The sequence below is a fragment of the Ciconia boyciana genome, chromosome 6, assembly GCF_034638445.1.
Source record: "Ciconia boyciana chromosome 6, ASM3463844v1, whole genome shotgun sequence".
NCBI lineage: Eukaryota > Metazoa > Chordata > Aves > Ciconiiformes > Ciconiidae > Ciconia > Ciconia boyciana.
In genome coordinates, this window is record NC_132939.1 from 21,890,532 (window position 1) to 22,026,000 (window position 135,469).

The following is a 135,469-nucleotide window of genomic DNA, read 5'->3' on the forward strand; positions in this document are numbered from 1 at the left end:
AGAAGAAAAAGATTAATATAAAAATGAACACCGAATATACATTCATTTTCTGACAAAAGCCAAAAAGCCCTGTATGCATAACCCTGTGTATGTGAACCCCTCATCATTACCTGGTATCATGACACTTCCCTTCTGAGCTCCCTAGTGCCACTTCCCAGCAAAAACACAATCACAGGGGATACATACTGTGTTTTCCTGGGATCATTTTCTGTTCAGTTGTGCCAGCCCTGAAGCAATATTAGCAATCAGGGTTCTAATTCAGCCATAAGTTGCTCACACATCTCAATAGCATTGCAGTGTACAGAGCTTTAAAAGTTTTGATGATTGCGAGGTTTTTGTTGACTTTCTAAATTTGGAAATATTAATTGTAAAAGAGCTTGGTAGAATAGAGTTATAGATTATCTTGAGTTGGAGCGGATCCATAAGGACCATCAAGTCCAACTTCCTGCTCCTTGCAGGACTACCTAAAACTAAACCATATGACTAAAGAGCATTGTCCAGATACTTCTTAAACTCTGACAGGCCTGGTGCTCTGACCACTTCCCTGGGGAGCCTGTTCCAGTGACCAACCACCCTCTCAGTGAAGAACCTTTTCCTAATGTCCAGTCTGAACTTCCCCTGGTGCAGCTTCATTCCATTTCCTTGTGTCCTATCACTGGTCACCAGAGAGAGGAGATCAGCACCTCCCCTCCGCTGCTCCTCTTGAGGAAGTTGTAGACTGCGATAAAGTCACCCCTCAGCCTTCTCATCTCTAAGCCCGTCCCAGGTGCAGAATCCAGAATTGCTCTTGTTAAATTTCATACAGTTGGTGATTACCTAGCTCTCTAGTCTATCCAGACCACTTTGTAAGGCCTCTCTACCCTTGAGGGAGTCCACAGCTCCTCCTAGTTTAGTATCACCAGCAAATTTACTTAATGTACATTTGACTCCTGCATCCAGATCCTTTATAAAAATGTTGAAGAGCACTGGCCCTAAAATTGAGCCCTGAGGAGCCCCACTGGTGACTGGCTGCCAGCCTGATGTAACGCCCTTTATTATAATGCTTTGAGCCCGACCCATCAGCCAGTTGTTCACCCAATGTATTATGGACTTGTGTAGCTGTATGCTGGACATTTTGTCCCGAAGGATGCTGTGAGAGACAGTTATCAAAATCTTTGCTAAAATCAAAAAAACCCCACATCTACTTGGCCAACCAGATGGGTGATCTTGTCATAAAAGGAAATTAAGTTAGTTTAAATGTGACTTTCCCCTCATGAACCCTTGTTAGCTGTAACCAGTGACTGCATTGTCTCTCAATTGTTTTTTTAATAACTCCCAGAATAACCTTCTCCATGATTTTACCAGGCACTGAAGTGAGACTGACAGGCCTGTAATTACCAGGGCCTTCCTTCTTACCCTTCTTGAAAATTGGGACAATATTTGCCAGGTTCCAGTTGACTGGGACCTCTCTAGATTCCCAAGACCATTGAAAAATAATGGAGAGAGGTCCTGTGATAACATCGTCCAGCTCTTTTAGTACTCTGGGATGAATCCCACTAGGACCCATAGACTTATATGCCTCCAGCTGAAGCAGCGAGTCTTGAGCAAGGTCAGAGTTGGCTGGGAGTTTATTATCCTCCCAGTCACAGTCTTCCAACACAGGACTCCGGGGGTCCCAGGGCCATACATCAGTGTTAAAGACAGAAGCGAAGAAGGCATTAAACGTCTCTGCTTTGTCTACATCCCTGTTTGGGAGGTGACTGACCTCATCAAGTAACGGACCAATGTTTTAATGTCTGATCCTCCTCCTTTTGCTGTTAATATAGTTTAAAAAGCCCTTCTTGTTGTTCTTCACAGTACTGGCCAGCTTGAACTCTAATCAAGCTTTGGCCGCACGAATTTTCTCCCTACAGTAGCAAACAGCATCTCTGTAGTCCTCCCGTGTCATCTGTCCTCGCTTCTAATGTCCATACACTTTCATTTTCCACTTAAGTTCTAGAAGAAGATCCCTGCTCAAGACAAGCCAGCCTTCTGCTCCACTTGCTTGGTGGCTTACTGCTGCTGAGCTAGAATGCCAAAAGCTGGAAGAGTACAAACTGAAATAATTTGTTGATTTCTGGGAAACAGCATGGATTTATACCAGTTGAAAAGCCAGTCTTAAGAGGTAATGTAAGAGCAGATGTTTAGTCAAATAATTCTTAAACAGGATGACTTCATGTTGCTACCTGGATTATTTGTCTCTTTGGGGGTTTTATTCTCCACAGAGTTAAGCCACTATAGCTGAAATTGGAAGCTACACTGTTCTGCCAGGATTTTGGGAATCAACAGCAGTAGGTGGCCATGCCTGTGGTTTCTGGGGTTTTTGGTTGTTTTTTTTGGGTTTTTTTGTTTTTTTTTTTTTTTTTTTTAAATGAAAAAGCTACATACAGTCTTTAAACTGCAGTATTTGGAAGTAAGTGTATATCAGCGGGGACTTAATTTTGTGCTGGCCTTGGGGCTGACAATTTTTTTTTAAGCGAGCAAAGGAGAAATCTTGAAGGCTGATGTTGGTGTTGGACAGAGATACATAGTGCAGCTACTAAAGGTGCATCAAGAGATTATTTCTATGGCTCTAACACAAGCAAGAAGATGGCTTCTGGTAAGTCTTTCTTGTAGCTTTGGTTTTATTATATAATATATAGTATATAATATATAATATATAATATTATATAATAGCTTTATTAATTTATACAAGAAAAAGACAGAAGCAATCTACGGAGACATTCTAGACAAAACTTTTTTTTATTCAGAAGCCAGTTCTTACTTGTCAAGAACTTATTCTGTCATTGTATCTTTTCCTAACATAAACAATCAAGCCAACCAATCTACCAAGGAAATGCCAGGAATTCCTCACAGAGGGACTTCTTTTCCCACTTGGAAGTCCAATAATTCTTCACCCTGTTAAGTTGTTGGACAGGAAAGAAATGCAAGAGATCATCTAAATTATTCCCTAGTTCACAGCAAGATCAGCTTCTCATAAAACATAAGCACTCAAGAGTGCTTGTTTTTAAGACCTCCAGTGTTAAAGTCTCCACACTCCCTCCAACAAACTGTTCACTGAGTACTTCTCTGTCCTTTACTATTAGAAAGCATTTCCTGATATAGGCAGAAATTTTCTTTCTGCCTTTTCTACCAAACATTTTATTGACCATGGACATGGGCATAATTTTTCCCTTTACTCTTACTAAACCAGTATGTTTCAAGACAGTTACTATGCCCACTCTCACAACCCTTTTGGATTCTTTTCCTAAAGGTAAACAAGCACAACTTGCTAAACTTTGAGTGAAATATGGTAAGGGTTTCCAGAAGAAAAGGTTCAAGTATTTGCAGGATCAAGTTTTATAGCTTTTCTTTTTCTTTTAAATAAATTATTTTGATTTTAAAATAATACGCAGGACATGTTAGTGTTGTTTGTTCTTAATGCTTTAGTTCTCTAATTTTTGTGCATCCAGGTGAAAGCAGAGGACAACTATAAAGCAGAGAAGTCTGCCAGTTTAGAAGACTGCAGTATACTCAAGTCCTATTCTTCTGAGTGCAATAATAGGTGGCCTAAATGGCCACAAGGTGGTAACAGTGCTCTACATGAAAAAGCTCAAGAGTGTTTAACAGAACAGGTTTAAATCAATACAAATGTCTGATTTACAGAGAGTTGTAATTAGAAAGAAGAGTGGTGCCTTTAGAAACGAGGAAGTGAAAACAACTAATAAAACACTGTGTACTGGCTAACAGAAAGAAATGCAGTGGCTAAGTGATACATACATACTGTAAATTGTTATTTTAAAAAAAAAGGTCTTTGTGTTAGCATGACAAAAATTAAGAGTATCATTGGAGTAAAGTCAGGTAATAAAAACCACAAGAGTCTTGTGCACTGGTTGTCTGGATGCTTTACCAAAGTTTTAGAGAGAAATAACAGGGGGAAAAAAACACTTAGAAGTTTTACACTTATATGTATGAATAGGCAAGATTACAGTACAGTCCCCTCTTTGGGAAACAGTCTTGTCAAGAAGTGATAGGGCAGCTTCCAAAGTATATCTTTCTGCTAGTGCAAATCTCACATTGCAAATAAGCTTTCTTGTAAATCTGTCATCAAGTGACTGCATGATAATATTTTCTTTATTTTAGTTATTTGAGGGAGCTATAATATCTTGCTAGTCAGAGCACCATCTAGAGGAAACACTGTTCCTGGCTAAGATTTCACCTTAGTTGCTAGTGCAACTCGTCCAAAGAAAAGAGAAATTAATTGTCATTTAGATCACTAACACAGAGTTACTTTCTCTCATCTGAGGGAGAACCAACCCATCAATTTTACATCTGCTGTATTTACCTAGCAAGGTAATATTAAGTAGCAGCCTTTGATTCAAGGCTGCTGCTTACGTCACCTGCCACGTGAAAGAGCAAGGGAAAGCAAAGCCTGAACAGTCATTTCATTCTGAAAAAACAGCCACTCTTTGGAACTGTATTACCATATCTTGAGGGGACACCAGTTTTTCCAAATCTTTTGGATGCTAGCATTAGTTTTGTTGTTTCTAGAGGTCTGTTTAAAGTTCTGGGTCCTGAAATCATATGACAATGTGAGAATTTCATCCTTTAGTAATACAAAATGCTAAACTTGTGTAATCTTAGTGTCACAAGAAAAAAAAAAGCATACTTTCAGTGCTCAAAAGCACTAGAAAAAATTCCGACATATATATATTTTTTTATTTTAAGGCAAATGTATTAATTTTGAGAGTCATAAATTTGGATACTTGGGTTTGGAGACAGTGTATCAGTCCAGGGAATAAATCAGTTGTCTGATCATTGAAATAAATTAACAGAGATGTGTTTCTAAAACATTGTGTATGTCTGTGGACTCCAAAGAACACATTGGTGTTAAAGCTGCATGGAAAAAAAAAGAATTTCTGGAAGATGGACTGTGTTATATTCATGCAGAATAAAAGCTATGACACACACAAAGTGACACTTCATTTCTAATCGTGCAGCTTAGCAATTATTATGTGGGGAAACACTTTTATTACTAGGTTTTACTGACTATAAGCTGATACTTGAAAAACAGTATTGCAATTTAAAATTTATTTTAGATCAGTGGAGGCAACCATGTGAGAATCTGGATCTGTAATTGTCCTCCCATCCCACTTAAACACTGCTAGCCACGGCAGACTTTACAGCATACAGTGTTCTACCTAGGCTGTTCTGTGTGAAACAAAAGCAAAATTATGAATTTAAATTTTACCAGAGTGAATCATTCATCACTTCTGAGTCCAGACTTGGAAATCAACCCCTATAAAGTCAAGGCACTATTTGCACAATTAGAGATTACCTCCACTAAAAGTATCACAGCCAGGCTTTTTATCCTTGACCAAATGAAGTAGAATGGTTGCATCAATTGTCTGTGATAGGTGATTGAATCATGTGAGTAATAGTTCGCTTATCTTCTAGCTATTTAATCCATGGTTAATGAGTGCTCTTCACACACTCTTCACTATAAGGACTCAACTCATAAATCACTCCCTATTCATGTGAGAGTTCACTTCAGTCTGAAGAAACAGTCTATGTAATGATGTGATTTTGATGCTTGCCATCTCTTCAGAAGGTAGCAGGTCAGTGGAAAAAAAATAAATCACACTACCTTGCCCCACGGCAATTTCCTTTTGTCTTGGTACACAGAGATTCTTACTTAGGCATATAACAGGAGAGCAGCTGGTCTACTTTTGCACAAGGCTTTCTTTTTTTCCTCTTCTTCTTCAATCACATTTTTCTCTCTTAAGATTAATTATCATTCTGTAACTTTGTTTTTCCCTTCTCCTGACCTTATTGACCCATTTGAAGATCTTGATTTTTAATCACTTTAGAGTTTACAGTACCTCTTCCTGTAAAAGAGGTAACAATACAGCAGCATTTAAGCAGGTGAACAGGGAGAAACTAGATTACCTATGGAGTGCCTAACACTTGGATGTGAACTCCACGACTGATTCTCAGAACAACGGCCTCTAGTTCTCACCTGAGCCAGTTGCAGCAAGCATAAACACCTTTTAAATAGGCCAAAGCAGAGTCAGACATTAGTACTGGACAATGAGCATGCAGAATTGCACAGCAAGGTTAAAGGATTTACTTTCAGGGATGGTAGAAAACACAAACCTCTTGGCGCATCAAGTTCAGTCTTTTGCTATTGTTGGCAACCAGTTTATATAAACTGTCTCCTACATAGCAAAGTATCAAATGCTTGTTAATAAGATGGATTGTTTCCTAGCATATGGAGACACTGTCAGGGTAGGTAAAAATCTTCAGTCTTGTCATGTTGCAAAATTATTCACTTTCCAACAGCTCTGTGACAGGGAGCAGCAAGGGCAGGCTAAGAATTCAGGGAAACCAGCTGGGAGCTGAGAGTGACAAGAAGGCAGGCAGAAACTGTGTCCACACTGAAAAAGGCACAGTCCCACAGTACCTGAGCAAGAAGGGCAGAGCAGGTACCAGGTTCAGCCAACAGTCCACATTGCCAGACAAGCTTGGAGTGATGAAGCAGGTCTAAGATCAACCGGGAAGTCAAAATCTCGTGTAAAGTCAGGGTCTGTATCAGCCAGGCACAGGAATGGCTTAAACTGATTCGGCAAGGAACATGTTCCTACATGTTCAGCTGAAAAGCTACTCCTGATCAAAGACTACCTGCACCATATTTAAGCTGCCTTCAGCCCAAAGAGCCAAAACCACAGGAGGGGTGGAGGAGTATGCACTCTGAGTCCTGACACTCTGAAAGGGTCTTGACTTCCTGTCGTACTGCAGGTTTGCCTGCACTATACAATGAAGTGCTGTACAGAGACATCTGTTCCTCACAGGTTAATTGACCCTGCTTCTAAGCCCAAGGATTTCAACAAGCTAAGGAGCAATTAGTAGAATCAGCTATGCCCCTAGGAATCAGTGCTATACGCAGATGAATGCAGAACCTAAATGGACAGAGTTGCCTATATATTATCCCCCACTATGGCTATACATACTCAACATAGGCTACCTGGAAAAGGTTAAATCAAACAACAGCTCTGCAGACTTCATTCAAGATATGACATTTCTGACAGAGATTAAAGGAGATGTGGGTGCCCTCAGCTCTTTCCTTATAAAAGCATATAGTGCATAGGCAAATCTTTCTTCTGCGCAGTGAATACATTTGGTATTGTGTTACATTATGCTGTTTGAGTTCTTATTGTTCTGAATGGTCATTACAATACAGATGTTCTGAAATAGCTAGTTCACAGAAACCACTCTAAAAAGTTACATCTTTGTCATAACTCTTCTGATGTTCTTTTTGTATTCATCATAGAAAGATAATAAAAATCTTTTCAGTTCAGCATTAAGAGTATCAAAAGAGGACTAAACTGAACAAAGCAGAAAATTTATGAGTGGGTAGCAGGGAATATCCTGCCAATTTCCTTTAACAAGTAGGCCAGTATTAGTGCATGGGGTGGATGTGAATGGCATTAAATTTTTAATAAATTATCAAAGCTATGACTGAAATGACATTACAGGAGCTTGTTTGGGCAAATTGTTACAGATAGATTGCTACAGTTTGCTTAGGAAAAGATGGGAAAGAAAAAAGGAGGAGATTTTTGGACTGTTTCTAACAACAGTGTATCTATTCTCTCCTGAAACTGAGGAGGAGGTGAGTGGAAAACTTGTTTAAAACATGCACAGGAAGATAAGAGAAGCAGTGATATAATAGGATACGTATTCAAAAACTCTTGCTTAGGGAGAAGGGGCTTTCTGCAGTACTACACTGTGGTGGGTTGACCGTGGCTGGCTGCCAGGTGCCCGCCAAGCTGCTCTATCCTTCCGCCTTCTCATAGGACAGGGGGGGGAAAAACAGGACGAAAAGCTTGTGGGTCGAGATAAGGACAGGGACATCACTTACCAATTATCATCACAGGCAAAACAGACTCTACTTAGGGAAATTAATTTAATTTATTGCCAATTAATCAGAGTAGGGTAATGAGAAATAAGAACGAATCTAAACTCTTCCCCCCACTCCTCCCTTCTTCCCAGACTTTAGTTCACTCTCAAATCTTCTACCTCCTCCCCCCACCAGCAGTGCAGGGAGATGGGGAGTGGGCATTGCGGACAGTTCATAATGCTTTGTTTCTACTGCTCCTTCCTCCTCACGCTCTTCAGCATGGGGCTTTTCCACAAGGTGCATACCTTCAGGAATGGACTGCTCCAGCAAGGGTCCCCCACGAGGTCACATTTCCTGCCAGGAGCTTGCTCCAGCATGGGCTCTCTACAGGCTGCAGCTTTCTTCAGGGCAGAGCTACCTGGGCTGGCATGGGGTCTTCCATAAGCTGCAAGATGGATATCTGCTCCAGCATGGGCCTCCATGGACTGCAGGGGACAACCTGCATCACCATAGTCTTCACACAGGCTGCAGGGGGACATCTGCTCCAGCACCTGGAGTACCTCCTCTTCCTCCTTCACTGACTTTGGTGTCTGCAGGGTTGTTTCTCTCCTCTCTCCCAGCTGCTGTTGTGTAGCATTTTTTTACCCTTTCTTAAATACATTATTACAGCACATTAAGTGAGTTTGCTGGTGATACTAAACTAGGAGGAGCTGTGGACTTCCTCAAGGGTAGAGAGGCCTCACAGAGTGATCTGGATAGACTAGAGAGCTAGGCAATCACCAACCGTATGAAATTTAACAAGAGCAATTCTGGATTCTGCACCTGGAACGGGGTAATCCTGGTTATACGTACAAACTGGGGGGCAGGAGACTGGAGAGCAGCCCCACAGAAAGAGATCTGGGGGTTTGGGTCAATGGCAAGTTGAATATGCGTCAACAGTGTGCCCTGGCAGCCAAAAGGGCCAACCGTGTCCTGGGGTGCATCAAGCACAGCATAGCTAGCCAGTCGAGGGAGCTGATTGTCCCACTCTACAGTGCACTGGTGCGGCCCCCACTTTGAGTACTGTGTGCAGTTTTGGACACCTCAATATAAGAGGGACATCAAACTATTACAGAGGACAGCGACCAGGATGGTGACAGGTCTCGAGGGCAAGACTTATGAGGAGCGGCTGAGGTCACTTGGTTTGTTAAGCTTAGAGAAGAGAAGGCTGAGGGGTGACCTCATTGCAGTCTACAACTTCCTCAAGAGGGGCAGCAGAGGGGAGGTGCTGATCTCCTCTCTGTGGTGATCAGTGATAGGGCATGAGGAAGTGAAATGAAGCTGCATTATGGGAGGTTCAGACTGGACATTAGGAAAAGGTTCTTCACTGAGAGGATGGTCGGTCACGGGAACAGGCTCCCAGGGAAGTGGTCAGAGCACCAAGTCTGTCAGAGTTCAAGGAGCATCTCGACAACACTCTTAGTCATATGGTTTAGTTTTAGGTAGTCCTGCGAGTAGCAGGGACTTGGACTCAATGGTCCTTATGGGACCCTTCCAGCTCAAGATATTCTATGATGCTAGTAGTGTTACCAATGTCACTGATTGGCTCAGCTTTGGCCAGTGGCCAAAGGTTTGTCTTGGAACTGTCTTGGAACTTGGAACATGGTCTGTCTTGGAACTGGCTCTGTCTGAAATAGGGTCTTCTTGTGGTGTCTTCTCATAGAAGCCACCTCTGCAGCTCCCCCGCCCCAAAAAAGCTTGCTTTGGAAACCCAATACACACACTGAAGCATCTAAAGAATTGAACACTATAGCAGTGAGGCCTTTACCAATCCATTCATGGGAAAAACAGCATGTCAATCCATTAAATGCCTAACGTGAACTGAGGACATATTTAATTTCAAGAGGGGGGGGGAGATTATTTGGGGAGCAGGTGGTTTAGATTTGTACAGCTGGAGAAGAACTATTAGAATGTAATCAGGGTAAAAGCAATCACAGAGTTCACTCTTCTAATGAAAGGAAGCTGAAGACCAAGCAGAATAATGGTACTGGACTTCAGCAATCCCTGGGATCTGGCAAGTGGAGTTACTTGTGAATATTAGCTAAGGAAAAAAGGACATAAGGTAGCAAGCAAGCAGTAATAGACACTGCATTAAATACTCAAGGGCAAATTAGCCCAAGATAAGGGAAAGTTATTTGTACAGCAAAAGACCATTCTTGCTACTTCAGTAGTTCCTTAAGTGCCCAAAATTTTAAAAGAATTGTTCAAGAAGTGAGGAAAAGGTCATGTAATTGAAGTGAAGTACAGATAAATGACACCAGCATGTACAGACAATTATTACAGCAGCTGCATTGAAAAAGAGTTCACAATTAGCAAAAACCACAAGAGCCAAAAAGAGATGGTACTTCTGTGTTTACAGAGAAGGACAAAGAAAAGTATAGTCCATGGATAAATGGAAATGAAGAGACAGCTAATGCAGAGTGAACCATGGGCTATCCTAAATTCCAGGATTTGGCAGCCTAGAAATAAAAAAAACCTGATTTACTGTCAATCCTAAACGAAAGTTATTATTGAGAGAACACACGGAGTTACATTTTTCATCATCTTGTCCACAACCATTAAAGTTAAAAGCTTACTTTAAAAGTATATATCAAAAGATTTTCCCCAGTCAGATGCTTCCAGTTGGGACTTAAAGGAAAATTATGAAAGCTAGCAAAACCAATACCATTTGCAGATCAGATCAAAACTGAGGCCAGTGAAAAACTTACTGAATTCAGTGGGGTGCGAGTCTGGCAAGGGTGAAGAGCAAAGCTGATTTTGCCTGGCTTTGGTTCAATTTTTAGCAAAGCAGAACAAAGCAGAACATGGACAGTTGAAGTATTTCATTTATTTGAGAAAGCTACTTGAGTTAATAGAGAGTTAAAAATCTCCATAGCTGTAAATTGACTGTAGTTTTAATGATCCAACTCACAGTAGATTTATGCAAAATATCTTCCTGTGTTTCTATCACATCACCTTATAAAACAAGTAACAGCTGCTTCCAAACTGACATTATTTCTCCCTTAAGAAACAGCTGAGTGCTTGACAAGCCACCTGCAAATCTTCATTTTATCACCCATAATACAGGAAAGACTTGTCAGAGGCCAGACTTCATCTCTTCAAGGACTGGTTCATGAAATATGATCCCAGGTTTGTTCAATAAAGACAGAACTGCTCAGCAGCCACAGTTATCTTCTATACAATAGAGCTGGGGCAGTCTGTTTATGTGTATTGTCTATACCCCAACTCCTGGAACTCCATAAATCATTCTAGTCAATTAAAATAAACCAAAGTTTCCCTCAGGGATATGATTTTTCTCTTACAAATTTTCTGAATTCATATTGCCACTAAACATGTGCAGACAAGCTTTGGAAAAAATAAGTTCCCTCCTTCATTTTCAGAACTTCAGCTAGACAACAACTTTGTGGCATTTTTGGGAGGAAGATACTCCTGTATTCTCCTCGTCTTACCCTTGTTACCTTTTCTCTGTCAGCAGGTCTGCTAGCAGAGAAATAAAAACGTGCAGCAGTTAAGACACAGAAAGCGATGCAGTTTTCACTCTTTACAAGTTTTGTATCACTGCACACAGTGACATTTTGTACATCACAGTACATCATTCCTGAAACGCATGGGAGAACAGATAACAACACTGCATTATCAATATGATTCACATTCGCGCAGCACAGGTTTCTGTAAATAAAGCAAATGGATAGCTTAAGCTAACCACTTTAGGGAGAGGCACCCCTCTAATCTCCATAACAAGTGCAATATTTAGTAGTCTATGAGCAGCATGCTTACACGTGGGATCCCCTATCTCTTGCAATGAGTTAGCTATGCCCAAAATCGAAACTTTTAACTTACCCCCTCAAAGAGTAAACATTTGAATAAAATATTAAACATAATGTCCATGATCTGATCCTCAGTAAATAATACAAATTTGTGCAAAGAACTAATGAACATTAAAACCACTGTGTGTTTTTTTTGTCATACAACGTATGTCACATAAATCAATGGAATGAGACAAATCATTAAAAGGAGTGCCTCTCAGAGTCTGTTATAACTAAAGAAAACATAGCTAATGCACACAGTCCAGACAAGGAACAGAAGAGATCTCACAGCTTGAGCAGACTGGCTGATGAAAAAAAAAAAAAAGAAAAAAAAAGTGCTTGATTTTCAAAGGGCTTACTTATTTCTAGTTATAAGCTGCGGACAAAACAAAGGCTGTTAAATGTGAAAAATCAGACCTCAAATTTTCTGCAGTGGTGATCTCCAGATTTCAATACCTTTGTCTGTCTGAAAGCTGAAAATAAAGCAAAATGAAACAATTCCCTTGTCTGCTTTTTTAAAAGCTGAGAGAATCCCTTGCTTTGCTAATATATGCATAACAAACATCCACCAATAGACTTAGTTTTCAAACAGAAGTTTGTGAAGCCCTAAGGAGTGAATTTTTCAACTTGATGAGCATTTGTCTTCTGAAACCAAGATCTTTAATTTGTATTTACCTACTCAAATCAATAGTGTTCCTTGAAATGTAAGCTTTGCCTTTCCCTGGCAATTGATGCTCTAAGAACATATTAATATGCAGATTTAAGCTGTTTTGTTTTAAGACCTTTGGGAATTATTATTTGGAAAAGAATGGAGGGAAGGAGACAAAAATATAATCTCTGTGGCATTGTGGTCATCTCTGACGTGCTTATCACTGCTTAACACTATGCAGGTCTGGTCACCTCATGTAACAAAGGAAACAGTGGAGGTAGAACAGGTAGTGAGATGGCCAAGTATGGAATAGATTCCATTAGAAGGAGAAATGAAATGGAATATGTATCTTCTGTTCAGAAGAAAGATAGATTATTAGAATTTGACATAGGTCTACAAAATCACAAATGGGGACAGAAAAGTTGAATAGGAAATAACACACATTTCTCATAATGCAAAAGTTAGGAAGGGCAAGTTAGAATCAAGCTAATGGAAAAAAAATTATCATACAGCACATCACAGAACTCATTACCACAAGGGACTGCAACAAATGTATAAGCAGATTAAAATGTAATTAGACAAACTCCATCAGGGATCAGTAAACATGCTTATCTGGATGCATTCTTTAACTCTGGTGATCTCCTGAGGCTTAGAGGATAGAGGGAAATCTCGTTCCATAAATATTTTTTTCCTTGCACATTTTTCTATAAATATCTGCAACTAGCCATTGTAAAGCACAGGATAGTGTACAAGATGACTCAGAATTGCTGCCCTGAGAACACAAGAGTCAAAGTTTTGCATGAAATAAGAGTAGCTCAGATTTAAGTTCAGCAATTTGCATATGTTTAAAGTAGTACTCATAATTGCAAAGAAAAACACCTTAATCTATATAGCTTTAAAATTTTAAGGCAAGAGGTGAAGCCATAAAGCAATTAGATCTTTTCAAATGAAATCATTGCTTTGAAGTGGTAAATAGTTGTAAAACTCTACACGTTTGTCTTGGAACAGTTTCAGAAGGTTATTTATCACACAGTGGATAATAAGTCTCTGAGACTGTAATTGAACACACATAATAAAGAAAATAATTTGGTTAAAGCCTAAAAAGCACTGTAATCACTTGTACAAAAAAATAACATCAGCTACAATTTGTTAAAATATTACCAGTTTGAGAACAAAAGAACATATGTAGTGATACACTTAGTCTTTGAACAGATACAGATTTGAAAATAATACTCCCCTGTCTCACCACAAGAAATTATATTTAAACCGGGTTTCTGCTGCATAGGGATGCATCTGCCTGTGTTTTCTGGACCTGGAGAACAGAGGAGGAAGCCAGGAAAAGAAGAGGAACAGACAGCTAGCTTAATTCCACATTACAAGAGAGTCTCTATGCAGGGGTTCAAGAATGCTGTTGGTTGCTAAACACAAAGTCTGAGGTAGTTTTCTGAGTTCTAGCCAGGTTATGTGGACACAAAAGCCAGTGACTCATTATGCCGGTGTGCTTCCCCCACCCCCGACCTTTATCTCCTGCAACCCTGCTTAGGTGGTAATCACCAGTGGTGATTGTAATGGATGCATCTGGTCACCATCGGCTCAAAGTGGATTCAGGAGACAGATAACAACACAATAGCCTAGGGCTATTGTGCAATGCACCCACCGAAGAAACTAAAACCTGTGGTCGGCATGCAAATATGACTATGAGTCAATCATCTTATCCCCCATAAATAGTGAGCAGCCCAAGAGCCCTTTGAGCTCTCCTGCATGGCAGTGGGCTGCATGCCAGGATCTCCCCTTGAGCAGGGACGCCTCTCAAGGTTACTCCTCGAGGTTGAGAGATTCCTTGCCGCAACAGATCCTCAGTAAGTGACTAATAGCATGCTAAACTTTGAAATCTTAGCTAAATGATATAAAGGATTGATTGCGCACATATATAATCCTTTAGATATAAACTGTTGACCAAGTCTGGGACTAGGACTGGATCTAGCTGCACCTAGACTCCTCTTTGAGAAGGAGTTTAGAAAGCAAGGGGATCTTTTTCCAAACCTCATGACTCAATGGGAGGGTCTCCCTGACAGTTTTGTCTGACCCTGTCCTCTATGCAGTAAATAATCAAGTGTACCTCGCCATCGAATCTTGTTAAAACACTGTCGCATTGAACTTTGTTAACTCCCTATTCTGTATCAATAAACTATATTTTTACTTCTCTCTAACGAGTGAAGTGCACGCTCACTCCATCCATGACACTCATCTGCAGAGTAGGGGCACAGGTGCTACTGAAGCTTTTGGGTTGTCACACCTCTGCATGCACCTGCAGTGGAAGTCTACCTGCTGAACATTCTCACCTCATCTCTCTCTCCCTCATTGTCCTGAATAATGGGATCCAATACAGGCAAAAGGCAGCTCTGAGCTGCAAAATGTCTAAATACCACGCACATTGAGACTTCATGTAATTTCTCTCTGTATCTAGTCACAAACACAGTGAATCTCTAAGTTCACTGGTTGATGAGCCACTGCTTGGTAACACAGCTTCTGAGATCCTACGGCTCTATTTCAGTGTTGGTTTCCACAAGGTATAAAACTGGTTACTTCAATACCATGCAAGTTAAAATTTAGAGCAAAAGTTGTCCTGTCTTCCCTTTAATCCTTCAGGCCTTTCCTAAATTCCATTTAACTACAACAGGATCTTTCAACTGAGAAAAGAAACACAAAATCAGATTCTATCTTCTTTATCTTATAATAAAAACGGGCCTTCAAACCATTCTGGCACCACAAAAAGTTAAAAAGAGGGAATTGAAACTTACATCCATTGGGAAGCCCTTTGTAAGGTCAGAAAAGTAAGAAGTGGCCTTCCTGCAAATGAGGCATAGGCAATGGTATTTGAGAACTGGAGAGAAAAACATGTTCATGAAGTCATAACAAACCTAATTGTTTCAGGCTGTGCTTCTAAATATACCGAGCAGCAAAGCAGGAATCTTGGAGGTACTATAACTTCCTTGTCCCTTAGTTTTATTTTACTCCGGACAAAATATTTTGCTATAACCCTTAGTTTCTTTTTTATATATGGATGTATAAAAAAGCAAATTCTATTTTGTGGTTGAAACACATTTTAAGTTTGCAGAGTTCTGTAAGAGTAAGATGTTAAATAACTTTTTGCTTTTTTCATCTCATCATTATTAAATCTAGAGATCATAACAATAACAGTACAGTTACCATTATTGATCCTATGTGATCAATGGGGTCACTTTTAACAGGAACAAGCTACTTTCCTAAATAATTCTACCATTATGAGTCACTTAAATGTATACAGTCATTGCTTTTGCAGTCAAATTATCAAAGGCCTGAAACAGGAATATCAAAAAAGTGAAATAAGAATGTTTTCTTATATAACAAGCCAGGGAGCAATATAAATATAAACAATGGCTGCAATGAATGTATTGAAAAATACTTGAAAGTAAAATAAAATCTTTACAGATACATGAGTGCTATGACACCGCATAACTTTGAAAATAAGTATGTGACAGAAAAATGCACACATAATAAATGGAGTTGGTTAAGAAAGGAGACTATTTTTAAATCTTCTTATAGTCAGTTGTTTGTTTTAGTAGAAGACAGGACTGAAGATGAAGATTACATATATGCACCACCTACTGAGAATACTTGACATTTAGTCAACTGCTGTGTTGTGGTTTTTTCTTTCAGGTAAAGGTTGTTTCCAGATCTCCTGGGGCCAACTATCATTAACTACGCTGATATAAAAGAGCCTGACACATAATTTTCTAGCTTTAATCACAAAAGAAGGTAAATACTTCATACTTAATTCTCACAAACTAATCTGCATGCAAACAGTGTTGCCTGTAAGACAGACGGCTGGAAAGGACCATGACCAACTGAATTGAGATTTGTGCATTTTATGATCTTTAGCTCTTTACAGGTGAGAGAGTTGTATAGCAAATCTTTGACAGTATTTGCATGATAGAAGGGAGTGACAGCAGACGTGATAGAATGGTAAGATTACAGTGTATGCATGCAACTGTTAATCATACTCACTGCTCCTTTTTGCTAATTGCATCAGGAAAAAAATGGAATTATTGTTATTTTCTTTCAGAAAACTAAACCTGCTGTGCTTTGTGCCTGTGCTGTCTTCATGGTTTTTCTTATAGTTGGGTGCGCTCCAAAGGTAAACATTGTGTTAAAAATGTCTTTATCATATGAGAGGGTTCATTTCTGGTGAAATAGTACCTACTTTCTTTCTGTAACTTGCAGAGTAAAGCCATACTGAGAAGCTGAGGCCCACAATCAATGCTATACCTCAAAGGACGCCGTAAGTTATATTCAAAAACTTGTCCTGTGAACAATGAAGATATATGCTTACTTGGACTAAGACATTAAAAACATTAATAGATATTTAAAATATCACAGAAAATCAAAGCATGTTAATCAAATCGTTTATGACAGCTGTGCTAAATGAAATTATGCAAATCAATATATTCTGTTAGGAAATGGCCATAAGAAAGTTCTTGTAAGCATATTTGTATTATGTATAAATTGTTTTTAGCAGAAATTTTTTTATGTTTATGCCATATTACTTTATTCAGATACGTATTTATTTTACATGTGCCTCTCCTGGAGAAACTGTCCAGCAGTGTTTGCAGAATTACAAGATTCTTAATTCATGTGGTAGTTTGATGGCACATGGCTAAAACGCACCTTTTATCTTATATTTCTGCTTGTATTCAAGCTTTCAAAAATAAACAAATATACTGACCTGCCCTTCTACCTGCAAACTGAACTGTGCATTTTATTGCAGGGTTTTAAACTCCAGTTCTGATGATTTTTAAGGCTAGCTAGTAAATATGTTGGTTATTTTTTGCTGATACTTAGAGGAATCTACATGGTATGCAATCATTTTATTATATTAAATAACTAGGAAAAGACAAGCGCTTGTGAGTAATGATTGAGTGGAATGTGAAGTTTGCTTCTGTTTGACAACAGAATGTCACTGAGTAGGCAGCCCCTCTACAAATATCTTTGAAAACAACTCATTTCAATTAATAATGTACTTAAAGAACAGAGAATAGTACACCTACTCAGTATCTGCAGATACTGTTCAGGTGGCATTTGCTCTAGAGATCGTGGACTACATCTGAACTACTCTTTACTTTAAGGATTTATGTACAATATCTCAGGAACAATTTAAGAGCAATTGATGTCCCAGGACTCATTGCTATAATACTATATGCCCTCTGGTATCTAATTTCTCAAGTCAGCCTTGCCTAAGAAGTTTTATTCTAGGTTGAGACATTACTAGAATGACCTTGGAGTGGTTTAACTTGAAATAAAAATATTTTGGAGGTGCATACACAATAGGCCCAAGGTGAATTTAACCACTCACAGGTTTATTCTTCAGAGTTGTATAATCTTTGGCTAGCATTGAGATGTCATTAATGTCGTATTCCAGTTACCTCTCTCTCACTGGAACAGTGAAAGGCAAGATGAGTAGCAAAAGTTCCACAGTTTTTCCAGGAGTCAGAATAGCTTTATGGAATTGCAGCAAGTTATATCTTCTCCATGCTTTTGAATCTGCGCTGGCAGAAAACCAGTGCAGGCCAACAGCAGGTAGTCCATAATCAAAGGAATAAGGAGATGGATTAAAAACTACTTTTGCTTTCCTAGTCCATCTAGTTTGCATTAGATTTGCATCTGAACCCCAGCACCGGGCCCATGGAAACAAAACAGTGAAGGCCCTAATGTAGAACCTTGTCATACTGACGTCTTGGATAAAAAGGACCATGCTTGAAGAAGTACAACCATATGGACTTCTCCAGCAGTATTAGCACTACTACAAAACCTATTTCTGTTAGGGTTCTAAATTTACCAAGCATACCACAGTGACATTTATTTAGTTTGCTATTACTTCAGTAACTTTTTTTTCATGTTCCTCTGAAAAGTTTCCATATAGACTTGAAGTTTGTAAATAGGGATCAGCAGTTAAAAAAACCAGAAAAACCAAGGAGAACGCTGTTGCAATACAAAAAAAAAAACAAAAACAAACCAAACAAAAATATTCTGTAAGCTAAATGTGTGCTAGCGCTTCAAAAATTGCAAAGAATTAAAGATTTCAGACGCAAGTCAACAATCTTACCTGCATCTTTTCCTGCCATCGAAGATCATGGGATATTTCTGAAGAACTATACCTTTTTTCTACAATCAAATAGCACCAGTAAATAGGCTATATTTACATATTATTGTGCAAACAGTGATTGTACAACCCATTCAGCCACAATTTTTGCTTCTCTTTACAAGCCTGATGATGGTTAATTACTTCTCTATTGTCATAAAATAGCCATATGACAATAGCCATATGCTCTCTACCTTCCTCCAAAGAACCTGCAGCTTAAGATTTATATAAAGCTTATATAAATCTTACCTTGCATGAGATTATATAAACTGCAGACTTTCTTCTCATATATGCTTTCTAGCCAAAGAATCGCATGTTTTCACACCTCTAGCTGTAAAGCTCATGGTGCCTCCTATTCCCCTACAACTACCTACCTCACGTATTCACAAAATTAAATCAACTCAGAGGGATAAAATCACAGCTAAAGCATCTAACCACTCATATCTAGGTACCATAATCATGTGATTCCTTTCCCAACCTACGTTAGTCATAAGATAACCTCATACAAATAGTTACCTTGACCTCATCTCCATTGTAAATACTGTCTGCAAACCAAGACTCTTCTCCAAAACACACCAGACAAAGTAGTGACCTGAACTATGATATGCTGAAGATTAAAAGGAGCTGGCAATAAGTAATTGTGGTGGATGTTGTAATTGTTACTCATTTTATGATTTGGGGGATATATATTCTGGGTTATTCAATGTACCTCTACTGTACATACACAACTGAGGGTGGCACCCAAGGGCAAGAAACTCCAAAATATAAGCTAGACATCTTCTAGTTCTAATCACACTAAACCATGGAGCTGACTTCAAGCTCCCAGAACTGATTTTTCATAATTCTCATGTTCTTCCTTATCTGTTTCTATACTCTTATAGCCACTGTGTAGAACGTGAAGATGTTTGAAAAGTGCAGGATATAATGACTTGGCTGAGTATATTATGCAGAGAAACTGAGACATGTGAGGTTTTATATTAAATATCCTCCTTTGACCTGTGCTATGCACTTTTCACCCTCCAAAAGGTCCACATACATGGCTTAAGTAATTCCATTACAAAGCCTAGTAAGGGTGTTATTTTACTGTATTTCTGAGATGGCAAAGTTGATGCACGGCTGGAATTCATCGTGCCTAAGTTTAGCTAAATATAAGTCAGTTATCTAGTCTAAGCCAATTGTCCAATTTTCCTCTCCAGGCAGAGGAAAAGAAGCACCTCCAGAGAATGATGTAGCGCATCCTAAGATGAGATCAAACCATCAATGAAGAGAGAAAAAGAAAAAAAAAGGTCAATAAATCAGTTAATTGTCTTTGGAGACCACTCTCTCTTGCTCTTCTTCTTCATTGATGGTGGAAAGAGTCTGTGCAACTAGCTTAATGTAAATGTCTGACTGTAGACATGTCTAAAGTCAGGCAGGCTGAATCTCAATCTACGAGTACAAAGAGCTGTACAGGACTACAGTATCTTTTGTCCCATAACGATAAGAACAACTCAGGGGCCATGTCATTTCTTTGTTGAAAACACTACACAAGGAATTTGAACTATTTAATCTAACTAATTGCCTGGCCAATGCAAATTTCAACTCAGGGTTACTGCAATAACCTTCAGGTTAGCTGAGCCAGGGCCAGAGCCTTGCCTTTTAAAGTCAGCTTTGACATTCTGTAGCAAGCAGCTGCACAATTATTCCTCTGCCCAGATCCAGTCTCCCTCTTATACACACAGTACACTAATACCTGTTGCCTTGAACTGGATGCTGTGTTGATGGAATGGTTTTCCTGAGTTGTTTGTTTCTCTCTCTCTTTTTACTAGATGGCAGGAGATATGCCTCTGACAACGATGGACAGTATTACAAGCCTAATCCAGAGGACTTCAGTGCGTTTTTAAAAAGTAATTTTAAAAGAAAAAAAATATATAATTTACCAGTATACTAGCTACAGATAAATATCTGTTCCTTTTTATCATATTAAAAGCAAAATCCTTTTTTGCTGGTGTAAGTAGTTCTAGCTCCATGGGATTATTTACACTGCAGAGGATCCATTCCTTAGTTTGGTACACCAACTGAAATTTAAGGGAAAACAGATGGAGGCCAGGATTTTTCAAAGCGGTCAAAATTAATCTGTCTCTGCTGCCTGTGACAATTTGAATTCTCTAAGAGCAGAATTAACCAAGCACACATCACTGCCCTCCCTCCAAAACCAGTGGTATTCTAAGAATTCAATTATTTCTTGGAAAAACGCATCAGAATTTTGGTGACCTTTCTGTATATCTGGAGTTGGCAAAAGGCCAGCAGCAGTTTAGTGCATTTCCCACACCCAAAAGAACTGTGACTGCAACAGGATCACAGCACGGAACAGGAACAGCCCTGACAAGGGAAGGATGGGGTAAAGTAGTGCAAGTACCGCATACAGACAGCATGAGATAATGCGAGGTGGCAGAAAGAAAGAGCAATTTCAGTGTTATGGCAAGTAGAATTTCTTCAGTGCTTATGACACTACAATCTCTCTGTGACTGCAAAGCAGAGTTATACTGTTGGGAAGTGGCTGTTTGGAGATACAGCGCCACTGTCTCACAATGCAACAGCACAATCTGAAGATTCCGCTTTTTCTGGAGTGGGGCTGTTGTCCCCCCAAAAATCAGGGTTCTTTTACCCAGTGTGCAAAATGCCAATACACACACAGAGCAGAGTTATTTTATTGCATATTTGTGCAGATACGGGTGTCTGTCTAAAGACAGCACACCAAGCTTTGAAATTAACATTTATACACAAACCATTAATATATTCAACTTCCTAATACATACGCAGTGTTATTCTATTAAATGATTGGTTAAAATCTCTTTGCCCAGCATGTAAATTAGTATGCATGCTTAGTTATTCTTCTTCAACTTCAGCATTTGAGTCAATGGTATAACTGGGGTAGGTGGCCTGTGAGTCAATGGTCACGATCTCCCCCTGCCAGAATTACCTTTCCCCTAGTTTCCTATTTTTTGGCAGATCTAAGCAGTTCTTCATGGTTTACTAACTGGGCTAGTAATACATCAGTTAAACTTCTGCTTTTGACAGCCACATCCTGCTTATCAGACAAAGGCACATTGTTTAGATATGATTAACTTCTTGTCCAGCAAGGGTAAGGCTATACAATGGATATCTTTAGCAGCATTGTCTCAGGACAACTTAGTTCAGATCACAATTTACATTTAATTTTTATAACAGGGCCACACAGATTACATTCCCACTATTTTAATGAGGGCAAAAATGAATTTGGAGTAGTCCTAAGAAAGAGACCTGGGAGTCTTCAGCATAATCCCTAGTTCTTCAGTTGCTTCTGAGAAACATCAGAAATTGGTAGCATTACAAGATCAGTTTGCAGATCGGGTCAACAGTTTAGGGAAAACATTCTTGTCAAGAAAGGTGATTAAGCACATACATAGTAGAAATGGACTTTAAATATATGCTCTGGAATCTTCCTAGAATAGTGCTGTAGAAGTAATAATTACCAGAAGGTTATTGGCAGAAACTAAGCTTTAAATGGGAAAGTAAAGGATGTTCGCAACGCCACTTAAGCCACCCCTAGAAAATGAGCACTTAGTTTTGGTTTCATTGACTTAGCCCATAGGGATGCTGCTGGAAGGTTAAAAGAAAACAGACCAAAGTAATGGAAAAGCAATTCTCTTGCATGGGCAACCTCTCTCTTACACTTGGGTTGCTGTTGTGGAAAGAAAGTGCCACAGTTCAGTTGGGCCTATGCAGAACATTCAAGGTTAAGCTTTCAACTTGTAGTATGGGACTAGCTAAGTACATGCTTTCAAGGCTGGATCAGCAAGAACAATATTCCAGGCTTGTAACATAGACAGATATACATCTGCAGCAGCTGCTGTACAGATGTAAGACCCAAACCCAACACCTGATTATGTCAGAGAAAAGATCTTGTCCTCGGTCCTCAGTTATACATAACTAGAATAGGTTATGAAAATTAATCATAGATACCAAGCACTGCTTTCTGCAGAATGTCCAGAGAATACATATTTTTTGTTTTTTTCTTTAACTTTAGGCTGAGTTCAACACCAATGAACTTTCTGAACATCAAAAGAAGATTTACAGCCCAAAATACAGACATCAGCTGCTTTACATAAAACAAAGCTTTCCTGCTGTTTCCTGCAAACATCTCCTCACGCTGCAAAACAATATTAAAAAAATGTTAACTGAATGTAACTACTGTAAATGTCACAGTGTAAGTCTCTTTAAAGACCAGGAAGTGTTAAATCAGCTTGTTCCAAGATGAATCTTCATTTTATCTCATTAAAGTTACATCTGAAAGTTGTGAAAGCTAAAGGCTTACTCATATGGCTCATCTTTTTTTTTTTTCTTACATTATGTGCAAGAGACAATGTAATTAAATGAAAAGCTTATAATTCCCCTTATAATTTTCATAATTGTCTGTGGGAAGCAGCAGTATTCAAAACATCAGATAAACATTTCTTTGCCATCCTCAGAGAGCTTCTTTCTCAAACCTGTCATATGTGATGCTATGTGATGCATATGTGATTCATTCAATTCCACGAATTACATTCAGCTTCTCTCTGTGCCTGGGCCTATCACTCTCACATGCTAGGTTGCTAAAGAGAATGAGGTGTCTCCATGTAGACACAGTCTTTGTGATTCTCACAACACAGAAGATGACAAATATCTTCTACAACACAACATGTGCAAGTGATCACATTATTTTTAAAAAGACATTAAACAATATAGTGTGTCTATCCCTCATTCAGGTAATTGCCAGAAACATTAATAAGCAGATATATATCTCATCTGTTATTATTTCGTATATTTTAATTCAATTAAACTTACGGTGTTTGCCTTCTTCTCCAACTTTGCTACAACAGAGCTCAGAAATCTGAACAGATATTTAATAGATGTTGTTGTTGCCAATTTCATGAACCTTCCTTAAAAATATGCTGGATTCTTGCATAAGGTCTAGAAAAAAATAACAGCATCTCACGAGCAAGCTGCTTCTGATCTTTCCTGTGCAAGTGTTAAATTTTGTTAATTACCCACTGAAAAGCTGCCTCAGCTGCTCACCCATCATACTGACACAGGACAGCTGCTACATTCACTTCCATAAAACAGATAAAATTATTTATAATGCTATGACCTGGTAAACAGTTGTGGTCTGTGTTTGGGTACGAAAATGACATAAGTTTCAAACACTGACCTGAACTCTGCTCTCTCTGTGACATCTTACCATTTCTCTACTGCAGTGTTGACGCTAGTTTACAATGTTCTTTAATCTGTTTGGTTTAGGTTTTGATTTACCATGATGGGATTTTGATGGAATTGAAGAGAGAGAGAGTCCATTGAAGAGAGTCCTAGTCCTACTGCATTACAAGGGTCCTAGGCACAATGGTAACATACATGAATAAAAGTGAAATCCAATAAATTGTGATAATTTTCACCATCTCTGCATAGTTTATAGTTGAAAGAATCATCTAGATCACATAGCCTGCTGTTACTTCCTGATACCGCCTTCCAAATAGCACCTTGGGTCACTCTTAGTTCTGCATTCAGTGAAGTTTGTTGCCACTTTTACCATACACCTGTTCTATCTTCTGTGCCCTATCAAAGCAGGAAAAATTACTGCACTTGATTTTTCACTATTTCCTTTAGCAGAGCTAAAGGAAACAGCGAATGACACTGCACAAATACAAGATTTTATCTCCAAAAGGCACAGAGCTATGTGTGGGTGAGATGTAAAGGCACAAAGCAGGGTATAGGCAAGTCAATGTATAAGACCACTGCCTTTCATAACTGACTGAAGTCAAGGGAAAGATTTCTAGTGATTTCACTAGGTCAATCCTGCCCCTGCATCAGAAAGGAAAATCTTTCCTTGTTGCCTGTCCCAGTACTATAATGCAGAAAAGAACATATTTCAAGATGGCCCATTTGGCAATGAAAATCCCACTAGCAGCTTCAATTGCAAGGAGAGCTCCCAAGGAAGAAATTTTTTCAACGCTCCATATCTCTTGTTCCAATAAAGAACACAGCTGTTACATGTGCTCATATCCACTTGGAGCAAAGAAAAGTGATTTGTGTGTTGTAAAACCCAAGAAAGCAAGTCTACAAGAGAGATTCTGAGTAAAACAGTGTGAAGCTCCAAAAAAATCCTGTCTTAAATGAAGCAAAAATGTCATAGAAGTGACCAAAAAAAAAGATTAATGCCTACTCATTTCTATGGAAGCAAAAAAAAAAAAGTGATGTGCACATACACACATACTCACTTCCAGTGAAGAATTCACCTGCCTATCTCCAATTTTCTCAGTACTTAGTAAGTGCATAATCAGAAAACTGCAAAACTGGGTTTCTCAGGGTCACTCTGTGAAGCAATACAGTCTGATACTTATGGCTCTAAACTGAAGAGTTGCTTGAAACTTCAAAACTTCCCAGTCTGAAAAAATAGATCTCATAACATTTGATGTCACTTACTTCCCACATACTTTCCATTTACACCAGTGAGCTAGACTGTGCTCTTTACAGGGAGATTTTCTCTTGCTGCATTATCACAATGGTCCCAATTTTGATGTGCGCTATTACTTAAACACTACTGTGACTGGAACGAACAATAGAAATTATCAATAACACAAACTTACTCCCAGTGACAGAGGAGCAGTACTGCATTCCACTTGATTAAAAACAAACAAACAAACAACAATAGATATATACTAATGTTTTTGTTGCTAGTCTTCTAAATTTTCAAATAGTAGTGCCTAACCAAGCTCTATTAACAATTCAGATATGATTACTAGACTCTGACAATGTATCACTTATACTTTTTCCATAATTATATCTGCACTAGCATTGACAGCTTCCAAATCATGGCAGACCTGCAGCAATCTCTAACAATTATTATTATTATACACACTGCAGTCAGAATCTCTCTTGAGGACTGCCTGTTATTGATTTTGACAGTATGTACATCTTAACAGGCTTCTTAACAAGACACAAGAGAAAAGATATGCAATGAAATGAGGCTGGATTAATTACATGAAAATGTGAAAAACCTGTAAATTTGGACAGCTTCCTACTGAAGTCGCTGTCCATTGTCCGCAGTCCTGTTGATATGTAACAGAAAAATACAGTATTTCCTTCCATAATTTCTCTTCTTGCAAAAAAGACGTTTTTAAAGTTGTTACTCTGATCCCATAAGATTTCTCATTTCTAGACATTTTAAAGGAGCCACTTCATTCACCATAAATATTATTAATATATGGCAACTATATACAACTTTTGCTAAGATCCTTGCATCAAAGGAATTTAGCTTAACCTGACACTTGACTTTCTCATATTCTGCTACATTAATTGAACAATCCATACTCAGTTGCTGGGCCTTAGCTTTGTAATCGAAGCAATTTGGAGCACCATGTTATTCTTATCAGTTTTGTATGATATGTATATGATAATATATTGCAAGAAATATTCCACAAGCAAACATTTCTTTTCTACTCCAGTGCCACCAGCTTGCACTCAGCAATTCAAACATGGCATATTAATGCAACAGAAAGTAAAACCTGCAAGGAGTACTTATATCATGCAACACACTTTCATCAGCCCACACCCAAACACAGACTGCCACTCTCAAATGACCTAGTGGCACCCTCTGTCTATGAATTTTGACACTGCATAATACCTGTGAAGAGATTGGCTTTTCAGCATCCCCTCTAGACTATTTAGGATTGAATTACTTAGCTAAGTTTACAGGGAATGGCCTGTCTGTTTTTCCTCAGCTGTTATATTAAAATTCTAATATTGTATTAAAGAAAACGTGAAATGTCAGGTTTTCCTCAAAGGCACAAAGAAAGGTGAAAATTAAAACACAAATTAAATTCTATAGCATACATACTAATTAGAAACTGACCCTAGTATTCAGGAGGTTTGCCACATGAACAAATTAATACCTATTTACTTCAGTATAAAAATAAATCCACACCAGCTTCTCTGGACAATCCTGTTCAAAGAAAAATGCACCTTTTGCACAATAAATCTACTTCAAAGACAGACATCTACTACTTTCAAAGTACAGAACACAAACTTATTCACATATTTCAAATACATTTCTTCCATATTTGTTAAGGAACCTAAACGCAAAAGATCTTTTTTTCCCCTTTACGGACTAGGAATTTGTAGCTTCAAACTATGATTTTGTATCCATGCTCCTTTCAGATATGAAAACTTCTCCTATACTACATCAATAATATAATTATACCTTGTTACAAAGAATTGAAGCATTATATTGCCTTTTACCAGCTTCCTTGCTAGGATAGAATACAGAGGGATATGTTTCTAGCTACAATAATTACCTTAATTTTGTAGGAACATAAGATTGCTGTGTAATCGGCTATTACTAATGCAATTACTCTGAAGAAATGGCTCACAAAGAGATGTGTCAGGGGTGCTTCTACATCAGCACAGATTGAAGTAATTTAATAATGAGTCACATTTGGTCTCTGAAGTGGGTAATACTGAATGGCAAATATCCACACTGTAATGAAGATTTATTAAAGCATTATTGTGGGGTATGCTTATAGGATAGCTACTGGGTTTTGCAAATTCACTATACACCTCTTCTTTTCCCAAACATATTAGCAGTATTTCTATAATTTCTTTTATAGTAGAGGCCCCAGCCGGGATCAGGGCCCTGTTCTGTTAGGTACCTGCTCAGGGTCTGATATTCCTTATTCTTTCTAAAGGCCTGACTCAGAGCTTGCTGAAGTAAATGGAGAGACTTTGGATGGGTTATGGACTGAGCCCTAAATAACTGGCAGACTAAAGGAAAGCAAGGGGGACAGAGGGGCCTGCCATCCCACTTCCAAGAGTCCTTATTCAAGGACCTTGACAACATGCTTGACTTTATTATTCAGTATTCAGTCAAACACTTTCCTGAATCAAGGCCATAGAAATTCAGCAAATTTCTCAAGACCAGTCAGGAAGTATGTAGCAGAGCTAAGAAGTGAACTCAGGTCTTCGAAGTCCCTCTTTAGCTCCTTAGCCACAAACCACATCATTTCTGTAAACAGAGCTCTGTGGTGTGCAATTAATTAGTAAATTTGTTAACTATTAAGCACCTCTCAAAAGGCCTGTCTGATATAGCTTAATTAGTTATTGACTATGATTGTAAAAAAACAACTATAATGAATAAGCAACATAAAGTATGCCACAACAGGTTGCCACACTGTAACAGTTGAAATGAAGACCATTTGTGTACAGTTGCCCATGCACTCTATTAATTGATTACAAGTAGACATTACAACAGAATGGGCTGATTTACTATTGCTTTACCCCAGAAGCAGAAATATAGACATGCCCGAAGTACAAAACATACATAGAACTGTCACTACAACACCTAAAATTCTTTTTTTCTTTTTTTTTTATTCCTGAAACTGAAAAATGTAAAGAAAAATCACCTAAACACAGGGATTAAATGATGACACTGGAGTTTCATCATCCAATAAGAAATGACTGCTACTACTATCAGTGCAGTAAAATACAATACAATTAATATAATAATTTTATATCAGTACAAATTTCGTCACTTTCAGTAGTGCTCATTAATTGTTAAGGTATGCATACAAAAGGCCAGACCTGGCCAGGGTTAACCCAACAGGGTGTGAGAATTTGCCTGATACTGCAGAGAATGGAAGGGGAAAAGTCAGCTGGCCAAACCTAACCTGGGGCTAAATTAATAGGACAGTAACAGGAGAAATTTCTAGATATAAAATACTGAAAAGGGAGTATCCTGAATTCCCTTTGGGTGAAGACTGAAAAGATAGTGAAAAGGCATGTGTTGACTTACTGGGGTTGCTGACAAAGGCTGAAACTACCAAGCAAGGATGCACCCCACGACTCCCCAAGCAAAAAAACAAAACCAAAACCCAAACCCTAATAAAACTGGGAATGATAAAAGTATAAAATGGGGACAAGCTGTTTATTTGAGAGGGAGAAAAAGTGGTACCTGCTTTATAGGTCTCTGCCTAATCAACAGAACCTGGAGCAGCACAATAAATCTGTTGTTCTGACCATACTCTCAGGACCCCAATGCACCAACAGACTCTGTAACCTTTTCCTCCCTTCCTAGGGCTTTGGCTGCCTGTGTTGGGGCCAGCTCTGATATGGCACAGCTAAAGCCTTGGATCAGACTTGTGTGAGAAAAAGCTGCAAGAAGCCTTGTTGGGGACCTCCCTCCTTCACTCAGGAGCTGCATATCTGTGCTTGGTTATATACCCTGCTGATCCTCAGTCACTGATTTGAATTCCTGGTTTGATATCGTATTTACCTCATCACTATGGACTTGTCTGGCAACAAGTAGACTGTAGGCTGATCTTATTACAGTCATCAGAGCTCTTCTGCTCTTCTCTTCCAGGTAACATGCACTTTGTTAGTGTGGAATTTAGGCACACAGGGTTGGATATTCAAACCCAGTCCCTTGTTAATGATAAGCAACATCTGTATCCAGTTTAGAAGGGACCATAGAACATGTACTTCACATTCCCCAAACACTTCCCAGCACTTTCTTGTATATTTCACACGTGAATCAAGAAATTCAAAACAATACCATGCTACAGAAAGAATCAGAAACTGAAAGCATTAAGTAAATCTTCGAATTGGCAAAACATCAAAAAACAGAAGATCCTCATAGAGGATCCTAAAAAAATTGCCTGTCTCATGTGGTTGAAAATTCTTTCATGATCCCAAAGTCATCATGAAAATTTTCATGATCAGTTCAAGCCTCAGCATTTAAACAGGGGAATTTAATATCTCTAGGAAGATGAACACACACTGCCTGCATTTTGCCTCAGCATCTGCTAGTGTTAAGTACTTAGGGGTTCTAAGAATGACAAGGAGAAGAAATATTTTTCTGGGTGCCATAGGTGACTAGCAAAAGCCCTGAAGTATGAGATTCATGCAAGGGAAATATGGCATAATCTACTGTCTCTCCTTTCAAAATCCCTTGAATATGCCAATATGAGGACACCCAAAGCCTTGCACCACAGACATAATTTATTGTCTCCAGGAAATCTGTTTTAATTATGCAATTTTTGAAGTTCCATTTTTAAATAGTTCAGGTTCCTGGCTCACACTATCCTATCTGCAAGACCATTTCAGAACGTTACTCTTTGAATGGTTAGGAAAACTTATTTTCCATTCCAAATTTAAGTGGTATGTATCCTTTACCTTTAACAGCTTCTATCCCTGAATTTATTTATAAGAAGGAATCATATCTCCTCTCAGCCTTTTTTTATCTAGACTAAATCAAACTCCTTTGTTCTCTCCACCTAAAGACAGATATTCCATTCTCTCATTCGTCCCAGGAGCATTTCTGAGAACTGCATCTGTTCCAAATTAAGTTTATCTTTCCTGAGCACAGGTGATCAGAACTGTATATAGTACTCCAAATGAAGATTTAGCAGCATTTTATAAAAAATACAAAAAATTTCCTCTCTCTGCTAAAAATATGTTTTGTAATATTCCCTAGAACAGTACTAAGCTTTTTCATAGCTTTATGAAATGAATGAATACTGGTAGCTTACAGTCACATTTTGATTTACCATATAATTAATATCTGTCTTTTTTCCTTCCCTCGCCTCAAATTGATGCAAAACAAATATAGAATTAGAAGCTATTTCTTACACCTCGCTGCTTTGCTCCAGCTGACATTCTTTCTGAGGTATGTCTCTCATACCTCCATTTGCTGTCATGTTGCTCTGCATCCTGCTCTGTATTAAAATTGGAGCTCTTTTGACACTTACCCTTTTCTTCTTCTGTCCATATATGTCAGCTTCTCAAATGGACCAAGTAGTCTAAATAAAGGGAATGGGTCTCCTGTCAGAATGTGTTACAACTTTTTTAATCTGTAGATTGAAAGGGAACAATTTAATCCCTAAGATTCTTAGGAACAGTTGACTAAATTTGATGACACCAGGGACAAACTCCAAACCTAACTACTAGAGAAGGCATCAGATAGCAACTTTTGATTTTTATGTAGAGATCTCATGGGGTGGATTGTATTGTGTTTCACTTCTCTCATCCAAAATATATATGACAAATTCAGTTCCCCACATAATTTTTATTCTGTACCAATCCATACCTCTAAATAAGATCTCACATATCACATTACAACATCCTTCAGCTGAACTGCATGATTATGAGCCAAGAGAGACCTCTTAGAAGTGTCTGAACTTCTGAATTTCAGAGACCTCTCTGAAATAATTTTAATGTGCTGACCCCTGGTCTTTGCACTGAAGATCTTGACAACAGTTTACCAAGCCTTTAGAGTACTGATATACCCATAGGTAAAAAATAAAATATAAAAAAAGACATTTGATGAGAACGTTTGCTTTAAGTAACTTTGCAATTGTACCCATCAAAATAATCTCTATCCTTACCTATTTTTAAAAGATGAGTATTTCTTGTTATTTTCAGATAAGACTGACACATTGACAGTTTCAAAAAGGTCTTTATGTTTTATCTGCAAGGTTAAAATGTAAGTAGTTCAGGGAGTTATGTATCCATGGGCTTGCTTGTTTTTTAATTCCTGCTTGTTTCTCAGAAACATGAATATCCTATGTTTCTGATATCTCATAATTTCATATTCAGAAATTGAACAAATTATAAAATACTGTAAAAAGAAAAAAAGATCCATTACCAAGAACAGCACAATAGCTGCTATAAAAGAGAACTACCCATGCTTCATCTCTTAGCTATCCCTTTCCTTTTTATTTATTTATTTGCTGGGTCCTGGGTTTCTTTTGCTAGGTGAAGCAGCAGAGACTGAAGGCAATTCTGCTTAGCTTTTCTTGTTCAGGTAAAGCCATTTGAAGAAGTTCCATTCATTGGTGTCTAATTTCCAAGATCTTTGTATGAAACAGAAAGGCAAATTATCAACTTATTTGAAAAGCTATTTTCCCCCTAATATAGTACCCACATGTTCGGGTTCTATTCTGTTAAAGTTTCTATTCTCAATCTTTTCTGTACAGCTGTCAACCCCTTGACCTACTCAGGACTGGATTTCTGGCACCCTTTTCCCCAAGACAGTTTTCACCTTTGTTATGAAACCAAACATTTCTTTAGTACAAAAGGGCTACACTTAATTAAGAAAACTAATACATATTTCCTACCTGACTGATTCAGGAAGAAATCTGTGGCTGTGTCAATGTTGTTCTCAAATAAATTCATCACTGACTGCAAAAAGCATTACTTGTAAGAGCAGAAAGCTAGTTTTAGCTTTCTTTACTGAATATATAACCCTCTTTGACAGAGTTTTTCAGTTTGTTAATAATTATAGAAATTGCTTCTGCTAGGCTTGTCTATTACATTATATATTACCAACTACTGCTTTGTATTTGTTTTTTGTTTTCAGAATATAATTACAATCCTAGTCACCACAGAGCCTGGGAGTGTTTTTACAGACTGAGTTTATACCATATGTAATATAAAAAATACTAAATCAAACCAGTTTTACCTCTCTATAATGAAAAAGATAATTAATTTCAGCTTTTTACATCTAGTAGTTGGTTTTTTTTGTTGCTTCAGTGTAAACTCCTACACATTCTAGTGCCTTGTATTTTTTATTATCAAATTGATATTAATTTCATTTATGACAGTCTCATTTATACAGTGACTTCAAAATTCATGCAGAAAATGCAGAAGCCTTCCCTCAAGGCTTCTTAGTTGGCACCCTGGGTGAAAGTCTCAGCATTATACATATCATGTTTATCAGGATGTCGCTCAAAGCTGTAGCTCATGTCTTCTTCATTCATTTCCCTTACTATGCTATTTTTATATCTGGTCTACACTCCTACCCTTTACTTTTGGTGGTAGAATTTTCTTATCTTTCCCACTCTAATTCCATTTTAATTCTCTGTATTATTTCTTTTAAATTTTCCCTGTGATTTTTTTCTCTTTATTATTTTCCAACCTCTTGACTAGTCAAAATGTTATGATTTTTCTTCCTAATGTTTTTTTCCTTGTCATTTGAGCTCACTGGGCTTAATAATTTCCCATTTTATGTTATGGCATTGTCTCCTGCTGTGTGTATTCAAATTAAGATACATCTGAAGATGAGACTGTTTACACTAAATTCAGTTTTTCAAGGATTCTACCAGTTCCTCTTAGGATGTATTTATCTTTTTCTACTCCTCCCTTTAATTTTTAATTTTCTTTTGCATTTCTATTCCTAACTGCTATTTTTAACCCACACTTATGTCACTAGTCCTAACCCTAGTTTCTTGTTTACTAGTGTTAATCCTACTGAACATCCCCTCCACTGGGAATTTTAGTAAGTTGATTTCTGAGATTTGATTTCAAGGCATGATTTAGCAATACAGGCTGGTTTCCTTTTTTCTTCATGCTTTGCTTCCTTATGGAGTGTCTATTGACTCTACAGCCCTTGTGTGCTCTTCTGATTTATGACCTGATAGTAACTCTATCTGGGGACAAATGCTTTTTAAGATGGTGCTTTTAGGTAGGTATTCATTCCAAAATCAAGAGAAATCATCTTAGAAACTGAAGGGCCCAGGAAGGGGTGAAGCGTACAGACAGTGCCATATCATTTACAGAACACTTTGAGAATCCATTTTTTTCTGTAACCTCCAGCAATCTCCAGCAGCAGTTGTTAAAAACAAAGATATAAAATGCAATCCATTCACATATCAACTACCACTAATAAAAAAGCCCTCCCTCTTATTAAACAAAATTTTAAAATAGCTTGCAGTCTCACCTGCTGTCCTGGCAAGAATTTTTCATCAATCAACATGACATGGAGAATATCTTTATTCTTTTAAGCATAAATGTCAAAAATATCTAAGCATATATTATTAACTTAGTATAAAATGTCTAAAACCAAAGAGCATTAATTTTTATATAATCTGTCAATTCATTTAAATGAAAATTTTTAATTTTTTTTATTTTCCAGAAATATGGAAGCAAATAGCTTACTCCTGTTAGAGAAAATAAAATCTACTATTATCCCAACAGTGAGAATGAGAAGAGGAAGAAATATCACACAGAAAATGTTCACAAACTAAAAGTGAATAATTAAAAAAAAGCTATTCCAAGCTTTAAGGGAAACTGGATTGCAAATGTAGGATTCAGCAAATTTCAATCCTAAATGCTATGTACATAAAAGATTTTCCCATCACAAACTCTTGTACTTTACAACAGGAGTAAAAAGGAGGTAATCTTCCTCCTATTCTTTATGAGGCTCCTCTGTCTAACAAATCTAATGTTGAACAAAGTCTGGTGTGGGTTTTTTTTCCAACGGTAAATACCAAACCTACTGACAACATTGCTCTGTTTTCCAAAAATAGTACATCTGCAGACAGCAGAAATAAGTTGCCAAAACAGAGAAGACCCAAAGCTAAACTCAGTAGATTTGTCTACTACCACTGAAAATTGAATTATTTTACAATTCATAAAATAACCAAACTAAGATAGCAAATTCTTACTCAGTTTTTACTACATCTCCACTCACATAAACATCCAATATCCAATAAAGTCATTTTAAGTTAAACTTACTTTTAATAAGAGTCTAGGTAGAGACTGAAGAATCGGCTCAGAAAGCCCTAACTACAGAGAAAATCTGTTTTAGTAGAAAATACAATAAGCCTTCTACAGCATTAAGTTACTCAGAAAAATGCTGGATGTGGTGCTGGTTTCACTTACACCAGCATAATTCAGAAAGAATTCAGATGAAGTCAATGAAATTATTCCTATGAAAGATCAAAGTAAGATCACTAAGTAGCAAAATTGTGGAGCCCATGGCAACATATCAATATTAATACTTATTTGCTTTATAATACATTTAATATTATTCAACTTCCAGTCCTTTAGATTTTAATTATGCGCATAAGATCTGGGATAAACATCTCCCAAATTCCTCCATGATCATCCGCTCAGCTAGACAGACAGAGTAACCTCTTTTTTCTGCCTCTTCAGCTTGCACCAGGAGACAAGCACATACTGCTTTCACTTCTTCCCAAGATATACACACAGCTGGTTGCCTGATAGGAGAAAAGAAACTAGTATGAAATATCTCCGTTTTAAATACACAAAATAATTTAAAAGACAAACTGCAAAACTCAGTTAAGAGTTGGCATGCACAGAGCGGAATCAGAATAGCTGCACTGTTGCTGTCAGATACATCCTTGTAGGAATTTCACTGTTCTACACTGAATAGATTCTGCTTCTAACAGATTGCTTCTGAGTTTTTCTAATTTATCCCATGGAAGACAGTGTTCACACTACATAATTAATCTATGCAAATGCTTCCCAACAGGTGCAGACAGAGAAAGGTAATACAAGAAGCCTCTTCCTCCATCTGCATGCAATAGTCAGATCCTGCCTCATGTATAAGGAAATGTGTTAAAATGGCTTAGTCAGGGTCTAGGAGGTACTAAATGTAAATTTAGTCTACTGCTGTTAAAGAAAACAGCACCAAGCCCCTCAAGGATTCCCTGTATAGTACCTTAGCAGCCTTGCTTTGAATAAACTCTTGAAACTACCAGTCATTATCATAACTCATTCTACTATATTAATCATGTAACTTGTCCTACTACGCGATTCAAGCAAAGGCATAACTTGGCATCTACCCCATCAATATACCACCAACAGCAGAAATTATTAAAATACTTTAAAAATAGATCATCAGAAAGTATTTTAAAAATTGAATTAAGAATTTCAAGGTAATGGTTGATGCAAAGAAGCAAAGAAAATGATGTACACAAACTGAAAATTTTAGAGCCTGGAGTAAAGCTCCCTAAAATCATTTAAGAGGTGGTTTAATTAATTTTGATTGTTATTAAGAGGTGTTTCTATTTACTAGGCAAATGACTATAAACTAACCAAAAATAGAGATTAGGCTACAACTATGTCAGAAAGCATAATAACACCAGGATAGTACAGCCTTAGGATATTTTACAATCCAAATTGCCAACACAAATAAAATTCACAGGAGGTGGACCAAAGGAAGAAGAGATGGGAAAGAAGCAGTGATAGAAACATGCTTATAATTGAACATCACAAACATACTAATAACATAATTTTCTTAGTACTTCTTTGGTCAAGGTTTTGTTAGAAATGAATGCTTGAACATAGAAAAAACTTACAAACAGAGAAACTGAAGGCAAAACATAAAGTAGCTAAGGGCGAAAAAAAGTTGAGAGAATAAAATATGTGATCAATATATAAATAACTGCTGTTTTGGTAGCAGAACTAATACATGTATCCCTGAACTCTGTATACTATATTCTTAAAGGATAGTTATAGCCTCTCTTTTAGATATTTTTTAATTTATAGAAACAAGATGGCAAATGCTATGTGGAGTGATTCCTTGTATATGAGCCATCTGTCATTTTAGTCACTATTTCTTAGATAATTATGATAATGGTTACATGAAAAATTAATGAAGTCAGACCAATGGATTATGCATTGCTATTTCCAAATATTCACCTGTCTTTCTTCAATTTTGGTAACATTTTGAATGTTGATGTTAAAACTGGGCTATTTCCTTCATTATGTCCAATTTCCATGTAGTTTAGCACATTCAACTGTTTTTTTTCATCTGGACTTTCTTCATAATTTTTGCAACCAATGCATTTGCAAATACAGGAACACATAATTTTAGCCTGGCAAATATAGAATAATTAGAATAAAAATTGTATAAATCTTAAATTAAACATACAGTTGAGCAATCATTGGAGCTATACCACCACGGACTTATTCTAGATGTGCTGCTCTTGGATGCTCCTGGAGCAAGACCATCAGTATCAATAGAGTAAGGAAGCAAGACAGGTTTTTTTCCATGGATTCTCCATGGAGACTGATGTTCTGTATACGGACAAATCACTCCTCCCCTCAACTTGTGGATAACTTTGCAAGATAACAAAATACCACGGATGCAAAGAAACTACCAGGATTAGCAGAAAACCAATCCTCTTTTTTCTGGAGTGAGGCATTGGCTGAGAGCTCCTGATACCGAAAATTTTAGCTGATCAACTTCAGCCAGATTCAGTTCTTTAAAGACATGACAACAAAGAGACCGTGCCTCCTCTGTTAAAAAGGTTTTATGATGAAAAATGCAAGAAAAGAAGTGATTCTTTTTAGCAACTACTAGTCACAGAATATAGTCAAGGTTAAGGTAGTAACTGATGAGAGGAAGGTTCACCTGACTCACCTCAAAGCACTCACAGTAATTCTTGAGACATCCTGAACGCTTGCAATTACATCCTTTGTTACGGTGAGGTTTAATTTCTCCTAGTTTCCTTTTCCCAATCTTTGGTAAGAAAGCTTCTGGGTTTCTATCAAGACAGGCCTAAAACAAAAATTCCTAGATTATGAGAAATTCAAAGAAATGTTTTTAAACACCTGAATGACCGTGATCCGATGTTTAACAAAGAAGTTCTTACTTTCCACTCTCATTATTGGTGGTATGAAGCCCATGGATAAAGGAGTCTTCCACAGCATGTGAGAGCAGGAATTCAAAGATTCCAGAACACAATACTGACTTGGCTCTACCACGGGAAGCAACTTACATTGTTTTTATGGAATAACCTAAATGACCCATCTACTATTCTCTGGGGCTGGTTTTCTTTCACTGCTGACACTACTTTCACCAGAAATAAAAAGTTCTCAGTGAAGAAAGAACCCTTGCATACATAGTAACATACATCTCAGAAGTTTTAAACATATCTTGTTTTATTAATGGCCCAATACAAAGACCATTCACTGAAATCAGCATTGGATTGGAACAGCAGGTTTTAACTAGGTCCCAAGACCTTGCAATGCCATGGACTACTAAAAGGCAGGTTAAAAAGATCATATGCTCTTTATGTACAATATTTATGGATGGCACAGGTATGCTTTCATCAGTGACAAACAAGATTTATTATGCTCTACAAGATGCCATCTACAGTAGTGAAAGGAGTGCTTAGACACCAACAACCCCATCAGCTGAACTACAGACGAGCATCTGATTTGAAAACTAGTTGTTGCATATTGACAGCAAAAATTGCTGTGGCTTTGACTGGTTGGATGTCGCAAAGCTCTAACTCTAATTAGATCAACATCTTGTACAATCCCGAAATTATATGAATGATAGAAAAAGAGTTCTGGAAAGTTCCATACAAGTAGCACAAAGTGATTAATATATCCTTGAAGCATCAGCAGTAGAATAAGACTTTTCATTATCACTTTAAAACTTACAAAAAATAACATACATATTAGATTAAATTATTGCCCAGATTGTGCAGTTTGATATACACACAGAAATTAGCCCACATATTATTCTTTATTCCACTAATAAAATCAGTCTCCAAATGTAGAAGCAACCTGCTTCTCACTAGTGCAGGGTTCAGTGTCGCTGCCAGGAGAGCCAACTTTGTATTGCTGCATGGGTCAACCAGAAAGACTAACACAGACAACTGCAGAAGATCTGTCAATGAGAATAATAATTTGGATAGTTATAATTTGTTTTCCTTTAACTACTAATCTGACTGTGGGATACAATACGTTTTCCTTCAAGTGAAAAAATTTTCTGAAATTAAATTTGGGTTTGAATACTTCCTTCCAAGAATAAAAATTATCATTCAGTTAACACATCACTAGTTTTAATCCAAAGTATCAGAAGTTCTATAAAAAGAAGGAAAAAAATCCCTAAATTTCTTTATGTAAGAATAATACAGAGGCAACACTTAGCTTTATTTAGGTTAAAAATAATATATTTCAAATACTGTAACTAGTGGAAAAAACCAATACTGCTATATTTTTCATACATGAAGCTGATACCAATGTGTATGGTACTTTTTTTCTTTTTTTTTTACCTTAATGGCTTTAAATCGCTCAGTTTCATGAAGCTGATTGTTGTAACAATTATTGCAGTTGCAGTTGTTGCAAAAATCACCATTGGCAAAGCAATCACAATATCTATGATTAACATGTAAAATAACATAAGAAATGAAAAGATTAACTGGTTTAAGTGTAAATTTTTAAATTTAAATTCTACTTCTAGGCAGAATGTTCAGTTTCTACTCATGAAAAATGTTCCTTCCTCTGTAATTTAATCACATTCAAACCTAGACAAAGAGCTTATCTCTCTCTTTCAATTTTACATTTTGTAAAATACACCCAGTCCATCAATGAATCAAACTTTAATTATCATGTATACATCTCTGTGCATATTATTTATGTATGAGAGCAGCAGCAAGACAGAGAAATTATATTTCAGTATACAGCATTTACATTCTACATAGGATTTTCCAGATAGGCTCTGAACAATTCTTCTAGCTTCTCTTTTTATTTTTCATACTTTGGATTATATGCAGTCATCTACACCCCTGCACCAAATTCTGAGCTTGTGTGACACTAGTTTACATCAACTGTGGATCTTTTTAACTGAGTATCACATGAGTAATTTTTGACACATATGTACTATTCATTTTAAAGCACACCTTTCTTGTATGTTTGTCCTTTCATCTATACACTGTTATTAGCATTTATTAAATGTTGATAAACTATTACTTACAATTTAAGACACTGAGATTTTGTGCAGTTACATGGTTTCTTAGACTTTGTAACCCCTGAACCAAAACCCTGTAAGCTAGAGAGGTTGAAAAAGGAAAAAAAAATTAGAAAAAAATATACAAATACAACTACAATGAAAACTAATTATTCTACAGTTTTGAAACAATAAATACCAATCATATTTTTTTCACCAATACTGGTGCTACTTAACAAGTGTGGCCTCACAGGGTGCATGAGAAAAAGAGAATAAGCAACCTGTAACCTCCCTCTATTCACCAGCTGTCACTACTTGGGACAGGCCTGCCCTTAGTCATACAACCTGGTAATGGCTGTGCAACTGCAAAGCTCTCTCACCTTTCACAGTGGGGTTGCATCTGCCTCCTATTTAAAAATGATCTGCAATTAAATATTATTAAAAGAATTCCATTAGTGTTAGACATACAGGCTAAACACATGCTAATTAGATTTGGAAACATATCAATTAACTTAGAAAATTAAATGTTTTTCAGGCAAATGGACAGCACTATTGCACTGATCCTAAGAAAACCTGAAACCATGCTACATAGTCTTGACCGCCAGCAACTGGCATCATGACTACACAAAGCATTCTTACAGAACTGTATTTTTGTTACAAGAGAGAAGTAGCTATGCAACATGAAAATGTCTAGGAGTCATTGTCAGTTTAAAAGTCAAAAGTCATCATGGATGTAAGAAGTTTCACGCATCTTACCCCTCTGAGATAATTTTCACTGGCCCATGCAGATTTGATTCTAGATGGAATGTGGCAGTGCTAGCTACTGGTTGTAAGGGTCCATTTTCAAACTGTTCAAGATAAAATGCATATATCCTGTTCATGTTAACTTTTTAAAAAATACTCTTGCAAGTTAAGAGAGAAAAAGTAACACAAAGAAAATGCTTTAGGGATAATCTGATTACTGAAGTAAACAGTCACAAAAACGGCATGCATCTCCTCTTGGAAACCATTCAGTATGTCAGGAATCCTGTTTCTCCCAATGCAAAGAACCAAAAAGAGCTTTCAGTGCTGCATTGTTGGTGCACTACTTTCAATTTACTGATAATTCTAGGTTCAGTTGCTTTTAATTCCAGTAGTCAATTGAAACTGGCTAGTGACTTGATGATTTACATTATGTTCAGCTGCAACATCACATCTAATTGGTTGAAGACTAAGCAAAATCTTAAAAAAAGAATCAGCTCACAGGCCAAGAAAACACACTGTAGATCTGTTGTCTCTTCAGACATATGATTAATAAGGGCCTGGTTATGGAGAGAGACAAGGGAAAAAACAATTAGGATTACACTGATATTACTGGTAATGGAGGGACAGTGAATAATTGTAAATCAACTGTTATTTTAATAGGTGATTAATCTAGCGGACCATAAAGAAGAGGAAAATTAATATATTTAAAGCAAGAGAAGAAATCCAGGAAACAACTAATTTGGGATAAAGATAGAGAAGAATTACAAGCCTGTCTACATCACTGCTCCAGAATGTTTAGGCACCAATTTTCAGGTATACCATTTTTAGAGATGAAAGACTCCCTAGGTCATTGTTCGATCTGGCCCTTTGGTTTTTTCTTCCCTCTTTTATAATAGTGGCTGCTATCCACAAACCATTTGCTGTGTTTGTACCAACATCACATTCACTTCACACAAATCAAAAGTTAACAATTAAAAATTTGCAGTAATTTTTGCTACCAGCTCTGTTGGCAGTAACACATGAGAAGCCAAACATCTGCAAAGATTTTTAGTCTTCTGTTCAATTTTCATCAACGACAACAACAAAAAATCGACAAAAATTATAAAGACTTAATGACTTTTAAATCCTAATCAAGAGAAAAGAGTGTAAAAACTACTGGAAGAAAATATTCCCCTTCTTCTGGTAAAAGTCAAAGTGCTTTCCTTCACCCCAAAAGAGACTTAAAATGGTTCTCAGAAATAACATAAACCATATAATACCAAATTCTAGGTTTCAAAACTGGAATAAATGTGTTTTTCTTATGGAAAACTGCATTTTTAATTCTGGTATTACTTCTAGAAAATGTTGAAATCAGAAACCTTTATATGCAGAAAGTATATTGAGTGCAGAACTAATCTCTCCAAACTAGCTAAACTGCCTTTAGAAAATGCATACAATTGTTACTTCCCAACAGAGATTTAACAACCCATTTTAAGAAAAGGAAAAAGAGCACGTATTTTACTTAACAAGTTTAAAGGATAAAGCTTCTTTACCTCTTGTTCATTCAGAACCAGTTCACCTGGAACAGGCAAAAACTGCGCCAGTACAGCTGTTACAGGGTTGTCCACATCTGAAAAGAAGACAATTGCCTGAAGACAGCAGAACTACTCACAGTGTATAAAGTTTCATTTATGCATAAATATTTTTTTAATTAAGCATACAGGCAAACTGGTATCTTCAACTTCTTTTGTTAATAAAAAAAATTACCTGAGGCTGTCTGTCCTCTGTTAGCACTTTCTCCTACAATTTAGTTTTGAATCCAAACTTACTCTAAAATAAATAGTGTCAATGAAGGACCTAGAAGTTTTCTCTCCAGAAATGTTTTTCTCATTGAAAAAAAACAAGAATAAAAACTTGACCACATAAAAATACCCCTGACAGAAGAACCCATCACCAATTTGTCAGATAGGAGAATAGGATGTTTTTACTCTATGACATCAAGTACATTTAAATTCAAATGCCATAGACTTAAAATATTTTGATAAAATAAGAAAAATATCAGAAACAATTAAATATATTTATCCTGACTTCTTATTTTACAAATTTCCAAAGTTCTGGGAGAGAATCTGGAACAGAGATGTTTAACTTATGAAAAAAATTACTAAAAAACCCATAGCCATAAGAGTAAGTCTTTGGGTAAGTCCTGGTGAAGAACTGCATGTAAGTACATGAGCATCCTGGCCTATGCAGAAAAAAGCAAACATTAGTCATAGCAAGATTACAAGATGAATCTTATACCTGTACTTACTTCCTTCCCATCTAAAGAAAGAAAAAAATAATGGAAGCCAAAAGACAGCTTAATTCAAAAGTTGAAGAGATTAGTCCCTAGAAACTTTTAGATATAATTTCTGGACCTAATTCTTTTGCTTCCTGTGAAGATGAGTAAAACAGAAGGAAGCTCAAGCAAATAAAACTAAAAAACATATGCCAGCACACTCCTCCTCAGCTTTTTCTTCCCTAAAATTACAGCAAATGAATGAGAGTTTGAATTTTATAAAGGAACATGACCTTTAACTTGAATGTGCCTGGTTTACTCTTCCGATAGCTTCTGACAAATATAAGTAAACAGGCTCCATACCTGAGGCATCTGCTGAGATGCTCACACTCAGCACCTATTGATATTGAGAGCAATATCTGTGCTTGTATGGTACCTAATACTAAAAGGCTTTGTTTTCACATTGCCATCAAAATGCACCACTGTAATAAAATTATAATAATAAATAATGAAATAAACCTTGTTAATAATGCTTTTGAGGAAGCTATGTTTAGGTAAAGAAATATTTAAATTAAAACTAAACTACACTCAAATACTTTGTTGCTGCTCAGATGAAAACGTGTTACTCCATCTAAATAGCATTAACTTTAGGACCTCAGAAATCACGTTCTTTAAAAACTGATGGCATTTCAAGTTCACATAATTATGTAAATATTAGTGAGAGATTCAGAATCCCAAGGCTAAAGTATACCCATAGCCCTCAGTGCTGCTCTTCATTTATAGAGAAACAGTGACACTTGGTGGCAAGCTAAGGTAAATGCAAATGTATGCAGGTGCTTATGTTAAATGTGCTTTATATGGAAAGTAATCTGTATATTAAAAACTTTCAATAAATTCAACATATCCATTACATCATTCTTATTACACTTAAGCGCCTAGCAAGTTTTCAGTTATAAAATAAAGTAAAATAATAACTTGTGATAGCTACATCAGCTTTGGCTCGTCTCCCACTGTTGCTGCTTAAGAACATAAACACATGCAGTTGCACATTAACAATCGATTATATACTATCTGACAGGCTAGAGATAATTTTCACTTTTATTGTACCTGATTGAAGATAATTATGTTGGACATGATACTCAGGAATTAGATGAAGTGGTTTTAGTTCTTGTGTGCCACAACTGTTTTTACAGAGTATTTGAGTACCTCCTTCCAACTGGCAGATAACCTGGAATGAATAACTAATGATTAGCTTTCATCTAAGAAACTGTAATTCTAAGCATATAGATATAAAGGTTTCCATACCTGTGGTATACCAGGTACCACCTGTCTTTTATAAAGCTTCATAATCACAGACTGGAATCTCTCAAACAAATGGATCATTATGCATTAAGATGTTTGCTTTTTGACCCTTAATTTTAATTTATTTTTGGAAGCAGCTATTGAGATCTAACACTGTAGCTCCTCAATCTAGGTAATATGGATTCCTGGTTCTCTAAATTGCTCCATAGGGCTTTGTAGAGCATATTCTAGCTATTTACTAGTGTGCTGGCTTCAGATTCAGTTCCCTAACCAGAACATGCCATTGTAATTGTTCATGTTTCATTTAATTTATTTAGCTGTGATTTTAAATCAAGACTTTTCCTTTGGATTAAGTAATCTTCACATTGGTTTTTTTTTTCCAGCTGTTAAATAGAAAAGGATATGTTATATATATAAAGTATATCTAGTTATATATATATACACACTATAACTAGATAAAATTTAGACTGTGAGTCCAAGGAAGGGATTGTCTTATTATTCTTGATACACCACTTACTAAGTGGGACTTCTTGATGCTAGTATGGTACAAATAAGTAAGTTAATTTTCTCTAGCATATAATTTTGCTATCAATTACAGGATATAATTACCACAGGATTGGAATCATTTCTGTCTGAACATCTGGATTCCTCCGCTACACTGTGCAATGCTAATAACTTGCAACCAGACTCGTCAACATTTGAACTCTGAAAAATTGCTCTGTCTTGGTGATTCTCGATAACATTACTAACTGCCTCTCTTACCTCAGCCTGAAATATAAAGTTTTAAATCTTAACAGGCATGCTTTAAAATCTACTTTAAATTCCAGCAAATACAATAAATTAAAAAAATTATCTGCATAAATCATATATTTTAAAGCAAGGATTGTATTCAAATGTAATACCAAGAATAGTTAATTTACTTGTCAATGGCAGAATGATTTTTGCTTATATTTCAAGTAAAAATATTCCTGAAGAATAACAATGAACAGTAATATACTTCACAATAACAATGATGTTCAGTGTCTCCAACATCACAAAGCATCAACCGATCTCTAAACTGCCTTGCAGAAGTTAGGCAACAGTCACAGCAAATTATGCAAAACAAGAATTAATCTTGAATTATATAACTTTACTGAGGAACATTGGGATTTAGTCTAAGTAAGAAGTAATCATCTGAGACTGGACTGCAAATTCAGTTATACCTATAAATCAGATTGTTCCAAAATGAACTTTTTTTATGGTGATCAACTACTGTGTGTCATGGCATACCATCACAGATGTGGTGCCACCTGCATTTGTTGAAAACCAATTTATCACCTATCTTGCCGATCCATTACATTATTACAGTGTCATCTTCACAAAAGTCACACTTCCAGATTAAGCCTTGCCCCTCTCAGTACACACTTTATAACACCAAATGGACAACCTTGAAAAACCTGGCTACAAAATTCCAGTAATTTTCAGAAATCTCCTTTTCATGAAATACCTGAATTCCTATAGTTTGTCTTGCACATATCTCAGAAACTATATTTGAAAAATTCAAGCATTTTAAGAGAATAATTAAGTTGCAAAGAATATCTCTCCATAGGACGGAATGCTAATATGAAAGCCCGATTTTCATCCTCAGCTCTGTTCCTTTATACACACTGCATATGTGATACAGGCTCAAATACTAATCAGCTTCCCGAGGGTATTTGGTGGAGTCCCACTAGGCACTTTGTGTTCAAGTGGCCTTAGAAGCCCCCTCCCCAGCTGGCCTGAACTGGAACCAGAATGTGCAAGTGGCAGACAGGAGCCAACTAGACTTGAGCCAATAGGAACGGAAACACGTGAAAAATCCAGATGCTATCCTTCCTTCCTCCACAATGTAGCAGTATAGGAAATCTACAGAGCAACATTTTTCTTTCCCTCTCTTTTGTGAATAGATCAGATAGGACAGTGTTTGAAAGAACCTTTTACCCTCTAGCACTTAAATAAATCCCACTTTAGACATTCAACACTTGGACAGATTCTTCCAATAATAATAAAAATCTTACATGCATACTTACTATTTCATCATAGACAGAAGCACTAGTCTGAGGTAAGCCACAGATATCACTGGAAGATTCTAGTACATAAAATAAAGCACGTTTTGTTTACAAAAAGATCAGTGTTTTATACCAAGAACTCCTTTACAGCATCAGTAAAAGAGATTTTGATGTCACTACAGCATTACATTCTTGTGAAAGAAATATTTAATATTCTTTTGTAACCGACTTGCTGGAAAAAACAGACTTCAGTCCAGGTCTTTTTGATGTCTTTAAAAGGTTTATCGTGCCCATTTGGTAAAATTCATTTAGCTTCAGGATAAACCACCTTGTAAGCTCAAATCTAGCAGTCAGTTTAACCCTGAGCAGGATTGTGAACAGGTTATGGGCAGAACACATCAAACAACTGCTCACGAGCTTACTATCATGAGCAGTGTCAGTGCAAACCACCTAACTTTCATAACTGGTGGTCAAACTTCAAAGTGAAATAAAAACACTGTTCAACTCAATAAAAATAAAAATTGTGCTGCAAGAAAGAATATCTTCTTCACAGTCCCCTGAAGGAATGGTGAGGTGGTACGAGAGGAAGGGAAAATCAAAAGTAAGACTGAACTACATGGTTGAAGCAACATGAACATACACGAACAAACAGTGGTCCATTCTCCCTTCAAATATTCTTAGTTATATTAACATTATGAGAAAAGGCTCATACTGCAATTTGCCAAATCCAGAAATTAATTTATTTAGCTATTTAAATCCTTCCCTATGCTTACAAGAGGAGACAAAAAAAAAAAAAAAAAAGCAAGCTCTCAATCACTTACCATTTAAGCAATAGGTCAAGTTTTGTAACTGCATAGTACTGTTTTGGATTCCTTTAAATTGATCATGACAAATACATTTATTCTCACCTGCAACTGGAGGTATGAATGATCTGAACACCTGAAGAAAACAATGTTTTATTTATAACTATTTTATGCATTAAATGACTCATTTTTAAAAAGCCAAATGAATAAACAAAAAACTGACTTAAAGTGACCTTGAAAATTGGAAGTTATTTACATTTTCATGACATAATTAAGCACATAAATGCTGCGGCCTATTCAGCATTACCGGATACCATTATATACCTTGAATATTATTTCTGCTTTTTCGGCTCGACATATAGTTATGGTTCAGATCTAACGCATTTACAACTATAACAGCATCATACTTAATACCTACATTTCTGTTTTCAAAACCAAACCAAATGAACAGAAAATGGGACAAAGACAGAAACCAACTATTTTCTAGTTTCAAATTAGAATTGAGATTGTTTGAACTAGCCAATTTGGTCTCTACCTGTGTGTGCTGTGCTTCCTCTTAATATAGACAGCAGTTTAGGAGGGTAAGCAAGCAGCGTAGAAACAACCAATCAGCTGGCTTTATTTCAATAAAATTATTTACAACCTGATTAGAATTTTGTTCTAATACCTTCAAGAAAAATGGCAGATTAAGGAAACACGCAGATTTAGTGTGATAAACTGTAAGGATACTAGGAAGAGAGCTGGTCAGAAAGATTTTTTCTAAGTCTTATTTTTAGCTCCTTGTACAGAGACTAACAAATTTTCATTATCTTCAACTCGACTTTGAAGAAAGCAACTGTTATGCCTTAATCACATCTTTATTTTCTACAGGCTTCACCAGTCTTTTGAATCTTATTAAAAGTTCAAAAGATTGAAGGTCTCAATTATTAAAGAACTACTCATAATATCGAGCATGTGTGTAAACAACCTTCCAAGCCAGAGATACTTTTAAACTATAACCATAACCTGAAATCAGAAGGAAAATCAAAACATGTAAGGTAACTGTCACAGTAGACCTCAAGCATCTCAGGATGAAATGCCGCTGGGAAACACATTGGGCTGGGTAGTGTCAGCAATGACTTCTGTGATAGGTTTCCTACACAGACAGGCCCGCAGCTGCGACCTGGCTTCAGCCTGGCACTTTGGTGGGATACTGCAAGGGAAAAATCAGACCTCATTTTCAACCAAGTGATTTTTGTGAGTTTTGGGGTTTTTTAAATGCTTTTGATTTTTGAATCTGAGAACAGCACTCTGTCAAAATATTTACATGGAAAAAAAAGTCAGCTGGTATGCTTAATTATTTCAAGATAGCTTCTCAGAGGAAACCCCAGTGCCCCTCTAGAAGCAGCCACAGTGCAAACTTAAAATTTGGAGGTGTCTTCAGATGATATTGTACAGCCATAAACAAAGATGCAAGGACACATAAGCATTCTACATATGAATAGCCTGCATTAAGCAGATGGATTTGGTCCTGTGAGCATCACAAAAAGTTTTATGCTGTGTACATTTCTAGATAGTAATTGATCCAACATAGAAAATGTAACTTCAAACTATACAGAAAAACTGCCAAACGTGGTAAGCAATGGGGAACCCCCCTTTCTTACAAAACTACATTCCCCATGAATATTTAACAATACAGGCTATGGTTTACTACTGCAAATAAATTACTTTTTAACTCATTTGGACTATAAATTTTAAGATGTCAAGTGTGTCACCTGTGGAACTAAAGAACAAAGGTTAATATCCTATCTGTACTTTGTACAATTATCTAATAGTTGCTAATACAGACGGTAACATATAAAACTAAAGTGGGCATATTTGTGACATGGTTAAGATTTTTTTAATGAGCAAAATAACTCCCCAGCCATTTAAAAATATGGCTCATAACATGGACAAAAAAGGACAGCAGCCAGAACCATATGTTCACATCGCATGCTATTTCTGGCAATATAAAACAGAAATTTATTTCTGTATTTACTACTAAGTTTTAGTATAAAATTTATAACATAACTTTAAACATTATGTGGCTCCCATATAAGTTTTAATGTGGCAATTCCCCTCATTTAAGTCACAAATAAGCATGAATATATAAAAAAATCTTATTTTGCTTAATCTTACTGGTATCATTCTGACATTTTGATTGACTCTTCCTTCTGGAGAGAAAATGGTTGACGTTGGAACACTGCAATTTTTATGCTGCATCGCTACAGAAGAAAGGAACTGGATACCATTTGAAGGCAGATAATGCATATGTTCAGCTTCCTCTGGAAGACTTAATTCCTTGTATTTTTCAAGATCTTCATCATCACAGCTGTTGTTTCCATACGGATGTACTTCAACTTTTACTATTGTATTTTGATTTTCAATGGTGAGTGGATACTTGAAGTGATCTAACAAAGTCTCTCCCACATTTACAGTACATAAATGATTGTCTTGACTAGACAGCAATCCTTCTTCAATGGGATTATTAATTACTGCAGTTTCCAGATTAAAGTTTTCAGAACTAACAGGACTATCTTGACTAAATATTTCAGGTACAATTCCACTGTCTATTACTGATCTTATATCAAGCAATATCTGATTCTCCATAGTCATGGACAGACTCTCAACTGGTTCATATTTATTTTTTCCATTGAAGATAATTAAATTTTCTATTTCAGTATTCTTCTGAATAGTTTTTCTATCTAGAAGTGAATGAAATAGTCTTAACCAAACAACATGTATATATAATACTGAAGATTAACCCAATTAACATGTAACTGTGAAATTTAAAAACATAATGCTGGAAGAGGTTGTTGGAGTTTTGAATCTAGCTTTCAGAAAATACAGGCTGCCATGTCAACACAAACAAGCTGCTTTTACCATAAGAACATATTCTTTGTAACTTTTAACCACGTTAACAGCATTCAAACTTAAATCAGAATTTTGCTACTTAGCATCAGTAGTAAAAAAAAAATCAAATTTGACGTAGTACACTTAGGCAGCTATAATTACACTGTTTTAAGTTTGTGTCAGTAAGTAGCACATTAAGACCAAACCTTATCTGTACTCCCCATGTCACTATCACCAGTTACAGACAACACAAGCCAAAGCACCTCTACCCAGAGTATCAAAAGGCCACCGTTAAAAAGCATAGGCCAAGATGCACCTGCACTGTCATCACTACTATTTCTGGATTTCGACTAAGGCAAGATGGGGAGGGTTTAGCTACCCATGTCCCCCTGACTGGACTTGGATATGGCAGCCCTCTGAAGCCTCAAGTGTCTCTGACCCATATGCGTCAACCGCCACCAGCTCTGGGACATCCATGGGGTAGGGGATGGTAGGGAGATCAGCCCTGCCCAGAAGCTCCGGCTGCCCTCCCCCCTCACCACCACGCTGGTTTCCAGGGCAGAAAGGAAAGGGACAGGCCCCACCTCCACTCCGTGACCTCAGCAGAGGGCATGTCTCTTCCCCTTCCCTCAGGCAATTCACCTTCCCTCATCACTGGCGCCGCCCTTCAGTGAGTGGGGAGTGACGACCACGCGCCAGACCGTTAACGGAGGCTGGGCATGCGCCAGAGCACCGCCTCCAGCCTGGCCTGCCCCGCCGCCCCCTCCCCCCACCCCCGCCAGCGCAGGCGAGTCTCGCACTCCGCAGAGGCAGCAGCACCCGTACACAGCGCCTGTGAATTAGATTGGGTGTTTTGAGGGATTTTTTTGTTTGTTTTGTATTTAAAGCATAATTTCCCTTGGAAATTATCTCGCATTACAAGGAATCAAAGATTAACCAGGACCCTAGTACTGAGTAAGAGGTTATTTGTTATAATCCATGTAGAAGAGTGCTACTCAGCACTGGTAAGGCCACACCTGCAGTACTGTGTCCAGTTCCGGGCTCCCCAATACGAGGGAGACATGGACATACTTGTGAGGGTCCAACAAAGGGCCATGAAGATGATTAAGGGAATTGTCCTCTCCTACAAGGAAAGGCTGAGAGAGCTGGAACCATTTAGCCTAGAGATATAAAGTGGAAGGGAGGGTGCAAAGAAGATGGAGCCAGGCTCTCTTCTGTGGCACCCAGTAACAGGACAAGAGGCAATAGGCGCAAACTGAAACAGGAGTTTCCCCCTGAACATCAGCAAACACTTTTTCACTGTGTGGGTGACCGAGCACAGGCACACGTTGCCCAGGGAGGTTGTAGACTCTCCATCCTTGGAGATATTAAAAAGCCATCTGGACACGGTCCTGGGCAATCATCTGGTTGGACCAGATGACCTCCAGCGGTCCCTTCCAACCTCAACCATTCTGTGATTCTGTGAAATAGCTGGCTTCCAGCTTCTGCTCTTAGAGCCCTTTCTACAACTCACTATGTAATTCTTGGAATTGTCACCCTGGTGCCATAAAGATTTCAGAGTTTAGAAAACACTCCAACCCTACCAGGCCACTACCTATGGTTATTTAAGATAAAAGATGGTTTCCTTGAAAGCAGAAATTGAACCTGAACTTTTCATTTTATATATTGTCTTCATTTTTAGAAATTTTGTGTATTAAAAAAACACAGCAACTAAAAACACACACACAAAAAATGTCAAGCTGCCTTTCTTCTCCCTTTCACAGAGGGGAAAAAACCCTAAAAAATAAATCAGTATTTTCTGTGCCTAGAAAGTTTCCATACAGCATTTCTGTTCAGATCGATCAATTTACAACTTCAGTATCCACCCGTGGTAGGAGATGTTTGAAATACAACCAGGAACTAAGAGTATCTATCTAAGAGATGAAGTGTGAAATTGAAATCACTGTGTTCTTTCATATAGCGAAGGCTGCAACATCCAGAAAAGCAGCAAGCTAAATGACTGTGAAAATGGTCTATCACACAAAACTATTTGGTGGGGTTTTGTTGTTTGGTGTTTGTTGGTTTTTTTTTTCCTTAATTAAACAGCAATTAAAAAACCAGCACATGAACCTTTAAAGGGTAAAAAAAAAAAATCCTCTTCAACTGTCTCAAAGTAGTCCCCAGTTTTAATGCAATTTCAAAGGAGTTTTCAGGTACTGGGAAACTTCAGACAAAGCAAATAACATTTTAAGAATGTTAACTTTCTGTGCCTGAATTAGTTCTCCACTGCTTTCCATTCATATTCTATGGATTATTCACTGAAAAGATCAAACCAGTGCTATCCACTAGCTTGCAGATGGACTGTTTCACAGAAACATTCCAGCAGTTATTTGGATCTGATGAAAAAAACCTCATCTAAAGTAAGACCTATGTTGTTTCTTCTTTCTACTGAACCTGAAAAAGAAAAATTGTTCATTAACACATTCCCTATTAACTAGCAAGACATGTATAAATCACCACTAAAATAAACTGAATAGCCTGCTACTACCATTCCTAACTGGATTTAATAGCAATGATTTCACAAGTCCAGAAACAGCAGCAAGGGATCTCGGAAGAAGATACAAAAGATACTAAACATTGTATTAAGTAGTGGTAATTGTGAAATTTTATTTTATTTTTTGAAGTCACAGAAGAGTGTAGAAAATAGAGACAAAGTGTTGGATATAAATAACTAACCATAGATGTAGAGTAATTGAACAGATAAAAAAATCCCTAGCTTAAATTAATATATTTTATACAAGAAAACAATTGGTACAAAGGCTGAATTAGAACCATGATTTTCAAGGTCAGGCACATACTTCCTTAGTCCCTCAAAAACCCCAACCCTTAAAAGAATATTTAGTTTGGAATGGCGTTAATCCGGGACAACAGTAGCCTCTAAATGCACTTAATGCTCTCCTAATTTCTGGCATGAAATAGCTGAAATAAATTTGGAAAATGCACATTTGAGGTATTCCACCAATTCCACACTACTATTTAATAAACAGATCAATTTATTATCATCTAACCTGACTTTTACCACCTACTGAGCCCTAACTTTGAGCTCTTAAATCACTAATTGAGAATAAGTGATTCAAGGTTTTAGTAACAAATTAATATTTTCTGGAATATGAACATTCTACTTATAATAAAGTACACTATACTAGAAGGTTCATTCAAATCTAAGTAGTTTCAATTACATTCCTACACCTTTTGAGCAAAAAAGCAAGCAGTTTTACTGTATGTACACAATATTGAACATCAAGATTTAAATTATTTATTAATAACCTACATTCACTGTGGATTTCTAAGATTTACATCCAAAAAGCGTATTTTATTTACATGCTGTTGACATTTTAAAGAAAATGAAATAAAATCTTACCTGTTTAGGAATTATGATCTATCCCAAATTTAAAAAAGATACATTTAACACCACAAAATTTTTAAAACATTTACAATAAAAAACAGCTTTCTGTGCCAATTATACTTACTCTCCAAGAATGTAAAATTGCATTGATAACTGCACTAACTACAATTAGACTTGAAACATTTAAAACCTGAGAGTCAAATCTAAATTTTTTTTTTTTTAAAGAAAATCCTACAAGCTAATATGTTCTAATGTTAATTTAAGCACAGACTGGGCAGTGGTCAAGAAAAAAAACCAAAACAGTGCATTACTTCTGCTGCTCCAAAATAATAGATCACTATAAAATTGTTGCAGTAATTTGATAAATGCCAGGCCTGCCAGCCACAGTAAGGCTTATTTTAAAGTGTCCTTTACCACACATTATACCTAATCAAATAATGAGTGTCTGGCCAATTCCTGTGAGGGTTCCTACATTTATGTAAGCGTGCATTTGCTTAAATATGCATCTGGGATCTTTGAGGTTTCCCACCTCAAACATACATATACAGGTGTTTCAATAGCTAGATCAGAGTAAAAAAAAAAAAACAAATCATGAAGAGGCACAGAAAGTTAGAAATACTGGCCAGAAAACATTCAAAGTCTAAGAAGGTTTATATCAACCCCAAAGGCCTTTTAATATCAGCATAGCCCTGGAGCAGCATTCACTGTATTACTAAACGCCATGTACCTTACATTTAAAAACAAACAAAAACCCAAAATGTTGCACTAACAGGTACACTTTACTGCACTGCAGGATGTAAAAAGTAACAACACCTATAAAGCCTGGGGAAGAGAAGCATCGCCACAAAGTTACTCCATTTTGTAGTAGCCATTTTATTTCTGCACTTGGAAAAACATTATGCTCCTTTTTGAGTGAAACAGCTTTCCCCTGCCTCCTTGTATCCTTCCGAAACTGCTTGACCAAGAGTGTCTCCCAGGAGGGGTTTGAGAAGGCCAGGATTTTCCCATTCTGGAGCGATTTTCCATGGCTTTAATAGTTTACCCTTCTCATGCAGATGGTTGGCAACGTAGTAGTGGTCCTTCCAGGCTGAAAGCAGGCAAACTGCAATTGATCAGCCTCTACAGGCAGCCTTGCTTCGTAGACTATCCAACAGGTTGCATTTAACTAAATTGACATTCCCTGGGACCCAGAAACTCTTATATCAAATGACCACCAATACCATTCACCAAAATAAACACAAGTATCTGTAGCTTTCAAATAAAGTTACTCCTGCATTTCATAGGCAAATGATCTTTTCCATTTAAGATGGGAGCATTTCGTTAGATCTTTAAACCTAACTGCACCATATGGCAACATATTCAAGTCTACTTATGCCACATCAACCTAACATAATTTGAAAACTAGATCTGCATTACTACTACTTCACCTCCTTTACCACTAAGACAATGTAAAACCAAATCCCAACTTCCAGCATAAGCTTTTTTCCTGGGTTTAGGATCTTTCTTTTTCTAAGGCACTCGCATGAACAAGCACACAGGTCCATTTATTTATACAGAAATAAAATCAATGATGGGGCAAACATGCTTGTGAGTAATAAGAAAAATGTGATAGCTGCTAATTAGGTGACACGTTTTACTATGCAATGTAGCACTACCCAATGTTTTTTTTCCCCAAAACCAAAGAATTTCTACAACTTGGTATGTTATGGTGGGTTATATCAGGGATTTTTTTTTTTTTATGTTTTACAGAAGTTACCTTTAAAAAAACAAAACAAAAAAACCCAGTGAAGGTAAACAGCCACAAGTTTTGTCATTCATTGACATAAAGGAGCAGATCCATTGAAGAACATTCTGCTATTAATACATAGCAAATTGAACTTTTTGTAGTATTTGAGTTTAAGACTGTGTGTTTTATCCCTTTGATTCTGGAATACAAGTAGACTAATTTTAAGTAAAAAAAGAGCAAGTGTATAAAAATTAAGAGAAAACTGCAGGAGTTAGAATATACATTACTTCATGCAATGACACTCTACATCATCCCTAGAAACATACAAGACTTCAAAAGTCATCCTTTGTGGAAATAAACTCTTCCAAACTACTGGGAAAAAAAAAAAAAAAGAAATATTTGATACACTGCTAAGGTTTTCATAGGTGATCAAGAAGATGTTGACTCAGTTTCTTTGCCAGCTACTGTTTGACAAACCTTGCTCTCATTCACTGTTCAGAAGAGTTCTCATCCCAACAACAGGAGATTGCTTGGCACCAATAAGGCAAATCACTTGGTACAGTTTTTACTAAGGTTAAATAAACCCATGATGTCAACCATTGCTTTTTGGATGTTTTTTCCAAAACGATGAGAATCCTTTAAAAACAAACAAACAAAAAACAAAACCCAAGACTTTTACTGTCAATCAACAGTTATCTTCTGGCAAAAGAAGAAACCTTTTAACATTTTGTGATTTTGGAGCTTACAGAATTAGGGCATGTATTTTACCATAAAATGGGGAATTTAAACCACAAAAATTTTAATGCTATAAATTAACCCAGGTTTGCTATTACTGACTAATGAGTTCTTCATTATGCATTTACTTTCCTACAGACAGAACTGAGATCATCTTTTGAAGTCAGATGCATCTATAGCTTTGTTACTTTAAAAAAGCTGGGTTTCAGCATTTTTTTTTTATACAAGATTTTGCAAAAGCTAATTTTCAGAAAACAAAAGAATGTTCAGAAAGTGTATGACTAATGACCTAGGAGTACTGAAAGAGCAGAAAAACATTTTGTATTTGAGTTCCTATCAGAATCCTGAATTGTTTGCCATTGAAAAATTACACAGAGAGTTGAAAATTAAAATCACAATTATCTAAGTGGAAACAAACTATGAACTTGTTCTGTTTATTCTAAGTATCAGATGAATGGTACAAGGAAGAAATTAAGATTACAAATATAAATTATTAGCTACATTACAGGACCTACTACAAAGACCCTACTAATACCAAGGCCATACACATGAAACACTGCCTTTTCTGTATGGACCTTTGACTTGACTAATAAGTAAAAAATACAGGGAAATTTAAAGTACAAGCTAACCGGCATCTGAAGAACAATTTGAACTCTGAAAAAAAAAAAAAAAAAAGGTGTGTTTCCTAATCTTGAATGATTAACCAAAGGCACCAAGATCTCTCGGACAAGTTAAGGTCAAAAGAGGAAAACTAGTTCAGCTATGTAATCCTGAACAAACTCAGCATATTTATTAAAGTCATAAAAATCTAAAGGGAAAGGATGAATTGAAGCTTACTCAAAGCAGGCCTCCACAACAGCAGGATATTGAATAGATGACATTTACTACATTATGGGTGTTATTCTAATAAATATGGGTGTTATTCTAATAATGGGTGTTATTCTAATAAATTTTTTATTAATTATCTTTCTCAAGCACAGATTACAACTTATGGGCCACCTTCCTTCAGTGTTATTTAAACCAAGAAGATTTAAAGAATAGGGAGCATACATTTTACTGTCTTTACAACTGCAGCCAGAGACAAATCAAAGCAAAACTGTAAAAACAAAAACCAGGAGACACCCATCTTACTGTTTATGGGACAGATATGAGTCCTTTTACTCAAGTTCCAGGGAACTAAACATGTGTAAAGACAACCTTGGGCCACATGCTTTCTTTATGCTTGAAAGGGTAAGTGAAATAGAATATGGTTTCCTTGGTTCATAAAATCTATAGAAAAATCTATAGAAGTGGAGACAAACAGTACATGTTGAGAAAGGAAAACACACATAACAGTATGTTGCAAGTCCCACTAAATTTTTTTAGACAATGAGTAGAACAGTTTTATAAGAAGATATCAGAACAGATTTATTAAACCATAGGAAAGGACTGACCCTTACCGTCTCAGAACAAGATATTTTGCTGGAGACATGGAAATGGATGGAATTTTCCCCCAAGATAATATAAGAAACACCATAACCATCATCAGCCACCTAGGGGAAGAAAGACCAGAAAAACAAGTCCTAAACTTTTTCTTTTTCCTTCCATTCCTAAATTATCTTATACATAATTACGCAATTCTTACTGTGCAGTTTTTAAAATCAGTTGCAATTTCTCCTCAAGCAAAAATTAAGCTTCCACATTTAGTGTACCATTTCTGAAGACTGAGTCCACTTAAGGAAACAGTTCTAGTCTCATCTGAAGTGCATGGATTTAACATTTTCTGAATATATGTCTGTAATATTTCCCAGCTTTAGTATTTTGAAATAGAATACTTGTTCGAAGATCTCCTATCAAGGTCTGGTCCTAGGCAGCTGTATAGCTGCCTAGGAAGCTGTATAGCTTCAGTGCTTAAGTAGAAAGGAATGAAATAGTTCAGTTGTATACCTAAACATCCTGTTTCATGGGATCACTCTGCAGATGTAAACAAATACAGTATATAAATATGGAGCATACAAGCCTTGTATTACGAAAACTTGCCCAAAGGCAAAGTCATCTGACTCTACAGAAAAGATATGATTCTGAACACCCATATCATGAGCAGAGCTCATGCCTATTTCAACATTAGCAGCATTAACTGTCCCAAGTTTCAGTCTGATGTTAAATATTTAAATACAGACTATCCTGCTGCAACCCTCCTTCCTCTCTTTCCTAACTCAAAGGATCACAATCTTCAAGCTCTTTGCTGCCGCTTGTCATGTTTTAACCCCAGTCAGCAACTAAGCACCACACTGCTGCTCACTCACCCTCCTGGTGGGATGGGGGAGAGAACTGGAAAAGCACAAGTAAGACAACCCATGGGTTGAGATAAGAACAGTTTAATAATTTAAATATAATAATAATAATAATAATTATAATTATAATTATATAATTATAATAATGAAAAGGAAAATAACGAGAGAGAGAGAGGGGAACAAAACCCAGGGAAAAACAAAAAAACAAGGGATGCAACCGCTCACCACCCACCGACCAATGCCCAGCCAGTCCCTGAGCAGCGATTGCTGCTCCCCAGCCAACTCCCCCCAGTTTCTATACTGAGCATGACATCATATGGTATGGAATAGCCCTTTGGCCAGTTTGGATCAACTATCTTGGCTGTGCCCTCTCCCTGCTTCTTGTGCACCTGGCAGAGCATGGGAAGCTGAAAAGTCCTTGACCAGTGTAAGCATTACTTAGCAACAACTAAAACATCAGCATGTTATCAACATTATTCTCATCCTAAATCCAAAACACAGCACTATATCAGCTACTAGAAAGAAAATTAACTCTATCCCAGCTGAAACCAGGACACCACTGCTGTTAAGCTGCCTGATAGTCTTCTCCCCAGTAGTGCTACAGGGCTATATTCTACAGAACACTTAAAAAAAACCCCAAAACCAAAAAAAACAACACACACAGAGAAAGCCTGATGTACTGACTCTCTGGGCTACTTCAGCAAACCAAAACACAGTTTTTGTAAGGATATAAGAAAAGATTAAGGTAAATGTAAGCATGGTTATTTGGAAAGGCAGACAACTGAAGGAAGGAAATTAAAGGAATGAAGAAATAGTAAGAAGGGAGCAGTTAATGTAGCATTAGCAAAAACAAAAGGAAAAAAGTGTAAGAAATTCCTGCAGCCAAAAACCTATTTTGTTGCCAAACCACACCTTTTCAGGATTCTAAATACTGACTTTATAATCTGCTAGAGCAAGCCAGTTTCTCATGAATGAGCAGCATTGCAATAGCTAGGCTTCCTTGATACCGCAATTTAAACTCATTCCAACTTCAGGAACTACTGAAAGCTGTATCAGAAACATGAAGAAATTAATTAAAAAAAACACAAACAAAAAACCCCCAAACAACTTCCAGCTTGACAAACCAGCCAAAATACACTATACTTGTTCTCCTAGTTTCTGTGTGGCAAAGAGCAGTCCTGTGATCCTTCTTATTGTTCTTTCAATAGAAATGCTTTTTGAAAACAGGTTAATCTAGTCTATAGCCCCATAATGTCTGCTTAACAGATCTTGTTAACAACATCATCATCATCAACGGCCATGTTCAAAACCCGGTAAAATACTACAGCAAGTCAGAAGCTTGTAAAATCTCTAACAGTACACTGGTTTCTTGAAAGTCTACAGAAGCTGTAGAACATGGTTTTATTCTTGACTTAGCCACTATTCACACTTAGGAGGGCAAGCAGAACAATGTGACTAGCTTAATTTGGAGAAAAGCATGAACACATTTTTTAATTGATCAGGAAATATAAAAAACAAGTCAAAGTATAATTACTTTTACAAATCTCAACCTTAAAATCTAGTTTAAGTTTGCCACTGTAATAATACCATGATGTACAGAAGCTCTGGGCGTAGGTAATGTGATAAAAGCCCCCACTATCAGATCTCTCTGCCATGGAGCCCTGTACCACATTTGATAACTGTGTATTTCCTCTAAGAATAATGCATTTTTGTAGTGGGATATGAGAAAAAGGTGATGCAGATTTTTCTGAGCACATCCACATCATGGGAAACCATTAAACACATGCATTTAAAAGCTTGTGTTGCACCTTTGATGTGCAACATTAAGGTATTACAGATCTGAAATTTTTAGATTGGCATATTCAAAATAAAACTGTTTTTACAGGGGTACTTGTATTTAGCAAACATACCGGTCCAAATCCTCCACCACAGGATAACATCTCAGGGTTCTTCTTTAGATCAATGTGTTGCTGTGGTGTCTGACTCGTTGACAGCCTCCAAGGCTCTGACAGAACCTTTATTAGATATGAAAGAGATGCAAACACATATAACACACTGTTTAAGAGTATGCAACTTTCTCAAAAACTTGTCAAGACAAGTTAGAAAGCACTCAATAAAGCAATATTAAGGTTAACTCCAGTTCCCATTTCAATGGAATGAACAATTAACAAGATTAAAAGAAACAGCTAAACTTGTCCTAATATGCAAACCATTAACATAGGAGGTCATAATGTAAATTCCTCAAAGAGCATAAAAGTTCTTTCAATAGAAATACTATTTCAAAACAGATTAATCTGGTCTATAGCCTGGTAAATTCTGCATAACAGGTCTTGTTAACAAGATCATTAATGGCCATATTAAAATCCTGGTAAGATACTACATCAAGTTAGAAGCTTGTAAAATCTCTAACAATACACTTGTATCCTGGAAGTCTGTGGAAGCTGTAGAAAGTTGTTTTATTCCTGACTTAGCCACTACTCACATTTAGGAGGGCAAGCAGACAAAAGTGAGTAGCTTAATTTGGAGGCAAGCTGGAACACATTTTTTATTAATCAGAAAACACGAACAAGTGCAATATAATTACTTTTATAAAACTCAACCCTAAAATCTAGTTTAAGTACTAAATCATTTGTCACAGTAATAAACAGTGACATTAATGTTGACCATTAAAAAAAAAAAAATAAATCGCAATATACAGCTCCTTTAACTCACAGTAAAAGAAAGTGATTTTGTCACAGTTCCAAAAGAACATTCTTGAGAGAAAACACACAGCCTCTGTTGCGCTTGAAAATACATAAAAACCACAAGCAACCGATATTTTTTTTGGTAATACTGACGATATCTTTTTTGCAATCCTTAACAACATGTATTATACTACAAAGCTCATGGAAAGCATAAGCATAAGTGTATACATAAAGCAAAATGAAACTAACTTGTAATCTACCAGCAGATGTTAAGCAATGCTAGCTAAACTCTGGTTTTCCTAAGAAAAAAGGTAAGAGTTCTAAAAGTATGTAAGCAGGTTCCACAAAACACTAAGTAAACAAAGGATTATTTACTGTAATTAATAGTTATCAATAAAAGTCACTTACTTCCTTAAGGAAAGGAGAATCTACAGCAAGGTACTTGGACACGACATAAAGGCAGAACAGATGGCGGTCAATGCCAGCACCAGTCATGGCAAGACGATATAAGTGCTGATGTTTGGCAGCAGCAAGCCGGAAGAACTTAAGCTTATTTTCATTCTAACAATGAAAAAAAGATGAAGAAAAATCAGTTAAGTGAACTGGGTTCAGGATGGAGGTGCAGAAACTAAGTTACAGCAATGGCTCTCAAGCCTAAAGCACTTAAGGGTCAAGTACAAGACAATGCATGCAACTAACACCAAATATTAGTATCCTCTGGGTTTTCAACCTCATGTATTCAATTTCAGGTATTAGCAAGTGTCAACTATTACCTGCTGTAAACAGTGCGTAATGAAAACAAATTTGTATTTGAAGCGTAATCTAACCCCAGAATCAAACATGATTACTAACTCAAGTTTACTACATTATTGTATATTTAGTTTCTAGCGATACTGGTCTTAAAAAGTTATAGAAGAGCAAATCTCAACACGATTTAAGAAAAGCTAGAAGTGCAACAGCCATTTTAGAAGGCAAACTGACAACACTGAAGGTATTGGGGTCTATGAATGCTGGTCATTTTTTAAAAGCCTTCTCTTAAAAGCTCAGGAGCAGGCAATTCCAAAGTGTTGGGAGTTAAGCAAGTGGGGCAGAAGGCCTGCTTGGCTGAGCAGGGATCTTCTAGAACTTAGGCAGAAAAGGAAAGCATATGGACATCGGAAGCAAGGACAGCTGACACGGGAGGACTACAGAGATGCTGTTTGCCACTGCAGGGAGAAAATTCACGCAGCCAAAGCTTGATTAGAGTTCAAGCTGGCCAGTACTGTGAAGGACAACAAAAAGAGCTCCTCACAAATAGGGATGTAGACAAAGCAGAGATGTTTAATGCCTTCTTCGCTTCTGTCTTTAACACTGATGTATGGCCCTGGGACCCCCGGAGTCCTGTGTTGGAAGACTGTGACTGGGAGGATAATAAACTCCCAGACAACTCTGACCTTGCTCAAGACTCGCTGCTTCAGCTGGAGGCATATAAGTCTATGGGGCCTGGTGGGATTCATCCCAGGGTACTAAAAGAGCTGGACGATGTTATCACAGGACCTCTCTCCATTATTTTTCAATGGTCTTGGGAATCTAGAGAGGTCCCAGTCAACTGGAACCTGGCAAATATTGTCCCAATTTTCAAGAAGGGTAAGAAGGAAGGCCCTGGTAATTACAGGCCTGTCAGTCTCACTTCAGTGCCTGGTAAAATCATGGAGAAGGTTATTCTGGGAGTTATTAAAAAACAATTGAGAGACAATGCAGTCACTGGTTACAGCCAACACAGGGAAAGTCACATTTAAACTAACTTAATTTCCTTTCATGACAAAGTAGTTGGCCAAGGGAAGCCAGCAGATGTGGGTTTTTTTTTTTTTTTTATTTTAGCAAAGATTTTGATAACTGTCTCTCACAGCACCCTTTGGGGCAAAATGTCCAGCATACAGCTACACAAGTCCATAATACATTGGGTGAACAACTGGCTTGATGGGTCGGGCTCAAAGCATTATAATAAAGGGCGTTACATCAGGCTGGCAGCCAGTCACCAGTGGGGCTCCTCAGGGCTCAATTTTAGGGCCAGTGCTCTTCAACATTTTTATAAAGGATCTGGATGCAGGAGTCAAACGTACATTAAGTAAATTTGCTGGTGATACTAAACTAGGAGGAGCTGTGGACTCCCTCAAGGGTAGAGGCGCCTTACAAAGTGGTCTGGATAGACTAGAGAGCTAGGCAATCACCAACTGTATGAAATTTAACAAGAGCAATTCTGGATTCTGCACCTGGAACGGGGTAATCCTGGTTATACGTACAAACTGGGGGGCAGGAGACTGGAGAGCAGCCCCACAGAAAGAGATCTGGGGGTTTGGGTCAATGGCAAGTTGAATATGCGTCAACAGTGTGCCCTGGCAGCCAAAAGGGCCAACCGTGTCCTGGGGTGCATCAAGCACAGCATAGCTAGCCAGTCGAGGGAGCTGATTGTCCCACTCTACAGTGCACTGGTGCGGCCCCCACTTTGAGTACTGTGTGCAGTTTTGGACACCTCAATATAAGAGGGACATCAAACTATTACAGAGGACAGCGACCAGGATGGTGACAGGTCTCGAGGGCAAGACTTATGAGGAGCGGCTGAGGTCACTTGGTTTGTTAAGCTTAGAGAAGAGAAGGCTGAGGGGTGACCTCATTGCAGTCTACAACTTCCTCAAGAGGGGCAGCAGAGGGGAGGTGCTGATCTCCTCTCTGTGGTGATCAGTGATAGGGCATGAGGAAGTGAAATGAAGCTGCATTATGGGAGGTTCAGACTGGACATTAGGAAAAGGTTCTTCACTGAGAGGATGGTCGGTCACGGGAACAGGCTCCCAGGGAAGTGGTCAGAGCACCAAGTCTGTCAGAGTTCAAGGAGCATCTCGACAACACTCTTAGTCATATGGTTTAGTTTTAGGTAGTCCTGCGAGGAGCAGGGACTTGGACTCAATGGACCTTTATGGGCCCCTTCCAACTTGAGATATTCTATGATTCTATGAACACTGTATGAATGTTGCAAGGGCTGAAAGATTAGATAGCCATTCTGTTAAGATTTTATAATGTGGAATGCAACACACTGAGTATATGGCAACCTGTCACTTCTTATCTCCAGCATCACTGCATTTTACACCACTTATTTGGGACACAGTGAGTAGCCTATTTGCCTCCAGCATGAGAAACTAATAAATCACTTGTAGTCATGCTAAGCATACCTACTATTGGCATTCAGGAGTGGACAGTCAATGGAGGATACAAGTGCTCAGGAAAAATTCTAAGGAAATACCCAGAGAAAAAGTAGAAGCAAGCAGTAAAGGCAGAAAACTCTTTTAAAAATAATATATAAATGCATATAATATAATCTTCATAACACATAAAACCTAAAAAATTGCATTGTGAAGGCAGGGCTCCTCTGCTCAGTGGCTAATCATTCCAGATGAAGGGCAGTAATGAATGTCTGAAAACGCATCATGTTTGTAGTAACCATTAAAAAAAAAAAAGAAAGAACAGAATGAAGTCTGCTATATATATGACCTTGCCATGTATGGGGCTACCTTATTCCTTTAACAAAAATGCAGATGTTAACTGCAGAGATGTAATAGCAGTTAATCCTGACATTAGGACTACATTAAAATTACTTTCTATACACAGGGTAGTTGTACAGTAGCTGTGCCATACAGTTATGTATGACATGTTGACATGGCTGGATTGCCAGACTTTCACTGATCTTATCACAGCTCCCAGGACAGCATATTGAGAAATCATGGGGGATTTTACCTACACAGAACTTCCAGAAAGAGTAGGGAGAAAAAAGTTTCTCTCTTTCTCCATGCATCTGTTTGCAGGAGGTTTGGACTAGATGACCTGTAAAAGTCCCTTCCAATCCAAAGTATTCTATGTTTCTATGTTTTCTTGCAGTAACATTTATTCATAGAATCATAGGGCTAGAAAGAACCTCAACTGTTCATCTGCTTAGACTTCTCCACCCTAAGATCTGATCAACTAAAAACTCTTTCCTGAAGGACCATTATGTAACTTACGTTTAAAAGATTTTCAAAGTGAATAAACAACCTCCCCAAGTAACCTGTTTCAGGTTTCTCACTATTTCCCTCTTTACTCATTATCCTTACTAGCATAAAATACTTCCCTAATGTGTTTCTTTCTGAAATTTAAGTCCATTACTTCTTGGGACAGAGAACAGATTGTTCCCATCTCCTCTGCATCAGCCTTTTTACCCTCTTGAGTACAACGTGGCTCCCTACCTCTTCACAGTGTTCTCTCTTCTTTAGACTAGGCAAGAATAATTAAGTTCAAAATCTCCTCACAGATCATCTTCAGAGGTTTCTAACTATCTTTCTTGCTCTCCTTTAGACTCTCTCCAATCCATCCATACCTCAAGTGTGGTGTCCAAAACTGGTCACACCACTCCAGCTAATGCTGTACTAGGAAAAAAGTGCAGAGACAAAAGACTACTAAAAATAAAGGGCAAGGCTAACTAAAGTGAGGACTCCATTTTTCCCAATGCCACAGCACTGAGTGTGCTATGCAAGTGTTCAGTTACTGATTATTATAGTCCTAGATCTTTTTCATTAGATCTTCTATCCAAGCAGCTGTTACTCAGGCCTAGACACAATACCTTGAGTACATTCCTATTTAACAAAATCCTTTTTTTCAGGTCAAATTTTTATTGACTCTGAAGAAACGGAAATCCCCTTCAGCTTAGCAAAACCTGCAAAGGTAATTATTTCATCAACTCTGTCTGTGAAAACTGTGCCTAGCAGTGGATTAAAGGACAGACAGCCCTCAAGATGACCATCCTCCACCCTTCCATTTTGACAGCAAACATTTTAACCAGTATTGTCCAAGTTTTCCAAACCAAGAAGTTTTCCCCTAGACCACGCTTCCTTTGTTTGCTAACCAGAGCATCACAAGAAAGATTAAAAAGCCCACTGAAATCAACATATAAAAGCAACTACTTATTTCCTGTGAATAATACTTGCTTCCCTATCAGAAAGGAAAGCCTAACTGGTATGAGATTACCTGTTTTACAAATCTATGTTTGAGTTTTACAAGTCACAAAAATTTCACAAGTCATCTCAGTTTTCTGGAGTTCAGGAACTGTAAGAAATGGCACATTTGGCTAAGTTACTGCCATTTTCTTTCAGTATAGCCTTGAATTTCTTCCATATTGACAGAAAATGTGGACAATTACCTTATGCTGCACTTCCTTCCTAAAAAACAAAAGGCTTCACCCTAAGTGTTTAAAAACTATTTGGGAACTTATACAGATATCTAGTGATAATATGGATTGTATAAGGCAACACCACCATGAACTTACACTTTCAGTTGGGTCTTCCATGGTTCGAACAAAATTACATGATTCAACAGTACACGAACGAACAGTTTCAGTCCTGCCTTCTCTGAACAAGCGTGTCATAGAGGCTTCATATGTTAAAGAAAATTTTCCCATGTCCTTGAAAAGGCAAAAACAAGAACTTAAAGGTTTAGCCAGACTTAGCCACTCTTTCCTAATCAACAGTTCAAGGAAAGCACACAGGATATGAATCACTCCACAAATTAAACTCAACATTAAGGTTTTAGCAGCCCACCATTAGCAGTCTTGCCTAAAGACAATAAAGGCAAAAATAAGATTAGTAGCAGGATTTGATAAACGATAATAGAACAACCAAACCAGCAAGGACTACCCTCTGTGTTTTATATTCAGTCTTCTTCAGTTTATAACAGAAGCTAATTTAAAGGCTATCAAAACCCTATTTGAAAGTTCAGTGGCTTCCTAATTAACACAGCTGTGGTAAGTAATAGAGAAAACTGTAACACCCTTAAAAGTATTTTCAGTTAAAAGTTTAATAGCACGGAGACGCATGCCAGTGCAGGTATTTTCAAGAATGTGAAAACTGAAAACAGTCTACAAAATCCAGGAAGTGTGGCTTCCATATGTCGTGTAGATGTGCGCAGGAAACAGTTATGCACAATTTATAATCTACAGATTAAAAGTTGCCAAACGATAGAAGTTTATCTAACACGTTAGCAACTCTACCCGTCTAAAATATACACGAGAACATATACACGAGAACATATACACGAGAACATATACACGAGAACATATACACGAGAACATATACACGAGAACATATACACGAGAACATATACACGAGAACATATACACGAGAACATATACACATACATGAGAAAGTCTGTTCAGTTTTACATTAAGAGGATGGGTGTTCAAAAGAAAAGAGGTGGGTGGGTAATCAAACTATTTGCCATGTAGCTACCCTAACCAATAGTAAGAAAGATAGCAGCCAGGACATCTGGATGCTTTGAAAAACCATTTGGAATTTAAAAAAAAAAAAGTAGAACAGTATCTCAACAGTGACAGCTAGAAAGCAAGATGAAAAACATGCATGTTGCTACACTGGTGTTTTCTGAAAGCACGTTATAGAAAAGGTGAACTAACAGAAAGCACAGGCAGGCATTTCTGTTAATCCTATTAGTGAGTGTCCATGACTACTGAATTAAGGGTGACTCCAAACTGAAAGACGATTATAACATCGTTTCGATTATAACATCGTTTCGATTATAACATCGTTTCGATTATAACATCGTTTCGATTATAACATCGTTTCGATTATAACATCGTTTCGATTATAACATCGTTTCGATTATAACATCGTTTCGATTATAACATCGTTTCGATTATAACCACAGCTACTAGAAGTTTCATATCTACTGCTTTTAAGTCCAAAATGCCTGGGGATAGACCAACTAAGCAGAAGCGAAAGATTTGCATGAGTGTCAATATGCCAGCTTTTGGACAATTAATTTCCAGCTAGTAATCTATTTAGGGTTTGTACCAATTTCCACTGAATGTCTTTAATAACCTTGCACAAGCAGTGCAAGATTAAACTACTTTACACAGTCACATGTTTTAATCAACATGCTATACCCAATTTAAGGAGATTCTATAAGCCTGAAACAGTCTGTTTTTCTTACCCGGTAGTGAGCAAGCTGCAGGGCAAGTTGCACGAAGGCATCAGGGCTGGTTTTTGCTTTCTTTATTAGTCCCTTCCCAAAAGCATCAAAGAAAAATGAATGGAAGTCCACATCACCTGCCAGAGCTATGGCAGTGCTCAGAGACCTCTCAATCACTTCTTCACACTAAAATAAACAAATAAATAAATATCTATATGCACATATGTGAATATGCATGCATTTGATGGCATTTGAGAGAACTGTTGAAAGAGTGCAAGTATTTTTAATTGATAAATAAGAAATGCTGCCAGAAACATCATTATCCAAATAATCTCCCTTTGGAGAAAGAGGAGAAGCTATCTTTTCCAGAAAGTTAAAATTCAAAAAGGTAATTAAAAAAATAAGTTTTAAGCCAATACACATCTGGAGTCCAAAAATTACATTTAAAAAAAACCACCAGCATTAAGACTGTTCAGATCACTAGAACATAAAAGAATGACCCACAGAGATAGAATGGCAATAGTTGTGTGGCTTCCAATCTGCCATACATGCTTAATTAAACATATCACCAACAACATATCACCTTTTTATTCAAAATTAAAATCCAAATGGCTGATGGCAGTTTGTCTTGAACTCAGGTTGGGAAAAAAAAAAATCAAACCTTATTAGACACATATACAGAATTTTGAACACAAAAAAGTCAGCTAATCTCAAGGAACTATTACACAAGAGCATTTGTTGTGACAATAGTAATGAAACCTCAGCAACTTAAACTTCATTTTAATACAGTTACTATTTAAAAAAGGTGGCCACTTATTTTTGACATGTTGCCAACCAATAAAGTTTCTAGTAAAAAGTTGGCATTTCCTGGCCCAAATTTTTAAAGACTGATGTTGAAAACCTCTGATATCTTTTTAAGTAAACTGAGTAATGTCCGCACATGAAATACACATCTTACAGGACTCAAAGGAATTTAAAGCTGATTTATAGGGTTATCAATAATGACTGCTCAGGAAAAGAGGAGCTTCTTCCTCAAACCACTAGCTGTTCTGTACTTACTTCTTCTGGAATTTCCCACTGTAGTTTGGTAGGAATAGGAATATTTTGATTGGTATCTCCTTTGCAATGCCCATCTTCTGAATAGCCCAGTTCAAGATATTCAGTTGCCATTACATTCTGGAAAGAACGATACTTCTTCAGAATTGCAACACATTGCATATTGCTGTGAAATTAGGATTTCATTGTGAAATCAATATAACCCATTTCCAGTACATAGTGAAATATAATATACAATCAATTTCCAAATATGGAGAACAGCTGGAAGGGAAGCCCTCTTTTTCACCTCTTGTTTTAAGGCATTTTTACTTGTGTTCTGAGTGGGAAGAATACCAGATATGCACAAACACCTATTCAATTACACTGGTGCATTTTGTTAGATGCTACTGAATTAATCCAAAGGTTTCAATTAAAATCCCACCTCAAACTTACTAGTAGTAAAAAAAAAGTCAGTCTTAAGAGTCTTAGATTTCACAACCTTTGTTCAATTTTGATTCTAGAGAATTTCTGCAAGTTTGTTATCTGTCAAAACTTGTTCATCAGGCAACAGTTTATTTCAGAGTAAGTGCATATCCCTGCAAGAATTTAATCATTTTTAAGACTTGCATCCCACTCAAAATTGCAGTTTATTTTGTATGTGTACTAGAGCTTTTGGGTGGGAAAGTAGACTGTTTCCAAGATGAACAATACAACTTGAACAACAGTCAAAAAAGGCTCTGTCTTACAAGATTTCAGATAACATCCTCACATCCTCAATGTAAAAAAAAAAAAAAATTAAAAATTTTAAAATAAATAAAAATACAGAATTGTCAAAAGATTTGAATCTGCTCAATACGGAAAGAAAAAGCTTGACAAAAAACATATTGCATGTTCTACATATATATTTCTAATCTCTTCTTTTAATTTAATTTTCTCACTTAGTGGTCAGAACATGCCAACTACGAAATAAAGCTTAATCCATTCTATTCTAAAAATGGATAGTCTATAAAGAGCTAACAACAGATAACTTTTGAGGAAATGAAATCCTACTTAGTTTATTTTAGTCATCTTAATTCTTAGCAGAAAATGAATCAACTAATAGTAAGTACAGAGCTATGAACTAAAGCATATAACATCCTTCATTAAAAGAAAACAAAGTAACTCTTTCCTGTTGAGCTAGTCTAAACTGCACTGTCAAGTCAATCTCAAATCAGTTTGGCCTTCTTTCTTCCCTCGTTAGAGAATGAAATGAGGATTTTTTGTTCTTACACACATGGAAATGCTCATATAATAAAATTAGGAAGTTACTTGGGGCACCAGTCAGACCTGAGATCCATTTGCACAAATACATAATGAAATCAGAATTAGCTAATGTTTATGAAATAGTTTTGAGTGACTGAATCATGTAACTGTTTACGGGTTTAAGCTTCAAAAAGAAAAAAAATCAAATAGTATTTCAAGTAATAAACTAAGCTGATTATGAACAAACCTGACAAAAAGTGCATTTATTCCATTCATTGCAAATAAATACAAGATATAATTTAAACAGCATATCAATCTGCAGCTCATCAAACAATGGCTTAGATGAAAAGTTAAACTCTGTACCACTTCTTTAAATTTTGAAAGTCAGTGTGGGATTTTTGTAGCATAAGAAAGCTTAAGTGCTTCAGGAGCATGTATATACACAAAATAAGTGCCATACCAAAGACACAACAATGTAGAATTAGAATATTAAGTCTAGATTTAGAATATTATAAAAAAAGTTAGATGGGGAGCTGTATCACTTTTCTATGAAGACATCTATGCTCATTAAAATGCAGTAAAGACCTTTAATTTAAAGGACAGCAACCTTTCCTTTTAAGCAAGAGTTTGATTTTTTTTTTTTTTTTTTTTTTTAATTCTACAGTTGCTGTAGACACAGGCCCATAATCCCTCATCAGCAACATGAATGCAAGGGATTGAAAGCAACTGCTAATCTTCCGGACTGTTGCACGGACCATATCACATTATCTTCTGCATTAACTTTTTGTACTGAACACTTACCTCCCACAGGTGTCCAACAATAGGAGCATCTGCCCAAGAGTGTTCTGCATTCAGACCCATTCTGCCATTTTTGAATACTATAAGAGTGAATGTTTTATCAAACCACCTACAAAAGAAATTAAGATTTCCTTATGGTTTTGCACATTTCAAAAGCATTTTTAGACTGTACCTTAATCTCTCTCAAAAATTCACATTCAAATGCACTAGGTTTTGGCTTTTTTTTTTTTTAAACAAAATAGTTTATTTAAATAAATAGACATAAATTTGAACAACAAGGCCAAGTGCAAGGTCCTGCACCTAGGTCAGGGCAATCCCCAGTATCAATAGACTGGGGGATGAATGGATTAAGCAGCCCTGCAGAGAAGGACTTGGGGTACTGTTGGATGAAAAATTTGACACAAGCTGGCAACGTGTGCTTGCAGCCCAGAAAGCCAACCATGTCCTGGGCTGCATAAGAAGCAGTGTGGCCAGCAGGTCGAGGGGAGGTGGTTCTCACCCTCTACTCTGCTGTTATGAGACCCCACCTGGAGTACTGCATACAGCTCTGGGGTTCCCAGTACAAGACATGGACCTGTTAGAGCAGGTCCAAGCGAGGGTCATGAAAACTGTCAGAGGGCTGGAACACCCCATGAAGAAAAGCTGACAGTTGGGCTTGTTCAGTCTGGAGAAGAGAAGGCTCTGGGACACCTTCTTGCAGCCTTTGAATATATAAACAGGGCTTATAAGAAAGACTTTTTACCAGGGCCCGTGGTGGCAGGACAAGGGGCAATGGTTATAAACTGAAAGACAGTTGATTTAGATTCGTCATAAGGGAGATTTTTTGTTTGGTTGGTTGGTTTTTTTTTTTACAGTGAGGGTGGTGAGACACTTGAACAGATTGCACAGAGGAGTTGTGGATGCCCCATCATTGGAAGTGTTCAAAGTCAGGCTGGACAGAGCTTTGAGCAATCTGATGTAGTGAAAGATGTCCCTGCCCATGGCAACGGGGGTGGACTAGATGACCTTTGAAGTTCCCTTCCAACCCAAACCATTCTGTGATTCTATGAAATTTATCAGCTTATAAGTCACTAATTCATATGTATTAGCCACATGAATTAGTGAAATTCTAAAAAAAGAGAAGGCGTTTTCCACAGAGTCAATACTGTACCTGTCAAAACATCTGCCATGTATTAAGGATTTTGCATATGCATCCAGTGACCTCACTGGATCTTCTTTCCTGTACCCTTGCTCGATGTCATCCAATGTCACAAAAAATGCTGCTTTTTCAACAGCATCTAAGGACTGTTTGTTCTTTCCACGGCTAAAATAAGCCTGTCGAGCTTTAGCCCATGGTACTCTGGAAAAAGAATTTGGTTTATAGCCAGATTATGTGAATTTGTCAATGTTTTATCAACCTTAAGATCACTATGAGACATTCCTTCTACTTTTATCAAATTTGGAGCAACTACTTTCATTGCATTTAAACTATATCAGCAGTGAAAAGTTCTGAAAATACACATACAATGTAATCCTAGGAACCAATTCAACATATCGTCACACACGCGGAGCTTAATCCTCAGAAATTCAACATTTCTGCGGCATGCAATACATACAAATGTAGATGAACTATGCTATAACTGAACAAAAGAAAATATCTATTATATGGAAGAAGAACATAGTAATAATAATGAAAACAATGAACAGATATTAATATCCATTGTTGTAACACCTAAATCTAAGAGTCTGGACAACTGCCAATAAAAAGTTCCGTGGTAAATGCCTGAAACAGATCTGAAGTTAAAGAAGTCCTGAACAATGTAATTTCTGTATGGTTGCACCACATTTATTTATAAATTTATGTGGTTTTCCCAATGAAAAAATATTTCAGTTTGTTTTAAAGCAGAAAGTGAGAAAAAGGAAGGACTCCTAGTAAGAAAGTATATTAAAATCCACAGTTCTTTGTCTCCCTTGTCCAGAAACAACTGGATAGATTGAACTAAGTTTGTCACAATTTAATTGAATTCAGTGATCTTGCACCTAGAACAAACTGAGTACATACTGCTTTATTCTGTAGGTGCAAGTCATGAATATAGAGTAACAGTTACTGAATTCACATTCTCAATCTTAATTTTTAAGATATTCTTTAAAATGCCAGTGACCACCATAGTAGATATAAAACTCAAATAGTTCAATATGAGTAATACTGTAAAGCTTCCAATTACCACTCTTATGATAACCACAATTAAACCAAACTTCTCCAGCTAAGTATAGGTAATCTGTATACAGGGTTGCCACTGCAAAATTACTTTTAACTCCATGTAGTCACAAATGACTGAAGAGCTGTTACATGTTAGCAATACACAAAATCAGGGATCAAGGTATAATCAACTGACGGCAGACTATTTTAAAATTCCAAAGCCAATATTCAATTAGTATGTTATGCAACTATTTCTGCATGTTAAAATTAATTTAAAAAATAATAACCACCATACCTATCTCCTGCAGTAAGAGCTGCTAGTTTCTCTTCACCAGCCTGAGGCTCTGAATTATCATCAAGAATTCTTTGCATCTGCTGTTCAATTTCTCGGGGTTTCAACAGTCTACCATCATGGTACAGCCACACTTTGAAGTAACGGCCCTTATGATACACAACAATGTGTTTGCTGTCTTTCACATGCTGGAGAGTATCTAGAATTGAAATCACTTATGTGAAAACAAAGTTGAAGTCTCAAAACACTAATGCACTAAATAACATCAAATGCCTACTGCATGCACCACCAGTTAGCCATGGCTTATTTATTTTAACAAAGTAATAAATAGTGTGGAATAAACTGCTCCCCCATGTTATTTCAGCACAAAGACTCCTGCATGAAACAGTCAAATACCCAGATCTGATAATCATTTGCACATATAATCACACATCATTTGCACAGATAATCATTTGCACTGGTGGAAACCACCAGTTTCCACACTGGAGGCCAATATTAAGCAACTAAATCTGTATTTCTGTATCTGAAAAGTAAGCACTAGTAGTATAGTCTGATGAAGCAGTCAGCAAATGAACACACTAGATGAGCCTAAGGAAAGGTACTTTTAAATCACCTGCATTCATGTGTTAGACAACTCATGGTACAATCTGCAGGGAGTCTTAAGAGAGCCCAAATTTAGTACCCTAAGCTTTTGTTCATGTTTATCCTGGCAGATGCAGAGTGAATACTCCATCTATGGCCAAAAAGTGTAGTGTTATAGAAGTCAGTGAAGCAGAAACCTAGGCCACAAATTTTTCCTCACTTTTTTATATGGCTTAACTGGGATAAGCCTGAACTTAGTCATGAAGGCATTGTATCAAACCACAGATGAAGGTTTCTACAGCAGCCAGGAAAAGCCCTCAATTAATGAAAACTGTTAATCGAATGCCTTAACGACCCCAAATAACTGTTATATTCCTATGAATCTGAAAAGACCCATTACTGAGATGGTGAAGAAAGATATAAAAAATGAGGGCAGAGCCTAAAAGTCATGATTCTGAGAGATCTGAGAAACATTGTACCAGGAAAGAGTTATACACTTTGGGTGCTCTCAGCTACCCATAAAGTTTTGGTAGGTATGCTCCATCTACTGATCAGAAACAGTTTTATGCTAATCATGCCTTTGGCTATCCAGTTCGCATTTCTGCCAAAGATAGGATGCCTGTGATGAAAGTGCTAGGATTGGCAGAAGCATCACTCCAACTGTCAAGTACATTAATATAATGGGTTGTGAACTGAGGAGAAACCTCACAGAGGGAGAAAAGAAGCAGCAAAGTAATCAGCAGTGAGGTAACTTTTTCTATAATCCCAACCTGAGTCAGGACACGCCAAGTATTTGTCTCATGAACATGATGTGTCTGTACAAAAAAGACAACCTCTTGAGTGTAAAAAGCAAAAGTGAGATCATTAGTAATCTACATCAACAATTGACTTCACAACAGTTGTTGAGCCCTGGCAGTTACATTTCAGACACCTTACTTATGGGCCTAAACACAGATTTATGCACCTGGAGTACAGGTTTGTTGTAATACAAAAAAATCCTTTCCTTTTTCTTGCCAGTCCAAGAAGTCATTTATGTACATCTGAAGATGCATGTAACATGCTGCATGGGCTTTCTATTAAAAAAAAAAAAAGGGAATGGAAAGACATAAAGGCTCTTCCCTGCTTAAAAGAAGTGGTTCACTCCACAGCATATTTTGTAAAAAGGCACGAAGATTACAAAACTGCCCAAGTGACAGGATACAATGCTCATTAAGATTTTACCACCAATTAACATGAATAAATGCCACAGAATTTTTTTTTTTTTTTAAATATGCTGCTCCTTTAGCAACTGTAACATACATAAAATACTTAAAATGTAATTGAAATCAGGGGGCAAGAAATCAAGCTACTCAAAAATCTGGGAAAAATGTCTTTGTAACTCACTTATCCACATACAGAATGACAAAAGTTGCTTTTCCTTTAGAAAAATAGAAACAATGAAACACTGAAAAAGTTAAATAGGAAATGTGAAGTGCTTAGGAGGAAAATAAGGTCATTTTATGATGCTGACTATACTTTAGTTTGAAAGACTTTAAGATGGAGAAACTGAGGAGAACCATTAAGATATACAGGATGTATTTTAATCAGGTGTTACAGTTAGAATGGGCCACTTCGGCGCTTTTGTGCAAAACTCATTTCAGACTAAGAGAACACCAAATCCAAAGCTAAATGCAAACAGCTAAATGCTAAACTTTTATTTTATTGAGGACAGGGAAGGGGCAAGGGTAGCACTTTCAGCACTTGAAGTATTCTAAATAACAATAGCTCATACACTACAGTTGTCTAATAGAGATTTTAAAACTTGCTAGTCTACTTAAGCTACTAGTTCATGATCAGGGAGTAATCACATCAGGGATATGTTTTTCTCCATTTTGCTGATAAAAGAAGCTGAGGCATAGCTGGGAAATAGTTCCTCAGTAATCTACCAAAGGCCAGCAGCAGAACTGAGAGTAAAATCCTTATCTGCCATGTGCACTTACTGCTTTATCCACTAGCCAATGCCACTTCCCCCCCTTATCCAACTTCATACAGTACAGCAAATGTCAGATCTCCAGCAGGGAAGAGTGGGCACATCCCTGTGTCTGTTTAGAAACTCTTTATGTTTTTCATTCTGTACCTGAGTGGGACTAGCATGCTCAAAGGCAGCTTGAAACGTAAGAGTGAGTTACAGATCTCAAAGAAAGTTAAAAAAATATATCCTATATTCAAGTAACAGCCCATACGTACATTCCCAATGGAGGTGACTAACCAATAACCCCTTGCATTCTAAATTCCTAGTGATTGCCCTCTGCACTAATCACGACTGTCAGGATAACTCTGCCAAATGCTGTATTTCATTCTAATGCTGCCACAATGATGCAGTGTTGGATAAGCATTAACTCAGTTTTAAGAGGCTCTTCAGCAGATCAGAGAAACCTAGATATAACTTAAGCTTTTGTAGAAAGCACAACAACAACGACAGAAGTCTCCACTCAAATCTGCTGTGAAATTATTAGTTTGCTTCTCAAAGAACAAGAAAATGGATAGCAATGTTTTCTTCCACCTGTTGACTACAAACGTTAGTATTTCTAGATGCAATATGCCTCCTTTTACAGTGACAAAACTCAGGAAAAAAGCCAACAACAAAAAAGCCACTTTTTGATATTAAAGATCGTAAAAGCCAGCTTGAGCCTGGAAAATTTAGGATAACTTCATGGAGATCTTTGGAGGCTACCTTGGGGAGAAACCCATGATGAACCTTTAGGGATAGATTACCTTTAGAAAAATGAAGAAGAAATCAGCCTCAAGATGTTGGATTTATTGACCATCAAAAAAATACGGTATTTTTATGTTGAGATACAACAAACAATTTATCAAAGGTTTGCCAATGACCAAAGTGAAATGCTTTTATGTCTACAGGCAGCGTTAATGAATGTATGCAGTGAGAGCATATGTATACCTACAGTGAGAAAGTGTATATGAACTGCCACTTACAGACACAATTTTTTTTTTTTTTTGACTGAGCTAACATGATTGCTTGTGATCATGTAAACAGATCCATAGTCTCCCACAATAAGCAGAAGTTGCAGGAACAGACTCAGGTGAAAATTACCCTGCTGTAAGTCAACAGGTACGCCCCTCTATTCAACATTAAAATATGAAAACTTAGTCACTCATAGCTTAGGATAATCAGACCATTGCTGGGAGTTAGGGCAAGAACTAAGAAAATATATACTCTGGGTTTTGTTAATGTGTTACAGAGAAAGTTTTGGACACAGTCCTTATTACAGGTGATTTCACTTAGCTGATGTCTTACAGTGTGTACAAAAGGTCAAGGTAACAGTGGCATTGAAAACCTTGACAAGACTAAGACTGTACCTGCCTCTAAACCAGGCAAACAACTAGTGTTGAATGCATGTTCATATTGAGAAGAACACATCGGGATGTTGTTGTGAATCATAAGCTGAAAGGAAAAAGGAAAAGTCAAGCAAGCAAAAGATTTTAAAATGGTTGAGATAAGAGAACACAACTTTTACAAAGATAAAAACATGGATATCAAAGGATCCTGAAAGAGTAGAATGGAAAAAAGTAAAGGTTATTTATAAATTAAAAACATAGGGCAGACAACAGCTTCTTGAAGTTAGTTTTTAATTTAAGTAAAGGAAGAGACAATGAACACTGAAGAGGTTTCAAAATCACTCTAAAAGGAAAAACATCTATGCACTCTATAGCAATTCATTACTTCCTGAGTATCAGAACACAGTATTGGTGTGTCCTTGTGTCTGTCAGATCCTTATCTGGAAAAACAGGATTTTAGCAGAGAATATCCCAAAAACTGAATTCCATTAAGATGTGTATTCTCCTTGGCTGGCCCTGCTTACCTGATTCCTCCCCTGGGATACGGGAGGTATTAAACATCCGTTCCCACTGAGCTGAGCAGAGTGGAACAGTAGATCCCATCAGAAGAATCTGTGCCGCAGATGTACATTAAAATGCAATTTTGCATATACAATTAGCAAATTAAAAAGGAAAGAAAGAACAGGATCTTGTTAAACACAGGCTGTAGAACAGTAAGATTTACAACACATCAACTCAAGGATTTCCCCCGTACTCCCCCGTTCATCGTCTTTCCTTGAACTACACGTGGAAGATTCCACTGACATTCCAGTAGCTGTATTTTTTTTCCCCTCCTACCAAAAGCTCACCCTTCAGGAGGGATGACTGAAGCTAGCTAGCATCTGAAATCCAAAAGAACTCTCAATGGCCGGTCCGGATGCAAAACTTATACATGCAGCATGCATTACCCCTTAATTTCTTCTTTTAAAGCTATTTCTGGCTGCGTAGGAATAAAAGTTCACATTTCTCAGATTTCTCAGATACATATAACTAATCACATCCCTGCCATGACCTTCAACAAAACTACTTAATTGTTTCTACAATATTTGTTCAGTACAACACACACCCACTGGACAAAACAGAAATTCAGAACGGGATTCACCTTGCCTATCTTTGCTACCTAGAAATTAGCACAACAAGGATTTTATCATCACCTGTACTTAGGCTGCCACTGGCCCGCTCTTGGCCTCAAGGTCCAGTCCTTTGTCCCAACCATCCCTTGTGCTCACACTACATGATACCACAGACTTTTCAGACTTCAGTGGCTCAAAAGTACCATTACATGCTTGGCACATACCAATAACATCTGTTATACGGAATACTTAACATATGCAAGTACAAGTTTCTATTTGTTTTTTGAGCGAATACATACATTAATTTCAAATACTGCAATTAGCTGGGCATGACAAAATCCTGTATTTTTGATAGTTAGTAGTTTCTGCCCATGTGCAATTCAAGTCATAACCAAGATGTTTGGGACCACAAATTTAGTTACATCTTACATGTAGTTCTGATAATAAGACATTCCTCTCCTCTCCCATTCTGAAAACTGATCAACTTCTTACAGACTGTGATGGAAAAAGATCAAAAGCTTTAAAAGATTTTTAATTTTGATTTCTAAAATCAGAATATTTAAACTGATATACATACTGGCTTGATTTCTTGTCTGTCCAGTTTCTTCCGATAGAGCAGGATGGCATGAATAACATTACCAGCTCTAGCTGCCTGCAGGGTTGTGGGAGATAAATAAAGGAAGTCCTGTAAAGAACCATAAGTTAATGATTACCAGACTGTGTTTTAAAAAAAAATACTGATAGTACTTCTCATCCACGTTCTTAAAGTTTATTCTGGTCAATGAAGGCTTTAAAGGCAAACAGAAGAAGGCTTTAAAACATATGAAGTGCACTAGTGCAGTGAGTTGATAGCTTGAAACATAAATTTCTTCAACAGTTACAATCTCCTTAGGCAGCATCAGTCCCAAAACATACATGATAGCTGTTAATCATCCCAGTAGAAAAGACAATGCTAATTAAAACTTTAATCCAAGACTACCATATTTCCTTATTTTGCTTTTAATTTCAGGGTCTTTTACAATTTTACTTCCTGTACAGACATTAGTGAATATGAGTGCACACCTTGTTGAATTGTGTTACCCATGAAGTTTTACATGGAGCTTTTGAAAGACTGCTTGTTGCAGTAAGCACAAAACTGTATAAGTAATTACTGCATGAGTTTGCCTAAGTGGCAGATGTGCTAATTTATTATTAAGATAGCACTGTACTTGAAGACATTGGCTGCAGGTTATACTAAAAGAAAGAAAAACAAAGGTCACATATTCAGTGGCAATGGATTTCTAAACAGAAAGATATCACAAAATAAGATACCTGGAAGAAATTTTACAGTGCTTCTTTGACACATCAGGTGTTTATAGTATTTACCTACCATTGCGAAATAGTTACTATTAACCATAATTGGTCCACGTCCTCTAAGGTAGATATATTCTTCCCACCAATCGCTAACCTGTAGCAGGAAGGAAAACAAAAACAGTAAAATCTCATAATTTCCACAGCTTGTCTTCTGTGTTAATGACTCCACAATGCAACATTCCATACAGAAGCAGGAAGGAAACTGCTAGCTTGCCCCCTTAATTAAAAAAGACAAACAAAACCTAATTTATGTTAAACTTCACAGAAAACAGCAAAAAAGGGGCAAGAGAATTAAATTAAATTCAGCTGTACCTCTCTGATAAGCTTATGAAGAAGTAATCTTCAGATAATATTTAAAATGTATCAGATCTCCTGAATGTTTTGCAGCCTTTGCCAGGACACTGTAGCTCAGCTTAGGCTACTGGGTACAGCTAAATGTTAAATAATATATCAGGAAGGAATCATATTACAGTTCTCACTATGATGTTGGGGTTTCGGTTTTCTTTTTGGTAAAAAAACCTTATTGTTACAATTCTTTATCTCTCTTCCATATGCTTTAGCTGCTCTATATAAAAAAGTTGTCCTAAATCACTCTTCTAAACTGCCTGGGTAGCCAGGCCCATTGTTGAGTTATCAAGCTTAACAAGCAAATAAACAAACCTCAAAAGCAATCATAACAGCAAAAGCTAAATCACCTGCTCCAAAATAACAAATACAAAATGAGGATTCATTCTTTCAAGTTTCATTCACCACACTGTTTGTTTACCAAATCACACAAACTATTTTGTGCAAATCAGGTGGTCTCCGATGCACTTTACAAAAATATTAGGCAGTTTCAATTGCCTTCTTTTACATTTAAAAAAGAATGAAAGTTAAGCCAAAAAAGGCAATAGGGAACAGATTAAGTTATGTCATTTGAACAATTGAGCCTCCTATTTATCTACTCACATAGTTTGTGGCCCACCAGGATTTTAGCTTCAAATACCACTGAAGCCTTGGTCCCAAATTAAATGCAAAATCTTTGGCAAGACCCTCCATTCTTCTGAACTCTTCATCATCCATAAGTGGCCGAACTGATTCCAGATACTAGAATACAGGAAAAGAACCACCATCAGTATAGTAACTAATATGTAGCTTCTCACCATTCCTACAAAAAGCATTTGAACAGTAGACAAAGATTATCCAGACTCAATTCACAAGGTTGCAAATACTATATTGTTAAAGTAAGAGTATACACTCTTCTAAACATCTGCCTGCAAACTACAAAAATGAGATCTTTTTCCAGACAATTGTCAGCAAATCACAAGTGGAAGAGGTTACTTTTCTAAAGATACATTTTCCACTCAAAAGGGGAAGACATACTACTTCTTCAGTATCAGGCAGAGATTTGTTTTGTCTCTAAAAATCAAACCTTCAGTTTCTGTGACATACTGTCCTACTTACACACTTTGCTATAAGGTTTTGTGTCATAAAACACACATTTATATGTTCAAGCTGTGGAAGAGAACAAAACCGATATGTTTCAAAAGCCCGGGAAATCACACTTCATTGCCTAGTCTGACATCAATAGACATCACATTATCTAATATGAACTACGCCAGCTTCAAATTGTCACCAGTTTCAGTGGTTTGTCATAGCCTTTATTTTAATTTCTATGCAGAAGTTTCAATCCATTACACCATATCAATACCACCATGCAATACTTTTATAAGACTTGGCAAAAAACCCTACAAGGGCATCTAAATATGGATTCAATGTTACTGAAGAAAATTAATTAATGAATGTACACACCCTGTTGACTGTGTCTTTAACAGCTGGAACTGGCAATCGTGGTAAAGATGTCTGGAAACTGTATAACATGGGTTTACGTCCTGAGAAGAGTTTTACAAGTGCCTGAACAAAAACAAAATACACATATCAAATTATTAGGTTCAACAAAAGAAAAATGACAGAGTAAAAGTGTAATGTAACTCAGTTCTTTTCACTGGTAAATTATACTGTACTAAGTTTAGCAAACTATCATATTTATTACTGTTTCACAAATAAAAAAAGGCACTGACATAAACTAACTTCCTAAAGGTTAAACAACATGTCAGTGGAAGACAGAGACGGTCATAGTAACTTCTGACTTCCCAGAAATGGGAATGACTACAGTCATTAGGCAATATTGTTGTTTATGAATGGCACACCTTGATCTCAACAGAAAATAAAGACAGAGTTACTTAGCACTTCTTTTCTTCATACATTTCCCTCTGTAAAGATTAAAAAAGCAAGTCTACCAGTTGATCTTTTACTATATAGTAGATACTACAAAAATATCTATATTGCGCTTCAAAACAGGAATCATTATCAAGCCCGTCACTTGGCTAAGGATCCTAGATAACTATAGCCACCTTTAAAAATAAATAATTATGCTTCAGAATCATGGTTTAATATTTTCCAAAGTTATAGCTCAACATCAATAATAGTACTGATGTTACAGGGAGTTTCTTCAAGCATGAGTCTATCTCAGTCTACTGCATGATTTGAACATACCAAATTGTGCAAACATGCCAGTGTTATACTCTGTGCTTGTGTTACAAAAAAACCTCAACAAAACAAAAAAGCCAGAGATGACAGTTCCCATCTTAGCTTACTAAAGCATCTCCTGTTTTCCATGGGAGACTGAAGACAGAAGCAGCATTTCTGTCTACGACTACTTCTCAGCTGCAACATATACTAGGCTGAAAGTCTAGACCATGCAACTTCTAGGCTACACGTGAAAGGATTTTGACATTATCACCCTATTTCAGCATGAAAGTAAGGTCAAATATTACACCAACAATCCAGTGGAACCTTTACTGTCTAAGTCCAATCTTGGTCCAATATACTATACTGTATATTGTATATAGGCCAATAGGCTAAAGACAGCAAAAAACAGAGGATGACATTTCACTACTAAATTCCTAGAACTTCTCCCTTCTATCCCCCCCAACTGATAAAACCACTTGTTAAATTGTAGAGGTTTTCCCCCCTCTCAACTTCCTTGGTCAGCAACAGCTAGAAAAGGTGTTTTAGGCAGCACAAAACTATTAAGAATTACAGACTATTACCACCAACAAAGATCTCCCTGCAAATGGATCTGTATCAGAGAGTCGTCAGATGTACATGGATGCACTACAGTGATCAGCCCAATGAAATCTAGTTGTGTTTCATGACAAGATAAATTTGAAGCCAGGTGTGAAAAAAAAGCTGAGCTTTTCATAAGAAAATCTAATAATTCCATACTTGGAGACAATTTTATTCCAGAACTTTTAAGCCAGGAAAGGCTGAAATTATCTTCAGCGAGAGAGTACCTGCTCAACTGATAAAAACAGCAAACATATTTCACAATATTTATCTCAAACTGTTATAAAATTCTCTACTACAAGTTTACTTGAGACCATTCAAGTGATCTGACAGACACGCATACTTAATTACATCTCTGATTTCATAAGCAGACACAGCAAATAATCTCATTCTAGCATGCGTTGCATCTGTTCACAGATTATTATTTTTAAACTTATTTTTTAAAATGGCAACTAATACTTGGATTTTTCCCCTAATCCTTGTACAGGAAATTTCACTTTAGAAGATTAAATATGTTCATTAAAAGTGCCACCAAACTTCCAACCAGCCTGAGAATCACTTTGTACTGTGACTGAAATCAGAGCTCAGGTTTTTGATCTGCATGACTATTTGAACAGAAGACAGTATATTCACAATACACCATAACATTTTTCATGCTGTTAATTGGCATGAAGAGCAGCTAAGGAAAAAAAAAAAAACCAAAACAAAAAACCAAACAAACCAGGAAAACCCTTTCAGAAAATTACACAATATTAAAGGATAATAAAAATCTAAAAAAGCTAAGATAGTTGGTACTGTTTTACTAGGGAAATGAGTCTTCTCTTTTGTTGGGACTAGCTAAAGAAAGAATAAGGTATTAAAATAGAGCTTCATATTAAGTATAGACAAGACACTGTTGGGCATACAATTTTACAGTGTTCTGTATTTTAAAACATATCTAATACAAAAATATAATACACAACAAAATACATATGCAACACATGTAACAGACAAAAATTTATAAATACAATGTGCAACAAAGCATGGTAAGTAGCATTACAGTTCATACTGTTTAAGGTTGATAAGGCAATACTAACAGCTTTAAAATATCTATCTGGTAGAACATGCTGAAAACCCAGACATCTACAGCTTCAAACAACTGACAGAAAGCCTTACCATTCAGAGCCTGTACTGTACAAATTCAAGTCATGAGGCTCCTGATACTGCTTCCAGGAGAAACTATCAATTAGAAATTTCATTTGTAACAGATGAACATTAAATTTTATTTTAGTGTACCATTCTGGATACCTGTTCTTGAACGTATTTAAATCATGATGATGTTAGTCTAACACACATCAGTTAATTTTTGAGGCTGTAGAGACTAATTTTATCATAGTAGGGCACTTAAGTTATTTCTACAACAATACTGGCAAAAGTGAGTTGAAACAACAAAGTCCAAGTAACAAAAACCCACTTCATCTCTTGGAGCACCTATATGTACATTTCCTCACTTTATACCTATCACATCCTTTAAGGATCCTTTTCCAAAGCACCACAATAATCAACAGGAGCCAGATCACTCTCATCTTATCCTTATGTGAAAACTGCATACAAGCTACCAACCTTACGCTTTTTTTCCAACTAATTTTGGAGGTATACCACTAAATCAATTGAAAGGACAATCAATATTATTTTCTTCAAGCATAAGATTAATTTTAGAATGGATGACTAGAAATCCCAACATTTCAACAAAGAATTAGAGTAGCACATGATTCTTTGGTGCTGCAACCCAAGTTCTTTAAGCTGTACTTGCACATGGAGGAAAAAGTAGATATTTGAGCCTCACAGTCCCAAGGCGTTGGCAAATTTAGAAGTTATTCTTGAAGTTTTTACTCTTCCTTCTACAAGGGCACTCTGAATAGTTTAATTATAGCATCAGAAGGACGACAGTAATTAGCAGAAATATCTACCTAGCAGCCTTCTGTCCCATGACACAGAAAACACAAGCAAGGAAAAACCTACAAAATTTTCTCTTTTATGGCTTTGGATACAGATCAGATAAAAGTTAAGATGAGACAGGAAGACAATATATCCTTACCATCCAAAACTTGGTGCCTGCAGAAAGTTTGCCATGTTCAGCGAACATCCAACCATGATAGGAAAGCAGCATTTTTAGAGAGGAGCGCATTGTGACAATAAGAGCAACCCAAAGCCCTGTGCCAAAAAGTATTCCACTCACGACGTTCTGTGTTTGGTTTGACATATAGCCACTATTTAAAACAAAAGCCAGCATATGCCAGTTAATGTCAGTTTAAGTTCTAAAGAGAACCTAATATTGCAAACCTAAGTTTAATGGTACTACAGGCAGGCATTACATAAGCTCCATGCCTGTTTACCCCTTTCTCATAAGTTCCAACCACCCTCTCATGCAGCAAGATCAAAGGCCACAGAAGTTGCCAAATGTGCTTCCCAAATACTCAGAAAACAATGTAGTAATACTGGTATAACAACCTAACAACCCTCATACATCTGCTTATTGGGCTTACTCAGTCACAAACATGCTGTTCAAAAACTGATACACTTTAACAGTATTAGCTTTAAGAGTAGCTACAAATAAAACTGATATCCTTTAGAGGAACAGGAACTTTTCAGTCTACTTACGTTGTATCAAGTGTTCGGTTGATTTTAGCTATTATTCCTAAAGAAGGATCAATTTTGGCATACATTGTTGACATCACACCCACAACTACAATAAGCCAGCTAGATGGGCTAGCAGGATAAACGCCAGTGATAATTCCATTCTGGAAAGAAAAGCCTTCAAATAATTTTTTCATACCAAAGTGGTTGACTTCATATTACCATGGAAAGAAACAGAAATCAACAGATTTACGTCATTTAGTTTTAAACAAGAAGATTACCCAACATTTTCTTACGAATGCTTAACTCAGGAGTACAGAATGGATTTAGTTAAGTTTGACTGCTACAGAAAATTGTTCACAATGATATCAAGAATTAAAGGAACTTTTAAGTTCTTTTGTAGACAACACTGATCCTGCTGCAAGTCTTACTAAAAATACTGAAATTGGAAAACAACTTTGTAACAAATGACACTTCAATAATTCCTACTTACACTGAATTAGGCCTCTGTAAATGAATACATGGCAAAAATATTCTACTGAACAAGACACTGAAAACCGGAATGAAGGGGTTTTTATATCATTTAAACAGCCCTTCTCATAGCTTTATAAGATCTTATAAGTAAGACTATTGTTAAAAATATGTTTTTGAAAGAGATATTGAAGATAGCCTGTAGCTTATCTAGTTTGCTACTAATAAAATAGATACTTACCATTTGTGATCCCATGAAGAAAACATTAAATTCACAACAATCTATATCAAATACCTCATCAGAAACATTACTACTTAGTATAACTTGTACAAGACAGATGTTCAGGTAACTTTTTGAAAACAGCAAACATTCTCCTTAATTTGAAAATTTATTTTTGGCAAAGAATACATAAAATCAAGAGTGTAGTCTTGTACCTCTAAGTGATATGACACTAAAAATCACTACATGATGTATTATGAAGAGAATGAAGTAAATTAAAGATATTGTTAATTTCTACACCTGTTTCATCTTGCTTCTATAGAATAAATCAAAAATACGTACCCTTTCAGTCTTTACAACATCACCCAGTGCTACCTTCCTCAGTAACCCTTGTCTTAACTAAAACCCACACAAGTCTTTCACAATAAGAAACTTTATTTGCCATAAAGGCAAAAAGATTAAGTTTTGCCTAAACGAAACTTCAATAAATCTATAAAACATTAAATAACCCTGAAGTTTGGTAGACTTGACTAATTTAAAATACCTTGAATCTGATGAACTTTTTCTTCCATGAATGGACACCAGATAGGTAAATTTGTTTGAGTGCCTCATGGCTCATTCGCAGGTCAATCCCATCTGGAGTTACTGTAAATTGAAAAGCTACTGCTTGATGAGCTTCTGCCATTTTGAGAGAGACTTCTGTCAAAAAGCAAAGTTAAAAAATTATTTCCTTTTTGTTCAAAGGAACTAATAGCTAGTCCATTTCTAGCAAGACTATCTTCTACACAGTAATTTTGGGAAATATTTCAAAGTATGCCAAATTTATATACAGTACTTCTCTCTTCTTTACAGACTATGCTTGTACTTCAGTCTGAGCATCCAGTATATTAATTAAGGTACCTCTTCTAACCACAACAGTTGAAAATGGAAGCAAAACACTCTCATGCAACTTAGGCCTTTTGGCAGGAGTACAGCAAGCTGAGTATCATGCATACATGCAATATATAAAAATTCAGAGCAGAGCAGAAAATTGAAGCCATAATATTTAGAAAAAGAGTGTCACAGGTATATAGCTTCTCATTCTGTAATGATAAAGGAGATTCAGAAAATGTTTTTTCATCATGTTGAAACAAAAGGTATTTAAAGTCTTCACCTCAGCTAGCAAAACAAAGCTGCTTCTGGCCATATCTTCCTCTGAAATGTTTTTCATATCTTGATTTCAAGCTGATTAGTCACAGCAAGAAGACACTATAGCCCCTGTGGCTCTAACTATAGCCCCTGACTGGCAAATAAGTGCAAAATCAAAACTATGCAGAGTTGAGGAAAGCTAATCACAACTGCCAGAAAAATGACCTTCACATAAATTTCCTCTTAATTTCGGATTTGTTTAATTGAACTGCAGCTCAGTTGAACTACCCAAACAAATATCAACAACGGTGCCAATACAGATAAAAGAGCATAATAATGGGTAGGCATAACAGGCTCAAATAAAAACCACTGGAAGTTAAGAGAGAAATGTAACTGTGATTCTGTTTACATATGTCTCAACTCTGTCTGAGGATACAGGCAATTCAAATTGAACTGCATGCCCTTATTTATCAGCTCATCTTCATAACTTCTTTCTTTCTGTAACCAGCGTTTTTACATAAATATCCTGGAAGTTACCCCTACTCATCATTAGTTCAGAGTAATGTTTGAGCACTTACAATCAGAACATAGATCTCTGCAGACAGGCTCTATGTATAACATTGGAATCACAATGGTCTCCTCAGGAATATGTAGTTTGGACCATTTCAAAGTCTTTTGTCCACATTCATTTATTAGCTTACCAAAACTTCTGTGCATAATCCTAAAAACAACATCCTCTTAGAAGTATGGCAAAAAGATAGAGGAAGCCATAATCCCATCTGTAGGTCAGAATTCAAGGGCAAGTTTTAATTTCACATTTTTACTGGTGCAAAACGATAACGTTTAAGGTGGCACTGGCATTTCTATTTAAGCAAAATCAAAAGAAAGTACTACTATTTCATGCCTTTTGAAACCTAAAAGCTGAAATTTACATTTCTTTCGCAAACCTGAATCTTAGACTTTGTAACTAAACTTAAATTCTGGTAGACGTTCATTCCTTGTTGAACAGCATGCGAGGGCTAACCAGTGCAGTTTAGCTCGGCACTTCAAAAGCAGTTTATTATGACTATAGTGCTGCTCCTCTAATCTGTAAACATGCTACTATGTCAAAGTCATCTGGAGAGCACAAAGAAGGGGTGCAAAGGTGTACTAGTGGATGTAAGCACTGGGAATGCTACAGTAATAGTAGGCTTAGGAAATAAATACACAATATAGGAAGAGAAGGAGCATTAGGCAGAGATGAACAAGGTAAGTGCTGTTGCACAGCATCTAGTAAGGTTGCTGACCAATAGGTAGTGACTGTTTGCAATATTTAAAGTGCCTATCCCTAGACCAGCCTGCAACAATCAACCTCTGCGATACAACTACTGCTACAGTGGCTGATGGTAATTCACACATCTCACAAATCCATCAGCCACTGCTCAAGTTTTAGAGGCTGAGTCCTGGGTGAATCAGACTTCTGGGTTTCCAGAAAGCTCACAGTGTCATACAGATAATATGCAATTTGATCTATGCATGTACAGTGTCTGATTAAGAAACCAAATCAGCTTTGAACATGTTTCAAAACCTTTAAGACAAGCCCTGTATGCTCTAGTAACAACTGCAATTTTTAGTACTTAATGACTCTGTCACTAACAACTGATTATTCATAGAGGCCTTGCTGTAGAGAAGTATCAGGAAGTCAAAGTCAGCTGTCCATTCATTCACTTAAACTGTGCATCACCAGTTCGACATTGAGACCAAAACTGCAGGCAGTAGTAATACATGGTATACCCGGACTCAACAGGGTTTGTAAAAGGGGAAAGCACTCAAAGTTAAGAATTCATCATATGTTTAACAGTACTCTTAAGACTGGGATGAAAAAAAACCCACAATAAAAACAACCATATCCCCATACGGAGAATCAGGCACCTGGATTTGTCTCAAGAAGGGCCAAGGGGTTCTCCAGTTCACTCATGGAATTTTGTATTCTGGAATTCCAGTGTCTTAAGTACTAGATCAGTTAGTTTCTCTTACCCTTCAACTCCCTTGTGACTTCTCAGCCTGGGAATTTGTATCTACCCTCCTCTCTGTTTCTAAAGAGAAAGAATTTCAGGAACCCTTCCCTTTTTAGGCACAAGCATTTCTACTGTCCAAGGCAGAAGAAGATTATAAATAGCATTAATCATAAGCAATCAACCCAATATTTTAATGAATTAAAACTTAGCATGATCATAAAACTAAATAAGCTTCAATAAGGAAAATAATCCTTATTCCCAAATGAAGAAATACTAATCCAGCAAGAGTTAATCCTGAATCAAGTAAACAAGCCCTGAAAACAAAGACAAGTCTAGTTCTAGGACTGTATTACTTGACCCTGATATGTGAAACAATCAAATAACTTGTTTCTTTTCATATGCTTTTCCTTTACTTAAGAAAACTGTAAGCCTTTAAGACTGTTCTGAATTATGATGGCTGAACACCAAAGACTTCCTGAAGTCCCTTTCTTTGAACACTTATTTTCCTCCTTAAAGGCCAGTTTAATCATAAACTGCTGTACACTTCCCCTCCTTTGCATTCCTCTGCTGTCACGTGCTTGCTAACAAAGTAGGTAAAAGGGCACAGGCCAGAGGAGCATGCGTTAGACTTATAAACTTGACTTGCCAATGTTAGTAAGGCAGCAGCCACATCAATCAGATAACTAACACTGAAAGAATAACTTCTAACTTCAGGCATTTTGGTCAGCAAAATATTTCTGTACAGCATATACTAATTAACCTCATTCCCAACAGAGCCATAAAAAAGAGCTTTTGACTTTCTTTGCGGTTTGGCCAAGTCTTACTTAAAGGTGGAAAAAAGAGCACAATAATTTCTAAAAGTAATCTGAAATGGTTATTTTCATTCCTTTCAGTGTTCTCTCATAATATTAATGTATCTTAAACACACTTGCCCCTTAAAACTTGGTTGGTTGGGGTTTTTTTTGCTTTTAATTAAAGGAGAAAGCTGCCTATTCCTTGCTCTTTTCTGGTTTTACTTCAATTCAAACATGCTGTAACAGCTGCAGATGTTTCTCCTCTTCCCCTTTTGTACCTCTGCTTGAACCAATCAAAACTTACCACAATTTTTTTTCCATTGTTATAAACAAGTACTGCTAGGTTGGATGTCACTTTTAAGTCAAGAAAACACATAGCACACTAGAAGGCCTAAGCCTTGATAGACCTGATGGTCTGAAAAACTATGCTGCTATGCCTACTATGCATAAAGCCTCCTCAGACTGCTATTTTTCCAGTTTCAGGATATTTACACTATGAAGACTGAGGTTTACCTCACAGACTGCTCACAGACCTTATGATTTCAGATTGCAGACACTGAACAGTCAACTCTGTATTAGGGCTTACATGTTCCTACAGCCACAGAAGGAGATGAGGGCCTCAGCTCTGGAAAATCTGAAGCTAAAAGAGATCCTATGTGCAGGATGCTTCCATTTAGTCAGGCATACAAGAAGTCACTTGTGGTTGGTAATGTCTCTCTGAAGCACATAACACAGAACACAATGTCTGAAAGACAGTGAAAGATTTACCATCTGCATCTTAAAAAGTTACAAAAGTTAAATGTATTACAGTACATTGCACAAAACAAGGTATTAATGCCTGAAGCAGTTACTTTTGGAAATGCTATGGAGTATGAACCTTTCTATGTTTCTGTAGATGTCATAAGCTTTATATGGATAAAATGATAGTGCTAAAAAAATTAAAGCCACCACCTCTACCTCACAAAAAGCAACTCCTCTGCTTTAAGGGGCATCTATGTCATCTCTTATCTTAGAACTCACCCACTTATTTCCCATACATTGCTTGGCTCATGCCATCCATTATTTCCCCATTTCCTATTCCTCTTGGAATAGAGAAAACCCTGCCATTTCTCCTTGGCAGGAGTCCAAACATCCACTGGAAAGAGACATGTTATTTAAATGTAGTTTTCACATCTATAGCTCCTTTTCCTGCAAAGGAAGCAAGTTAACAAACACAGAGGAAAACTGGAGAAAAGTCTTATTCACATGACCCACAATAGCTAAAACCTTGGTGAAAGACTTAATTCTACGACTCTCACAAGTTACCTCAACAATTTAGTTTGAGGCTCTCCTCACAGATTTTTTACATCTATTTACAGATTAGCTTTTACATACAGGGCATACACCTGTCAGTAACCAAACTAAGCTCACAAAACAATTATCTCCAATTATTCTACTTTGATAATCAAAGGTTGACAGTTTTCTTAGAAAAGCAGGGACTGCTGCATACAGTTTCTCTGAGAACTGCTATGTACCACTCCACACAGGTTTCATACTGTCAGCCCTCAAACAGACATCTTTGGTACCCAAACCACAGGCTGTTCATAGATGGTGGGCAGACTTGCAGCATTACAAGTGCTGTGCTAAGAGCTAGAACATGCTGCATCTTTAAGTATGATGGTAGTTCTTAATTCAGAAGCACCCAGAAGCCCTTGTAATTTCATGCAGATGCAAGGTACCACCAATAAAGCAATGAGAAGCGTCTTATCACTAGCAAGCTTAAAAGTAAAAAAAACCAAAACAAAACAAAAAAACCCAAAAACCAAACAAACAAAAAAACCCCAACAAAACCCACAAAAACAAACAAACAAAAAAACCAACCAGAAACCTGACCTTGAAGAATTCTTCGCTCCTTTATTAAAATAAACTTACAACTTCAAAATTTAGCTTAGCTCTCAGGTTTCAAATAGGAACAGAGACTGGTGAGGAGAAAAGACTGATACTAAATCATTTACAATTACATTGTCTAAGGAAGTTTTCAAGATAGGAAGTGAAGAGAGATATCAGTTACATTAAACCCAATCAGTACATTATCAGTACATTATCAGTACATTAAACCCAATTTTAGTTAGGAAGTATACTTAGAACTATATTAAGATTTCCATTTAAAGCTAGACACCTTGAACTCAGAAGGTCTTGGGAATCCAAGCAAGTGCCCCAATGTCTTTGTCCCCAAAACAGTTTATTTCAAAGAGAAAAGAGAGGGTGTGAAAATTCCATTTCTATCAACATGCAAAGCAATAAGAGTTACTGTTTAAATGTTACAAGCAGCCATACAGAACAGGAAAAAAAAATTCTGGATCTCTCACAAGTTCTCTTAAAGGATTTCAACTCTGAAACTTGTTTAAATATTGAAAACATTGAAGAAGTTTTACCCAGTATTTTGTTATCCACACATCAGATCTTCCTTCAAGAGATGAGTTTGCTACAGCTTTTACTACAGAAAACAGACATCCAAAAAGTTTCATTTGTATGTTAATTTGTTAATATATTTTGACACTTTAGATCACTGAATTCCAAGAGTCTGAGGACAGACTTAATGAAATCAGAGCCAGTATTAAAACACTAGAACATCTGCACTGTGTTTGTGCTGAGACAGTGATCAAGTGTTTTCTCTCACCTATTAAGTAAGCTATTACTATAGAAATTTGCGTTTTCTACTCTCCTAGAAAGCCAAAACTATGAATGCATTGTTTTAGACAAAACAATGAATAATTGTTTATGCTCAAATCTGTTGATTTCATACCAGATACTAAACTAAAAGCAAGAGAATTCCAAACACTGAGATGCCCATCCAAGTCTCTTCATGCATTATTCCAAATTTCTCTTCAGATTTCTGTTATTGATGTTCCTGTCACTCCAAGCCTTCAGTACCACCTACACAAAGTAATTCAGACTACTCTATGGCAGCTGACTTTGCCTAGATACTGTGCTTGCAATTAAATATGTAGTGAAGCACAACAAAGCCAGTGACAACATCCTAAAATAACTTGCTAGCATGTTAGTTTACTTCCACACTTTGCCACCAACTACAGTTTAATGGCAACATTGATCTATACAGCCATCCCAGAAGTGGATGCAATCTAGGGATAATCAAGGTTGCTTGAGTTTTTTGTTTTTGTTGAAAAAGACTCGCGCAAACAAGGTTCTCCAAACCAAAAAGCATATCAAATACTTACATCAAGCAGCAGGATCTCTCCTTACACAAATGTAAAGGGTTAAAGTCTTAAAAAAATTTTTTCTAAGTGTAGTTGTCTTTGTAACATTCATCAAGTATGTCTTCACCTGTCTTAATTCTGCAGAGGTTCTGAAGTCTATCAATTTGACACCCTTCCCGATGTTTGATGCAAAAGTAGTAGCTGTCAAACCTATCTAAATGGTTCAATACAGCAAAAAACAAAGAAAAAAAGAACCAAACTGCAGATGGATTTACAAGTATACGGACTGAAACTGGGAGTAGTGGCTGACCAGACTATTTCACTGCCATCCAGATGGACATCGACAGGCTGGAGAAATGGGCAGGCTGAAACCTTATTAAGCTCAACAAAGAGAAGTGCAAAGTCCTGCACCTAGGGACGAGTACACACTAGTACACACTAGAGACGGGCTGGAAAGCAACTCTGCAGCAAGTTGCACACAAGCCACCAAGGTGCCCTTGCAAAAAAGGCAGCTAACAGAATCCTAGGGTGCATCAGGAGGAGTGTTGCCACCAGGTTGAGGGAGGTGACTCTTCCCTTCTACTCAGTGCTGGTGAGGCCCCATCTCAAATACTGCGTCCAGTTCTGGGCTCCCCAGTAAAAGAGAGAAATGAAACTACTGGAGAGAGTCTAGAGAAGAGCCACTAAAAGGATTAAGAGCTTGAAGCATCAATCCTATTTTTTAATACAGTTTTAACTGTATACCTAGCAGAGATGCTTTATGAAATTTAATGTAGGAGTTTTTATAATAGATCTGTTCCAAAAAATAAACTTACTTTAGAACACTAAGGCCTGAACAAGAAATCCTGTGCTTCAATTGCTTTAAATGAACAGCGCACCTTGGAAGTGAAATTGGTAGTTGCCGTCAAACATTCAAAAAAAAGCAAGTTTTCTGCAACTGACAAAAATGTACTATTAATTTGGAGGATAAAAGAAGCTGGATTTTGTAGTAGAATTTTTACAGAGATTTTGCATGAACTTTTCAGACAGTGATTCATCTGAATTTTTCAACATTATTCCAGTAACTTTGCCCTCACTAAAAAGCACCAGTATGTCATTATACAAGGTTTTTAAAATGTATGTTGGTATTTAAAACACCGCTACATTGTCCAGTGAGAGTCTGCTGGTCTTAAGGCAGCAGGTAGATTTCTGGAACTGACCTTAAGTGCCATGTATACTGCAGTGATATGGTGGGAAACAGTACAAACTTCTAATAAAAAATAAATGCATATAAATGCGTTTGCATATAAATGCGTTTGCATATAAATGCGTTTGCATATAAATGCGTTTGCATATAAATGCGTTTGCATATAAATGCGTTAGTTTCAGACACTAAAGTATATGCTGTACAGCAGCATCCAGCACTGACTCAGTAACTCAAGGACCATCTGCTCTTATGTGAGTGACTGCCTCCCCACCACTATCTGACATAAAAACCAAAATTCTGCCATAATGCTAGAGGGATGATTAAGTAAGGGAGTGTCCTGGTTTTGGCTGGGATAGAGTTAATTTTCTTTCTAGTAGCTGATATAGTGCTGTTTTGGATTTAGGATGAGAATAATGTTGATAACACACTGATGTTTTAGTTGTTGCTAAGTAATGCTTAGACTAGCCAAGGACTTTTCAGCTTCCCATGCTCTGCCAGGTGCACAAGAAGCAAGGAAGGGGCACAGCCAAACTGGCCAAAGGGACATTCCACAGAGAATAGAAATGAATAGAAAGTAGAAAGTAGAGAGCTTATTCATAGTTCATGTGATATTCTGCAAGGCACTGACTTCTGAACTTACTATAAAAATTAACCAGACACTGTTATTCACTTGAGAATTTCTATTTCTAAATAGCTTCCTGCATACTAACCTTCAATAATATCTAATCATGCTTCAGCATACAAAAAGACAGATACTTGCTGCTCTCAAGTCTTACCAATAACTCACCTACCTTATAATGATTAATCATATTCACATAAAATCATTAGGAGAAATATGAGGAGTAAAGCCAAATAATTTCTGTGCAATAAATAGTCATGTGGATTAAATTAACTCAACAGGGCTTCTCAGGTGAACCTAATTACTACAGCATAGAAATAAAACAGAAACCAAAGAATCACTCTCCTTTAAATCTTGAATTAATGTAGAATTCAATCAATTATCATTTGATCTGATGAAAACAAAGTTAAACTGACAGGTTCTCTCATGCCACATTAATTGTGACTGACACATGCTAAAACCAGTTTAAGCCTCCTAAAAGCTGAATCCGTTGTTTATGTGGCAGTTCTCTCTCATAGGGTCCCCAAAGTAAAATTACTATGCCATGACTGAGGCGGCTAAGTCACTTGGAAAGAGACAGAAGCCTCTCCTCCCACAGCCATCTTTTGACATGTAAATTTCAAGTCCTCATCTTTGGTTATTGCCAATCATTGGATCCAATCCTTCCCACCCTCACCTACAGCTGACATCTGAGGTCCCTTGCAATTGCGAATGTCTTAAAGGATTTCTCACATCTAAAAAATGACCAAACGCTGTGGTTCAAGCCAACGTGGAGAACTGAATATATGTATTTGTCCAGGTACAGCAATACTGGGACCTACTGCAAACCTCACCCACAGCACACAGTTTGAAATCCGAAAAGCTAAGGAGTTTGCAGTAACTTGCTGTCCAACTGACAAACCTATCAGCTTGTGTCCTGTCCTCAGCAGTTTTCCAAGATCACATGTGGGTGAATATTAGCTACCCTCTGCAGGCATCTCCTTTCAAATCTTGGACCAATTTCTTTATCCCCTTCCCAAGTGGTAAACTGGAACAACAGGCATGTATGAAAAGGAAGAGATAATAACAAACAGACCAATGAATGAAATGTAAGCATACCTGAACAGCTGTCTTCCTTAAAAGCAGACTTGAGATCTATGCGTCACACAAATCTTCTGTCCTGCAAGCTCACTGCAGCTGGGATCTTGAATAGGTTAGGACACACAGAGAGGCAGATTCATTCCAATGCTGCTAGCTCCTGATAGACATTACACTACAGCAATGGCAAACAGTCAGTTGTAGCTCTGAAAAAGAAAGTCAAGAAAAACAGTTTGAGCTTTGATTCACACACAGCTTTCAACTGCTCAGTGGGACTGGATCAGACTGGAACCATTTTAGAAAAACTGATGGCAATGGAGAGAACAGCCACAAACATCAGTTCTGAAACACTGTTTTCCATTACACGGGATGAATGTATTATCAGGATCGATCTGTCTTCATTTAACAGGTCTGAGATGGTGAGGAACTGTGGAGTGAAAGAAAGTTCATCTGCCACCCACCCAGTCATTTCTGAGGGCTTAAACTAGTGATCACTACCTAGTGAGATAAGCGAGGTGATCTCAGGGACTAGACTCAAACACTAGTTTCAGCTTTCAGTTTAAGACATTCAAGTGTTTGCCTGAAGGCTTTAAACTCCCATTACAGTCAACACAGATGACATCAAGATTTCTTGGAGAGATGTTCACAGAACAGACTGTTTTCACTGGCGCTTCCAGAAAAGTCACAGATAGTAAGTTGTCTTCTCACCTGATCAAACTGGAAACAGTCAAAGAAGTAGGAGAGACTGGCTATAGCAGACAACGTGTTAATTACTAGGCTAACACTAAGGAATATTAATCCCTACAGTTGCTGGATCATATGGCCTCTCTCCTCTTCCCAAATACCATGCTCCTGTAAAAGAGGGTTCCAAAATGTACACCAACAAAAACAACCCAAAACAAACAAACAAACCAACCCACTGACATGCTCCACAAGTGTAATCAAAACAGAAACTATTACAACCATCATATTATTTACATTTTTCCCCCTATACAGAGTAGGGCATACTATACTGTTCCTAGACCTTTTAGATTATTCTAGTCTCTATTGCAATACATGTAATATTGTACACATCCCAGCAAGCTACCTCCTCCGACCTTCTAGAAATTCAGAATAATCTTGCTGAGTAAGAGATAAGCATACAAAACTAAAACACTGCACAGTTATCATACCTTGCAGACACCTCCCCCACCCCCTAAAAACTAGGCTCTAGGATCTGGATATTTCTTTTTAATACTGCTATAAAAGACATACCTAGGAATTTAGATTACATGAGTTTTATCCCTTTTCTCTCCCTTTGCACTAATGAGCTTCTATACTCATACAGTAAAGAAGAATTATCTTCTCTATAACAACAAATATTTCTGGAATGGCAGGACTTTTACAAGACATGCAAGATGTCACATTTTAGGACTTTGAAGATCATGGAAGATGGACAACAATGTTTGGTGACCAAAAGCAAACTGAATGGATTGCTCTCACAGTAGTTCAATGATCATTTACTGTACAAGGTTGAAAGACCTGAATAAGGTCTTTCAGCCTGTATAACGTTGAAAGACTGAAGAACCAGTTCCAAACATTTTACAAATATTTAAATTGACCATTCAAATTAAAGTTAATCCAGATGTGGAAGAGGGATGCTTTTCAGTCATTTAGATGTTTTTCTGAACATGTGGAGTTCAGGACCATGACACAGCATGCCGCAGGACAAAGACAATGGTTTTGGAATATTAAAAAAAATACACAGTTTTTGGGGGGTTGGGGTTTTTTGTTTTGTTTTGCAAATACAAGCATTCACTTAAGTCGCCTTTTACCCAAGATTTTCCAAAACCAGTCATGCTGGGGATTCAACATGCGGACTACCCCTGCAAGCAGCGAACAGAAACATCCTCCCTGTCAAGCGCACATCTAACCCCGATCGCTCCAGAACTTGTATTTCTTTTTATTTGCTCCGGAGCATGCGCTGCTCTGTCTCCTCTCTCCCCGATTTCCACCCCAGAACATGGGGAGTGGGCGGGTCAGCTCCAGCTCCGCGGGGAGGCCTCTGCAGGGCGCGGCCCCACCCCCAGGCGCTCCTCGGCGCCCCTCCCCTCTCCGGGCCTGCTCACGTGACCGCTCCCGAGAAGTGGGTGAGAGGTCGCGCCGCCGCAGCATCGCGCAGGCCAACAACAGCCAGGCCTGCGGCAGGGGCGGCCTCGCCCCGGGCAACCGGCAGCCCCAACCTCTCTAGGGTTTTCCGCGCGAGCCGTGAAGGCGCTGCCAAACGCCAAACAAAAGCTCACAAAGACAAGGACCGCAAGCAATGAAGGAAGCAAAGTATATCTCAAAGCTAGGAGAAAAAAGGGGTGTACTTAGCTTGTGCAACTTAACAGTTTCTATTCTCGTTCTCAGTACTAAAAAGCCTCAGTTGTTTGATGTTACAGTTTTCTTTAACCAAGAAGAATGTTTTCTTCCTGGAAGAGGTTCTTGAATCAAGGCTGTAACACCCCATAATTTTAAAGAGCCCTCAGATCAACTTATCTTTCAAACCAAGTCACAACTATGACAGAGCCTGATACCTCATGTAAAGTTACATTTCCTAAACTAATAGAGATCCACATCATACTTACCTACAATATCACCTGTGCTATTATAAACTCGTAATTATTAGTTTATATCAGTATATCAGCATGTTCACAACAGAAAAGAACCTGCTAGTTACCACTGAAGACTACAATACTTTTTTTACATATCCGTTCACAATGGTCAGAAAACATATAAAAGAGCTTGTAGTTTTGGAAACAGAAGAGGTTAGACACTCGGGAAAACATAATTGTTTAAGGAAAGGAGAATGAAAGCATTAGATCTTCCCCATTCTCAGTGCTACACTCCTACAAATGTGATAAGGAAGCGAGTAGTTGTCTGTACAGTAATCTCTAGACTGCAGAGTTTCAATACGCTTGTCCTCTAAGTGCTGACAAATTGCCAGACAAGAGGAAGAATAAGATACTTGTCTTGATCCTACTTTGCACTTTTCTTTCCAAAAAAGGTGCTTACTGTTACAGTTCCATCAACACTAGTACAGATCTGTTATAACTGGGTTATAACTGAAGTCACATTTTAGGTTGATTTTTCTATTTAAACCAGAAAACATAGTGCAAAATATGAAAGTTGTGCGAAAATGACGCAAGAAAATGGAGTTCCTAGATGCTGCAAAAATCTTAATCCACCTTTTGTAACAAGTCTAATTAGCATTCTCATCCAGTAAACCTGCCATGCCATGAACAAAATATAACATTTTCTGTCTGTGTATAACATGTGCAAACTCAAAAGCAGTTTGCAGTGACTGCGGTTTTTATAGGTTTCACAGCCTGAAATCATATGAGCATACGGACTAGTCTCTCTCTCTCACACACAACACAATCAATTAAATATTTAGTTTACGCACACTTGAAAACCCACCACTGATACCAAGCCGCGTACACACTTCTACAGAACGGAAACTCGTCCTGGTAATGGGTCAAAGCAGCTCCACTTAACCCGCGAAGCTGCGGGTCATCAATGTCGTCTTCGTTTACGCGGCGTAGATTGAGTGATCTCCCCGTGTAACTCTAACACCGCTCCCCCTGCTCCATCCCCTCCCCTCTCCTCCCTTATCTGCGGCAGTAACGCACTAAGCCTCAAGCTAGGGGAAAACGCGAGCAGGATGCCAAGAACACCTTACCTATCCAAGGCGCTCCGCACCGGCCCGGATGGACCCTCCCGCGCCCGCCGGCCCCGCCGGGAAGCGGCCCCGCTCCCACCACCCTCCCTGCGTTTTCACCCTTTCCTCCAGCAACGATAAGGCCCGCTTAGGAAACATCACCCGGCGCACTCGCACGCTTACCACAGAACTTCGTGCTCGCCCTAATGAAATAATTATTAGGCTAAAAACAGACCAACCGAGCCCGTCCGCCTGAGCCCAGCCTCGTCCTCCTTCAGCCCCAACGCGGACGACAGTGCGCTGCGGGCGCGTCCCGGCGGGGGGGGGGGGGCGGGGGGTGGCGGGGGAGGGAGGGGGTGCCGTGGAGCGGCAGCCCGCGGTGAATCAGCCGGACACAGAGGAACACGGCCCGTCGCTGCCCCCTACCCCGTTCCCCCGGGACCGCAGGAGTCCGCCGCCGGAGCTAAGCCGGAGCCGCGCCGGGAAAGCCGACGATCGAGGACCTGCGCCCCACATCTGCCCGGGACCCGCTGTCGGAGACCGGGACCCCCTCCCACTCACCTGCTGAGAGAATGGCGGTTACTGGCGCTCAGGCGAGGCAGGCCGAGCCGGGCTGAAGCGACCAGCAGCACAAGCAACAAGCGAGTAAAACAGCGACCGCTCCCTCACAGACCCTGCAAGAGCCGGGGTTGCCGCCCGCTCCTCCATTGGCTGCCGGCGGCAGAGGGGCGGGGCAGGGGAGGAGGCGCAGGGCGCGGCCCGTGTGGGCGGAGCGGAGGCGGGAAGGGAGGTGGGCACAGATAGGCGGGGGAGGGGCGGGTTGGGCTGTGTGATTGGCGGGGAGTCCGGGACAGGGCCAAAGGGAGGCCCTGCGGGACCTGAGGGGGAAGCGGGTGTGGGGAGTGGGCCAGATCTTGCGGGAGGCTGATTCCTGTAGTCACCGCGAAATGCAGTCTCCATGGTCTCACAGACGTACCGGGGAAGGAAGCTCCAGGGATTGCGAGGAGAGGCTCTTGGGGGTGTAAATGTGTGGGGGAAGAGGTGCACCTTGGGGAAGCACTGCGCATGGGGGACCTGTTTGGGGTGCAGCCATGGAGTCAAGATGGCCTTCCTGGGAAGGACCAGCCAGCCCAGTCTGCTTCAACAAATACTGGGATTTGAAGGAAATAAGTACACTCAATACATCTCAGCAAAAGTAATTGCATTCTTTAAAAAATGCAAAATCATGAAAGTAATTCAAATGAAAGCATACGTGTCAGTTTCAGGACAGAATGGCACTCAATTTGAAATGAGTACTTCTTAAATTTGTAATGGGCTGGTCACTTTCAAGAGCTCAGAGCTTGAGTATCTGGTGCTGTGATTTCAGTATGATAACAGCAGGAAGACTGCTCTGTCCCAAAAGGAGGTCATGGCCTGTAAGACTGCAGTGGTGTCAGTATGAAGTCTCTTCTTTGAACTAGTATGAGTTGGGATTCATACATTTTTCCCTTGTGGTGAGACCCACCCAGCCCCACACCCCTGCCTGCTGCAATTTCCAGGATGTGGCTGAAGGCTCCAAAGCACACAAACATATGACCAAATCCAGAAGCATGGACACTACAGACTAAGCCTCCCCCTTACCCTTAAGATCATGCAATGTCAATGAAAAAAAAAACCCACTTCTGGCTAGACTTTTCCCTTCTAGTGCTCTGTGCCTAATGATGCAATTTTAAGAACATGTTATTCTTTCAGAAGGAAACATAAAGCCTAGAAGAAAGCAAGGGGAGGAGGAGAAAAAGAAGAGGGATTTAGGTATATTAATATTAGCAGGGGGAGAAAGAAAACAAAAGAATAAATCACTACAAACCCAGCTACACCCCCCAGATTCAGCAGCATTCATATCTACATATTTTTAGCCATAGCAGATAGGAATGTAATTTGGACAGTTACAAGAAGGTAATTAATAGCTTAAAAAGAAAAAATAATCTGTATGTTTTTCATTGTGCACAAAAGCAACCTAAAATGTCTTGTTAGGTCTTTTTTTTTTTTTAATCTTTCAGGTGCCTTTTACCTTTGAAATATTAAAAATAAAACTAAATCTGCTTTTGCTCATTCTACCAGAAGTTTCATACCTATCTTAGTCCCCAGTTAACATTTTCATCTACGCAGTAATCAGGCAGGAATCAGTCAGCTGGGAACAGATGTTGGTGTTAATTATTTTGTTCTCCAAATAATTGTGCAAGCTGTCATGAATTAGGGAGCACCAAGATAGAGTGCTTTAACATGACTCAAAGGCTCCTGCAGCTAACCTTAGTAAAGACATGAAAAGTATTGCATTACATAAAGCTGCAATGATTGGAACTTAGCCAAACCTGACTTGGCTCTGTTTAGCTGGCAAATGTAAACCTTACAGATAATCCTGTGACTAGTTCCCAGTGGTCCTGACACTGACACCTAGGTCAGGCTCTATTCACCCATTAACCCAAAAGGAGCAAGTTAGATACCTTCTGTAAGACCATCCTAATCAGAACATTGCGCATCTTTTACTGCGGCAACATGCAGTGCTGAAGTGCTCTATGTCCTCTGCTAACCATGTTTCTTCAGCTAAGGGCATAAGGTCTCTCATGGCTGCCTCTCATGGCTGCAACTGTAGTCATCTCCAGGCCTGCAGTGTGGCCTGTGCTTCTGTAGCAACCTTTCACTGGTCAGCAAAGGTAAGTCAATTTTCCTAAAAAATTATGAGTATCATCAGCACAGACCACATGTGCTTGGTGCTGTAAGACCTCCCTAGTAATTCTGGTCCTTGTAACCCAAAGAAATAAAAATAATCAATGACAGGTCACATATACCTGTGCCTCAGCAGACTGAAATAATTTAAACTTACCACAATGGATATGTAGCTCTTGAATTAAATACATTTGGTTATCTTACGCCAGCCATTCAAGACTTCCTAGCTTCTGTACATGCAACATGGCTTCTTTGTAGCAGCTTTTCTTATCCAGTATACGTATCTTTCATTATTTTTACTTTTGTCTATTTTTTAACAGATTTTAATGATGGCAAAGCACTATACCTTAAACCTGGATCTGGTCTGGAAACCTGGCTATCTCCAGTGTGATTTTGTGTTGTTCTGTTTTGGTATATTTTTTTTAATTCATTCAGTTTCTCAAGTTGCTTAAGTCAAGCAGTTTTAATATAGACAAGCGACTCTGTTGTCTTGAAACAGAATTATTCTGCTTATTGGAATTGAATTATTCAAGACCTTCAGAGCACAGATTTATTTGGTGCAGTCTCAGTTGTTTGAGCAGGTATTTTCCCAGTTTGCTTGCTAGTCACTGCAGTTTCATTTTAAACAGGACCAAGACCATTTGTTTTTTTCCTTCATATTATCCCATGATATCTGAAAATGAAGGTTTCCACTTCATAGTTAGGATGTAAGCACAGGTAAGTCAGTGTCCCGCAGCAACTTGCCACCGATAGCCTAAGTGTCAAAACAAATTGGTAGTAAATGAACTGAAGAACAGCTTCAGAATCTAACATTTTTGTAGATAGGTAAGTGTATGCAAGTTTGTATGCTAGGGAGCTGAGTGTGAGAGCAAAACAGGTAGGGCAGGGCCCTCCCTGATGAGGGCACCTTCCCATGGCACCTGAGCAAGGTGAGCAGAACAGGTCCTGTGACAGCAAACAGCATTGGCCAGATCATTAGACACATCTTCAGTAATGAGGGAAGTCCAAGGTTGTCAAGCTGGAAAACTGAGTCGGGATTAGGTTCCGGATCAACAGGAAGCAATGCTGCATGCAAGGCAGCTGCAGGAGGGCACTGAGGATGAGAGCCTCAGCTTAAAAGCTACTCCAAAGCAAAGCAGGGAGCCTCACCGGGGCCTTGCAGTGCAGCTTCCCCCAACAGCTCATTTAAAGGCCAGACACCTGCACCTGTGTCTAAGCAGGCCCAGAGGTCTGGCAGACAAAAGCCCAGGAGGGGTGGAGGGAAGGTATCCTCAGGGCCCTGATAGTGTCCACACATACATACATGTGCAGACTCACAAAATGGCCACATTTACCTTTCTGTGAGATGATGCAGGAAAAGTGAAGGTCCTTACAAAATGCAATGTCCAAAAGGACATTGATTTAGGATTTTTTGTCAAGAATGAAATGTTGCAAAACTGTGTAGTGCACATTACTGACCAGTGAAAATCAGTGATTTCACACACCATGAATAATGCCCATGCCTTGCCACATCCTCCTTTTCTTATATGTTCCAGACCACTACTGTCTCCCAAGCCCTTATCAGTCAACCATCTCAGCCACTGTTTTTATTAACCAGATAAAATGGATACTATTAACCTCACTTGACTAAGTTGTCAACAGGGTTATCAGCCTATCCTGCGGCAGTCAGACCTAGCAGAGAACTTATGGTGTGCATCTGTGATTGCAATAGCAGAAATATGTTTTGGGAAAATAAGTATGACCCTCTTCTCCCAAACAATATAATTTTTAGAACTGATTATTCAGTTTTAGTGTATTAATTTTTCTTGAGTGGGACAAGCATTTTGTTTTTAAATTAATTTATTAAAGAATTGCAAAGTAATCATTCAGAACATGTCACAGGTTTTGCTTACAGTTTATAAATCAAAATGAAACAAGCTTACCTTTCCTGTGCTCTGTCAAACTAGCTAGACTTTACAGTCTCCCTGGAAAGTGAACACTTGTAGATGCCATTTAACCAGTAAGTAATACGTTATTGCTTTAGAAATGACACAATGACAACTTTTCAGGTGGTGAAAACCCACCTAACTTCCCCAGGTCTGATCCAAGAATTTTCCATAGCTAGGGTTATGCTCCCAGTGGCTGGTATTACTATATTACGTTACCTCCAAAAAGATGACCAGGGGATCAAGTGAACACAAGGACTAATCAATAGCCATTGAGAAGTGGATAGGTATAGGTCTAATATGCTGCTGACCAAAATGCCCATAAACTTAGCAGGTACCTAAGTTTTTCCGGAAAGGTTAAATTTATAATCAAGGAACCATAGGTAGGCCCCATCGAGATTTTCTAAAAGTGCCTGAGCATCTTTGGCAGAAGAGTCCAAAAGAAATTAAGTGACATCTGCATACTCAAAACACCACGTTCCAAGCAATTCACTGTCTCTCCAAGTTATTTTTAATACATATTGACCAGTAAGAGCAAAATGAATAGTACTGCCATGGCATACAGATGAGATAGCCCTTCTGGGCAAGCTCATAGGGGATCCTCCACTCAGAAAAATAGGTCAAGAGGCTATTTGGTAGGAACATCCAGGGCAAGTGACAGATCTGTGCCACATGCAGATTTTTAGATCTCCTGGTTTTCATTTCTCTCCTTCTGATGTCTCACTTCTTTTCTCTTACTTAGTGTATTTATGATTCCTGGCTTTGTCCTTCGCAGTCACATTGGATGAGGAATATGGATCTCCTGATACCATCCCGGATGTGAGAAGATGCATGACATCCCAGGTATGAAGGACATTACTTACAAGCCTCACAGCATGTGCCTAAGGTTATGTTAACAGTAGCAAAATGGAGCCTGGCCAAGCTTTGAAAGGAAAGTAGGTCGTTGGAAGCTTTCTAAGGTAAGGGAACAAGTCAAAAATACAATACCAAAGGTCACTGTATATTAAGCCACAGTGAATGTTGCAACCTAATAGTGGTTGTGTTTGTGACACTCCCTAAACTCTGCAAAACTTTGAGAAACAAAACTCTCTGGCCTGAAAGTACACACCGTCATTTCTAGCAAAGAGTAGAGGTTTATTTAGGGATTATTTGGAAGGTTATTTAGAGGTTTGCTTGTTCAGATTGAAGGATCTGGCAGATACTTTTGGGAAGACACTGTTATGTCCACTTGTAAAATCTTTAAAATAATCCACTGTCACTCAGACTAACAGTTGCTCACAAATTGCTAGCATAGTTTTTCTTAACAGTTTCAAATGTGAGGCATAACTAAAGGGGTTTGTACTGCAGATTTTTTTGCTCATTGGGCAACATATACTGTATGTACTATTTCCTACTGCAGTCTACTGGATGGAAGCAGAACTGTTTGTCTGCTACCCACATAGATCTACAAGGACGATGGATGGATGGATGGATGGATCTACGTAGACACAGATCTACATGGATCTAATGGATGGATCTATGTAGACACAGATCTACAAGGACAACTATTTGTGACTCTTTGTTTGATTTCTAGTATACCAATTATGTGCCTTACAGTAATTCTCAGACTGTGTCTGGAGATTGAACTGCTGTTTAGAGACCAAACCTAAAATGAAGGAAGTGAGTTCAATTCCTTACTACTCTACTTTAGGGACAGCATATCAGATGAGTTCCTCAATGGTATTCATAGTTCAAGATAAGCAGAGCACATGGGAAGGCTATGCAAAAAACAATCTGGGCAGGTGGGGAGTAAGGAGGAGAAACTTCCCTTTATTTCACATGATTTTGCCATTTTAGACAGACTGAAAAATGCACAGGATAAGACTACATGCTTCCAGCTGAGTGGATTAAAAGATTCTCCTTCCACTTTCTTCATAGCTTTTGAACAAATAAAATAAAACCCCAAAGCATCGCAACACTCACTAGGACTGCTATCGGTTACATAGCATTCCTGTGTCAGTGTAGTCTTTTCCCTTCAAATGCCAGCAGTTCATCCATATGTGACTGAAGCACATCCATACTTCATTATGGCATTTTCCTGTCATGCTCACTCAGATATGCCTTCTTTAGTGATGAGTACAGCTGTATGAGGATATATTCTTCCATTCTGCCTAGTGCTTTGTGATTTTTTTGCTCTACATTTCAGAATACATTGCAGAAAATACAGGAAATTTGGATCAGACCAACCCTGCCCCCATCAAGCTTCTCTTGGCATCTAATATCAGTGCCAGAGCTATTTCCAAACTAAGCCAGATAAAGTGTCCAGTACTGAACACCATAGTCACAGCAATCAAACTAAGATCCACACTCTTTACAAAGACTGTTCCTTAACCACTGTGTCAGGAAAGAAAAGGATATTCTAACTATGCAAAGTCCTCAAAGAGGGCTCATTTTCATTACGATGTTCATGCCAAAGTAAAAACTATCTGTGCTGTATTTGCTCTCTTATCGCACCGATAGATTTCCATAAACAGGCTGCAATATGAGCTCGATTCCACAGACTTTGTTTCAGATGTATAATGCATAACCAAGAGATTTTAAGGCCCTGTAGATTTGCAGGGTATGCAAGTCTCATCTTCAGTCAAAGCTGAGTGCACACATACAATTAAAATCTACCTTTGTACCTTTCTATTGAATTTCCTTATCTTTCTATATCTGCAGCCATAATAAAGCATAATTTATTTGCAATGTGTTTCCTTTAACTGCTATAGTACTACCAACTCAAATGAAGCAGAGTGCTGAGTGGGTAAGAAGAGGGAAAAATCCTCCAGAAATTGGAGCAGGACATGAGAAAGCAAGTGCGAGGCAGCTTGGGCATGCATAATGTTTGCGCTGGAAGAAAAAGCAGTTTTAAATCTCCCTGCATAGTTATACTGCACATCCAGGTTACTGATGCAGCTCCTCATCTGCAGCAGTGGTGTGTAGGCTGCTGCTGGGGGCAGGTCCAGCATGGCATGATGCTCTGTGTGTTGTCCTTGCCACGACTGGGCCTCAGCACCCTCTGCACCCTCAGCACCTCATCATCTTCCTCATCAGATACTCTGGTAGGCTTGTGTGCTTGTTGTGGCAGCAAATATCACAGCTCTTTTGTGGATTCATGGTGCTAATCCTTGTATAAAGATATTTTAGTTCCTCACTCTGCCTATATGAAATCTGTTGCAGGATTCTGGCATTCACTTTCCTCCCTTTCAGCTCCTGTTGTGCCCTGTTGCCTTTGCTGGCCCTGATGACACTTTGAATCTTCTTGCATCCTTACTGGGAAGAGAGGAAACATGCATTTAAAAGGCAAGCAAACATTGCCATAACCTCTCAAGTGGTCTCTAGGAACATTGCAGGGGTGAGGGAGGGGCAGCACAGCTGTCAAAGCAGTGCCAGATACTCACAAATAGTACCCAAAATGGGCAGTACCCACAGTTACGGTGAGATTTCATAACTGCCTAAGACAGCTATAAAGCAGTGGGAATTCTGATACCAGCCCTGGTTCTCCAACAGTGAAGCAGCATAATGTGATTAACTAGTTAGCAGACTGTCCAATAATGTGCTTTAAATAACAGTGTTACAACAGATGGATGTCAACTATAATACTTAAAGCTGTAGCTGTGAAACCAGGATCTTGCTTAATGGTCATAAATGTTTAAATAAGAAGCCCAAATCTTCCATTCATCTGCCATGGAATTTCTGATATCAAGCAAGATTTTTTTTTCTCTCCTTTTTTTCCTCCATCAGAAACTGACACCAACAAACTCAATGGCTAGTTTTTACCACTAAGGCCTTACTAGAGAAGAAAATGGTTTAAAGGCTGGAGAATTAACAGGTTCAAAAGTTAGTTTGGGTGTTGTTTTATTCTATAGTCTTCTGTTGTGCTGTTTGTATTTATTCTCCTCCCTGCATGAAGAAGCCCCTTCCAGAACAAACAATTTGTTGTGTTGGTCTTTCTTCCTCACTTAATTGGCAAAATGTATTGCCTTTATATTTTTATAATTTAATATTTCCTGAGTACATTGATGTATCTACATATATATAAGCAAAGTGAGTCTGGAAAAAGTGGTTTACACTTGGTGCAGGAGGCAGTGAAGTTGGTGGTACTCTTCACCTAAATATAAGCAGATGAAAGATTGGCTCTGTTGGTAAATAGCTAAGAAAAGTACCATAATATTTTTCAGTTTCTGGAGAAATTGATGTATTTAGTCATGTTTAATGACCTCGTGTTTATCAAACCTAATGAGTAATAAAAATTGTTACAGAAAGCAAAATGTTTGACTGCCTATTTACCAACATTAACTTCAGGTCCTATCAAGATGGGCAGCAGAAAGTAAACCAAGCAGTGCACAAGTACTTTTGTGCTGTTTGGCTGACTCTTTGAAGTGATGTAAGCATCCAGTGGACTTTGTCCATATTTGTGACTGAGTAGTTCAATTCAGTGTAATTCTGCTCAGTTTTGTGGTTGTAAAAAAAGCAGAAATTCTACCTGTACGTATCTAAAACGCATGTCGAAACCACATAAAGAGCTGAGAACAGATAAGAAAAGGTGACTGGAAAGCACAGATCATCAACATGTTTCACAAACAAGTTTTCCAGGACCTAAAGAAATATAATATACATGACTCTCTGGGCTGTTTACTAACCTGTAGGCAGGTCAGCTTCCTAGGTAAGCCATATCTGCCAGGCCGCTTTTCAAAATACTGTCAGCCAGGGAATGACTATTGCAAAGCCTCATGTTCTGCGAGCTGGAGCTTTACATTCTCATTGTCTGTGAGAATAAGTCTAGTTTGCATTTGTGCCTGGGAAGCTCATGAATTTAAGAATCGCACAGATGACCTGCTGGATGAGTAGAATACCACCACACATAAATATGATCCAGCAGTTTAATGAAGGAACAGAAGGATCAAGGGAAAAATGGCAAAGATAAGAAAGCCATCAGTATGTGGAATTATTAAAAGCATATAGGGCCGAGAAGTCTCAGTGTTCTTCTATGTGACAACTTACAAGAAATTGAATAGGTCAGAGAAGGGACTGAAATTGCACCTCTCCTTCAAAGACTATTCTTCTGAATGATTTAAAATGAAGAATAGTGGAGAACAGCAATATTGTGAAACATCACAGAATGCAAGGGAAGACTGCTTTCTACTAAAGCCCATGAAAATCGCAGAACAGTGTTTCTCAGGATATCTTAATGCAGGCCTAATGTATGTAGCAAAGTGTTAATGACTCTGCAAGTGACTGATTTTATGTGGCTTTTCCAGGAAGCTAATATGATTTAAATTATGAACTTGATTGCAGGCAGATTTTGGTTTTAGAAACAAATACATAAAAATGACTTCATAGAAAGAATACATGTGGGAAAATTACATGCTCTACAATAATGCCATTTTTAAAAGGCTGTCATAATAGGTCCCTAATAAATGTTCTTATTTTCATTAATCCTGAATTTGATTCAGGATTTCAAAGTGATCCTCACTTTGAAAAGTTAGTGAGGTACTGCACTGTCTCCCATTAGGTCCTTAGTGTGCAAATATCAGCTGCATATGTTATTGAACAAGCACTTAGTGCAACATGTTCAGAACCTGAGAGAAAAAAAATACTTCCTTCAGTAGAAAATAGGGCTTACTGCCCTCGTGTGGCTATTGGTTAAAAAAAAAAAAAGGCCTTGGAAAATTTGCACTTTGGGATTTAACCGAACATAACTACTAGGAACAGGCACTCACAAAGCATGGATTGCACATTTTTCTCATTGTGAAACTTTCTCTTCTTGCCTTTGAAGAAGCTGTGACTTGTCATACCCCAGCACTTTACTAGATGACCCAGTGATCCAACTATTTCTGGGCTTTTCTAAATCTGAGGAGGTATTTTAGCTGTTCAGTTTGGAGACGGGAAGGAAATTATAGATTCATTTTTTTATCGTATAATTTTTGTGACTGATCTTTTGTTATTTCATAATTTTCTCAGCATAGGATTACTTGCATGGAGGTCAATGTTCTTAAAAGACCAGCATGAAATGTGTTTAAATAGTTTTTTATTATTGCATTTAAGAAATTAGTTAAATGCAGAGTTACTCTGCTCTCATACTTTTTCAGAGGGTACTTCTATTAAGCCCCTTTGAAAGTTTAAGGCTTTCTTTTGTTTGTTCATGTTTATCTTCATAAAACTCCCACACATTGCAGGCTCCTCACAGATATCTGCAGTTCTCATCCCTCTCATGGGATTTGAGCTGGACAGTACTTCCAAAGCGAAAAGTGCACAGTTTTGCTGGGCTTCCTGTGCAGACATGCAAAATGCATGAATATCGATGGACTGTTTGGACATTAGCTAACATCACTCGCACCCTTTCATTGCTAGCTGTTGTAGAGGGGCTCCTGGCTGTATCCACCACTACTTTTCAGCAGCTATAATAATGCAACACAGATGAACTTGCACAATCTCTGTTTTTTTTCACAGGGTGCCTACCTTCATAATCCTTCTTTAATACCTGGTGATTACACTGATAACATTATTAGCCCTGTGATCTCATGGTTCACCTTCCCACATTGTACCTGCAGCCTCCAAGTGGAAATGTCACCTTCTAATGTAATGAGATGCCAGCATTACACAGAGGGCTACTAGCTACCAAAGATGCCCTTGCCTGGAATTTTGTGTGTAGGATGCTATCAGTTGTCCACACTCCTTACCTGAACAAGGCATGTTAAGTAAAGCATATGGCATGTGCAGGTGCACACAAGGTATGCATATGGCAGTATATGTGTAGGGTAAACATCAGGTATATGACATGACTTTACTGGGAAAATTTAGGGGTGTTCCCCATTCCTGCCCCTCCCTCCCAGACATTCTTGCTGCAGTCAAGAAGCAGTGGAGACCTTTGAGTCTGCCTTTAAAAACAAATGGTGGGGACAAATAGAGGAAGGGAGTCTTTCTCAAACAGCTTGTCCTTTCAAAAGAAGGCCAGAGGCACAAAAACACTTGGCAACCTTGCCCAAAATGGACTCTTGAACTGGACAAGATATACGGTTTGAGGTTTAGCAACTTATTTATCTCTCTCTCTGTAAATACTGGTGCTAGGACACTATCACCTACTCTGGTGTTTACACTCCAGCCTGCTGACAGACAAGGTAGCTCAATCACATCTTGTTCAGCAGACTCACACCGAATACCAACCAGACACGGTGGAAGTGGTTTAACAACTGCTCAAGCTGTTCACACAGGTCAAAAGAAAAAAGAAAACCAAGCAACATGCTTGGTTGGTAAAATTACTAGAGCAAGCATCATTGCTGGTGCTCCAGCTCTCCAGGGGCTCTCCAGGGTGGCACAGGTTTTTAGCATGGCCCCAGATCCTAGTCTGCACTGGTTAAGCAGAGCACTGATGATTTCATGTACATGGGCAGTTTATGATTTCTCCCACGGAAGGAGAAAGCACAGTTTATTCAGGAGACTAAAGTGGGAAGCCTGATAATAAAAGGAAGGGCACATAAAAACAAGGTGCTGTTTTTCAGGCCCAGCAACCCGGCTTAATGAAAATTTTCCATCATCCAGGCAGTTGCCCCAATTAAATCTGCCATCAAGACAGAGTTCGTCTTACCTCATGGTGGCTCTCTGATACCTAGTTCACTAAGTCTGATCCCAGGCGCCTCTGTGGACAGTGGCAACATATCTTCTTCAAGGCAGCTGGAGCATGGCCCGCAGGCATTGCCGTCACTCTCCAGGGCTAAGAAAGGAGCCCGCAACACTATCTTACACTTACATAATTAATTCTTAGACACCTAAAATTGAGATGGATTCCTCCACAAATAAGTTGGTCCAGTGATGTTTATTTATGGCCAAATACTGCCTACCTGCTCTCACTAATGACCACAGTACTGTACATTTAGCCCCATTTCTTCCAATGTGAGTGAAGTGTTAGGCTGTGGGCGTCAGAGCGACAAATCTGGTCCTGTGACTATATCTGTGTTGTATCTATATAGCAACTGGAACAATGAAACATTTAATTTGGAAAGGAAGTTATACAAAACATTAACTTTAAAGAAAATATTTTACCTTAATGAAGCAAGAAAGTTGCAGTGACTCATTTTAGCTTCACTAAAATGACAGGGCTTCCCAATAAATATCTGCATTTTGATGGAGTCTCCTATGAAATCCAACCCAGTTCATTTATTTCTGTTGGCTACAGCCACAGTGTGGCAGTGCTTGGGAGCCTAGGGTGAACTTTTCACATGACGCGCTCTGTGAAAGGCATTGGCTCGCTGGGTGAAGAAGCTACAGAAACATTTACACCCACTCTGCAAGACTGCTAATTTAGCCTGCTGAGATCCTGGCTCTGGCAGCTGATTGCCTTGACTATTCCAAGTAGCTCATTCAAGCCCATCCATGCTCTTCTAGGCTACAGTTCGTAGTGCACACACAGCCTAAAGAATCTGCAGCATTTCACTAAAGTTACTAGTTGTACTTACTGCACCTGCATCCTGCTTACATTTAAATAAGCATAGTCCTGTTTGACTTTTGGGGCAGGCCCTTACCATTTGTAATGTTGGATTCTTATCAAGAACAGAACCAAAGTCAGTTGCAGATCCTCTGTCTCCCCAAGAGAGGTCACTACTGTGAGATGTTGAGTCCCTAGCTCCAGTCCAGCAAAGCACTTAAACTATTTACATGTGCATTCTGTGACAGTGTTCATGTGCTTAAAGAAGAACCTCCCTTTTCATGGCTGCTGGAGAGGACACCAAGTCCTTAACATGTTGTGTAATTTGTAACACCAAGAGCAGCATTAATACAAAATGCTGTATTTGAACTTCTCACTTTAAGATTTTTTCAGGCCTTCCATCTAAATGACAGTGCTGAACTTCATCAATGCTCAAACAACTACATTCAGCAGTGGTTTTTTTTTTTAATATTAAAGTCTGCTTTTAGGTTTTGCAGTCTAGATTGTTCCACAAACACAGAGAATGGGACCTGGGGTTCAACTTCCAAGACCACCAACTCCACTAACAGGAGTGACAAGTAAGACAGAAAGAGTCGAAGAATTAATATTTTTGGTGCATATCTGGTATTTGAAATATTCTTCTCTGCTAGATGCCACCAGCAGTTAATTTTCAGAAATCATTTTCACAAAATTATATATATTTAAGGTACGGGGATAAGAAGTAACACAGTGTGAGGTACAGAACAAGTTGCTGTGAGACATGCAGACTCAGCACCAAAGGCACAAAATTGTGCAATAATCTCCTGTAACTGATGACTTATTAAACTAAGGTGTGCTTACGGACTGCAGGGGTTGGTTAGTTATCTACTTCCTGGAACTACTTAAGTGTTCCCAGAAGTATTTAGTTAACTTTAACTGAACAAAGTTGACTATAACACAGAAAAATCCCACAGTTTAAAGACAAAACCTGGCAGGCTTTAAAAAAGGGAAGAGCAAGACTGGCATGTGAAGCAAACCACTAGAGCCAGCTCTTGTGGCAGTCTCAACCTGTTGTAATTTATTTGCTGCATGCCTGGCATGACTTCACAAGCAGCCCAAGCTCTCGGTGCTTTCTATTCAACAACCTTGTCCCAGGAAATGCTGAGTGAGGATTCTGGGTCACACAGAAAGGCACTCAGAGGCCCTGGGGTGCACAGAAAGTCACTTGGAGAAGCACAGAAAGGCGTTCAGGGGTCCATGGAGTGCAAAGAAGCACAGAATGGCACTCAGAGGCTCCTGGGAATCAAAGAATGACACTGGGAGGACCCTGACATGCACCAGAAAGCACTTAGAGGCCCAAAGGTTTCACTGAGATGTACACAGTGGCCCCTGGGGCACACAGAAAGACCCGAAGAGGCTCATGGGTCTAACTGAAAGGCATTTGGAGGCCCTGGAGCCACAAAGAAAGCAACACCGAGGGCTGACACATGAACAGAAACGTCCTTGGAGACCCCTGGACTACAAAGAAAGACACTTGGAAGACTCACGGATGCATCAAAACATACTCAAAGGTCCCCGGGGGCACAGAAAAGCATACCATGCCCCCTGGGCAACACAGAAAGGCACAGGGAGCTGTGAAGCTCTCACTGGAAGATACTAGAATGTCTCTGGGTAACACAGAAAGGCACTTGGAGGCCCCATGGGCACAACAAAAGGGATCCAGATGCCCCTCGGCTGTACAGGTGGCCCTGTGATGCCTCTGAGATACACAGAAAGGCACTCAGAGGCTTTTGAGGCACTCACACAAAGGTACCTGGAGGCCCCTAGGGTGCACAGAAGGCTGGTTAGAGGCCCCTGAAGTGTCTAGAAAGCAATCCAAGACCTCTCAGGTCCAACAAAAGGGGCTCAGAAGCCCCTGGGATGCACAGAAAAATATACCATGGCCCCGGGACGCAGGAAGCCCCTAGGGCTGCACAGAAGGTGCCACTGAGGGGCAGAGGTGACCAGAAAGGTTCTTGAAGGGCCCTGGGCCACACAGAAAGTTCTGGAGGCCCACAGTGTCACAGAAAGGCATTGAAGGCCCTTGGGGTGCACAGAAAAAAACACCATTGCCACTAGCGAGCAAAGAAAGGCTCATGGAGGCCCTTGGTCCACCCTGAAAGGCACCTAGAGAACCTGGGGCCACCTAAGAAGGCAACTGGTGGTCATTAGGCTGCATGGAAAGGCACTTGGAGGCACCTGAGCTGCAGAGAAAGGCAGGCTGTGTCCCCTTGGACACACAGAAAGGAACTCGGAGATCCCTGGCGTGAAAAAAAGGCACTTGGAGGCCCTAGGTTGCACAGAAAGGCACTCAGATGCCCCAGGTCAACACAGGCATTCAGAGAGTCCATGGCCACACAGAAATGCTCTGGGAGAGACCTGTGTCACACAGAAAGGCAATTGGAGGTCTTACAGCTGCACAAAAGGGCACAAGGAATCCCCAAGGCCACCCAGAAAAGTACATGGAGACCCTGTTGTGCACAGAAAGGCCCAAGGAAGCCTATGGATCTCACCAAGAAGTACTTGGAGGATCTGTGTCAGCACAGAAAGTGATACTGAGGGGTGAAAAGTGAACAGAAGTGTACGTGGAGGTCCCTGGGCTGCAAAGAAGGGCACTTGGAGGACCCTGAGGTGCACAGGATGGCACTTGGCTGCCTGAAGCCACAAAGAAAAGGACACTGAAGGGTGAGAGATGAACACAAAGGCCCAGGCCACATAGAAAGGCACTCAAAGGCCACTGGGAAGCAAAGAAAGCCACTCAGAGGTCTGTGGGGTGCACCAAAATGCACTTGAAGGCCCACGGGCCTCAGAGAAAGGCACTGGGAGGCCACTAGGTCACACAGAAAGGAACTCATAGGCCATTACATGGAAAAGGAAAGGTACTCAGAGACCCTGGGATGGCACAGAAAGGCACCCAGAGACCTTTTGGGGCACTAGACTGCATGGAAAAGCACTTGCAGATCCGCACAGAAAGGCACTCAGAGGCCCCTTGGTCAAGCACAAGCGCACAAGGAGTCCCCTGGACCTTACAGAAAGGCACTTGGAAGCCTCTGGAGTGCAGAGAAAGGCTCCCAGAGACCATTTAGTCAAAAACAAAAGCACTCACAGGCCCCTAGCTCAAACAGAAAAACATTCAGAACTCCCTGGGCAACAAAGGGACTGGGAGGACACTCGGCTGAACTTTCTTCTCAACCCAGGAGCCTCAGGTTGCCTTTTTGTGTGGCTCTGGGGCATCCAAGTCCCTTCCTGTTTGAACCAAGGGCCTCTGTGAGCTTTTCTATTATATGCAGGGTCCTCTGACTTCCTTTCTGTGTGGCTCAGAGACCTCCAAGTGCTTTTCTGTGCAATCAAAGGGCCTCCGTGTGATTTTTCTGTCTCCCAGGTGCCTCTTTATCCCTTTCTGTTAGAGACAGCTGCCTCTCAATGCCTTTCTGTTTGACCAAGGGGCCTCTGAATGCTTTTCTATGCAAATTTTACTGTCTTTCTTTGTCCAGAGGGTTCCTTCCATTGCCTTTCTGTGTGCCCCAGAGGCCTCTGAGTACCTTTTTATTGAACCCAAGGTTCTTCTGGATGCCTTTCTGTTTGCCACACACCATGTGCCACACACCATGTGCTTCTGTGTGCATACCTGTGCTGCTTAGGGGGTGTCCAAGTGCCTTTCTGTGCAGATTCTTGGCTTTGATTGCTTCTGTGTTTAGACATTTTCAGTCTGTTCTCAGGGCCTCTGGGGGCCTTTGAGTGACCTTATGTGTTCAACAGGGGCCTCCGAGATTTTGTTTTGTTTTGTTTTGTTTGGAGTGCCTTTCTGTGCACCCCAGGGAATTCCAAGTGTGTTTCTGGGTGCAACATGGGCCTCTGAGTGCCTTTCTGTTCTACCTGGGGGCTCCAAGTACTTATGTACTCATGCATCCCATGGCCTCCTACTGCCTTACTGTACAACCCATGGACCTCCAAAAAGAAATGCCGTTTTGGACGAGGGATAGTAGAGAGCAGGAAAAGAAATGAGTTGCAGGGTGGCCCTGTACACAATTGTAGGAGCTAGTCACACAGTGTTTATATGGGGTGACACCCGCCACCACTCCCCCAGTGTTTTGTGAATCTGAGAAGGAATTACCCCAGTGCCTCACCCCTGATGATAATAAGCAATGTTTAGAGAAGCAAGGAGTAGGATGAGGCAGAGGGCAGATCAAAGTACTATTTATTTTTAACTTGCTTCCAGCAACGGGGGAAACCCTAGAAAGTAGATGAAAGAAAACAGGGGAATTCTAAGCACAACTGGAAAAATCTGAAGATCTAGTTGTGCTTGGATTAATTAGAAGCCCAAATACAGGGGGAGACCTTAGAAAGTGAGCTAAAGAAAACAAGCGAATTGTGAGCATAACTGGAAAAACCTGGACACCAGGATGCCCTAGAAAATGACAGAAAGAAAACAAGACAATTGCAAGCAAAACTGGAGAGTTTGAAAAACCAATTGAACTTGGATAAACTGGAAGCCCAAGTACAGGGAGACATGCTGGAGAACCAAATACACACAGTTAGGAAGTTAGGTTATAGTGTCTGTACTATAGGTGTCATGTAATTACTTAGCCCAGTGAATATTGGGATGCAGTCAGCTGGGATTCCTCTACCTATCAATGGGCTGAAGGATCCGGGGACAAAAACAGTAGACTGATCCCTGCATGCCCTTTGATTGTTAACAAAGAAAAGGATCTCCTGGTGTGCTGTTGCACACAGTATCAGTGTAGAACGCGGCAGACTTGTATTGGCATTTCAAACCACAGGAAGCTGACGCTGGCAGTGGCAGCAGCAGTAAACAGTTGATGCTGCATGCTGAGAGGAGTGTCAGGCTTGGGAGGTCCCCGGGGGTGTCTGAGGAGGTTTCTGGGATCCAAGTGCCTTTGGGCTCTGTGTGTGTGTGGTGGAACCAGCTGGCAGGCAACAGGTCATGCAAGAGGGGCAGGTGACAGTGGGGTGGTGCCAGTGGTTCCCATGGCCAGTTCGAACCATCAGAAGCTATGTATAACTGGGCCCTAGGAAGCACCAGCGGCCAGGAGCACCACGAGAAGGGAGTGGTATTGGCAGTTTGCATGGAAGCACATGTGAGAAGGGCAGCACACTCTGCCAGTTGTCAAGCTGCTGTCTGCTCTGCTCACCTGCAAGCTTGGGCTGCAGCCCTGATGGTCACTCTGGCTAGCTGGTGGCTGTGCAAGTCGACCCAGAAGCTTGAGGTCTCCAAGAAATTAGAAGGACAACATCTTTCAAAAGAACTACCATTTTATAAGTGGGCCATTTTTTTTGTGAGGACTACAAGAAGACTGAGACCTGCTGAAAGAAAGTGCTGTCAGCCTGCCATAACTGCAAGACTGAAGCTGAAATCCAAACAGAAGAACTACAGCCTATGTATGCTGATGTCTCCAGCCAAACAGACCTCCTAAGGACTGAAATAGCTGTCTAGCCCTTAGGTCGCATGGACCTCCAGCACCAGAAGTCCCCCTAGCACCTAAAAGAAGTGGTGGATGTCATAGCTGCCACTATGCCAAGCTAGAAGAACTCTTAAAAAAAAAAAAAAGTAGCTATGTCTTACACGAGGAGCTCAACAGGCAGTGCAGTATCCAGGAATGGGAGTGGGAGATAGATGCGTGATATTGTGCACTCTCCCACTCTGAGTGACAGCCCTGCATTAATGCTGCGCGAGGGAAAGGTAACACTGAATTCAGCCTTGAGCTGACTGGCACAAGTAACTGACAAGATGGAGCAGACAAGACCCTTGTCTCTGCTCAGGACAGAAGGAAGAATCTTCTCACTTCCCCTAAAGTGCCCCTACGTAACAGATACAACACTCTAGGGTAAGAGAATGAAGAGACAGGATCCAGGAGAAGTCTATCATGCAAAATTGATTCAACAATCCACCCACATTAGAACTATTGCCACCAGAAAAGCAGGTAAAAGATTAGTAATTGGACATTCCTTACTGAAAGGTACCAAACCACACATTTACTGTTAAGACAATTTCTGTATAGAAGTTTTCGGCCTACCAGGACCTCACATTTGTGACATCACTGAGAGGCTGCCAAGCCTGCTGACCCCCTACAGATCATAATCCACTCCCACTATGCCATGTAAAGTCTAATGATACTACGTGGAGTAGTAAGGCAACTTAGAACCATCAAAAGAGATTACATGTCTCTCAAAACAATGTTAAAAGGATCTGGAGCACAGCTGCCATTCACCTCTAGCCTCCCCATCAGCAGAAGGAGTTTAGGAAGGAGGAGACGAATTGAACAGGAGATGAATGCCTGGCTGCATGGCTGGTGCCATGATCAAGGTTTTGGCTTCTGTGATATAGATCTACCTTTAAGAAGACAGGTCTGTTGAGTGCTGGTGGGATTCACCTAATCAACTGGGCCAAGAGAGTCTTCGCCAAGAAGCTGGCCAGAGAGCTTTAAAATAGATTTTGTGGGGGAAGGGGACGGAGTTTTGAGCAACAGAGAAGAGACAGGGGCTCCTGATGTCTCAGGAACCAACAGGGAAACACCTTTGAAATGCCTCAGCGGAATTAGGGCATGTTCCTCTAAAAAAAGGTGACAAGGTCAGCTATCCCAGATGAAGTTTCTCTGTACCAAAGCACACAGCATGTATAACAAACAGGAGGAGCTGGAAGCCACTGTGCAGCTAGGAAGCTGTGATGTAATTGCGATCACTGAAATGTGGTGGGATGGATCCTGTGACTCGAGTGCTGCAATTAACAGCTATAAACTGTTCAGAAGATATAGGCAAGGAAGGACAGGGAGTTACCATCTGTTTTTACATGGATTGGTTGGCAAAGAACTGTCTTTGAAAACCAGAGATGAAGAGATTGGGAGTTTATGGGTAAAATATGTGGCCAAGCCAACAAAGGAAAACTTGTGGTTGGTGTTTACTACAGGCTGCCTGATGGAAGGGAGACTGTTGATGAAGCGTTCTTACATCAGCTACAGGAAGCATCATGCTCGCAGGCTCTGATCCTGCTGAGGGACTTCAGCCACCCTGAATTCTGCTGGAAAAGCAGCACAGCAAGCTGTAAGCAGTTCAGATGACTCGTGGAGGGCGTTGAGGATAATTCCTCATCCAGGCAATAGGCAGCCTGACCAGAGGAGAAGAGTTACTAGATCTGCTGCTTACCAACGTGGATGAATGAGTTAGCGATGTCAAGACAGGTAGCAGCCTGGGCTGCACTGATCATGCCCTGGTGGAAATCTTGAGGGATGGGGCCAGGTGAAGAGCAAACTTTCAGTTGTTTAAGGAATTATTTGATGGGACCCCCTGGGAAACTGTCCTCAGGGATAAAGGTGCTGAACAGAGCTGTCAGCTCTTTAAGGACATTTTTCTTAGAGAACAGGAGCTCTCAATTCTACCATGTAAGAAATCAGGCAAGGAAAGCAGGAGACCAGCATGTCTCAGGAAGGACCTCCTGGTCACAACTGCACAACTAAAGTGTAAGAGGGAAAAACCCAAGCACTGGAACCAGGGACACGTGTCCTGTGATGATGCCTGGATGTGTAGACATGGGATCAGGAAAGCTAAGACACAGTTGAAGCTGCATTTGGCAAGGGATTTGAAGAATAATAAAGTGGCTTCTATAGGTACATTGGCCAGAGAGGGACAATTAAAGAAAGAAAATAAGTAACATAGACAAGACAGGAGAACTGGTGACAACCAACATGGAGAAGGCTGAGGAACTCAACAAATTTTGTTTGCCTGTTTTCAATGGTAATGTCTATTCCCATCTCTCACAAGCCCCTGAGACTCAAGGCAGGGACTGGAGGAAATGAAGTGCCTCCCGTTGTAGGAAAAGATGAGGTTTGAGACCACCTGAGGAATCTGAATTTGCATAAGTCTGTGGGACCAAAAGAGATGTATCCCAGGGTTATGACGGAAAGGGATCACATTCTTGCCAAGCCACTCGCAATCGTATTTGAAAAGTCATGGCAGTCAGTTGAGGTCCCCAGTGACAGGAAAAAGGGAAACATCACACCCATTATTAGAAAGAGCAGAAAGAAGGACCCTGGGAACTACCGAGAAGTCAGACTCACCTCCGTGCCCAGTCACAGCATAGACCAGATACTCTTGGAAGACATGTCAAAACATCTGGAAGACAGGGAGGTGATTAGGGAGAGGGAGACAGTATGGTTTCCCCAAGGGCAAATTGTGTCTGACTAATATAGTGGCCTTCTATGATGGAGTGACTGTATCAGCGGACACAGGAAGAACTATGGATGTCATCTACCTGGAGTTGTGTAAGGCCTTTGATACAGCTCCCTGAAAAAATTCCGCTAAATTGGAGAGAGAGATGGGTTTGATGGATGGACTATTAGGTGGATAAGGAATCGCCTGGCTGCCTGTGCCAAAAGATTTACAGTCAATGGCTCGATGTCCAACCAGAAACCAGTAAAGAGGGGTGTCCCTGAAGAGTCTATACTGGGACCAATACTATTTAATCTCTTCATAATTGACACAGATGGTAGCATTGAGTGTACCCTCAGTAATTTTGCAGGTGACACCAAGCTGATTGGTGCACCTGTACATTAGATGGAAAGGATGCCATCTAGAGGTACTTTGACAGGCTTGAGAACTGGATCCAGGAAAACTCATGAACTTCCACAAGGTCAAGAGCAAGATCCTGCACCAAGGTCAGGGCAATGCCCACTATCAATACATACTGCAGAATGAATGGATGTGGGACAGCACTGCAGAGAAGGACTTGGTGGATAAAAAAATAGGGGCAATGTGGACTCACAGCCCAGAAAGCCAATCATGACATGGGTACATCAAAAGAAATGTGGCCAGCAGGTCGAGGTGATTCTGCCCCTCTACTATGCTCTTGTGAGACCCCTCACATGTAGTACTCTGGCAATAGCAAGAGAGAGTGTTGAAACACTGAGAGGATGAACAAATGCAGAGCCCCAATGTTTGTGGACCTTTGAATGTTCTACCAAGGGAAGGTGAGGACCAGCGATAGCTTTCAGTGCTGGCACCTTCTGTGTGGCAGGAATTGATGGATGTTTTCAGTTTCAGAGCTGGGCTCTTGAGATAACATTGGGACTATTAGGAGGCTAGGCAAGAGCACAACACATTGTAAGGCTGTGAGTGCGCTGCCAAGGGAAGGTAAGGAACAGCAAGAGCTTTCAGTCCTGGCACCTTTCGTGTGGCAGCAATCGCTGGACGTTAAGAATATCAGAGCAGGGCTCTTGAGAGAGAGAGAAGAATTTTGGGACTGTAGGGAGTCCAGGCAAGAGCAGAGCCCCAGTATTTGCAGGGCATTGAATGCGCTGCAAGGGAAGGTGAGGACCAGCTATAGCTTTCAGTCCTGGCAGCTTCCATGTTGGAGCAATTGCTGGATGTTTTGAATTTTGGACCTGGGCTCCAGCAAGAGTGACATAGAGAATGTGGGGACCATTAGGAGGCTGGGCAATAGCAGATCCCCAGTGTTTGCTGGAGTGTGAATGCGCTGCCAAGGGAAGGTGAGGACCAGCAACTGTTTTAGTCCTGGCACGTTCCATGTTTTTCAAAATTCGTAATTGTGTAACATCGTGCTAATATTCCTAAATGTGTTCTGCAAAATTTGAGTCACAGAACATTATTTGTTTTGCAGAATGTGGAAACTGGTACCATACTGGCTGTCACAACTGTACTAATCCAAAGTAATGTCTGTCCATGATCTGTAGAGAGCACTCAAGTTTCATGCACCAGCTGTGAGGCATATGATGGACTCTCTGTTGGGAACTAAAGGGCACACCACTGTTGTCTGTCTGCCTAGATTCCTCCAAGAGTCTTCTGGGGCCATTCAGCATCCCCATGGTGCATCTCTGTGGGATCTGGGGCTCCAAGTGCCTTTCAGTGCAACCCAGTTTTTTTCCTGAGTATTTTTAGTGTTAGCAGATTATTGTGGTTTTCTGGGCATCCCAGGGCCCCCTGAATCTTATTTTCCTGTGACTCCAATCACCTTTCTGTGCTGTCTGTTTTCATCTAAGTGTCCTCCATGGCAGTGCCCTCCAAGTGCATTTCTGTGTGCTCCAGGGGTCTCTGAGTGCCTATCAGTACTGTCAAAGCACTGCTGAGGTTCTTTCTTTGAATTTCAGCATCCTCTCAGCATCTTTTTTGCGCAGTCCAAGATCTCCTTGTGCCTTTTGGAACAGGCCAGGGTCACCCAGTTGCCTTCTTATGTAGCTAGCAGCCTCTGAATTAATTTTACTGCTGTCGAAGTCTTTTCACTTTCTCTTTTGTGTTCTTTGCAGAGTCACTGAGTGCCATCCTGTGCTGCCAGGGTCCTCCAGAGCAGCTCTGCAACCTCCAAATGCCTTTGTGTATGCTCCAGGGGCCTCTGAGTTCTCTTTGGTACTAACAAAATGACGCTGCGTGCCTTTCAGTGCAATGCAGGGCCCCCTGCATTCCTTTCAGTCTAGACTGTGGCCTCTGAGTGCCTTTCTCTCCAATTCAGAAGTCTCTGATTGCATTTCAGTGCCGTTCATGTTACCTGTGAGCCTTTTGGAGCAGTCCAGGTAGCCTTTTCATGTAGCCTGCAATCTCCTGACTGCATTTCACTACTGTCAGTGGGCAATCCATTACTTTCTGGGTGCCTTTCTGTGGTGCCTATACTCCTCCTGTTTCCTTTGTGTTCCTTGCGGACTCCTTTGAGTGTCTTCCAGGTCTGTTTGGCTTCCTCCAAATGCCTTCTTTTGAGAGCTGGGGAATATACCAGTGCTTTTTGGTGAAGTCGAAGTGCCACTGAGGGCCATTGCATGCTGTCTGGGGTACTCCGAGTGTCCTGCGGAACAGGTCAGCTTCCTCTGTGTGCCTGTCAGTGGGATATCCAAGTGCCTACGGTACTTGCCATGGTTCTCCCATTGATACTCGTTGCTCTTACTGATAAACGTAACAATCCAAGAGAGACCAAGTGCCCTTTGAGGGAAGGTAGAGAGTCCAAGTACATTTAAGGGCATTCCAGCTTTCCTGAGTTGTATTCAGTTAAGCATTGTCTTGAGAGTGTTTCACTGATGCCAAGCTACCCCTCTACAGTTCACTGTTACCCACAAGATCTGAGTGCTTTTCTTTGATCTCCAAGGACCTCAGAGTGGCCTTCTGTTCTCCAGCTGACTGAATGCCTGTCCCTAAACCTTACAATACACCTAACCCTACCATAACCCACCTCCAGTGGGTTATGATGACCCTTTTCTATGATGACCCTCACGTGCATGGTCTTCCAAATGCCTTTTGGTGTGTTCAGGCAAAAGCCTGAAAAATCTGAAGGGCGGGATGGGCATCCCTGTACATTTTGCTGCTGCACAAGTGTGGAAGAAGGCTTTCAGCTGTGCTCCAGATGCCTCTGAGTGCCTTTGATTAACGCAGACACCTCGTAGTGCCAATCTATAATGCTAACCTCGGGTGGAGGGAGTAGGTGAGGGTGAGAATTATGTGGTAGAGCAAAAGCACAGTCCCAGTGTTGGTGGAGCTGCAAGGGAAAACTGAGAGCAAGAAAAAGCTTACAGTTTTGCCTCTTTCTGTGTGGGAACCATTGCTGGAGGTTTGCTCTTTTGGACCTGAGCTCTGGCTACAGTAAAGCAGTAGGTGAAGGAGTTCGTTATGTGTCAGAACAAGCACAGAGCCCTGGCGTTTAAGGGTGGTGATTTTGCTGCCAAAGAAGTGCCAAGAGTGCTACAAATAGCCCTTATTACTGGACTCTTTTATATGGGAGCCCTAAGTGGCAGCTATCTCTTTTGTTGCTGGGCTCTGACGAGTCATAGGGTTAGGTGGTAGAGCAAGCGCAGAGCACCAGTGTTGGTGCAATTGTGAATAACCAGCTAATGGAAGGTGAGTGTCAGCTACATATTTCAGTACTTGCACCTTTGGTGTGGAAGATGGCAGATTTTTCTCTTTTGAACTTGGACTCAGCCTAGATTGAGGGTGCTTATTTAGGTTTAGGATGGGAGTTAGAGGTTTGGATTATAGATATGACCCAATAGATTTTGGATTATTGTTAAGGTCTGTTTTGTTTAGGATAAAGGTTAGGTTTAGGACCTAATTAGGTTTACTGTTAGAGTGACAATTAGGGTTAGAGTAAAGGTGAGTGCCATTATGATTATTTTTATGACCACTAGTGTTAGGGTTCAGGTTTATAAGGGTTAAGATAAGGTTTATTGATAGATCCATTAGGGTTATTTTTAGCCTTATGTTTAATGACTGATAGGATTAGAATTAGGGCCACTGGGGTTACGTGCTTTACTGTTAGGGTTAAGACCATTAGGATTAGAGGTTGGCCCTATTAGTATTTGTGTTAGGGCATGTTAATTTTAGTTTAGAGTTACAGTAGGGTTAGGTTTAGCTTTATGGTTAGGGTTAAGGTTAGGGCTAAGCCTATTAGGGATAGGGGACAGACCTATAGTTATAACTTTATCTTTCTCTTCCTCCAAGACAGCACTTCTTACAATAGGAAACTGCTGTATTCTTTATAAATATAATATCTCTCTCCACTTCGCAAAAAGGGAGCCTAGAGAAACTGCTATTAGAGCAAAGCAGTAGGTATCACAGCCTTTAAAGCATTTGTTAAAAACTTTAAAGTGGTTTGATTTTTAAAAACACCAAAAGATCACAGATTTTGCATGTTATTTTGAATTCGATTTGACATATAATTATAGGTCAAGTGAGCTAATTTTATTCTCTCTTCTATGAAAATTATTTCCCAGAAAAATTGAAGGGGATAATGAATGGGTACTGTAAGGCTGGAGAACAGAAACACCAGGTTATTTGCAAAATTTAATATTTGCATTTAAATTGTGTTTGTGCAAGAATTAAAGATTATTAAATGTTAACAGTAACAGTAACACATAACGGTGCTTAAGAGATTAAAACTAAAGTGTTAACAAAAAAATGTTGTGTTGATAGCCATAACATTTTTAAACATATAAAATGCCAAGAATTTCCTTAGCCTTAGAATTGTAATTTGTCATCAGTGATGTTGTTACAGCTATAGGAATAGCGTGACACAAGTTATCGTGCAATTGGACTTGCTTGTGACAGGCATTGTGGAATCTTCTCATGTGCTGGTACTGTTTAAGTGCTTAAGCATCACTTGCCTATAACTTATCTTTTCAGAAGTGATGTGGAGAGAGAACTCTTGTGCTATAGGTGAAAAATAGTAACTGCTGGAAAAAAAAATGCAGCCATTATTACAAGGTTGTCTCAACTACCTAAAGATTGAGCTTCTGCAATTTACAACTGTTCAGACAAGTTTATTTGAGAAAAAGCTAGTGAGACATGTCAGGTATTATGTATAAATAAAAAGCTGTTTTGACAAATTCCACATGAAAAGGTTTCCTTTTCTATAAAATTTAATAGGGATTGTTTAAATTTAATCTCCTTTTATTACATTTTAGTCAATGCATGTAAAGATCTTGCAAATTGAAAGAATTATTTCCAAGCTAAATAGGAGAATTGTGTAAAAATATGAGCATCTGAGATTCTGGAGTTTTGGTAGAGAACTGAGTTTTTCCCAATGCACAGCTGTTGTAGCTCAGCTATAGCCTCTGCTGGATTATCCCGGTGTTGCAGATTATCAGGTGATTTTTAAATAGCTGTTAAGAAAGTGGAAAAACCAACAGGACTTCTGTGAACAAGTAGTCCCACTGGAATATCAAAGTAAATTGAGAATAAAATTAATGTCTGCACCCTTTTAATATAAGGAATGTTCAGTAAAATGCAAAATCATGCTAAATATGAGTATTCTTTGCATCTAATATCATGGTGTCAATCACGCTGTGCCTTGCTCACAGATCTAGCCCAGGAACAGCACTTTCTGTGTTGAAGAATAGAAGAATAGAAGAATTTCTGTGTTGAAGAATAGAATATTTGATTTTTTTTTGTGCATGTGGATCAAAATGGTTCTTCACATATCTGGAAATGCAAAGGAAACTTTAAATGCTGTATGTTTGAATGCATGACGTAGAAGCTGGCCTGGAAGCTTTAACTTTCTCTGCTCTTTTTCCGTGTTTCTGCTTTTCTGTGGATGTGAGAATAATTGATTGCTTCAGGACCCTGTGTAGGCATCATCTGACAAAAAAACCCCAACAAACCCACCTTGGATGACAAGTGTGGAAGCTGTGACTACTGTTGAGGTTTCAAGACCGCACAGAGTTTAAATGTAGTAAGAGGGCAGCAGGTAGAGCTGAGTGAGTTTAGCCCTGGAGACATTAAATGGCAGGATATTGACATCATTGGACATAAAATTATCCTGCTGAGAAATAATATAGGCAGATCTTTATTTTCTCATTCTCCCTTCCATGCAAATACTGTGCAGATGTCAAATTTATTTGCTAAAATCAAGGTATAGGTGAGCATGATGGTAGGTAAATGGCTTCCACAGTCAGTGATATTAAGGCTCTTCATTATTTTGGTGCGTGGATGATTCAGTGGTACTGGAAGGCACCATATGAGAAATGAAGCTGTATGTTTTCCTGTGGTACTGCAGTATTAGAAATAAAAGCAAGATCTGCTGTGGGACAATTGTATTAAATTGCTTTGGTCTTTGTACAGGACATTCATGAGCATGGGGGAGACAGCTGAGTAAACTTCATTCCTGGCTGAAGTGCAGACCTGATAGGACTAAATTATCTTAGGTCCATTAGAGTTGCCACTCTGTAACAATTTACACCAGTTGACCCTTTTTTAAGACTCCTTCAGTTTTTTATAACTTTCTAACTAAACTGCAGTGAAATAGACCACTCCCTCCTGAACTGATTCATGCTATGTGCCCAGCCTAGTCATTAATAGCACGTGGAATAACTTTGTGCTGTGTGTGTTCAGGGGCTGACGGCATTTAGGTGAGGAGCACTGAATCAGGGATTTCTCTGCTGTGGCAGCTGTGAGTGGTGTTGCAGATATGTGGTCTGCATTAGCCCTGAGCTACTGCTACACAGCTGGGCCACTGGGGGACAATATTAAGATGGTGGATTAGATTTAATCCTGATGAAAAACTGTTCTGCATGTTGCTATCTGTCATGGATGTGGGAGGTTTTTTTTGGCACAAAGCAAGAGCCAGTTATGATATGTTTTTGAAGAAATAATTGTTTAGTATTGGGAGCTGGGTGCACCACCAGGCCTGACTGTCCCTGCTTACTGCCTCCCCTCACCCTGCCCAAAGCCCATGGACAAGCCTGGCCCTGTGCTCACAGCCGTGCCTAGCCATGGGGCTGTGTCTGACCACATTTCTCATCACAGGGCTTGATCCTCACCTCCACCTACAAGCCCATGCCCCTGGAGAGTTACCATATACTGGCGCTGCGCACCTGGTGCCGTGATATCTGTCAGTGTGGTGGGAAACGCCATGGCTGCAGGCCCTGTGGAGATGCTGGAACCCTTGGCCCTAGCAGTAACTTAGGCACCGGTGCACTCTTATGTCTTCCTCCTTGTACATCTTACATCATTGCTAACCCAGAGATACGTGCTAACCCCAGCATGCTGCATGAGGAAGCTGCTCAGTACACATGCTTCAGAGCCCACATGGCTTGTCAATAACGTGATCCATTACTGAAGCTTTTTTCTTTAAATCAAGCAATGTGCAAAAAAACCCCCACCAAATGATGGGTTGTTGAAATAGTTCTGTCTTTGAGTAATAGATACCTGTTTATAAAAGTGCAGAGGTATTCAGGGCATGTCTGCTATTCGTTAAGAAAATATAAATGAAAAAAACCCATGTGTCTTGCATATTAAATATTTCATTCATATTGTTAAAAAAATTGCAGTTAGCAGGAAACGATACAAATCCAGAAGTAGGTATTTTACAGTCATTCACATTTTAATAACACGTTTACAGTAAATCTGCATAAGTGCAGTATGGCCTTGTGGTTAATGGATCTCTCAGACTTGGCAGAGTATGAGTCAAAAGGAGGGCCACCTGCGTGGGTTTTGTCCATGATGATTTGTCCATGAATAACATCAGAGTAGGACACACAAGGTAATTCCTGCAAATTATCAAGATTTTGAAGATTTGACTAATTAGTAGCCTGGACAAAATATATTAATAACACATCTGTGCATTTTAGTTAGTAAAATATATGTTGAAATTGCTCATCCCTTATTTCTATGTCTTGCAATAGACTGAGAAACATTTTAAAGTCAGGTTTAGTGTCTTTATGAGGTCAAGCTTTTTCTTACAGCAAAGTCATAGTCTCGTATAAGGAAACAGGCAGAAGAAATAAAACCAGAGCATTTTTCACAGTACATACTTCAAACAGTTCTCATATCCTCAAGTGATTTATCTCTCAGGAAGAGTGTGTGTAGCTGTTATGCACATAAAAATAAAAAAATGGTTGAAAAACAGGAGTAAAAGGAGCATACCATACAGATAGGCACAATTTTTGGAAGAAACATCAGTTATAGTCTGAATTTTGCAATATTTTTTGGGTAGAGATTAAGCCCCGACAAGCTCTATGTTGTAATGTCAGTAACAGCCATCCTATATCCCAGCCATTGCCCACTAACCCTGTGTAGTATTGTATCAACCTAAAAGAGTATTGCAGCAGCACTTAATTTGATAATCCCAGTTGTCAAACCAAATGCTTTCAGTGTCTTGCAGACACTGTCATGTTTTTCTGAGATGCAAGAACAAGACTTTTAGTGGTAACGAACAAAAGAATACAACAGTGAACTGAATTTATGTGGAATAAAATGCTGCAGAGTTATCCATTGGAAAGCAAGACCAGAGACTCATCAAAATTTCCTGAATGCCACTTGCAGTAGGCCTAAAATTGTTGAAGGATTTAGAATTGTTGCTTAAATCCATTATGTGGAAAAAAACCCCAATGTCCATAAAAGTACCAAACACCTATTATGCTTTCAAAAAAACCCACAAATGAGTTTTCATATACCACCTATCATTTTACTTTCCTTACATACCACCAATTTACTTTTTATAACCTTGATGTACAGAGCAGGTGAGGGCACAAAATGCACATTAGTTTTTGTTATTATATATACAACCATATGTCATAGGCTCCTTTGAAGAATTAAATAAACAGATGTGGTTTAATTCTTCACACAGATGTGGGCGAAAGCTCTATAGAAACCTCTCCACAAATACTCATTTGCATTTCAAAATTAATCTACTTCAGTAAACGCTTGTACTCTTTCCAGAGCTGGTTGTTCCAAATGCAAAACTGATTTGAATTCAGCTTCGTGAATGTTAACAGAAGGAAACTTCAGACTTCCATGCATAAGAATTTGTAGAAAGTGAACTTGGATTTCATAGAAGTATTTTCCCCTCAAAATTCTTCATAATAAAAATTATATTCATTCTGCCAAGTAACATAATCGATACAGTGTGATCAATTATAACTTAACGATATAGTAAAATGAACAGTGATAAATAATTGCTGTGAACTCAGGTTCAAAATGCCAAATACTCCAAGTTTATATATATTAATATATTTGCATAGATGGAGTTACTAACCATAGGCGGTAGATTCTTTATAAATAATTCAGAGTAGATTTTTAGTTCTTTGTTAAGAGACTGCACGTAATATCTCCAGACGTTGACTGCAGATATTAAATCCAGATTAATAGAGAGCACTGAAGAGTTCATTTTGGACAACATTTTGATTTCTACTATATTTGAGATTTTTAGTTCTTTGTTAAGAGACTGGACATAATATCTTCAGACGTTGACTGGAGATAGTAAATCCAGATTAATAGAGACAACTGAAGAGTTCGTTGTGGACACCATTGATTTCTAGTACATTTGAGAAATGCAATAGTTTAGAGAAGAATGGATCAGAAAAGACATTTTCTTATTAAATGAAATACTTTTTTTGTGTTATTCCAAAGTATAGGAACTTAACTGGCAAATGTTCCTAAAAAAAAATCTTCTCTTCTAAGTGGCAGTGAATCACAGAGGACCTTAAGGATTCTCAGTGAACATAGTGGCTGACACAGAGATAGGGATATTTTTAAATATCCAAATTAATCCTCAGCCATTGAGCAGCATGAAGGATATTTCTAAAGGTGTACTCGAAGACAGTGCTTGGCAGAAAGCGAAAAGGGGAAGACAACTCTAAAATTGATGTGCTATTTTTGTTGCCCTAGTCTATCTCTTGAAGCAGACAACAGTAAATTCTTCCTTACTAGTAGAGGGGAGAGAGTGGAATAACAGTCTCTGAAGTGTTCATTGCAGCTGGATTATTCAGGCTGTGGCATGTTTCTTGCTGAGCACAAAGCATGGGGCATTTCATACCTTGTTCTCCTGCCATCCGTGGGAATTCTTTCCAAATTTGTACAACAGTCTTCTGCACACTTCTTCCAAAAAATGCCAGTTTTATAATAGTAAGTGCGAGATGGGACGGGAGAAAAGAAAACAATGGAGGAAAAAATAGTAGAAGTCTCATGGGAGGAGTTCTTTATACAGACTTCATGGCAGGAGAACAGCACAAGTGTCATTATGTTCTCTGCAGTTAGAGAGATCCTTTCTTTCTGTTAAATTGCTCTTTTGAATTTAAAGAGCTATAAACTTTCACACATGCCTTGGAGTATGCCTTCCACTGTTAGAAAGATTAAAGAATTAAAAAAAAATATGTTCTTTGGTTTGTTGAATTTTTCATAAGATTAATACCATTCAGAAGAAACAAGCAGTGTAATTGCTACAGCACACAGGGTAATTTGGCAAATGTATGCTAAAATTCTGAACTGAGGTAAAGTGTGACAGCTTTATTGTCATCACTAGAGTTACGACTCTGTACCACTTTACCTTTAGCCCTATGATATTTTTTTAGAAGCAAAGGAGACCGGGTGCTATTTCATGACCTAAAGAAAAAAATGAAGAAAATAACCAGACATGCTGCCACCCACTCCCCCTCTCTGTTTTTCAGTATAGTTATGAAAAATGGATGCTGAGTTAGAAGTCAACTGAAATGATGGGACCAGCTACCTGTTAACTCACCGTAGAGCTTTGCTCAGTTTTTCATATGTCTTTCTGTAATTTTTCTTCCTTTGTCCCAAAATGTTTGCTAGAGCTTCTGATTTAACAATGAGAAAAATGCCTTTTCCCCTGTCTTCCCATTCCAGGATGCCACCATTTTCTTCAGAAGATAGGAGCAAATCTCTTACAATTTCCTACAAATTAGAATTCTGCAGGTCTTGAAAAAGAAGAAGAGGGCTATTTAGTAGATTTGGTTTTTTACCCATGCCAAAGAACTAAAGCAGAGTTATATTTAAATAACATTTTGTTATCAGTTTTCAACCTCACATACCAATAGCACTAATCTCTAAATTTCAGAAGTTTAGTGCATTGCCTCTCTATAAATGCCTTCAAATTACTTTCTCGGGAGGAAAAAAAAAATAAGGGTCATGTAAAAACTTTGATGCTAGAATCTCTTTCTTTTACTCCAGAAAGTAGTGAATTTTACTGTCTTGCAGAATTCATGTCATTCATAACTTCTGCTCCACTGATCATCAATTACTTCAACACAGTATTTAAGCTGATTTCTTGAAAGCAATTTTCAAGTTCATTTAAAGTGTATTAAGTTAAAGTTTGTAACAAACATTGGCTTGCCTGAAAAATGAGGCAGTAGTATGAGAAGTTGCAAAGTCTATTTCCCTGCATTGCTAGTCTTCTCTGTTATTTCCATTCACTTCAAAACTAAGTTTGGGTATCAGATGTGCTAAAAATAATGGGAATATACTAAAAAAGCTGGTAGTTCTGTCACAGGCGGATGTTGCCTTAAGTTCAGCTAAGTTACTCGCTAATGACAGTGCTGGGGGTTAAATGAATGTTCAGTCCGAAGTCTGACTGCAAGCATTTAAATATCATGTGTCAGACACCCCTAAGAGCAACAGAGGACTTTCTGAAATGTACTTAACTGTTCTACCATGAATGTGACATTCTGGGCCACTGATGCTACCTGCCCTCATGCACATCTTATCATGAGCTGGGACTGAAATACAGAATAACTTGAGAAGTAAAGAAGGAAGTCCTGAGTCTGGTGGCAACGTGGTCAAAAGGTCACATACTCAAACATCATACAATGTTAAGTCAAGGAAGTCCTACCAGTTACTACTCTTTCTGCGAGTTACTAATTTTTCTCGTGAATAAAGCCCTAGCACAAACATAAACTCATGTAAAAAATTAACATGCAACTGTATGAATTGCACCACAGCAGAACATGAAATTTTAGTCAAAACTCTGTTCAAAATACTTGGTTGCCAGGGATGTGGTATCAGCCCCCTGTCTGGGCTACCTGTTCCAGTGTTTCAGTGCTCTAGAGGATACAAGAAAATGATATCTGCTTGGTACACACCTAGTAAGAAGGGTGATCAGTGAAATACTGTGAGACTGTTTATAAAGTGTAGACGCACAAATCTATTTCACTAGATAAATAGTAGTGTGCTAAATATAACAAAAATAGGGTAACTTCTGTGAAGATGGGCCACAGTTTTATATTCTTTTATCCCATAAATATAACTATAAATAAATTATAGTTCTAAGCGTTTATTTTGCTACATGTGAAAATATAATATTTACAAAAAAGATGTAAGCAACACATCTATGTACTTGCATGACTATCTGAAGGGCTTATGCTTTCAGTTATGAAGGTTTCAGAGCATTTTTGGCTTCTGCTTCTGGCAAAAAAAGCATCGGTTAGAATTGGTAAGAGTACTATAGAATTTTTTTTTTTTAATTATTCCTTTCACTGTAGTCTTTCATGTCAGTGAGTGTCTTGAGTACTCTTTTATTGGATGAAGGGGTTGACCAAGGGAGCATCCCGCATTGTCTAAATTCTAATGTGGAAAGCAGGTAAATCCAGACAGAAGCACTAATCCCGCAGAGCTGATTGATTGAGAATTATTAGATTGTTAGAGCTGGTTGTGGTCAGAACTGAGTGATTATAGAATATTCTGGTTGTTCTTAGATGGTCAGATAGATGGTCATGTTCTTAGACAGTCAGATGTTCTTAGATATCAGGTCAGACACCTGATATTTTGGTCACTTACCCGTTTAACTTCTCACAAGATAAATAGCAAGCATAACTCTGTTTACAATCAACAGGATCTGTATTTCATACTGTATGCAGTCCACCAGCTGTACTATCTCCCCAAAAAATCAAAGTATTCCCACAGAAATGAAGTAATGCTTTAGACCTTTTGGAATCTATGCATAGAAACACAGCTTTGCTCTGCTCAGAGCCTGGTTTACAGCTTCACCTTCAGTACAAAGGCTCCTGGGATCCTGTTTCCGATCAAAATACCAACTCACAAATGTTGGGATCTGTTGTAATCTTTACACCCAGTGTTTTAAACAGACGGAGTTTTAAAACAAAGTGAAGAAAAAGAATCACACAATAATTTTAGTGTCACTGTACTTAAAATCCTCCAATTCGTATTTAAAGAAAAATGCACACAAATATAAGTCCTGATATATTATCATTACCAGAAAGTAAAAAAATTGAAATGATTACCGCGGGAACCACGAAGTCAAAGTAACTCTATATATCTTCCTATGGGAATAGGTGGATGGTTGCACTTTATCAGACTAAACTCTGCTAAGGAAGGATCCTACCTGTGATTGGCTATGCTGGAAAAATTTCACATATTTTGAACAATATATTATAGAACTTAATTCTGTCTCGTAAATAAAAATACTAATGCCCTTTCTAGAAGAGGAGCTGAGCCTGGCGGTAGCCTGTGAATCAGAGGTCATGATATATTTTTCTGGGAAGTCTTGCCATCCATTTTTTATCTGTTTAATCTTGAGCTCCTTCTTTGTTTCTACAAAGAATAAAACCTGTTTTCAGAAAACATAGGGATCACAACATTAAGCCTATTACTGTCACCAGAAGAAAACATAGATTGAACTTTATTACGGTGAGCTATATTCTTCTCCAGCTTCAGAGCAAATTTTCCTGTTCAAGGGCTCCTGTGCAATGCTGATGATAGCACTACACTAGTGGTTTATTTGTGTGTGCTAGAGATGTTAAATATACTCTTTGGCTGCAGTGCAAGAAATGGTACGAAAAATCAAAGGTTGCTTTACTTTTGATTCAGGAGACAAATTATTATAACCATGAAGAAGCCCTGGAAAGCCTAAAACCATGCAAAATTGATCAATAAAAAACTTAAGGAGAAAACAACATAGCTCCTATTCAGGTCAGAAAAAAATCTAATTATTTCCTCAGCTCAGCTTTGCTTTACAAGAAAAAGTCAGACCTGATAGTTGCACCAAGCTGTGTTCCTCAAGAGCTGAGGGTGATTTGCCCTTAGTTACAAGTAGAGTTAAACTTTACAGAATTGCTGGGCTATAGATACTGCACAAATGTTACCCTGGATGGATTCAGAGCTGCGCACCTGTACAGACAAGGACCCTGTACTTTAGTTAGTACAAAGTACAATAATGCTCGAGACTGCTGAGATCCTGAGATAGGTTGCTTTGCATTTGGCAAATAATGATCTGCTGATATCAGAAGTTCCCTTGAGATTGTGTTAATTTCACTGTTGTGGATTTGTGATTGGATTTTTTTCTGTTGCTGTTCACTTTTTTAAAAGAAAGAGGAGAAGACTGAACAACACTTAAATCTAAAAAGTGGAGAGTATGCACAACCCAACAAAAATATAGGGTCTATGCATAAACCTAAGATCGTAAGCATCCACCAGTACATTTCCCTAGCTAGAGCCCATCTCCGACATTCTAAAAGTCCACCAATTTCTGCCAAAAGAAAGGCGCCAGGAGCGTAAGCTCTTACTGGTACTCACTGTCCCACGGGAGTGCATTAATATCCTGCAGGCACTGGGGCTCTGCACTTCCATGTCTTCAAAAGAGTGCCACACTGTGTATCTCTCGCCACAGCCCAGGTCTAAAATTCTATATGTCAAGGGATTGCACCCAAAAGAAAGGAGTGCTACTTTTATAGTCCTTGGATTGCACCCACAAGAGATGAATGCTACCTTTTGCTGATCCTCAATTTTCTGAGGAACCACACTCACTACAGCAAAAACACTGGGGCTCTACACTTCCCTGGCTGCCAAAAAGGGCCACACTCTGTATCACACTCTCACCAAAGCAATGCTCAGATATTCTACATGTCCAGCAATTCCTCCCACAAGACAGGTGCCAGGAGTGGAAGTTGTTGCTGGTACTCATTTTCCCTTCGAAACAAATGACTACCCCGCAAACATTGGGATAAGTACTTGCTTACACTTGTGAAAGTGCAACACTCTGTATCTCAATCTGACCAGAGCCCAAATACGAAATACTACATGTCCAGTGATTGCTCCCACATGATTGCTGCCAGGAGTAAAAGCTCTTGCTAGTCCTCACTCTCCCTTGGTACCGCACTGACTGCCCCACAAACATTGGGATCTGAACATGCGTGGATTCCTAAAGGTGCCACACTCTACATCTAACTCTCGCCAAAGCCCAGAATCGAAATTCTACATGTCCAGCGA

General features: G+C 38.7%; 2 protein-coding genes and 1 pseudogene across 2 annotated transcripts; 1 reads left to right on the forward strand and 2 right to left on the reverse strand.

Annotated features, from left to right (window-relative positions):
* Window positions 1–14,167: 14,167 nt before the first annotated feature.
* On the forward strand, window positions 14,168–22,805 carry LOC140653439 (spexin prohormone 2-like). The gene is given in 7 exon segments (XM_072865517.1): window positions 14,168–14,247; window positions 16,088–16,186; window positions 16,310–16,393; window positions 16,494–16,565; window positions 16,652–16,709; window positions 20,375–20,452; window positions 22,615–22,805. Coding segments are annotated over 5 exon segments (249 nt in total). The 5' UTR covers window positions 14,168–14,247; window positions 16,088–16,186; window positions 16,310–16,357; the 3' UTR covers window positions 22,620–22,805.
* An 11,599-nt stretch (window positions 22,806–34,404) lies between these two features.
* On the reverse strand, window positions 34,405–99,617 carry LOC140652589 (carnitine O-palmitoyltransferase 1, liver isoform-like). Its single transcript, XM_072863524.1, is given in 26 exon segments — window positions 34,405–34,612; window positions 36,060–36,235; window positions 36,784–36,921; window positions 38,429–38,531; window positions 39,130–39,204; window positions 39,483–39,524; window positions 39,859–39,950; window positions 56,389–56,481; window positions 59,133–59,237; window positions 60,315–60,467; window positions 65,236–65,370; window positions 66,912–67,076; window positions 67,950–68,066; window positions 69,969–70,074; window positions 71,116–71,304; window positions 72,440–72,635; window positions 76,879–76,966; window positions 78,044–78,151; window positions 78,836–78,913; window positions 79,768–79,905; window positions 80,611–80,712; window positions 84,005–84,176; window positions 84,568–84,707; window positions 85,779–85,933; window positions 95,254–95,438; window positions 99,476–99,617. Coding segments are annotated over 24 exon segments (3,045 nt in total). The 5' UTR covers window positions 85,920–85,933; window positions 95,254–95,438; window positions 99,476–99,617; the 3' UTR covers window positions 34,405–34,419.
* A 30,645-nt stretch (window positions 99,618–130,262) lies between these two features.
* Window positions 130,263–135,469, reverse strand: part of LOC140652860 (ETS homologous factor-like) — a 7,262-nt pseudogene continuing 2,055 nt past the window's right edge.